General features: G+C 32.3%; 1 protein-coding gene across 1 annotated transcript; it reads right to left on the reverse strand.

Moving 5' to 3' along the window:
- Positions 1 to 27,600: 27,600 nt before the first annotated feature.
- LOC143637782 (ephrin type-A receptor 6-like) lies at positions 27,601 to 116,727 on the reverse strand. The gene is made up of 4 exons (XM_077108067.1): positions 116,690 to 116,727; positions 114,091 to 114,212; positions 110,319 to 110,383; positions 27,601 to 28,299 (listed from the first exon to the last, which is right to left on the reverse strand). The coding sequence occupies exons 1-4, from the start codon at positions 116,725 to 116,727 to the stop codon at positions 27,601 to 27,603; spliced, it is 924 nt and encodes a 307-aa protein (XP_076964182.1).
- Between the last annotated feature and the right edge of the window lie 27,452 nt (positions 116,728 to 144,179).

Raw genomic sequence — 144,179 nt, forward strand, 5'->3', positions numbered from 1 at the left:
TCCCCTGCTGTTCTCAAATTCATGAGCTCAAGTTGTCCTTCTACCTCAGCCTCATAAGTAGCTGAGACTATAGGTATGTGCCATACTGCACTTTAGAAATGACTTTCACAAATATCAATGGCTTTTTTTTAACCAATAACAAACCTGTTGAGAAAGAAACTAGGAAAACAATTTCATTGACAATAGCTTAGAAAAAAATTAAGTAGCTAGGGATAAACTTAACTAAGAAAGTTAAAGAACTAAAGAGCCAGGCACAGTGGCACACTCCAGTAATCCCAGCAACCTGGGAGAATGAGGCAGTAGAGATCACAAATTTGAGAACAGCCCCAGTGATTTACCAAGGCCTGAGCAACCTAGCAAGACCCTGTCTCAAAATAAAAAATAAAATAAAAAGGGCTAGAGATATGGGTCATTGGTTAAGTACACAGAGGTTCAATCTCCAGGACCCCCTCCCCAGAAAAAAAAATTGAAGGAAGAAACTGAAAAAGATACAAGAAAATGGAATCCAAAATCTAAAGGGCTTCAAAACTAATAGCATTAAAGTGGTATATTACCAAAAGCAATCAACAAATTCAATGCAATTATTAGCAAGATACCAATGACATTATTCATAGAACTAGAAAAAAATAATTCTAAAATTCATATGGAAGCACAAAGGACCCAGAATAGGCAAACAATATTGAGCAAAAACAGCAATGTTGGAGGTATGACAATACTCAGTTTCAAAATACATTACAGAGCCAAAGTAATAAAAATGGCATGGAACTGGCATAAAAACAGACATGCAAACCAATTGAATAGACTAGAAAGAAGAATCCACACAGTTATAGCCATCTGATTCTTGACAAACTAGCCGGAAACATGTTGGAGAAAAGATAGCCTACAAATGGTGCTGAGAAAACTGGATATGCATATGTAGAAGACTGAAACTAAGGGGCTGGGGTTGTGGCTCAGCTGTAGAGCACCCACCTAGCAGGTGCACAGGTGCGGGGTACTGGATTCAATCCTCCGCACCACATAAAAATAAATAAAATACTACATCCTTCTCTCTCACCATAAATTAAAATCAACTCAAAATGGATCAAAGGCCTAACTTTAAGATTGAAAATGTGAAACTGCTAGAACATGGAAGATACTTCCGTATATTGACACAATGATCTCCTGAATAGGACTCCAATAGCTCAGGAAATAATAGCAAGAATTGACAAATTTAAAAAATTACACAGTAAACAACAGAGTGAAGAGACAGCCTACAAAAAGGGAGAGAAATCTCTGCTAGTTACTTTTATGACAAAAGAATTAGTTTCAAGAATGTAAAAAGGACTAAAAATATGAGCACCAAAAAGAAAAAAATAAAAACAACAAAGAAAATACGAATAACCCAATTGATGAAAGGGCAAAGGAACTGAACAGACACTTCTCAAAAGAGGAAGCACAAATGTTCAATATCTTTAGCCATCACAGAGATGCAACTCAAAACTACATTATCTTCCATCTCATCTAAGTCAGAATGGTGATCATCAGGAATACAAAAAAAAGAATAAATGCTGGAGAGGATGGCCAACAAAGGAACCCTTTTGACATTGTTGATAAGAATTCGAATTAGTACAGTCACTATGGAAATAAGTATGGAGAGTCCTCAAAAGCTAAAAATAGAACTACCATATGATCTACTTATATCTCTCCTTCATACCTATCAAAGGAATTAAATCAGAACACCATAGAGACACCTACATACATACACATGTTTATTGCTTCACAATTCATAATAAACAAGTTCTGAAATCAGTGTGTCTATTATGGTTTAGATATGAGGTGTCCCCCAAAAGCTCAGGGGTGAGAGAATGCAAGAAGATTTAAAGGTGAAGTTATTGGGTTATGAGAATTTTAACCTAATCAGTGCATTAATCCTGATTGGCTTAACTTATAGGAAAGTAGGGTGCCACTAGAAGAGGTGGGCCATTGGGACATATCTTTGGGATAGTTATTTTGTCCTTGCTGACATAAGTCTCAGTCCCCACCATCTCCACTGAGACCTCTTAAACTGTGAGCCCCACAATAAAATTTTCCTCCTCTAAAATTTTCATTCAGATCTGTTGGTCACACTGGCAAAAAAAAAGCGGACTACAACAGTGCCCATCACTGGATAAATGGACAAAGAAAAAGTGGCATATATACAAAAAGGAATATTATTCAGTCATAGAGAAGAACAAAATCATCTAATTTGTAGGAAAATGGATGGAACTTTAAAGTATCATGTTAAGCAAAATAATCCAGACCAGAAAGATAATTATCACATGGTTTCTCTTACAAGTGGAATCTAGAAAGGAAAAAAATAAAATAAAGGCAACGTGAAAATAGAGGGGAGAGTATTAGACAAGAGTAAGTGGACCTGGGGAATGGGGAGGAGAGGGGAAGGGTAAGTAAAGAGCAGATAAATATAAACAAATTATGTTATATGCTTGCATGAATGTTACAGAAATATAATCAGGTGTGTTTTCTGTTTGTTTATTTTTGCTTAGAGTGAAAAAGAAAGGATACTTGACAACCTTCTATTGTAGTATAATACAGATAATCTTTCTGAATGATTAAGGTAAGCACAACTGTACTTTTCTATTTTGATATTCATGGTTATCACACCACCTACTAAAGAAGGCTGATGGAAGGAGAGTATTTTTATTGAGGTCCTATTATTACCAGACACTATATACAGTATTTAATTTATATTGTTTTGTTTAATCCAATAGTCCTTTGGCAAGTATTATCTGCATCTGGCAAATGAGTAAACTGTTGTGTAAACTGGTTACGTTTTACAAATTCACCCATGGAATAAAATGCTGCAGTTTAGTTCTGCCCTCTTAGCTATTACTTAATGACTAAACCAGTCTTCAGTTTTCCTCTTCCATGCAAATGAACCAGTTCCTTCAAATAATTTTTGATGGGTAAATCAAGCATTGTTATTCCTACCCTCAAATCCTATCTAACTTCTTTTTCCCCTCACTTTTAGAATAGCAAAATAAAACTAATCAATGTTCCAAAATGATATTAAACACATTTAAAATGTTAGGCAGCAGAGAAGATTTAGCCAATGACAATTTTAATGGCAAAAATTCTAGACACCCAATTTTACTTTGGGGACCAGGATGTGGGAAACTGGAATAAGTGTGGAAAAAAAATAAGACATTTGTGTCCATGTTGCAAATCATTCTTGATTAAGAACTATTAGAAACGGGTCATCAGCAAGATAAATTTTACTCCAACCACATACTAGGAGTTATAGTCACAAAGGGATGTTAATAAAAATAGACTTTCTTTAAAGGCGGTATACCTCTCGGACAGAATCTATATCCTCACAGTTCTAAGACAGGAACGGAGACCATTATAAAGCATTAGAAGGTTGGGTTTTGGTACATTAAACAAGTAACTGGCTTCCTTTGTTTTCAGACAGAGGTCTCATTAACATGTTAATGTTTATTCATGCCAATTCTTAACAGAGTAAAAATAGCTAAAATTCTATTGAGAACAATATTCTTCAGGAAACATGAACATGGACACGTGAAAAAAGGAGATATAAAGTTTTTCTATCCAGTTCCAAACCTCATATAAAAACTATATTTTAATTAATTCTTCCATTAATCCCAAAACAAACTCCATTCCTCTTTCCCTCCTTTGTTGCACCCTTCCTCTGTCTTCTCTCTCTCTCTAGTAAAAATTTTAAGCTTCTAGATTATAAAATTTGAAAAGAGTATAACATTTGGCATAACAATAGGGACTGCTTATAAAATCAAAGGTATTATGCTAAATCCTCTGTGTACATTACCTCATTTGTTCCTAATAACAACCTCAAGATTTATGTAATGCTATCTCCTCTTCATCATAGGGGCTGAACACTGCTCTATGAGTGGCAGAATTCAGCTTTGGATTCAGTCAACTTGTCTTCACAGCCTGCAAACTTCCCCACCAAACTACACAACATCTTTTTAAAACTACTCATAGAGGCAGCATTTCACATTATATCATAAATAACTCTTTAAATGGGTTTACTGTTTCACAAAATGCTTTCATTCTGCAGGGATTTAATAAACCAGAAATCTCATCACCAAATAGTGGCTTTGTGTTTGTTTTATTTTTAGGCAATATTTCAAATAAGAAAAATTGGAATCAAGAGTCACTGAAAATATCTAACACTAAAATAGGAAGAAAAAATACCCTGGGAGCAATAAGACAGCAGCTTTGTGAATGTTAACTCTTGGTGGGCTGAGACTGTGCCAATGGGTTATCTTGGCTCATAGAAGATGTCAGTAAAATGAATCCTGTAAACATTCTTCTTGATTTCCTGAGTTTGAAATTTTAAACTATATCTTCTATATTTAGATTCTAAATTTAGCTCCTCAAAGAAAAAAAAAAAACAAATATCCATGTGTTCATTTCATGCATTGTTCAAACTCTCCATGTTTGAGATTGTAAAGTGTTCATCTTTAAGATTTTTTTCCAGGTCAGTTAGATATAAAATATGCCAGGATTTTTGTGTCTACTGTGAAAATAAAAAGTGATTTATTCAAATGCTTACAGCTGATAATCATTTAATGACAATTTTTTATATATGAAATCAAGCAAGCTGTAAAAAGACCTTCTGATGACATGTTACCACCTCTTATCATAACTGAGAACAATAATTTATTTTGGTATCAGTGATCTCAAATAACTAATAATTTAAATATATAGCAAATACTTGTGTATTTTATCACTTGAAAGAAACCAGTATTATTTGAAAAATTAAACTGTCTTCTCTAATCTAATGCTATTTCCATACTAGGTCTCAGAACAGTGAGATCAGCAGATGGGAACACAGATTATGTTTATTCCCATCTGGACTTTGATATGCAAATAATTGTTCTAAAAGAATGTGCAATGAACTGACCACCATATCTTCTCCTAAAAGACTTCTCTAAAAGATGGAAAGAAAGGACAGAGACTGAACTCTGAGAGGGATAAGCTTTGCCATTTTACTCTCTAATACAATGTACTAGAATGTAAAACATATCCTCCATTAAAATACATTTTAAAAATCAACTTCAGGGTTTAAAGTATAAATGTTACAAAAATTCTGCGAAACTTACAGTTGATTGTCTACTCAGGGTGATATCTGATTGTATGCATAACAGAATTTTATAAAACTGTTCAAAAGAGAAAACAAGATTTCCCTATTTGAGGATTTGTATGTAAGTGAATACACATATACAATAAGTTTTTAAGAAACACTGTAAATTATTTTTAAGTCTAAAATTTTACTTCTAAAATTTACATAATATGAAATTGAAAAATATATTTTCCCTGACAATTGTTTTTTACTCTTATTAGCTTATATTATATCTAACATTTCACCACGTAAGTAGATACAGTAGTGATATCAGAATATGAAAAACAAATTATAAAAGACAAATTACAAAATGAAAGTAATATAAGAATGTAATGCCCAAAATCTAAATCAGGTTCTGGGAAATAAATTGTTAATTGAAAAAGTAGATATACAAGCATAACAAATTATAGTGTTGTCACCCATGTTGGCTCCTTCCTGTGATCCCAGCATTTTGGGAGTGAGGCAGGAAGGTCACAAGTTTGAGGCCAGCCTCATCAAATTTTGCAAGACCCTGTTTCAAAATAAAAATTAAAAAAGGGGTAGGAATGTAACTCAGTGACAAATCTCTCCTGGGTTCAATCCCCACTACAAAAAAATAAAATGTGGAATTAGAACACTTAAAAAAATCAACATAGAAATTTAAAAAAAATAAAGTTGTGAAAGGTATGAAATAGTAACAATAATTTAATCTCACAATATTTACAAGTATGAATCATTTTACTAGCAAAATTAAAATAAAAAGGGTAAAAAGTAGAAAATGTTTTCATAAAAAACACCCATTTTAGTTGAAATATGCACAACAATATATTGTGCTCTAACATAACAGCAATTTTAACAAACACCAAATTGAAGTTGATCATTTCTAGTAATCTACCAATTCACAAAGTCCAATACCTGGGAAGAGATAACTTAAATTGTTCATCAAGTTTTGCCAGATTCAGTATCCCCAGTCAACAGAGCAATAAGGAACAATGAATGGACTTTGGAATAATGTGCGTACAATCTGGTGAAAGATCTTTGAAGTTGCCTAAAATGTCTGCTATAGTTTGGATATTGATGGTCCAAAGGCCTGTGTGTTAAAGGCTGAGTTGCTAGCTGTGGCACTACTGGGAGGTGGTAGAACCTTCAAAAGGCAGGGACTAGTGGAAAGAAGTTGGGTCATCTGGTGTGTGTCCTTGAAGGGCTCACTGGGCCTTGTCCCTAGCTCTTTTTGCTTTCTGGCTGCTATTAGGTGAATTGCCTCCTCTAACATGTACTACTGCCCATGTACTGTGCCACTACAAGTGCAAAGAAATGGCCAAAGACCATGGATCAAACCTATAAACTATGAGTGAAAATAAATCTTTCCTCATAACAAATCCATTATCTAAGGTAAATTAACACAATGTTTCTTTTGACTTGTTAAATTAGATTTCTCTTCTGAAACATTGATGGGTAAATGGACCAACTTATTGCTGCTTAGTCATGACACTGTTCAAAATAGAGAGTTGGAAGTTCCCTTTATATCTATAAAGAAAATGAGCTCTGTGAGCACCCTGCCTTCCCACTGTATGCTGAAGCAAGGCTATGAACTACCCTTGGGCCAGAAAGATAGGAATAAGGCTGAGGGGCTTAAGCTGACCTGCTAACATTCGTTCAATCAGAAGCCATTGGGAAAAGGTACCCCAGCAGCAGTGTTTGTTGGATTTTAATGAAGAACAGAAAGATGAAATATATGGAGCTGAATCTTGACCTGCTTCTCCAGTGATCCATGAAATGGGCACATCTTACATAATTCTCAGCAGAAAGCACATACACAAGAGAATTAGGCACTGGAAGGTCAGGCAAATTGAGGACATCTGAAGTGATCATCAACTTGAGAAGCAGAAATAACCAGCAAAAAGACAACTGCAATCTCTCCGAGTCAGGTCAAGACATTTGACCATTCCTGTCACATTAGAGAGGGAGCTGGCATAGAGGAGGCAGAGAAAAGAGATATCTTCAAGACCACCCATATCCAAGTACTCATGAAATTACAAGAGCTGTTATCACAGATGGGAAATGTCAAAAAAGCTTTGAGTAAAATTTGAAATTGACATTTTCAAATGAATAAGTAATAGAATAAACTAATAATGCCATAGCTGAAAAGTTGTGGCATTGGTCCAAGAAGAAGACAAGAAAGATGCTATTGAGGAAAAAGGGAAATATCATAAGAACATAGCTGGGGCAATTATTGGAAAAATTTAAAATGCTATCCTATTAAAATAACAACATGTCATAATTCCTTAATACATCAGTTACTGTACTTTCTATACTCAGGTTAACATTACTGTGTTCTGTCTTTTTGGATAATACCATGGAACAGAAAGCTCTGTTTTCTATTAAAGTCTGTGGCATACCCAGAAATGGTCATATCCATAAAGTAGCATATTGGACAACGCATTCATTCAGAACGTTTTTCTCATTGCTTCATATGTGTCAAGCCCAATTCTGAGATAATAATCTTAATAATAGGCAAACAGAGTCAGACAGGTCCATGGTCCTGAAGAGCTACGTAATTCTGGGAACAGACCATAGTTGAGGAAGAACTGTACAAAGAGCTGTGTTGTAAATAAAGTAAATAATGAAACGTTATGGGGTAGGTGGATCAGTCTCTTCCAATAAATGCATGGAAAGCTCTTCTGGTAGTGACAGACGGAGAGAAGAACAAGTCAAGACAAGCTAAATTTCTTGAGACACAGATTCTGAACTGGCACACATTTATAACTTATATTCCATTTCATTTTCTGAAATACATAGGGGAGGCCAAAATCAAGGACTCAGGAAAAAAAAAAAAACTCCTGCCACTTCATGGAAAGGACTGCCAAGTTCAAAGGGAAACAATATAAACAACACAAAGAGGTTAATAACAGGGACCAAAAATTCAAATGAAGAATCCTGTATTCAAACATCACCTCTATATTCAGACATCACACCAGTATTCACACATCCCTTAGACAATCACACGGGAACAAAGAAGGTCATTTCACTAAGAGAAAGTGATCAGTTCATCAAGAGAATGTGACAATCCTAAACATTTATGAACCTAACAACAGACTTTTCATAATACTATTGGGCTAAACACCAATCAGTGCCTAGGAAAGCTTGCAGAGTGCCAAGAAGGTCTCTGAAAGACTGTGGTGATGAGGGAGATGTAGAAGGGGAGATAGCTGGCCACTTGGCTTATCTCCAGTCCCTGGGAGAGGCACTGAAGAGAGAGTGACCTTAGTTGTAAAGTAAAGGAATATGCTCATACAACATCTGAAGAAAGCCACCTGCACAGTGTGTATGCAACCTATCATATGAATACTCCCCCAGGTTGAAGGCAAGCATGGCCCTCCATTAAATTCCAGCCCACCATCACCCAGGAGTGAGTAAGTAATGAAATGTCCAAGACCTTTTTGTTGAGTCCAACCAAGTTCTTTCTTTGGAATTTGAAAACAGCATCCTTGAAGCATTTGTAGCCTTTGGGTTGAACGATTACATGAAGCAAAAACAGAAATTCCAGCAAAGAGAATAGACTACCCAAAACAAACAAAAAACAGAACAAAATCAATCAGCTACTACCAAAAAAGTGATTCATAAAAGAAAAAAAGATCAATTAAAGGGATTCATTAAAATTAAGACTTGGAAATTTCTTAAGACAGGAAATAGAATGAGGAAAAATAAATTTAACTCCTAATTTTGATGAAGGAGTATGTCAAGAACTCTGAAATAATAATCATTCATAGGTTTGTATAAATAAACTGAAAAAAAGTAATCAAAAATATTTAAAGGAACAACCCAATAAATAGAACTAAAAAAATTTAAAATGACCCTTTACCAAAAATGACAAATAAACTCATGAAAATATATTAGACACCTTTAATCATTGGGGTAATTAAAATTGATAACATAATGAGAAGCCACTATAACCTTTCAGAATATTTAAAATGAAAAAGACAAACCACTGAGGATATGGATCCAATGAAACTCTCCTATTCTACTGATGAAAATGTATAATGAACAATCACTAAAACAGTTTGGTATTTCCTTTAAAATGTAATTATACAAGGCTAGGGCTGTAGCTCAGTGGTAGCACACTTGCCCAGCATGTGTGAGGCCCTGGGTTCAATTCTTAGCACCACATATAAATAAATAAAATAAAGGTCTATCAACAACTTTAAAAAAAGTATTTAAAATGTAATTATACATTATAACCTATATGTTCAATTCTTTACCTGAGAGAAATCAAAATATATGTCCAATTGAAGAACTACATACAAATATCCTTAACAACCTTATTTGCAACAATCCCAAATGGAAAACTACCAAAATTTCCATCAACAAATAAACTGGTATCGAATCAATGTTCTACACTCAAATAAATGGAAATTGATTACTGAAATAAACAAACACATGAAAAATTTAAAAATAACTATGCTGAATCAAAGTAGTCGGGAAAAATAGTATATAACCTTGTGATATAAGATTCTAGAAAATGTGAACCAATGTATAGACACTAATGTATAAAGCCACAGAGACTGACCACAGGGAATAGCAGGAGAAAGAAATTATTTGGGAACAACAAATATGTTCATCATCTCGATTGTGAAAATGTGTTCAGAACTATAAACAAATGTTAGTGCTTATGAAATTACTACTTTAAAAGTATAGTTTAATTTATGTCATTATAATTTGCAGGGCTGTCATTAAAAAGCCTTAAATGTGTCTCAATTTTAACTAAATGTTCAGTACTTTAAAGAAAACAAATGTCTTATAATGTAAATAATTCTAGTAGAATTTTTGGAATCAGTTTAGTTCTTTTCTAAAATTGGGAAGTTCATATTAATTAGACAATTATCTCCTTGAGATGAAGAGTTTCTCTAAGAAAACTCAAGAAATTCTTGAACTGGGTATATAGCTCAGCACTCAAGCACTTAGCTCTCCTTTGTTCATTTCCCAGTACCAAAACAAACAAAATTACCTGGAGGTAAAATAGTTTTTATTCATTTAAAAAGTGGAGTGCCAAAAGAAAGCTCAAAAGGAAAATTCACTTCAATTGATAGAAATGAAATAGACTGGGAAGCTAATAACAATCTAAGAGGAATATTTTAAAGTATAGATTCTGTAGAAAATATTTATATTTAGAGAAAAGGCTTGGAATTCAATGTGAAAATTCAGATTTTTTAAAATTAAAACCATAAGTGCTGATTTAATATTGAAAGATATAGTACTTATTTGAAGTCATACTGAATTTTGCACAATTTGATTTCTATATAGATGACTATTTGACTATCCAAAGTATCAAATGTAAAAAGCCATATATCATGACAAAAGTGGGCAGAAATTATTAATGAGCCAGGTGCAAAAATTAAGACCCATCACTTCTAAGATATTCTATTAAAAATTAGAAAATACAGCTATAAGATTTTACAACATATGTTTAATTATTTCTAATTCGTTACTATTATACTATCACTTCATTAATGACCTCACAGGATTTCCTGTCCAATCACTGTGTTTATTAAATGAACCATCACAGGCAAAAACATCCTAGAGCACCAACACCTGCAATAAGCTGGTTAGTACAATACACATTCTCAATGTTTACTTCATTCACCATTTGGGGAATTATCATTGTACTTGAACAAAGTTGTTAGTTTTTCTTCAGAGAGAATGAACAATGGAAGAAAGAACAACCTGCATATCTGTGAAAAGCTTTAAGTATGCCAAGGAAAGGTAATAACTCAAGCCATTCTGAAATAAAACCTAACAGTGTTGAATTTCCTTAAATGTCTTCCCTTATTTGAAAAGTTTCACTTCCCACAGATTTTCTATCAGTGATGTTTTCCTGTTGCTAATAAAAATTTAAAACTACTGCTTTCTGTGAGATGGGTGAACATGGTAAAGGTCTTAGGGATTGGAGGTCACATGTAACTCCCGAGAAGCTGGGCTTCCTGGACACAGGGCCATTCCCTCAAGCACCAACCTCACCAGTAGTGTTCTCTCCCGTCTGGAGCCCTTTCTATTCTACACCTAGTAACATACTTCTTTCAGTTATCACATATAAGCTCACAGGATTTCACACAGTTCATACTAATTAGTCATATATGAATATTTTTAATATTAAATTGGAAGTGGTGGCATTTTTTCTTTTTTGCCTTTATAATAGTTTTGTAATTTTAAAAGCATCTTTATTTTGGCATTTGAAAAATGAACTAGATAGGTCCCAATGACTTTCTTAATTTAGAAGTGGAATTCCCAGTAATGCAAGCACTCCTGGATCCTTATATATTTGTTGGAAAAGATACAAATGTATATAATGTTTCTAAAGAAAAGTACCACTGTTGTTTTGTGGCCGTACTCAGAGAAAGAGTCAGGAAAATCATTTCAGGTTGCTGCCTTAGTACTGATTTTTTCAATGCAGTATACATTTCCTTTGTTTTCTTTTAGTGAAGTTGTCAACTAATAAGACTTTCTTCTGATACCTTTGATGTATAATGCTAATTTCTTTTTTACATGAGCATTTGCTCCTAATTTTAATTAATAACTTCTTATGAAAAGGGAGTGAAAATGTTGACAAACATAAGTCAATAATTTGGTAATTTTTTTTTTATCTAATAACAAAATTTTTCTCAATAAACTTCAGTTTAATTATTTATCCTTGGAGAGTTCATGAGATCTACTAATGATATTGTATTAATTAGAATTAAATCTTTCATCTTGTTTATGAATATATATAAAAGGCAAATTCTGAAATGTTGACCATCTGGGAAAACAGTCAAGCTTCCACAAAAAAAATTAAGATATTTTTCATGAAATACTACAATTCCATCGCCACTAGACAGTAAGTACAAAAACACATTCATTGCTATTACATTAAGGAGAATTCTCTCAAAGTAGTACCACATTCTCCTTTCAGAATTTTTACATATTTTGGTCATTAGCCCTTTGAAGTAATATTCATTTAAAAAGACATTCCAAATGTTGAACTCTCTTTAGCATTTCATTGTTGGTATGATAATAATTAAATTATAAGCAGATCATTTAATTGTGTTTAGCATCTGTTTCAAAAATCACACTGCCTTCCAATGGAAGCCAGATATCCATCATTAACATACACACACACAAACACACACACACACACACACACACACACACACACACCAAAAAAAAGAAAGAAAGAAAGAAAGAAACCCTCAATGGAAGGAGGGATAAATCAAATAATCTACTCCATATCTATTAAGATTTTGCATATGTATCCTAGGATATGTGGAATATTGGAAGAAAAGAAGAAAGAAAGGAAGAAGTTCTGTTTGAAGAACAAAGATTCAAATGGCAAATACCATAAGGTACACTTACACTTAGGAAGGAGATAATAATGTCCACAGTGAAATACTGAAAATTATTTTAAGATTAAATGTCAAATTAGTTTTCAAATCCTCAGTTATGATGAATTATTTGAATATCTGTATGTATATAATTTAATCATATATTTTATAATATATACATATAATATACATACATATTATATATTATATGTATAAATATATTCCTATAATAAAAGTAACTGCAAATTATTCAAATAGTATTGAATAGAATGGCCTGTGTGTATTATTTTACAGGGACTATGTCAATTAGTAGTTTCCAGAGTATGATAAATATGCAATACATTTTTGCTACTTCTACGTCATACCTTAATAAACACGCTTTTTTACATTGCTGAAAGTTCAATATTATCTGAAGGTAGAAATAAAACCTGAAAACCTACTGAAAATCGAGTCTTTGGTTCACATAAATCCATTTTCTAGTAATTTTTAAGTAAAAGACAACCTAAATTTTAGTTATCATTTGCTTCTCTACATCCTTTATTACAAGGAATATAAGTTACTTACCAATTTTTAAGAAATGCATTTTTAGTGTTTAGCTTGGACAATAGTTAATATTTTGCTGAATGAAACAACAGCTAGTACTAAGGAGAATTTTCTGAAGTACTCTCTTAAGTCAGTAACACTGTACCAACAACCCCCAAAGAAAAAATTTGTGCGCGTGCACACACAAACACACATTTTAGATTTATTTTATGAATATGTTCTTTTCTCTCAGATTCCCTTAATAGAATTTATCTTAAAAGATCAATATCTAATCCTTTATTAATTACTTTTGAAATTTTATTCCTTAAGCACAGATGCTTTAATAAAATTAATGAATAAAAAGACAGCTAACACCGAGGACAATATTTCCACTAGAGGTTTTATGCTATGTTTAATTGTTAAAAAAATTAAAAAGTTACACATTAATACCTTCCTAAAACTAACACATTTGACCACCTCATTTGTATTTCCAGATATATAGCAAGAATCTGTAAGCGTATCTGTAAAGAAGCAGATAGCAAATATTTTATACTATGTAGGCCATAGAGTTTCCCACACAACTACTGAATTCTGCTATTTATTTTCAAAGCCTGGAAAGATAACATGCAAACAAATGGACGTGGGTGTGTTCCAAAAAACCTTCACTTACAAAAATAGGCTGTGATTGGCAAGCAGGCTCTCAAAAGTTTCCTCTGATTGATCATAATCCATAGTAAATACCTAGGTGATTGCTTCCTAATAATACAAACAGATAAAGGATTAAATTTATGCCAACATTGTTTTATTATATTAGTAATGTTTCCTTTTGATTCTTTTAAGTTAATGTTTTGTCAGAGTTGTAAATGTCTATGAAAGCCTCAATTTGTATCCTACAGATCACTATGTTGCCTCAGAGGTGTTTTACTGCAATGCTAAATCCTCTGTGGTATTTCTCTGCCTCTTAATAGATCCCTGAACTGCACTGGATACTAATATCCTACATTCTAAAGAAAGCTGCTTTAAACTATGAAGGCATCACCTCTGGGGCCCTACTAAGAGGTGGCAGTACTATCCCCACATCCAAATCACTATTGCTCCCCCAACCCAATCTTAATCTCTGTAAGTAGGATTCACTGAATTAATTAGCACATCTAGTCTCTCTCCATTAATCAATGATCTCTATTTTACCATAGTTTAATTACTTCATATAATTTAACCTATTTTCCCTTTCTACTTGGAACTATGAATATAGATTTCTCTTGAGGTGTTGATATTATACATTTCAAGTTTCCCTTGAATACATTTTAATTCAATTACTGAATTATTGTTCAGATATTTTTCCCTTTTTATTTTTCAACATTCTTCTACATTTCATTCCATTTTTATTTTGAATAAAATTTGGAGTCATTTCTGCTGATTTAGAAGCGGCAAAACAGTAACAATTGAATGTGATTTGTTCATAACTCTCAATTAACATTTGTATCTTCCAAATATCTAAATTTCTCATCCAAGAACTCAATAACCTAATTATTTTACTCTTTTTTACATCACTAATAAAAATTTTGTGATTCACTGCATTAGTTTGAATATGTTCATCCAGATTTTCTATAAAGAATATATATAATTTAACATTAAAGTAATATTTCATCAAGACCAAGTTATTCTATGAATCAAATATGGGTCAATTAAGAGAATACATTAATATATGACATATTCATGAATAGGTAAGTAGGGAAATTTAATGGTCATCTAAATTTAAAAAAAGGAACTTATGATCAAATATGAAAACTCTCAATAATTTGCCTCAGTAGTGTGTGTTATTTGCTATTTATTTTAAAGGATAATTTTGAAAATTGCATAATTAAATATAGAATTTCATATGCATGGCAAATTGGTTCACATTAACAATCTATAATTACATGGAATACACCCACATTCAATTAGACTTTAAAAAGAGTAGGCTCTTGGTCATAATGCAATTATTAAATTAATTGAGAATAAGCTCTTACATAATCCATTTATTGCAATTTCAAAGTTTAACAAATTAACTAATCTTTTTATACTTAATTGAATTAAAATTATTAGTCAACATTGATACAAAGAACATAGGCTTCTTTGGTTCATTTGGATACAAAATAGCCAATCCTGTATAGCAGCTTACTTCAGAGGAATATTAGAAGTAAGACAAAGAAATGAAGGGATATTAATCATTTTAAGAAAATGACCAAAAGTACTATGATTCTATTATAGAATTCTGTCCAAGACAATGGGTAATTATCTCTGTCCAACACAAAAGATTTACATCTTTCAAGAGATCTTCATGATTTTTTACTGTAGTTATTTTTAATATTATCAAATAATGGGAATTAATCATGCTTTTTCCTTGTCAACTGCTGAAGATGAAACAGATTTTATGCTCCCAAAGTTGCCATCAGTTGTTGCAATTCCATTCTTCTTTATGTGGTGATAGTCTTTGTAGAACAACAAGAAACTGGAAATCTCCATTCCTCTAAACTTATCACTGCACCATGGTTTTTCATGCTTTTAAAACTGAGATTACCTTTTCTAGTTATAGACTAACATTTGTAGTAATTCCATATTTATTGAGACTCATTCTCAAAACAGATGGTTTCTACTAAATTCAGATTGAAAATAGTAATCAGTTATCAAAATTTATTTTTCACACAAAATCATGATGGAAAACTATAAATAATAGTAAAAATTTTCCTTGTAAAGTATTACAACCAAAATAGAAGAAAAATCAAGTACAAAAATTTCTTCTTTAAAAGGCCACAGGCATAACTGAGAACACAAGAAATTTCTTAAAATTGTATTATGTCACTGTCTCAAAGAACTCTAAAATAAGAATCTCTCCCCATCACCATAATATATACTCTTATTTTATATACAATACATATTTATATATTTTATATGATATATATATATATATATATATATATATATACACACACACACACACACACACATATATTTACCTTCAGAATACTGTTCCAGAAAATAGTAGTAATTGTAGCTATAACCAAAATTAAAATGCTCTTTTTGCATAAAAGATACAATTTATCTTAAATAAACATTTAAAGTGTATTTACATCATATACCCTATTCTTAAACCCTGAACCACCTATCTCTTTTTCTCTATCAATTTTTACATTGGTTTTTATATACTCTATTACTGGAAACTTAAACTCTGTAGTCCTTCTAAGTATACTTCTATACAGCTTAGATGTGAGAATATCCTAAAATAACTTATTCAATGTTCAAATAGAATATATGCAATCAATCATACCACTGTAGTTTCAATGCTAGCTCTGAATATAGAGAAAAAACATATAACTTCAAATCAGCTCCTATATTTTATAAGTATCATATTTTTTAGTTAAGTGTGTGGGATTAGGCCCCAATTTCCTTAATAAGACTTCTTTGGCTCAAAAATTAAAAACAAGAATCAATAAATGAGATGGACTCATGAGAAAAAGTTTCTTCTCAACAAAAAAAAAACAATCTGTGGGGTGAATAGAGAACCTACATATTGGGAGCAAATATTTACCCCTCTCACATAAGACAGAGCACTAATCTCTAGGGTATATCAAGAACTCAAAAAACTAAACATAATAATAATAATAATTATTATTATTATTATTATAAATAACTGAATAAATGGGTCAAGAACCTGAACAGACACTTACAAGAAGATGATATACAATCAGTCAACAAATACATGAAAAAAATGTTCATCATCACTAGAGAAATGCAAATCAAATCAAAACCACTCTTAAGATTTCATTTCACTCCAGTCAGAATGGCAGCTATTATGATGACAAACAACAATAAGTGTTGGCGAGAATGTGGGGTGGGGGAAAGGTACACTCATACACTGCAGGTGGGAGCAAATTGGTGCAGTCAACATGGAAAGCAGTATGGAGACTTCTTGGAAAATTGAGAATGGAACCAGCATTTGACCAAGCTATCCCTCTCCTTGATCTGTACCCAAAGGACTTAAAAACAGCATACTACAGGGACACAACCACATTAATGTTTATAGCAGCACAATTCACAATAGCTAAACTGTGGAACCAACCTAGATGCCCTTCAGTGGATGAATGGATAAAAAAAAATGTGGCATATATACACAATGGAATATAACTCAGCAATAAAAGAGAATAAAATTATGGCATTTTCAGGTAATTGGATGGAGTTAGAGAAAATAAATCTAAGTGAATTAGCCAATCCCCCAAAAAACAAATGCTGAATGGTTTCTCTGATAAAAAGAGGCTGATTCATAGTGGGGTAGGGAGAGGGAGCATAGGAGGAATAGACAAATTCTAGATAGGAAAGAGGGTGAGAGGGTATGGGAGGAGGTATGGGGTTAGAAATGATGGTGGATGTGATGGACATTATTATCCAAAGTACATGTATGAATACATGAATTGGTGTAAATATACTTTGTTTACAACCAGAGATATGTGTAATAAGAATGGTAATGTATCCCACTGTCATATATAAATAAAAAAATTTAAAAAACTTTTTTATATTAAATAAAATATTAAGAGAAAAAAGAACGTATAACTTCAAATCATCCCCTAAGTTTTATAATTATCATAATTTTATTAGTTATACAGGAATACATTATTAATTTTATTAGTATGATGATTATCATTTACTCTTTAATATGCACATATTTATTAAGTACAATATTTTACAATTATATTATACTGCATTTTTATAAAATTAAGACAGTTTTCTTTGGTAAAGGTTTGACATTAAACCTTCAATGCACAACAAAATATATTAGTGAGCAAATTACTCCAACTGTTCCCTGGTGCTATTTGTGGGTTGTACATGGAAATAATCACACTTTCTTCAAAAGACTTGAATCCTACTTATTGCTATGGAAAAGAGGTTAAATTTATAAAAATGACTTTTAATGTTTAATTAGGAATGTATATTCAGTTCAGTTTGTGTTTTCATGGAACATTTATACATGTGTTAACTGCTTGTTGGATGATCAAAAAAGATAATTCTCTATTACCTGCACTGGATGGAGCTTAATATTGCTACTTGCACTCAGAACCTTTACCTTGTTAATTATATAACTTTTACAAGTGTGCTATCATGACTTTGTCAAGCTTATATAACACATGTATGCCAAGACTTTTAAGAAACAGTTGTGTCTTCTATGAGGTTAGTTTTACATTCATTGGAAGGCCATAGATGATAATGGAGATGAAAAATGTATGCTTTGGAAACCAGGCACACCTGGAATTCTTATGTGAATGAAAAACAAACTTCTGTATATTAAGATTCTAGGATTTAGAATTTGATTTTGTTACCTGAGCTCTTAAGTAGTACCCTAACTCAAGTATTAAAAATACATATGGCTATGCCCTTCAACTGACATGTAAAAACAACTTGAACTATGACATTAAGCTCAGTAATCAGGGGGCTAGCGATATAGTAAACTTAAGAGGAGGCTAAATAAATGCAAACCTCTATTATGTAATAATAATATTTTTGGAAAAATCTTGAGCTGGAAAGCAGGCTAAGAGTATGGAGTGTGTGTGTGTGTGTGTGTGTGTGTGTGTGTGTGTGTGTGTTTGTGTGTGTGTGTGTGTGTGTAGAATGTTACTTGATATATGTTTAAGAAGATACTTTCAGGAAGAGAGGGTCCCAGGCAATAATTAGCTATGCTGCTAGTGGAAAGAAGAGCAAAAACAAAAACAAAAAAGGAAAACTGGAAAGAATTGAACATGAGTTGATTCAGGATGATAAAGGATGATTTTTTTTTCAATATCAAACAGAAAAAAATAAGAAAAATAGTGTTTAAGATGACCCGAACTTAGCTGCATTAAGTTAAAGGAGGAGTTTGAGTAAAGCAGCAAATGGGTAACTTAATAAATGGAGCACATCTAACAGCTATGGACTTGGTATGTGGATTCTGGCAAATAGAATTGACAAATATATCAAAAGGATGCCATGAATTTTAAGAAATCTTACTGCCAACAAATCATGAGTCTAGACTAAAAGAGGCTACAGAGTAAAACAATTCGTGCACTCCAGAAATGGATGAGCATTACGATAAAAGCTGCTCGCCCTTCAATATATCAGAAATGGTCATGATGATTAAAAAAAAAAAAAAAAGCTCACAAAGTGGAGCCAGGAGACACTGAGGACAATGCATAATAGTGTACCACTGAATCAGCATTCAGAACCTCATAGTGCCTGCCCCATAGGGTCCATCATTGCTAAGGTGCAGTCACATCTGTGTGTTCCCCTTTTCCTCATTTGACTTATTTTTAATTCTACACATTTATGAGGTACAGTTTAATAGTTTAATACATGTATATATTATAAAATAATAAAATTAGGAAAATTAATATTTCCATCTCTATTAACATTTTTTAAAAAAATTTAACATAATTTGGACATACTTGTGTAGCAAAATGTGATTATTTCAATACATTTAATATGTACTGATCAAATCAATGTAATCAAGATTTCCATCTCCTTATCATTACTTTGTGTTTGAAGATATTGAGATCCACTCTAGTAGTTACACATAAAATATGTAAGTTTACTATGAATTGCAGACACCCCACTGTGCTGTAGAACACTAGAACTTCTTTCTAATTGTGTTTAGGTGCCTGTTACCAAAGTTTGCTTTATTCTTCTTCCCCCCATTTTTCCCTACTTCTAGTAATCACTATTATATATTCCAAGTGATTTTGTTTTTAAATATCCATATAGATGAGAGAACATTGTGTGTTTACCTTCCTGTATCTCATTTAGTCACTTAACATAACCTCCAGCATTATTCCCCTTTCTTCCTGGGAATATTCTATATTTTTTACACTATCGTATATTTTATGTTAGTAATAGATGGCTTGTCATTTATTTGTGCATCCCCAGATGACAAGAAGACATATTTAAACCGGATAGATAAAACACTGCATTATCAGACATATGAAGATGAGTGTGTCCATTTTGTAAGAGAGGAGGCAGACTGTTTCAAAGATGAACAATTTTATAGAAAAATTTAGACTTTCTCATCCATGTTTGGAAACTATTGTTGAAAAGTGATTACTGAGCAGGGACATCATTTAAGAATATCCTACTCCCTATTTACAGCCAGGTTTGGTCATGTATTAATTCTTACTGTTGGTTTGTTATAGAAAGAAATCTGTGTCTCTTCAAATACGAATTGATTAAAAGGAACGTGTGTTTCCTACAGTCTCTGAGCTGGACACAGACCACTTCCAAGCTCTCAGGGATAGCTGCTTTAAAAAATGCAAGAAGTCTGGTCCCCAAGTCACTGCATGAAGGGGAACTACCCACCTGTCAACCAGGATACTAATATAAATTCTTTGGTAAATTTCTTATGCCTCTTAAGTTTTTTCTGTATTTAAGGACTGGGCTGATGCAACTAATAAATCAACAAAGGAAAAGGAAAAAAAAAGTAAAGAAAACAGAATGTGAAATTCCCAGACAAATTAGCCTATGTTAGAAATCCAAAGGACATTATAGACAAAAATGCTTAGAAATATGGTCAATATCCTCAATAAAAATGAGGAGATTAATTTTGACTCAAAATATATTTCAATATGATTTGAAAATCTATCAGAAATAATATAAATCCATAAAAGAGAGAAATGAATTACAAAACAGAGTATGCAGAGCAGAAACAATAAGAGAATCAAAAAATTTAAAACCAATGAAGGTAAAAATGCCTCAATAGATACAATAAACTCTTTTCTAGGTGCTGTCAAGAGTGAAAATTCATGAAAATTGGTACTGGGATTGAAATATTCAGAATAGAATTTCAAAGAGGATAGAGTGAAAGTGTTCAAAAAATCTTAATAAGAATTCTAGAAAAAACAGAAGAAAGCAATACTCCTCACACACACACACACAAAAAAAAAAAAACCCACAATAAGCAGGAGGAAAAGTAAACATACATCTTGATACATCATCCTGAAAATGAAGAACAGCAAATACAGATCCTACAGAAGATCTTAGGAGTAATAACTGTCAGGACAGCAGCACATCATTAAGCAGCACATTGTCATAGAAAAGGAGTACTTTTTTCAGAGTACTCAAGAAAAAACAATTCTAACCTAGTATTCTATGACCAAATAAGCAATCACTGAGCAGGGAAGGAAAACAAAGGGCTTTTTGTGCGTGTGTTTTAGGAGGTGCAGATTGGATCCAGGGCCTAACAGGTGCTCCACCTCTGAGCAACACACACAGCCCTAAAGATATTTTTAGATATCCATTAAAGAGCATATCCACTCATAGAATCCTGCCAAAAGAACTACCAAAGAATATACTTCAGTGAAAAGAAAAGGAGACATTCAGAAAGGTGATGAGTTTAAAAATTGTTAGTATGTCTTTGTGTAACTAAGTATTGACTCCACACAGCTAATAATGTGTGTGTGTGTGTGTGTGTGTGTGTGTGTGTGTGTGTGTGTGTGTTTTAAAGATAAAATAAAATTCTAGGCAATATTCACAAAGAAAGTCACAATTCCAGTGTGTTGCAAGGTAGTTCATGCTTGGAAAAAGAACAGATATTAGATCAATTTATCCCTTTCCAGAAATATATGTGCTCAAAATATTTTAAAATTTAAGCATAACCCCTATAAAACATAATTTATAGTTTTCAAGCCAGAAAAACAATATAGGGAGTAAAATTAATGTTAAATATTATTTAAATAAGTTCATAAATATTTTCATTTCAAGACAGTTTATATTTTGACCTATTTTTAAAATTGTGATAAAGAACAAAGAATAATGTAATTATTCCCCTTTACTGTGTCTCACTTAGCAATAATTCCTTCTATTTTTAGATTCCTTTAAACTTCTTGATTTCATATTCTTCTCAAGTCAGACGAAAGCCTGGAATTGCTTCATGACAAATCATCTTTGTTTGGAATCGAAGGTCATATTGCAAGAGTTTATATTTACTATGTGAAAGCCTTTCGAAAACGAAAATACTATTTGGGCCAGGAAGTCTGCCCTTTTTTTTTCTGATCCCAATCTCACCTTCCAGCTTTTCATCATATCCTCAAACCCCCTTATTTAATGCTAGCAAATCCTGGCCTCTCAAATGTCTTTATGCTTTCTGCTTCCACAGTCATCTTTGATACCATGATTAGACAGAAGATCATAAACTCAGAGTATAAATGTTTCTGAACTGCAGCAGAGGACTGTGCCATGAAGCCTTTATAACAACACTCTTCAGAAGATCAAATCAATAGCTAAGTCACTAAAGGCCTTGTATATCCCATTCACCTCTATGCAAAATAATGCAATGGTCTGAGAAATGCCACCATCCTTTCCTCCTGAATTGTAAAGCAGCACTAGAAAGAAAATAAGCAAATAAAACCATGTTCTTGAAAAAAGCAAAGGTTTTGAAAAATTCTCAAAGTCTTAGAACTATAATTTCCATAGCTAAATATTATTTAATCATATCATGTTATACTTAAAGAAAGTATCCTTGTAGTATGTATGTATGCCCAACAGATATAAAACTCTAAACTTAAACTGACATTTCTTATTTAAAAAAAATTTTTTTAGGTGATGCAGATAATTGTCAATTTTTATTTAACTCAAAGTAGAAATGCTACAACCTTAATGAGATTATCTTAAATTAATGTTCCAGAGGAGATTCTTAGGGATTCATGTCACTTTAGGATTCAGACAAGTGAACAAAAATTGCATTCAACTTTGCATGTCATATCCAGTCATTTCTTATATAGTCTTAAAATAATCTTAGATATGTAAAGTGAAAGACTATTTGATGTAAATTAGCATTTCCAATGCTAGTCCAATCAACTTCATTTTTAATTCAAATCCTTAACAAGAATTGACATTAAGTAAAATAAATAAATTACAAATTATATGTCTAATATCAATATGCCCAGTATGACAGTTTCACTTAGGAACTTATGAAATAGAATTAAAATAGTTATCAAAAATAAATTGATTTGTAAGCCAAAATTATAATAATGCTTGTTAGGTACAATACAGTAACCTATATCCCTGCATTTTTTTTAAATTTATCATATTTGCCATAATAAAGTTTCTATTTAAACTTGATTGATACTACAAGGATAAGAATACTTCTCATTTTGTGCTTCTAGAATTTGGATCTAGATGTGCCTTAATATTGGAGAAAGGCATCACTAATTCAAACATTCAGTGATATAATTCTTTAGGATACAATACAATAATTAATTATATAAACATGGTACTTATATATCATTCAGTAGATACAGATAATATAGATATATATGAATTTATTCAACTTTAAACCACCTTATTGTGTCTACTGCATAGAGCTCTCAAATTAATTCAAGCAAATTATGAAAGTATACAAAGCTTCACTGTAATTTTTTTTATTTGTGATCTTTATCTGCAAAGTTCCACATAAATCTGTATTTTTCCATTATTCTTGGTAGCCTAAATTTCAGAATGGATGTGTCAATTCTGTCCTAACAATAAGTATATTGGACTACAGAAAATAAACAACAGCTTGAAAGGGGTCTTAAATAATGTGTAACAGACCTCCATTATTTTGGGCTTGGCAGACAGGAAATATTAATACAAAGTAAGAGCACCACTGATTGGAAGAGAGAGGAAGAAAGGGAGGGAGGAAGGAAAGGGAGAATTGAGAAAAAAAGAAAGGAAAAACTCACAACAGCCCATAGGAGAAACATCTGAGCTTCAATTGTCAGTCTAGGGTTGGTCACTACTGTAGGCCCCAGAAAAGGAAGCTCCGTTTTTAGTAATTTAGTGCCCAGTCATAAAATGACAGATGACAGTACTTTCTAAGGCCTTCCAGATCTATAATACTGAAACCCTCTTTGAAAGGAGCTTTCTTGTTTCATAGATGAGGATAAACAGTGCAGGGAGCAGCTCCACCAGAAGCTAAACCTTTACTCAGGAGAGTCCACGCTCAGTGCCACAGAAACATTCCCATCAACCAGTTTCCTACCCTTTATTACACAGGCAAGGTTGAAATACACCTCTTTTATCTGATAACCAGGTTAAACATGCAAATAAACAATTAGTAAAAACTGTTAACATAGAGAAGAGAGCTGTTAACTCATTGAAAAGCCAGACATAGGACATTTCTGCTACACTTCGGAGGATCAATAAAATGCCATTGCAGAAAAAGGAAGAAAAGGGCAAATGAGCAGCTAAATAAAATTTAAAAAAAAGGGACAGGAAAAGCACAGAAAAGTTTCAAAAATAATAAAAATAGAATAGCACACAGAATTATCCAAGGCTAGGAAAAGAACAGAACAGGGCCCAATTGTGAAGTCACTTGAATACTATTGGGAATAATCACTTTTAATATACATACCAATAAAGAAAAATACTAGAATAATTATCTGAAATAAAACACTCTAAAAGAGTATAATTAGGATGTAGACAGTAAGCAACCTTAGAACTTCAAAGATCCTAGATATAGAATTATAAGTGTATGAAGCCATTCTTAGACATCCAGCTCTGATAAATCTTCAAATACCTTTAGTTGTATTTAAGACCAAATAAGAACCGCCCCATGAACCTAGTCCAGATATCCTGACTACAGAATTGTAAGCAAATAATTTGTACAGAACATAGGATGGTGTCACAAAAAAAAGTTTAAAAATGGGTCTCTATGTTAATCTCCAGGATATATAAAAAATTCAACACCAGAAAATAAATAACCTAATCAATAAATGTGCTAAGGAACTGAACAGAAATTTCACAGAAGAAATCAATAGATCAACAACTATATGAAAAAAAGTTTAACATCTCCAGGAATTAGAGAAATGCATATCAAAACTAAGATTTCATCTCACTCAAGTCAGAATGGCAATTATCAAGAACATGAGCAACAATAAATGTTGGCTAGGATGTGGGGGAAAAGGTAAACTCATACATTGCTCATGGGACTGCAAATAGTTGCAACCATATAGAAAGCAGAAAGAGATTCCTCAGAAAACTTGAAATGGAACCTCCATTTGACTCAATTATCCCACTCCTTGGTTTATACCCAAAAGACTTAAAATCAGCATACTATACTGATGCAGCCACATCCATGTTTTTAGCAGCTCAATTCACAATAGCTAAACTATGGAACCAACCTATATGATGTTCAACAGATGAATGGATAAAGAAAATATGGTATATACACAATAGAATATTACAAAGCCTTAAGAATGAAATTATGGCATTTGTTGGTAAATGGATGGAGCTGGAGAATATCATGCTAAGTGAAGTAAGCCAATCCCAAAATACCAAAGGCCAAATGTTTTCTCTGATATGTAGATGCTAATTCACAATAAGGGGAATGGTGTGGTTAGGGCAAAATAGAGGTACTTTGGATTATATAGAGAGGGAGTGAAGGGAGGAGGCAGGGTATAGATGTAGTAAGTATAGTAGAATGAATATGACATCATTACTATATGTACATATATTATTACATGACCGGCATGATTCTACAACATGTACAACCAGAAGAATGAGAAATTACACTCCATTTATGCATTCTAATGTCATGAGTAAGTAATTAGAACAAATAAAAAAATTAGTCTCTGCATCCACTCAAATTTCCTTTTCTTTGCTAAAAGCATGTCCTTATATTTAATTAAAACCATATGTGGTTATTTTCAGTCTTACAAAATAACAAATAGATACAAAAACTTATTTCAAACTTTGTAAGCCATGGACGTAAAATTCAAGTTCAATCCTTATAGTTTCTGGCATATAGTACAAGAAGATGATGAACATTTATACTATCCCAACTTCCTCATATTTCTGTAACCAGGTAAATAAGAATAAAGATAACAAGACATAAAAATAGACATGCAGAAGCACTGGACAATCTGAGTATGTTTATCATTTGTCCAAAATCACCTTTGCCAGACAATAAAGAAATATTAGGGCATATACAAAGAATAAAATTTCACACAACAAGCATGTCAAGTAAAAAGATATCTAGTCATCATGGTTGGTTGCTTTAATCATGTGGTCTATGCCATAAAAATACAAATATAGTAAAAGCTAATCACATAAATCCTTGGATTATTGAACAATTTTAAAAATATTTTAAAAATTTGATTATTTTTAATCAATCAAAGCCTGTAACTTCTATGTACTTTAAAATGTGGCAAAACAGTATGGTTCCTTAGGTATATTTTATTCCAAGTTCTAATTGCCCTCCCATTCACTGAATAATTTTTCATATGTATAAAATATTTATTGTATTAAAATATAGTAAAAAGTGTAAAGTATTTTATAAATCTATCCAGGATCATTTATGATTTATTTTTTCTCCATTATAAATCTTTGTTTTAGGTGAGTAAAAATTTTAGGTTCAATCTATATCGATAAATCTGAATGAAATATATTTGAGTGATTAAATAGTGGAAGAAGACTAGTTCATGCTTTATAAAATACACACTACTGACTTTTCATGCCAATATTAATGTTCTCCAACTATAAAACATGAGAATCACTGGAGCTTCTAGCAAACTTTTCAAGAATCAAGAACCCAAACATTTTATGAGTAGATAAATCCTTTGAAAGTTCATATATATTACCCATGACCCTTATATAAAAACAAGTATTTTTTTTCCTTATTTATTTTCTCTGAATTTTTTAATGACTGTGAATATAGCATCAACCAAGATGTCAAAAAATTTAATATGGCACTGCCGGCAAACATCTGTATATAATTTATCTCTGAGAAGGAAATAACTCTAGTATGCTACAGTTTACCAAGAAAATAACTTTTTTTCTATATATGTGTTTTGTTTTTGAGTACTAAATACAAACATAATTGAATAGATGATTTTTATCAAGGGTATATAAAATCTTTATATAGATTCATTAAATTAATAAACCCTCATAAGATATTTCATATAAAAAAGGAAAAATGTCTCTCTTTTAAAATTACAGGTCTTTCATTATCTAACCCTGTGTAATGCTATACTTAACTAGCATTATGCAGTATTAATATATCCTAATACTTGGAACTTATACAAATACTGCTATTTTAATAAATAATTAATGTGTCATGTGGCTGGAAAGTGTACTTAATAATAACAAGGGATAAATTAATTTCTGAAAAGGTCAATACTCAACCTTCAACCTTCAAACACATAACACCTGTATAAACTAGCTTATTTTTTTTAAATAAAACACATGAATTACCCGTTTAAGTACACTTAAATACTATTCTTTTATTATAATTCAACATGAAAAATGCAATCATTTTTTAATGGTGTTTCAACATGACAGTGTCTCTAAACCACCAACACTGGGACATCAGGCAAATCCTATTTTGAATCCCCATTGGTTTTTATTACTGTGGTTTATTTTAGTATTCTTTATAAAAGTAGGTGAAAACCACAATACATAGTGTTTAACTCCTTTGTCAAAATAAAAATAATATATTTTCCCAGGAAGAAAAAACAGATTATACATTTTTCAAATAGATAATAGGAGTCGGTTTTTTCTGTAATTAGCTATTAGGAGCAGTATCAAATGTTTACTATTTTCAAATTATTGTAGAACATGTTTACTTTTAAAAAATAATTAAATGCAAAATAAATTATTTAAATGTTCCTTCCCATGGCAAGAACCCTCAATTTCTTCATATCCTGTACTGCAGATACACCTTCCAAGAGGAACCAGTCTATCTCCATCTGCTCCACAATATAGTTTAGGAGTATCACGCTCTTCAGCACTCTTCACACAAGAGCCCCGTACTTCGACCAAAGAGGAAGAGTCGACTCTTGGGATGGTATCAGGAAATATGGCCAAGTTTTGAACAGTGAAGGGACACTTTTTGTAGAAAACATGAACAGAGACCAGGGCAATGCATGCCCCAATGTCTTGAAATGACAGATAAAATCCCTTTCTTTCTATAGGCCCCACTTCACGAATTTCGGTGTTGAGTTTGAGGATGCAATCACCTAAATCCATCTGGGTAAAACTCTCATCAGCAGCAATTGTGCCAATCTTTATATACTGGCTTGGCTTGAATTTAATTGCATGGGACTCATCTGATTCCATATAATACAGATTAAAGGTTTCTTTGCAAGTCCCCAAGACCCAAGGGATGCTGTTACAATCCCTTAGTGTGAACTTCATTTCCACATAAATTTTCTGAACTGCATCACGTAAGATCCAGTTTGTTCGAAGCCAGTTGTTTTGGTTTGACTCCATTACATTGCATACCTGGTAAGTATGAATAGGCCTATTGTGTTCATCCATTTCAGTGATGGCATCCCACTGTGAAAAGAAAAAAAATTAAGTAATTATAAAATGATAATGGTGAAACGGAAACTTCCAAAAGTTTTAACAAAAAGTGAATTGAAAGGATACAAATGAAGCTGTTCAAAGCAATAATGCAACAGCATTTTAATCATGAGCCTCTGGTTGAAAGGATGGTTTCTGCAACTGACCATCCCTGTATGAATCTTGCCTTCTTACATATTAACTGTATGACCTACAGCAACTTTATTTAATGTCTCTAATTTCCTTAAGTGTAAAATTAAACTTAATATTACCCATTTTATAGGACTGTTATAAAGTATATACTACATAAATACATAAAGAGCAGTTTAATTATTTCCTGTAACACTAAAAGAACATAAAGAAGCATTCATTATCTGATAAAAAAAAAAGAAAAGAAAACAATGAGACCCACGATATATGCTCTCTGTTTTCCCCATCTGTCCTCATATCCAATTTGCCCCACATCACATCATGATGTTTTTTACAGTATTCAGTAAAATATTTACATGGTTCTTTGGGGGGATGTTTACATGGAGAAAAGGGCCAGAAAAATCACACAAGAAATATGAAACTACTCAAAGACAGTATATAATGATACTTAAAGTTGTGCATTATCCTTGATGTCAAATTTGTGAAAAAAATTGTTTCTTCGATCATTGACAGAAAAAAGATGAGGAGGAAGAGGAGGAAGAAAGGAAGAAAGAGAAATAAAGAAATTAGAATTGGACTCAATACCAAAGCAATTGATAAATTTCATCTTAACCAAGAAGAAAGAAAATACTTTACATTAGATTTCTAAATTTGAATTTGATTTCCTAAAATAAGAAAATAAATTCAAGATTGGTACAACTGTAAAAGAATATGAAATTTACTAACATATCTGGAAATTGGGACCTGAGACAAGAATATAAGTTTAAGGCCTTACATACAAAGTGTATAAATATTTTTAAGTAGTAAATCATACTTTAAATAAGATGAAAATTTAAATTTTTATATTCTTACTTTGTAAAGACAACTTCCTAACAACCTCAGATGCCAGGTCAATGCAAAAATACTTGTATTTTTTAGAATAGCAAGGGAAGTATGTGGTGGTCCACAGAGGGCTAGCCTCTAACTTCATTCAGTCCTACTGCTGTTCCATTCCTTGACTCTAGCTCCATATCAATCCATGAGGGCTTCACCATGTACATATGGTGGGCTATAAGCCTTCAGGTACAAGCTGTGCCCCTTTCCTGCTACCCAAAGCTGCCAACTTTGGTCTTCCATTTAGCTTGAGATGAGCAGAACAATGCACAGTATTTCCATTGGAGGATGGACCTCAAAAGGACATGGAGTTCCTGAAGGAAACCTGAGCTTGAAAAAGAAATTATGGGGTCTTGACTATCTGTGGTCTTATGAAAGAGGATTTATGTGGCAAATCTCCTCATCCCTCAAGGTTAGAGCTTCATGAAGAGGAGTGAGGCCAGAGGAGAGAAAGGGCAAGATCAAGAAAAGCTCTAGACACAGAGCATGGCCTTCCTTTTCTGGGTCTAAAGATGACAGGAAGATAAAGAGTACCCCAATTTGGAATTTGAAAATATTATAATTATTCTTTTTTAACATGCAGAGTTAAATATAATATTTAAAGAACCCAGTAGGTTCTACCTCACTATTAGTCGGTTAATGTAAACATTTACTTCAAAACACTTTTAACTTCATAAAATATACTGTGAATCTTACAGGTCACTTGTTAATAATTAATGAATTTATTGTATGTGTCAAGTTCCATAAAAGTGTGAAAATGAGGATACAAGGCTTGTTCTCAGTGGAAATATTATTATATCTTTAAAATAAAAAAATAAGAAAATGTAACTGATAGCATAGGTTTGTTTATAAGTAACAATGGAATGGGATATATAATAAACATAGTATGTGCTCAAATGAGAACTTATTCATGAATTGGAGTGGTTTGGAAGGATTGGCAATGAAGAAGGCACTTGACATGCACCTTAAAGACTAAAACAATTCAGTAAGGCAGAGGGGAAGATGTTGAAGCTAATGTATAAAACTAATCTACATGCCTACACTTTGAGAAAACTTTAAGATTGTACCACAGATATCTAATGGATTAAATTTCAAAATTTCATTCAAAACAAATACATAATTCATTTTCTATGTGTATAGATAAAGGTAGAAATTAGAGAAACATACAAATCAAACCACCATTAATTCTGTCATTAATTTGACAATTTGCTTCAGCTGCATTGCAGTCACTGAACCCAAAATATTCTAATTCCTTAATCTCCTGATACTAATTTTTTTTCAAATATGTTTTATGTTGGAATAAAATAGTATACTCATTGGCTATAATTTGGATCTGAAATATCTCCACCATGTTAAAGACTTGATTGCTAATCTGTAGCACTTTGGGGAGACTGGCCGAATAGAAGGAAATTAGATCACTGGGAGAGTGTTCTGAAAGGAGATATTGGTTATATACACACACACACACACACACACACACACACACACACACACACATCCTCTCTTTTCCCTTCATGACTGCCATGAGGTGAGAAGCTCCTCTGCCACATGCTCATTCCATTATGTACTGTGCTGCCACAGACCCAAGGGCAGTGATGTCAAGTGATCATGAACTGAAACCTCTGAAATAGTGAGCCAAAGTAAAACTTTCCTTCTTATAATTGGATTATCTCAGGTATTTGTCACAGTGAAAAAAAAATCTAACACACCATTATATAAAAATTTGCTAAGATACAATGTAGAAAAAAACTTAGTAAAGCAAACCATACATTTGCAAATCATTTCTGTTTTTATGGCCAACATAGGTAGGACAGAGATTCTTTTGTCTTGATTTTTTAAGCCCTTTCTTTAGATCAAGTTGTGGATAGATGAATTACGAAGCGATAGAAAAGGTTAAAAACTTCAAGTTTCATGATCAGTAAGAAGTTTTGCTTAAGCAAGAATTAGGTATAGTCCAAAGGACTATTTCTTTGGGCTACATGTTCATCTTGGATGTAATGACCTCTGAGGAAACTATACACTGAGTTTATACTCATTAAAGCTTTATACTCATTAAAGTAGCATAGAAAGGGCTGGGATGTAGCTCACTGGAAAAGCATTTGTCTTGTATTCACAAAGCCCTGGGTTCCACCCCCAGTTCCAAAAAAGACAAAAAAAAGTAGTAGTAGTAGTAGCACAGATTTTCATACCTTAATGGTATTCATTTTCATGATATCAGTAAGGAATCCAAGGCTCCCAAGTTAAAGTAATTGCTCATTGCTGGACTTGTACTGACCATGAACTAGAACCAAGGCTTCTGGCTTGATTTTTCATAGTCTATGATGTTTTGGCATCTTATAAAGCTTGCTGGAGAGAGTTGAGCAGATGAAAAAATTTCCCTCCCAGGGCTAGATAATTCTTAGAGATTGCAAAAGACTGACCTGAAGTGAATCTTTTATATGCCAAACAACCAACCCCAAGTCTAAATCCCCAAACACCCACTTATCTAACTCTCACACAGGCAGCCAATATTCCAATATTCCTCTTGTTCTAAATCATCCTAGGCTGGGTATGAGGCATTTAGAGACCACTCTTAAAGTACAAATCCCACAGGAATTATTTAAACTAACCATGCTGAAGTGCCTACTATGCAGTACCTTACCTTGGAAATCTCATTAAAGACTTCTGGCCTGGAGTTTTGCCATCTACCATCTCACCAAAACCTCTATTGTCTTTCATGGCATGTACAGACTCCCTCTGTGGGACTCATGAGTAAAGAAATGTACAGACTCCCTCTGTGGGACTCATGAGTATATAAATCTTCCAAAGCCATATTACTTTTCCTGCTATAGACACCACAACTATATCATAACATATCCAACCGTAACTATATCATAACATATTCAACATGCACATTCTTAAAATAAATAGTCATATGACTCTTAAGACATTCTTTCCCAGAAAATCTCTGAAGGAAAACTCATTCTTGCTAAAGCAACAGTTTTCATTAAGCAAGATAGTTCACATGACAAAACTTGCACTCATCATCTATAATTCATATATCCACTCCTGTACCCAAAGAAAGCAACTCATAAAGAACTGGAAAAAAAAATTTCTTTGTTCTACTTACACAGGCTGTAAGAACAAACATAGTTTATAAGATACTCTACTATGAAGAAGCTTCAGTGACTTGATTTTTTTGGTTTTCTGAGCTTTTTTGTGCACTATACATTGGCTTATTGCTTTTATATTATGATACTGTTAGTCTTACATGAAAAATATGAAAAAAATTAAGAGCAAAATGAATTCATGAAGGAGGAATCAGTATGTTTTGCTTCAGTGCCTGCTATATAAAAGCAAACAGCTGATGGAATTGACCAATACAATAGCAGAACTAATGAGATGTTTGATTATTTTCATCCTATATTTTCAACATTTAGGCGGTTCATGTATATTTAAACATTTCACAGCTGGAAAATAAGTATATTTGTTTTACTAGGGGTAACAGCATTTACCCACTGGATACATATGACAGGGCATTTATCTTAGTGCTGAGCTCTGCCATTCCCATCTCAATTGAATATTTCTTAGAACTGACAGGAGTACAGAGTTCTAAATAGTCTGTAGTGCATTTATATCTGAGCGCTCTCTTTAAAAAAACATCTCTACCCACATATGAAGTTTTTGTTTCCATAACAAGTCAAATAAACTAGGCAAAAAACTGAATTACTTTTGAGAATAGAAAGTTAGAACAAGAAAATTAATATTTAAAGCAGAAATATCATTGAAGAATCAGACTGCTTTCTTTTCTCACAGATATTAAAATAAGTCAAACACATAGCCTTTGTAGGGAAGGAATGTTCAGATAATAAATTGATTAAACTGACCATATATCCAAGTCCTCATATAAATGTCTCAAATGTATATCTTCCTCCTTTTGAAAAATATTTAGAATGCAACAGGAATATAAATTTTATTCCATAGTAAACTTTGAAATTTTAAGATAAAAGCAGATAATTTCTCAAAATGAAATGAACTACTGCAAAGCTAATTAAATTTTCAAAGAAAGTGAAAGTCCTGAAAATTCACTTAAAGAACTAGCAAAGGAAAAGATCAATCACTCTCAGACTAATAGGTTTACCTCTGTATCCCTAGAAATACATGGTAGGGAGGAAAGTCATGCCCTGACTATCTGAGGACCATACACAGCGGCAGGGTTTGCTGATTCAAGGGGAATAAAAATAAAAATCTGTAAAAAGTAATGTTATATGTACTGATAGGAAGGAATGAGACAGAAAACACTCCAAAAACATTGGAGAAAGACATTGCTGTACAGAAGTACTTTGGTCTTTACCTCTGCCTCCTAAAGAATAAGTATTCAAATGTAGATCAAAGCTTTTTCCTCCCTCTCCACTCTGTGCTTTAATAAAATTATTGATTCCTGAATTTATTTCTGCTGCAAACTGTAACAGATCCGAACTCATGCCAAAATGAAAAAAAAAGTTTGTGGAGAAATGTTTTTTTTTTTTCTTATCTTCTTATTCCTCAACATGTGGTTGTGATAAACATATAAAAGGGAAGCCATGCAGAGAAAAGACTACAACAAAGCACCATTTCAAAGATATGACTCCAAAAAAGTAAATGACCTTTCCAGTTGTCTAGTCTTACTGGCAGATGATTAATTAATAATGCAATAAAAGCAAATTATTCATTTTCCCCAATGAGCACTTATCTAAAGATATGTTAAAATAAAACAAAACCAAACTCCTGATGAATCCTTAATTCCTCGTCAGGTTCCCTATGTAATTTGTTCCACAGTGTTTTGAGTCTATGACTTAACTAATCAGTCCCACAGATAACCAAGTTTATTAGAAAAAGGAGCAAGAGAGAAGTAAACCATCAAATTCATCCTAAGAAAAAGAATGGTTCAGAATGAAGAGAAGCTTTTATTTGGTAAAATGACGTCTATCTGATTTGTTCAGAACATTCTTCCTGCCCCTTGCATAAGAAAAATAAACTATAGTTATTGAACACACAGGCAGCTCATTATGTAACTCTGTGGTGGCTTAATTTTTTAAAGCATATACATCTAATATTTTCTATCAATGAAAAGCTTCTTAAAGGGCCTTCTTATTCTAATATGATATTTTCCTCACAACCACTTAAAAATTCACTTTGAGTCAATATACTGACATAAACTTAGAAAATTAGTGCCCTGAATACTGCTGCTAGGCATGTAGTTAATAACATAAATCTGTTTTTGCAGCAGAAAAGCAAAGGCTCTGCATTTAAATGATAACTAGTTTCAGAGAACAAAATGAGAAGCAAAATGTATCATGTGCAGATACATTTCTATTTCACTTTGGGCAAACATAAAACTTTTTTATTAGTGCTACAAAGATATTTAATTTAAAAAGATATGAATTTGCTGGTATCTAGAAGACAACTGCTGAGACTGAGTAAGTTTTACAAATAAATTTATTACTTTTGTGGATTATTCCTATTAATAAAACCAAAATATTATAGCAATGAGGATAATTTCCACTAAGAAGAAAAGATCATCCCATTAAAAACATCAAATATTCATGAAGATTAAATGTCTGATAATAGAGTCCACCTTCTATATATCCAAAGATCTTAACTGGCATTATCAGAAGTCAAGAATTTACTGAACAAATGAAAAAAAATTCTGCAAATATCATCTTTGAATATTTATAGCAATACTACAGTAAAGAGATATCAAATATTCATCTAAATTATTCTGCCTTAATATTCAACAATACCTGAGGAGCATGCTAGGTTTCATGGGACTTCAGAAATATAGAAAGCACAGAATAATTATCTCACAAGCCACATTTAATTTAATTCTTGATCTTATATACATTAGCATTTGTATGAAGCGTTTAATCCTGGTTTTAGAGATGAAGGAACTGACCTGAAGAACAAATTATCTCACTTGAGATTTTAAAGAAAACACAAGACTAAACATCAAATGTATCTGAAAATGTATGCTGACCCATATGAAAGCTTTAAATTAAAATAAGTGTATGTAGAATGCTAGTTCAACAAAAGTAGAGACTTTGTGTTGTTCATCAATGCATCCCCCTTACCAAGGGAATATTTACAAAGCTCACAGTAGGTTCTTAGTATTTGTTGAATATTCAGGTGAATAGCACGAGGCTTGAATTCTAAATTAATTCTCAATGCATCTACTAATGTGGAGACTTATTGTTTCTTAGGTCAAGATTCTAAATATCATACATGTAAAGAAATATGTAAGCTTTTAGCACTCTCCCAAACCAGAAATGTTATTTTAAAGATATTAGAATAATGTAGCTGATTATAGATAATTCAGATGCCATGCCTTAGCTGAAGCCTAGAAACAACAAATGGCTTTTGGGGCATTATGCTAATGCACAAGATATTTAGTAGAAGAAAATTCAAGTTTAGAACTCTCCCTCTTTATATATCATATGTGTGTGTGTGTGTGTGTGTGTGTGTGTGTGTGTGTGTTTTCAAAATGGAAATAAGCAAAGAAGGAGGACAGAAAAAATTATTTTAGGAACATATGTTTGCATTGGGAGAGATAGTGACCCGAGCAGGCCATATGCAATCAAGGCTGCTTGGCAAGTACCCTTTAATTGAGCAGGATTTTAATAAAAAAGGACTACTTATAGATTCTGTCAAATCATCCATCTTTGCTCTAACTTTTAATTAAGTCCATCGTCTACAGCTGTAACTATAATTAATTTTATATTTTAAGTAAAAGGTACAGTATTTAAATACATTAATTTATGAATTGTTAATTCTTGCAAATATCAAGTATAAAATACTCAAACTGTACATATTAATGCAAATTGTGAGATACAAGTGTGATGTTCTATGCATGTTATAGAAGAAAATGATTACTAAAAGAGAACATATTTAAATATGTTAAATGCTGCTGAAAGGTGTAGTAAAATAAAGAGCTCAATGTATACTGCAATTATTAACAGAGAAGTTACTGGTGGCCAAGACAAGAAAACATTTGATGAAATGTTGCTATGGCATTCATCTTCATGCAGAAATCTGGAGAAGAGCTATTTCATATTGCAGACACATAATGAGTAAAATAATTAGTAGAGAATCTTTCAGGGTAAGATCATGATTCTCTATAAACCTTATTTTGTCAAATTTTGGCTCACTAATGTTGCCTTAACACTTCACAGTTATATTTTTTCTTGTTATTTTAAATACCTTAGATCTTCACAATTATATTAAAATTAAAACTTTAAGACTTCAGTCCCACTGGAATGACTTCTCATAGGACAACCTTGTTTAACATTAGAATTCTACATATGAACTCTGTTTGTGATCACCTCAAACACAATAGAACGGTCAAATGGTAAAAGAGCAGCAATAATAAATAAAATAAAGCAAATGAGGATTTGCATAGAGCAGTGATGATAAGGAGGCACTGAACTGTCATTCAGAGGGGTATGTGATTAGGTCTCCAGACCTCAGGGGACACCTGTCTCCCAAAAGTGATAAGACTAACTAGATGTTACCTATTGGGGATGAATACATCCACTTAGATATTTGAAGATTTGAAAGCATATCACTTGAAATGACTATGCTTTTTTTATTCTCTGCAAACTGGGAAATGGGATTATGATATACTGGAATATGATGATATTGTTTTACCCAAAGCTAGAGTTGTATATACACTAATAACCAAAGATGTTACTGTTTATTTCATGGAAACACAGTAGGAAAGATCAGAGTAAATCATGTATTTTCCCACAACTTTTCATTTTGGCTTATCTGTTCACTTTTACATAATAGGTGGGAGAAAACAGAAAGAAACCCATTGTATGACATATAATTTTTCTGGAAATGAACTCAAGTTGCACTGTGTATACAGGAATACCCAAGCAGATCTGGCAAACAGCCATACCCTGGAGAATTCTTTCCAATAGATTTTGTTACAATTAATTGTAAATACTGGTAGAAAATTCCTCCAAAAAAAAAAAAGAAAAGAAAAAAAGAAGAGAAGAAAACCTATTCCAGGAATGGGTTCTCAACAATGGAAAAGAGTAGGTCTTTACAAGCCCCAGAATTAGGTGAAGTTGGTAAAGATTTGTAGGAAATTAAAGCTTGTGCAAGAAAGGGAGTATCTGAGTTAAACTAATTTGACATATGCCTGTTGGTGTTTTATATGAGGATGATAAATTAATACAAGTATTACTAGATAAGTACTTAACATATGAAGTATGTTATTAGTTTTTGCTCTTCTATTTCTAAGCAGCTTTCAGATTAGTCAAAAAAATTGCTTCTTAGTACTTAATCCTTTTTCATTGTCTTTGTTCTCTGACTTATCTTTTTTTCTGTCCCTTTGTCTTGGTAAACCACTACTGGGAATGAAGTATTGCTAAATGGTGCTAAAGGTCACAAAGAGTTGGCTGGACAGTACTGTCTACCAGAAAGCACAGGCAAGGACAACCTTAACTCTCTCTGTACAAGGCTGTTTCTGTTTAGGTTAATGTGCTTTAGCTCAAACAGCATATTGAAGTCTGAATGACAGGGTGAAGATTTCCCTTGAATCTTAAAAAACAGAACAGAAAAAAAAAAGTAATCTGGGAATGTTTGCTTCCATTCTAAGTTCTCAGCTCTTCTGAGAATGAAATCTCTTTCATCTGAAATACTATTGTTGGTGTGTGCTCAGAATGCTAGTCTTCTGGAAGCTGCTTTAGCATTAGGACTGTGAGCAGGTCCCAGTCAGAACTAGAAATAGAAATAAGATCATCATGTTACGCCCTCTCCATTATACTATCTGGTAGTCGGCTTTTCTTTGCTGTGACTAAAATAACTGACAATAAAAACTCATAGAAGTTTATTTTGACTGATGGTTTTGGAGGTTTAGTCCATGGCTGGCTGATTTTGTTGCTCTGGGATTGAGATGAGGCAGAACAATATGGTGGAAGGGCATGCCAAAAGAAAGCTGCAAAGCTCTTTGCAGCTGGAAAACAGAGAGTGTGTGTCAACAAACACAAGGAGCCAAGGACCTATTTCTTGCAGCCATGTCCTACCTGTCTGCAGTTCCCACCAGTAATGTATTATTCCACCAGAAGAATAAATCCTTTGATGAGGTTATAGTTTTCCTAATCTTACCATTTCACCTCTGACCTGTCCTCCATTGCCACATGAGTTTTTCAGGGAACTTTTTGTACACAAACCATAACACTACCCAATCCTGTTCTCCAAACAATCCTATAAACTACTTCAGTTTAATATTCCTAAGGCATAATTCTTAGCTAATCAAATTCTTTCTCTAAAGAAAATCAGGTTTACATATACTTCTTCAAATGGCATTTGATGCTGCATGAGCTGACTTCAGTTAAGTTTAATTTCACTTCTTCCATGAAGCAGATGCTGTCAGAGTTCGGCCCACTTCCTATAACTTTTCAGGATGTGTTAACATCAACTCTATGTATGAAGGCTGAACCCCTGAAAAAAAAAGAAAAAAAAACTATAGAAGTTTTCTCCGTATACGTGACAGGTCAGCAGTGCTAAGAAATTAATACCCCTAGGAAAAAAATCATCAAAACATGATTAGTAGAATTTAGTGAATGAGACATGTTTTATACCATTTCCCTGAATGTCCTGGTGGAATTAAGCACCAATTATCTATGATATCAAGCAGTTTTATAAAGTGCCCTTTAATGTTGACATCATCTTCTTTCTGCATTACTTTCCTCCCCAATCCATGCCCCTGAATTTTCCAAACAAACTACCAAATTTTTGTTTCAGCACTAGTTTATGAAGGACCTAGAACAAGACAGTGGGCATGAAAATGATTCCCAGAAACAGGTACCCCAGTAACTGTATTACTCACTGTCCAAATGGCCAAGGACTCCACTGCTATTGAGATAATAATGAATGCTGCTATTCTGAAGCATCTCAACTGCCAACATTATTTCTGTGGTAAAGTGGGATTTCATATAGGCAGAGGCTAACATTCAAGTAAGTAATATATTTAGGATTTGAGTGAGTTACACTCCAATAGCAAAGGTAATTTATAAGGACAATGGTCATTGTTAAGTGCTATCAATGCACTGAAGAAAGAACAACAACATATTCAACTGATCCAACCTCCAACTCTTGGAATATTCTGACACAGAAGGTGTTAATAATATCAGGTGGATATGCAGAACAAGATCAGAAGTTGAAATCAATAAATAAAACTGTAGAGAAAGATGACTGTTTAGCCATGATGTATCTCCTGCAGTAAAGTCAGGATGGACAGGGAATGATTTAAGTTCTAGATTGATTATAGATGGATACATTTGTATTTAAACACTGAGATTTTCCTGAAGTCTGTGTGTGTACAAATGTGACTCCCTCATTATTGCTAGACAATCAGCAGCCTTTCTTTGTCTGGGAGACATTCAAAAGCAACATCTCAGTCAGGTGTCTGGCAAAATGAAATCTGCCCCATTAGAGCTGTCCCTTCCCTCCCAACTTAAGAGTTCAAAACCAATAATGAAGATCAATTTTGGGTATAAACCAAATATAGATATACACTGCCTTCATTGAAATGGAAGGGATTATTCATCTGAAGGACCAAAGGACCAAGACAATGTATTCAGGCAAGAACTGCAAAACCATGGTTTTTAATGGATCTTGAGACTGTTGGGCAATAGAGGAAAGAAAGACAGATCACAGTGAGTTGAATGATATGTGACTATTCACTGAGGACTCTGGGTTAATGGAAGCTGGAGCTGGAGTTGGTATAATATACTATTTTATTAGGATACTTCTTCAAAGCGTGTGGGAGGAGGAATGATGACCTAGAATCAAAAGGATAATATTTATTCAAAGTTTAGATAATGGGTTCAAAAGAGTCCAACAATGGAGTGCACAAGAGTGGGTTTATTACATAACACTAGGGAAGTGCCAGCTGACTATGTTCCTGTGCCTAACCCTTTCATAAAACAGGTAAGCCAGAGAAGGAAGAAAGGGAGGAAGGGAAGGAAGGAAAAGAAGGAAATAGGATATTGTGGGAGAAAAGTGCAAAGGAGAACACCTTCATCTTGAAAAACAGTCTTGGTTGTTTTTTACAGACCAGATTTGAAGGTTGTAGGGAGAGTTTGCTTATAAAAGTAATTCCCCAGTGTCAATAGTAATGCTATGATTTTGGAATATCTGAGGCCAGAAGGCAAGACTTAACCAGAAGAGAAAAGATGAGTGAAATTATTCGAAGTGCCAAAATAGGTGGCCAAGTTTCAGTGGCAAACTTAGGGATATGTGGCATTAGCTAATAGATTATTCTCAGGAATTAATCAGATGGGAAGCCAGAGAGGGTACTGCAGGACCTACAAAACCAAAGAATTTCAAGACTACATGCCATCACAGGCTGTCAGCTCCGACAATGAAAAAAATCACTATTCTAGACTACTTTCTGCAGTGCACCAGTTCTCATACCCCAAGCCCATTACCATAACACACACCTCAAAGTAGTCCTTCACCAAAGGACCCTAGGGGATTGGGTAACAATTATACCAGCTCACATGCCCTGAGTGGCATAACTAAGACACCCCAAAGATATGATTGTCTTTATGCCGTTTTGTCAGTATCAGGTTCCAGGTTCTCTGCAAAGCATGTAACAGGGAAAAATGAAATCATCACTATAACATTTTTGTTACTTTCTCTTTTTACCTATTCCTATAATTCTCTTACCCTAATATTTCTCTCTACATGTTCAAAGTTATTCACAGTTAAGGAAACTATATATAAAATAAAAACTTCCCAATATTTCCAATCAAATCTGAGTTTTGTTTGTGTGGATATTTGGTTTCCCTTTCTATTTCCTGAGCAACATATTTATTACTGAAAAATATACTACATGGGACAACTGCACATCTACATGCAAAATATGAAGTCAAGACCTCTTTCTTATGTCATACACAAAAAATAATGAAAAGTGGTTTACAGACCTATGTGTAAAAGCCAAAACTATAAATATCTGAAAACACAGAAGTGAATCTTACTTTAGATTATTCAATGGTTTCTTAGTTATAAAAAAGTGTCCTGTCAACTAAAAAACAAAAATTAAATAAATTAAAAATGGGCCAAGTATTTGAATAGACATTTCTCCAAAGAAAATAGACAAATGGCTAATAAGCATATAAAAAGCTATCAGAATCATTTTCCATTAGAGAAGCCCAAACCAAAACTAAAGTATAAAACTACTCCAAACAAACTGGGATGGCTAGAAACAAAATAACAGACAATAATGAAAACATGGAGTAATGGGAACCCTCAAACATTACTATTGGGAATGTAAAGAGGCACAATCACTATAGAAAATGATCTGTCAACTCTTTAAAAATGTTAAATATAATGTTACCATGTGACCCCTTAACTCCACTGCTAGGTATCTATACAAGAGAATTTAAAATATTTCCATATAAGAACTTATACATGAATATTTATAGCAGCATTCTTCATACTAGCCAAATGTTCAGACCCAAATATTCATCAACTGATGAATAGATAAATAAAATGTGGTATATTTACAAAATTGAAGAGTATTTGTCAATTGGAAGGACTGCCAAATTATTCCTAATAAAAAGAAATATAGCAACATGGATATATCTTGAAAATCTTATGCTAATTGGAAGAAGCCAGACACAAAAGACTGCATTTATTATATGTTTCCATTTATATAAAATGTCAAGAAGAGATAAATCCATAGAAACAGAAAACAAAAACAGTTAATTTTTTGCCTGAGGGTGGAAGTGGGGGTTGAGCAGGCACTCCTCATGAGCACAGAATTTCTCTCTAGGATGCTGAAAACACTTTTAAACTCTTTGTTGATGAATGCCCAGCTCTGTGAATATACAAAAACCTATTAATTGTATACTTTATACTGTGACTCTCATATGACATTAATTTTATCTTTATTAGTTATCTTTTTGAATTCAATGTTGCATAATGTTCACTCTTTTCCCTCTTGGACCTTATGTCTGTATTATTTAAGATGGTGTAGTTGAAAGCTGAACAATCTTAGGGAGAAAAAAATAATTGTCTTATTTCTGTAATATTTCTGGAAAAGAAGGAGACTGTCTCATGGAAAAGTATATTCCAGAAGTCAACTGTTATGACACAGTCCTGGTTTCCAGTGTTTATTTCTTGACTTTTGTCTCCCTTACAGTACATGGAGTTAATACACATGGATATAAATACAGCTACGCAACTCAGAGCTTAAATCCCTATATTTTTTTTCTTAAATTTGCACTTTAGAGTCACATACGATTGTTAATTATGACCTAGTATATGAATAAAAACTATGTGATCTGGGAGATTCATTTTGGTTCTCAACTATTAATAAAATCAAAATATATTATATATAATACTTATAATCAAGAGTTTATTCTAATAATTTAATAACATGCGACATAGCATAATAGCTAATATGCATTATATATTGAAAATATTGGTTCCTAAAATAAAGGAGATTCATCCATGTTAATGAAGGAAAGTATGCTGGTAAGGTAATAGTCAGGAACCATTAGGTTAATATATAAGCCAATCAGATATTCCCTTTTAAAATATGAATTGAGAAACAGGAGATGGGAGATGAGATACAAATGGGATTGGTAGTAACTCTTTGAAAGTAAATCTGAAAGTTTATTATATAGCATAATTATAAAGACAATGTGAATAATGTGGAAATTTAGCTGATGAAGAAACAGATGAGTGGGAATAACTAAAACTATAAATTCTTCCCACTTCTTGTTTTACTTCTACATTCTCTTGGTATATGATTTCTCACTATCTGATTTATACCTAGACACCTCACTCTTCACTTAATTCCAAATTTATGTATACAGCAGCCTTTTTGACATACTTAGATATCTGCCCAATATGTAGCATGAATAATGGGTGCAACAGATCTCTTGATTCTATTTACTCACATCCCCCCACCCGGCCAGTCTTATCCATTTTAGTAAACACAACCACAATCTGCCATAAAGCCAAGGCCAAAGTCTAAGAATAATACTTCATTTATTGTCCCCTCTTCAAATGTGGCATTTATTCAAGAGCTAAGCACAGACATCATACATTCAATTTTCTCCATCTGTTTTGCTAATAATTTAAATGAAACCATCACCATCTCTTGCTGGCACCATTGCAATCTCCATCCAATCAGTCTCCCTAAATTTCTTCTCATAATCAACTTAATAATCATAATAAAACAAGAATGACTTTCAATAATACAATTATTGGGATCTCATCAATAATGAAGACTCTAAATTTTATCAATAGAAATAACAAGCACTTCATAGTCATGGTTCACTAATACCCATACCTCTCTCCTACAAACAGTAATAATGCCATATAAATAGCCAGTACAAGACAACTGAAATCATTCAATAAATATGTCACCATCAATATTAGTAATATTATTGATCAATGTTATTAATAGTATTTATTGAATAAATACAAAGACTTTGTAAGAAATGTTACCCATAATCCTCACAAAAATCTAATAAAGAAGGTACTAGTGTTATCCACAATTTACATTTAAGAAGACTGAGTCTTAAGGACATTGAGTCTTATATTCCAAATGCTGAAAACTTGCAAATAAACTGAAAATTAAAATCTAAAAGGAACCATGACAGTAGTGCATGGAGAATCCCAAATTCTAGGAACAATTGAATCACATTATCTTGAAAGAGTGCAAACCTCCTAACTCTCACTCCCAAGACTTCAGGTTCTCTCTTGAAATAGTTGCTGTGAGGCATGACTTTACTACATTTTCTCTCTGTCTTGAGGTCCAATAGTTCAGTTTGGGGGGAAGATGTCATGTATGTGTGTCATTATTAGAAAAATTCTCTCTACTGAGTTTTTGTTCATTATATATAAAATATATATATTTTATATAAATAAAAATTATATAAAATATATTTATATAAATAAAAATTCACAAAAATAAACTTTTTCCAGGTGCCTTTTTTTTAACTTAAAAGAACTATAATGTGACTTGGTTATTGACTCCCAGGGATTCCATTATTTTCAAGTCACCAGTCAGCATTATAATGACAGGCATTACCAGATGACTGAGATTTAATAACGCAAATTATACTGTTCACTCATAAGATTCTCCTAGTTTCTGATATATTCCAATTATAGACAATATAGTGAAACAGGAGAGTTTCATTGATAGTAAGCACACTTCTGCATATATGAAAGTATTTCCAAATATCAAAGACTCAATTTTGTATCTTCATTTGTTTTTAATATTCAAAATTGAAAGCGTCTGTGTCCAATATGTTAATGTCTTTAGCTATCTAGCATATTCAATGATATTTTTTCCTTTATTTATTACTCAAATATTCCCCAACCACTTAGATTCCCTCCCTTTTGGATCTTGTGTTCTGATCCACCATTGTCACTGCATTTCTGTTATTCAAATTCCCTTCAATGACTCCTTATTAACATTCACTTATTTTTGTTTCCAAATACTCGGCATATTATTCCTGCTCTGTTCAGCATAATTTTGCTAACTCCAAAAGTTATTTATTTCATCAAAATTATATTTTTCTTATCACTGTGGTTCAGATTTTCTGTACCTTTAATTTCCCACTCCTGTGTTGTGGTTTGTATATCTGGACAATATTTTTTCACTTTCAATTAAATTTTATTTTAATGCCTTTCTGATAAAAAGGACAATTCTTCTACCATATCAATGCATATAAAATGTGTCTTCTAATTTAATTCTAAACTCCATAACTTGCTGTTTACATATATATTTTAGTTTCATTCAAATGTTACTATACTCAATTAGAAACAAGGAAAATTCCATGTGAGTCTATTGGTTTTCATTACAGAACCTGGAAAATCTGATGGTAGTGAGCTCTGAGGTAAGTGCATTATTTGTTTCTATTTCAAATCAATCTGTTCACCATTGTTTAGTAGATCAATGGGCCGTAGCTGTCTGGGCACAGTTACACTTTCTAATTCATTCATTAGGAGTATTTATTATCACCTGTGTGCCCTTTACTAGAACAATTTCTTAATAAGCTTCTAAAAGAGGGGAGAATGTGAAAAGGAGGATTTTCTGCTAATTACCAATCTCTTAGCTGCTTCTCTATGTACATGGATTGTTACTTAAGAAAGTTTAGAAGATACTTGTGTAGAGATTCATACTTACTGAATAATGTTTTAAATTTTCTTTTCATGTTCTTTTTACGCTGTAGAACACTTTTCACTTAAACAACCTCTGACACTGACCTGCTGATATATTTGCTCAGGAATGAAGAGGGCATGTTTACTCCATTACCACTGAAATATGATTCACATAACTATGAAAAAGGATATGTTTTTAACATTTTTATTCCCTAGAGCTACCAGCAAATGATTCCTCTACTGATTTCTTCAAAGCATTTTTCATATCCCACAAACCACAGTTTGTACTGCTCCTACTTGTGAGGATTGCTTTTCAACTGACTACTTTTTTTTAAAATTTTTGTAGTTGTTGATGGACTGAATGCCTTCATTTTTATTTATTTTTTTATGTAGTGATAAGGGTCAAACCCAGTGCCTCACACATGCTAGGCAAGTGCTCTGCCACTGAACTATAGCTCCAGCCCTGACAACTGTTTTTTAATTAAAATGCATTCATCTGAAAAGTAATTAGCATAATGTATAAAAAGGTGGGAAATATTGGACTTACTGACATGGATAAAACACTGAGTTTTTGTTCATTATATATTTTTAAATCATTGAATTCCATCTGTGAAGTGAAAATATTTTTTCAATAAAAATTGTACAGACCCCTACTTTCAAAGTTCTGCCTGCTTCTCTGCATGTAAAAGCACAATGATTGTTTAAAAATCACATTTTCCTTTTCACAATTAAATTTGAAATTTTCCAAAAATGAATTAAGAAAACACTAGGAGTATTGGTACAACTGAATATAAACAAACATAACTTGCACAATTTTTGTGAAAACTCTTTATGTATCAAAAATTGTTTTCCTTCTGCTTTCTTTGAAAATATACTTTACCAAATACAATAAACATTCCCTGCATAGGCAATAAAAAACCATAAACATTATGAATAAATATCAATAATATTCATATATAATATTGATATTAAAATACATAGAATTATGAATAAATGTAAGCAATATAAAAAGCCCAAGGATATAAAAACTCTAACAGTAAAGACAAACATGGTCCACTTTTTTTGGAGGGAACCCTGTCAGCACTCACCAGATTTATAATTTTGATATTCTTTGATATAGTACTTACATTATTAAAAATATATTCTATGAAATAAACCACAATAGTGTACACTCAGTATTTCTTGTTGTGAAAAATTTGTACAAATGGAATATATAGAATAGGTAAATAGATAAATTACAGTTTTCCTACATTTATGACTATACTATCAATGTTAATATAGCTCACTAATCCTTCAAAACATTTAATAACACATTCAAAAAGTATTTAATAAAAACCTGCTTTTATTGATTTTTATGTTGGGTACATATCAGTTAAAATCTAAGACAAATTCTCTGCTTCCATGAAAATTTATTTGTAGATAGTTTAAATATATATATATATATATATATATATATATATATATATATATATATATACACACACACACACACACACACAAATATATATTTGTTGATAGACCTTTTTTATTTATATGTGGTGCTAAGAATCAAACCCAGTGCCTCACACATGCCAGGTAAGTGCATTACCACTGAGCCACAGCCTCAGCCAGTGTAGATAGTCTGTTTAGAAAGGAATTTAAAAAAAAATACCAGTAGTAAAGTGCTAGAGAGAAAAATAAAGTGAGGTAAGATAGGGGTGAGTGAATGATGGAGGTGTTCTTTTATATGATGTAATGGGGAGCACTTCTCTGATGTGGTGATATTTGAAACCTGACTCCAGTGCAAGCTAACAAGCGATCTCAAAGAACTCAAAAGGAAGAGGAAAAGGTAAGATCAAAGGGCACAAGTGAAGAGCAAACACAGTTTATTTGAGAAACAGCAAGGGGCCAGTGCACTAGAGATCAGCTTGCAAGGCTGGGCGTGGTAAGAAATGAGTTCAGAGAGCTTTGGGGAGTAAGATCACAAAGACTCTGGCGTGCTGTCAGGAGGATTGTGGCTTTCACTTACAGTAAGATTTCAAACCACTATAGGGTTTTGTCATGAAGAATGACAAGATCTGGCTTACATTTTAAGTGGGTCACTCTGGTTGCTGTCTAGATAATTGGCTGAAGGAAGGAAGTGAGGAAGGGACACCAGGTAAGATGCTATTGAAGTGGTGCAGGTGGAGGGAGACAGAGTCTGAATTAGGAGAGCTGCAGCAAGAGTAATGATTCCATATAGATTTTAAGGTCATCCCGACATGATTTGTTAATGGTTTGGATATGGTGTACAAGAGAAAAAGAGGAACTGTCAAGTGTGAGATAAATTAGCACATTCTGATATAGAAGGTAGTCTGTGATATATTGTCAGGTGAGATAAAAGACATCTGCAGAAAAAAATGTGTATATTGGGTACATTTTATTAAGAAAAAGAGATCTGGAAAGGTAGATATTAAGATTTAATGGCAGAAAAATATGTATAATCACTCTATTTTTTATTTCTAAAATGGCCAAGAAAAATAAATGCCAACTTTTTCCTTCAAAAAATGGAGGCAGAAGGTGGAAATCTGAACATTTGACTCCACTGATTTTGATATTATTGAGTATGCTAGCATGTATTATCCGTCTAATTATTATTTGATTATGTTTTTATTTTTTGGTGGTACTGGGGGTTGAATCCAGGGTCTTACACACCCAAGGCACTGTTCTACCAGAGTTTTATATCCCTGGCCCTCTACATAACTTTTAAAGCAATTGTAAAAGCCTAACTCACTGGAAGAAAAAAGAGATTAAAATATGGATGATGAGTTTTTAAATTAGAAGTTAATGTAATTCAGATAAATGACTTGGAATTTTCAATACCATAAATACTAAATGAATCTCCAAATACAACTTTTCAATTGACAGTAATTTAATCATTGGATATATAAATCTTACCATCTTCATTTTTCTATGACATAGAAGCTAAGCTGTATTTCCAAATGTAATCTCACTTAAAATTAAAAAAGAAAAAGGACATTTGATTAGTATACCAAGCAGCATGGGAAACCTATCAGCATATAGTACAGTGGAAAAACAGGCTATGGAATAAAATGTCCTGTATTCAAATATTTCCTATGACATTGGATAATAAATAAATTTAGAAAATCTACATGGTCTTTGTCAAGCACTGCACTGAGTGGTGCTTATCAGACCATTCAGAAGTATCACCCTCTTGGTTGGAGAGTGCAGTGGGATATACTTAATGATGACAGTCTCTTCCTGGTACACAATAAAACAAAAGGAAAAATTGCCAGTCTTGATGATAATAAAGGATTACATTTTCCAAGAACTCTGGCCATATAGTTTCTTTCTCTCTCTGTTCCAAGTACATTGCAGTTTTCTAGACTGCTGAAAAACCATCTCAACCCCCTTTGACTTTATCAGTCCTCTTTGTCTCCTTTCTACCTTCCTCCCTAAAGACAGTGCTACTTTCATTACCACCCCAAGTAATATTTTATCATAAACATCTTAACATCAGGGATTGTCTCTCAAATACCTAAATCCTCTTCAGCAAAAAAGTATGTGCATTTTTACCAACAGGCATTAGTAACAGAGTAGTTAATTAGAAGCATTTTGTAAATACTATACATTTACCAAAAATTCATCCTCATTAGAATAAAAGATAATAAAACTTCAAAGGTGTATTTTAATTTCTTTGTGTCCCAAATATGAGATAAGGTATGCAAGAAAAGAGAACTGAATCAAATGAGAGATTAAAAAGTAATTCTGGGTAGTCAGGCACAGTGGTGCATGTCTGTAATCCCACTGGCTCAGGAAGCTGAGCAGGAAGATCACAAGTTAAAAGCCAACCCTAGCAACTTAGCAGCTAAGAGAAACTCTGTATCAAAAAAATAAACAAACAGGACTAGGGATGCCTAGTTAAGTGCCTCTGTGATCAACCCCGCAGCACACCAAAAAAAAAAAAGTGCTGGGTAGACAAATAGAAGTTACTGGACTTGTGTCATTTAGTTATAAGAGCATATAAGAGCAATATTGACCATGCTGGGGCAGGGAGAGGGGGACTAGCCTTCTGCCAGAGAATTTCTTAATTATTTATTCTGATAAAAGAGATTTGAGGGACTGGGGTTGTAGCTCAGTGTTAGAGCACTTGCCTTGGATGTGTGAGGCACTAGGTTGGATCCTCAGCACCACATAAACATAATAAACAAAATAAAGGTAAAAGAATTTGATCTTTAAAAAAAGAGAGAAATTTGAAACAGTGAATTAATTAAGGAATAAGTAATGAACTTTTTTTTCCACAATCATAACAATACTGCCAACATTGAATATCAGTTCTTCATTAAGTAAAAAGAAAACCAAAACATTCTCACTAAAATAGACTTCATAAACAAGAACAGTAAAAGAATGAAAAATAAAGCTGGGCTAAATTATAAGAAAATTATATCTAGCCAGTACCACCTTTCTTAAATCAATAATTCTAACAGAAATTATTTCAGTGTTTAATAATGAAGTAGTAATTAGACATATTAGACATCAGTAGACAATTGTCAACATGGAGAATGACAGTTACAATGTCTAGGCAGCAATGCAGACTACTTGTAAAGTAATAAAAAGTAGATAAAGTTGAACTTGGACATATAAACTAAAACAGTAATAATAAAAAATGACTTTACAGATCATAAGGTTAAAGAGTTGAGAAATAATTAGTGATTAAAGAGTAAGGAAATCTTAGATTACTATTCATGAATAATGATCATTTGTTTCTCTTCAACTTCCATTGTTCAGTTGTTTTAATTTTGAAAATCCAATTACCACAGTCATTTTTCCATGAACTAATATATCACAACTGAGAAAACAACACAGTCTTTGATTTCACAGAGCTAAAACCTCATGAAGGAGTCAGCCACAACTCAGTGCGCCTCAGAACAGCAAGGGCAACAAAGGTTACCCTAGCGTTGCACAAAGGGTACCATGGGAACATCAGTGATTATCTCTGCCTAAGCAGTCATAGGCTTTATAGATTAGGGCATAGAATCAGTATTCGAACTAAGGCAGGAATAGTTTTGAGCAAAGTAAGAACTAGAAACTAAGAGAAACAGTACTAGGTATAAATAAGCACATTAGAAATTATCACACAGGATGTAACAATAGTTCTTGTGGTTGAAACATAAAGCCAATGGGGAAAGAAGGGACATAAAAAAATAAGCAAATACCAGGTTTCCATGAACCTTTAATATCTGCTAGTCACCATAACTTGGGATACTGACTAGTCATTGAAGGTTTTAAGACTATTCCCCTAAACAGAATTTCATTATTTAGAAGACATAATGATCCAAATCCATTTAATGTAGTGAACTCTACATAAACTATGGATTGTGAGTGATAATAATATGTCAATACAGATACATTGATCATTACAAATGTGCCACACTGGTGGGAAATTTTGAAGCCCTGGGGAAAGCTATGCAAGTGTGAGGTTAAGGGTTTATGGATAATCTCTGCACCTTCTGCTCCAGACTTCTGTGAATATATAACTGCTCTAAAAATACAGTCTCTTCTTTTAAAAAGGGAGAAAACCTGAAGATTTTTTTTACTGAGAACATGCTAATTTAGTTTAGATTTGCCACATTTTCTCTTTTCTACATACACTTTGAAGACTGATAATATTTTCTAAATACCAGAATTAAAATGATTTTATTTGTCATATATCTGTTCTTTTTCACTTTTCTGTGGTGTTTAATCTTCTAATTTTATTGACAATTGCATACATATTTCATCATTTAATGATAGCTATAAATCTAGAATGACATTTATGTGCTATGCCAAATATTTTAAATTTATCATTTCACTTAACTCCTAAAAAAACCCCATAAAGGTAAGCAATATTTTAGTTAGTTTACGGACTAGGAAAATAAGTATAAAATAAGTTGACATAGTTAAATGAACATGAGCAAAGTCAAACTCATCTATTTTTATTTTATAGAACTAGTAATATATGCTATTTATTTGAGTAAGCTTGGAACCTATTAAATCTCCAAGACATAACTTAAGAAAATCTTCATTAACCTGAGTCAAATATAAATTAGCTGATAGTAATATTTCCCTGGCTGCACAATTCAGACAGTACAAGAATGAGTGAAAAGTACTTCATTTTAGGGAACCTGTTGGCTCTGACATCCATATTGGGCAGCACTGTCATATACAGGACTACTGGATGGGAAAGTAGATATGAAATAAGAAAAAAACACTTATGAGAATAATTTCACCAACACAGGGTAAAGATGATGGTACTTTGACTATGGATTGCAATAATGGGGTTAAAGGTAATCTAATTCTGGGTTTATTTTAAAGCAATGTCACAGAAATGTGTTTTCTTGATTGATTGTACAGTCTTTGTAAAATGATCTCAATATACCTCCAATATTTTTTTATTGAGGAAGGGGATTCTAGAATTTCTCTTTTGTGAAACCATGAAGACTGAGGAAAAAGCTGTTGAGATGGGTCAGTTTTGTATATACTGGATAAAGACATTCAGTTAAGAAATTCAGAGAAGCCAAGCCTGGAAATATACATCCAGCTTTCAAGTAATATGTTTAAATCCTTGAGAATGAATAAAGTCATGTGGAGGATATATGACAATATAAGGGTTGAAGTTTTTATTCCTGGAGGAGAAACCAGTCAAGGAAATGGAAAAGGTAGAAGGAAAAACAAAATAATGTCAGGAAAGCCATGGGACAGGGCTATTTTAAAGTAAAAGTAGTCAATATGTATGAAAAAGGCTACCCATGAATCAAATAAGAGGAAGAATAAATTAGACTTTTTAATTTGACCATGTGAGTGTTATAGATGATCCTGCATTATTTTGGTGCAGGAAAAAGTCAACTAATAAGATTTTGTGAAAGAAGATGGTAAATATAGATGGTTCACTCATGGAGACAATATATAGACGATTTCTTAAGAAATTTTGTAAAGAAATGTATAGTGGTTGGAGGGGGATATGTATAGTAACATAATACATACAGGCTGGTGGTTGTAACACAATTGATGATACAGAGCACTATTGATATCAAGAATACATACCAGGAACTACATAATTCATGTCCCTTATATTTCAATAATGAGTCCAAAATCTTAAGTTTGATTTTATTGTTATCACCTTCAACTTCATTTCATTAGAAATTTTACATTTCCTTCTCCAGCAAAATGTAGGCTCCTAATCTGTCTTTCATTTATATTTTAATACCATTCTGTGTACATATACATCATGTACACACAGACCCACATGTGTATAAACATAGAAGCACAAGATATATGTACACATACACACAAACACACACATATAAGTAGATATAGTCACTATTATAAGACCAAATGAACAGGTGAACCAAATTATCTTTTAGCCACCAAACTGTCTCTGAGACAATAAAATCTTTCTTAAAGCCTGCCTGCAGATTTGCTATATTCATTGGAAGCATGTGTTTGGGTCACTATTGCTTATTTTCAAGTCACTATCCTTGAAGCTGACCTATTTATGACCCATTATTCTTAGTTGAAAAAATATGTTTAATGTACCAATTCAAATTATTTATGGAGTAAACAGGTGAAGCTATAAACCTATTACAAAATTGTGCTCATTGTTCCATCTTCCCTCTAACAATTACTGTTTTATTTCTATTAAATTTCAGTAATCCATACCACACTTACAGAATTTAGAGTAGTTACGTTTGTTACTTTATGATGAAAAGAATTTTACATTATTATTTATTATTATTATTTATTTTATGTTTAAATACATCTGATAAATGGACAAGTCAGTCTCACTGAGTGTGTACTAAATACAAGATATTGTTATCAGAATTTTAAAATATGATTTGGATCACCATTCTAGGTCTGTCTACACCAGCAGTGCTTAAACTACTAGAGCAGCCACATTTACCAACATTGCTTTAGATTTAAGGAAGATGGACTTTCAAAAGTCCTTGAATTAATAAACACAAACAGGTTTGAACTGGTGGCCTATTTTCAAACAAGTCAATAAAGCAAGTATTTATTTTTAAGGCTTGACTTTAAATATTTAGTTCTTCAACAAACTTTATAAATTATTAACACTTAAAATCAGCTTATTAGGGCTTATGGGAGATAAAAATATAATCGTATTTTGAGATATGATTATGACTCTCAAAGGATTTATAATTTAATGCTAGGGAGAAAAGAATAACAACATGAATCCCCTTAAAACAATATTTATAATACAATATAAATGTGATAAAGCTATTAATCAAGTATATTGATCATTGTATAATTTTCCTATTAAAATTGTCCTAAACTTTAGAAGTACCACATTTTCATTAAGTAGATCTATAGATAATAGCATTTTAACATAGTTTTTACATACATGCAAAGATATCTCCCATTTTTTTGTGTACTTGTCATTTCAGAATAAAAATATCAGGGTATTTCCTATTGTCTTCCTTAGACCTTTATTTAAAAATTAACTGCATTCATTAGTTGTGAATTCATGTCCCTGTTGTCAAAATTTTTTGCCTTTTTCATGTTTATAAATTTATTTCTAGGCAATTGCATCTTTAAAATATCCTAACTGTGCATCATAAATACATTATTTATACTTGTAATTATTGTATGCAACCACTATTCATAGAATGGCTATCATTCCTTTTTATTTAACAGACTTCAATGTTTTGGTGATTCACTCTATTTTCAAAAGTATAAAAAAATCTGAATTCAGGTCTTGAGATTAGTCTTAAGAGAAAATAAAATACTTTCAAACTCATTTTGCTAAATCCCTGACTTTATCTCCAGAGTCTATCCAAGCTTATCAAATGATCAACATGTGAATATTTATTACTTCTAAAATTTCACTTAAAAATCGAAAACATTACTATAAATTTCCTTGAACCTGAAGTATACAAAAAAGAGAACTATGGAAATTACCTACTGTCGTTTAAATAATATACAAGAACTTGAAATTTTTGAGAAAGATTTTATAATTTATAATTGAACATCATGCTCTCATAATGTATTCTTAACAGCTTAACAATTTTTTTCTAAAAGTTTGCATAAAACAAACACCTTATGTTTTTGATTAGCTAATTTTGCATGCTTTAAAATCATTACATTTAATACATATTTTTGAGAAGCCAAAAGTTTTCACTGATATTTAAAAAAAAAAACCAAAAACCTTAAAGGTTAAGTTCAAGTTAAAATGTGGACTTTTTAATGTACTCAAATCTGGGGCCTAAAAATGACAAACTGCCATAGAAATTGAATCTTTCTACTTAAAAATATATGCTATACATGTATATTCTGTTTTCCTTGAAACTTTTCCAACCTGGCTCCTATGGAGCTGCAGCATGTACATCCAGAGGAGAAGTAACATCGGGGTCTGGTGAGGTGGTCTTTTCAGTGCCTTCTTGAATTTCCCCCCCTTTTAGCAGTGTTGAAAATAGGTCTGGAAAAGCATAGGAAAGCTATATCAAATTTTCCTTAGGAGGTTTTTTCCATACTGTTTTATCAATTTTGCATGGTGAAGGTGCTATATGGTATGACATTAAATATTCATTTTCACTAATGAGTCCTCCCATGTCAAATTAACAATATCCTCAAAATAAAGAAAATTACATTATATTAATTCAAATTAGGATATATTTGAAAATATGCATGTGTGAATTAAATAAAGGCTTCCTTATAACTACACATACATATATACAGTTTCTAGGGAAAGCTGAACTATTTAGGATGGTATTTTAATACAAAATGAAATATGATGACTAAGGACAATCTGGGAGTTTTTTAGGCTCTCTTTATAATCTGGACTTATTAAATATTATATGCTCTTAAACAAAAATATGAGATGAATTGTCTAATAAGAAGTATTCCCATGTGTACTACATAGAATATTTTAATATATATACACATATAAAGCTCATATATGTGTGTGTGTGTGCTAATCCCAAATTAAAATGTATCTAATTATATTTTGACCTTCATTAATAAAAGGTATCATAGAATCATACATGATCAATAATTTCTTCAAGTAAATATTAAAATTATTTATAACATAAAAATGTTTTTATTTTTCTCCAATATTGATGTGACAAGTAGGTAAACAATTGATGACTCAATATATTCACAATATTTTTACTAAAATATACAAAAATGCTATTCATATGAGTACCATCTTTAGCTTTATTTAAAAATAACATGATAATAAATATTTAAGAAAGAGAGTTTGCAAAATAGTAACCATTAATCTAAATGCTCTCAGTGTTGTTGGATCATTACTACTTGCACAAGGCTTGAGTAAACATTGAAGAAATAACACTATTTAAATCCTTATATTATGAATGCAGTGCACAGAAATTGTAAATGATATCACTCCCTCATTTCTTTGGGGGGCTAGAATAATAAAAACAAGTAATAACAGTTTAAATTTTACAAAGCTACAAAGAAAGATAATAATTTAAAGCTATCATAGTTGAAGGACTTTTTACCGACCTATATTTTTATATTTAAGATTTACAGTCCTTTACAAATGGACATCTGAAGTATGTGATTATTTTGTGTTACTGTTAAAAATCACATGAAGAACATGAATTTTTACAAATATTTCTAAATCTACTTACACATGACTGACTACAGCATAGTCATATATAGAAAAAAAATATAGCTACTCAATGTCTTTTATTTAATAAAATACAAGTCTATCAGAGCTTATTATTTTTCCTGATACATTTTTTCTGATTATTCTAAAAGTCTGTATTTGACTATTTCAAAGTCATGGTTAATAAAATAATAAGGTATGTTAAAAATTAGTTTTTAAAAACAAATTATCACTTGTATAAGTGGTAATTTACAACTAAAATTAGGAATTACAAATGTGTTAATATAATTTCTTTAATAGTTTGTCAGAATAAAATTAAATCAAGATAGTCATTACAAATGAAATCTAAAAGCAGAAATGAGAATTATAATTGCAACCAAGGAAAATCTGACAGAAATTCATACTATCCTTCTGACTAATGAAGATAAAAACTAAACAAAGTGAAGTTTCTACTTACAAACAGCTTTCTTTCTTGCTGAAATATGTGCAAATTTATTTCTCCTTGTAAATAAAACCCACTGAAACAGGAAAATGTATTGCACATTTTGAAAGAGAAACATTATCCATGGCGTATTTTAGCATGAATAATACAATATTATTGAGAATAACGGTGATTTAATAACAGAAAAATTCTACTGTTGAACTGGACAACCTACCAGGCAGGGTCCTTAAGCCACATTACTTGTTGTTTAATTAATCAGAAGGGGGGAGATGCTGGGAGCCATCAGCCAAGTAGGTATGACAATCTCCTTGCCAGCTTACTCCCATGCTGTCTAGTGGAAGGACTTCTGAAAGGTGACCTTGCTCAAGGACCAGGGCGGTTTAGCATAATAGGAGATTAGGGTGTTCCCCCTTTAGAATAGGGCAGTTTAGCATAATAGGAGATTAGGGTGTTCCCCCTTTAGAATAGGGCGTATCCTGCTGCTGAGTTCCTCTTGAGTTTCTTAGGGTCAGACAGTATATTTTGGGAGACAGAAGCCCATGTGGAGTGGATTTGGGCAGAGAACGTGGATTCCCCCAGAACATGTTTCTAGATGGCCGGTGTGAGTTCAGGAATAAAGAATTGCTGTTTGAATCTACAAGCTGTGTGGAGGCTCGTGATTTGTGCCCAGCCAGAGACTGCGGCATTCTACAGTGAGGATATCCACAAAGATGATACTGCAGATATTTAGAAAAAATAATTTAACACTAAACAATCAGAAAAAAACCTGCTGAACTGAAAATGTGGTCAAAGATAGGCAGCTGTGACAAAAACCCTTCAAACTAAGGTCAGATGTTATAGAGAGTAGTTGTAACATAAGCAAATGAAAGCTTTCCAATTCATTTATTAAATGAATTCTCTGTTAAAGACATCTTTTAAATCTGAAGCAGTCACAGTTCAAACAAAGAAAAACAGAAAGATTAGTTTGATTTGAAAAAGGGCTCTCATCAATTTCTGCCAATCATGTTGTCATTTTTCTTCAGGAAAGCAAAATTCAAAAGATTAAAAGGAGCATGCTATGAAAGAAAACCAACAAAAAGAACCAGGGAAAATTTTGTCACTGAAAAAAGAATAGTCCCTGAGAAAACTTTTCAGTTATAAGATATATAAACTAAGCACATTTTAGAGCTGATACTAATGATCACTTCATTTTACTTGACTTAAATACTGAATATATGTTCAACAAACATCAGGTACTTCAGTCCCCCAAAATAATATGTTGAAATGCAATGACCAATGTGGTGATTTTTGGAGATGGAACCTTTAGGAGGTAATTAGGTCATAAGGATTGACTACCCCACCCCTCTGCCACCATACACACCACCATGAATGGAATCAGTCCCCTTAAAAAAACACTCCTCAAACACTCTTGGCCTTTCCACAATGTGAGGGCACAGTAAAATAAAGAGCAATCTATGCATGAGGAACACACCCTCTCCAGTCACCGAATCTTCCTCTGCCTTAAATTTGAAGTTTCCAGGTCTTTAGAATAATTAAAAATAAACTTCTGTTTTTATGAGCCACCCAACCTATGATAATTTGCTATAGCAGTCTGTACAGACTAAGTAAGGTGCTATAAAAGGAGGAAAATGACATGTTAGCACATACATGGTTTTAGTATAATTATCTCAAATTAATAGACAGAACACATGCGTACTGATATCAGCAAATATTTAAAGACTATACATAAAATTGTTGCAGGCAATTTAAAGCAGCATTTTTTAAAAGAGTAGAAACTGCAGTTCAAAGGAAGGTGGAGTTTTCTAATCATACTGTTTCTTCAAATACAAAGATGAATAGACAAATGAAGCAAGAGAATGACAGCAAGCTCTTGAACATTATTAAGTGTTCCTATGGTATAAAACAAAGACTAACACAATTATCTGGCATTAAAGTATTTTAAATTTACCAATGATGCTGGAAGGCAATGTGTCTCTTCTACTACTATCCAAGCTCATATCTGAAATTCTAACCGCATATATGGTGTTATTAGGAAGTAAAGCCCTTTTCTGGTAAATTAGATCATGAGGGTAGAGCCTTCACAAATGGGATTGGTGCCCTTATTATTGGACCTCAGAAAACTCTGTTAGAAAACTCAGAAGACGGCCCTCACCAAAACAGACCAAGCTCACCAGAATCTGATAATTCACCCTGATATCAGGTTTCAGCCTTCAAAAATATAAATAACCATCATTTAACAGCCATCAGGACTGTGTGCTTTTTATTAGAATCTAAGACTGGGGTGATGTGCTACAATGCCCTAATGCCCCCATTTTTGGCAAAATACATCATGAAACATCTCTCTACAGTGAATATTTTGGATAATATTGATCTGTAGCTAAAAATAGTATATGTGACAATGGACAATGCTTGTGGTAGAAAAATAGCAAAATTTTCTGTCAAGTAGCTTATTTTCTTAGTTGGTTTGGTCTGCAATACCAAGTACCATAAACAGGTAGTTTAAGTAAAAAATGTTTTTATTTCAATGTTATGAAAGATGAGAATTCCAAGAACAAGCTACTGGTAAACCCAGTCTCTGGTGAGGGCACTCTTGTTTGCTTACAGATGACCGTTTTCTCATAACAACCAAGAACAGAGTGATAAAGTAAACTCTCTTCTTATAGTTATAAAACCCAGTCATGGGGACCCCATCCTGATGACTTAATTACCCCCCAAGGCCTCATCTTCTGATACCATCACACTGAAGATTAGGCTTCAGCACATGAATTGGGGGGAATAACATTCCACCCATGGGTCCTGAAAATTGATGTCCTTTTTGCATGTGAAGTACATTTGTTCCATTCTAATAGCCCTCCAAATTTTATCTTGTTCCAGTATCAACTCTAAAGTCCAGCATCTCATCTAGATATTATCTAAATCAGATGCAGATAAAATTGGGTATTTTTCCTGAGGCAAATTCCTAGCTGTCAACTTGTGAAACAAAAGTTATATGTCTCCAAAATATATAATAGACGTTCCCATTCACAAAGGGAGAAATAGGAAGGGAGCAGGAGGTTACATCCCAATCAAGTAAAAAACCTAGTAAGCTCTGTGAGGTCCAAAGTCTTGAGAATAATCCTCTTTGGCTTCATGTTAAAACTTCTGGGGACTCAATAGGATGGCCATGCCACCATTAGGGCTCAGAAAATTCTGCCTACGTGGTAGCTCTCTGTAATAGCCCTATCCATGTCTTAGGTCTCTGCTGGGCAAGGGTCATGCCCTCATATCTCCACGTAGCTTCTTTTAAGGCCATTTGTCCTACTGTGACCTAAATTATGGCCCTGATGATCTCTGAATTGCCTTTTGGGTTTTTCCTTTCCTTTTTCTTGAACAACAGAACATATTCTCAGCCTTCCTCTATTCTATCCCACATTAGGCCCTAATGACAATCTTTCCACTGGTACAATTCCATCTCTATTCCTGGCTTCTGGTGAGAAGCTGATTAAATCTGTTGTTCATACCCATACCAATTTCCTTACCCAATGGTCTCTCTGCCACATCTTTGGCATCCTCTTCCGATCATGCTGTCTTATTGTTTACATTATGGGCAGGCTGATAATTTTCCAAATCTTTTAAGTTCCAGTTGCATTTGCCTAACAATTCCAACTTCATTTTATTTCTTTCTATTCACATGTTCCTGTAAACAGTCAGAAGGAACCTTCAATAATTTACTTTGAAATCCACTCAGGAAAAGAAATAATAATAACTTGCACAATCTACCTTCCGCAATTAAATAAAATAGAAACAATTCATGTAAGTTACTTGCCACTTAATAATAAGGATTTTCTTTTTGCCACTGACCAATAACATAGTTCTCATTTGTCTGAGACCTCAGCAGAATAGCTTTATAGTCTATATTTCTACCAGCATTCTGTACATGATTATTTATGTATGCAACAAGGAAATAGGAGCTTTCTCTGTAGCAATTTTTTTTTCTTTTTGAAACTTCACCAAAATCAGTTTTAAAAATCCTTTTGTACAAATATTGGATTTTTCTAGTATGTTGTCATAAAACTTTTCTAGCCTCCACCCCATTACCTAGTTTCAAAGTCGTTTCCAAATTCTTAGGTATTTGTCACAGGATCATCCCATTTCTCAGTACCAATTTGTCTTCTTTCATGCAGTTATAATGGAATATTGGAGACCAGGTGGCTTAAAAAACAAACATATTTCTCATAATTCTGAAGGCTTAATGTCCAGGATCAAGGAAGATATACTGTCAAGTGAAGGTATTCTTCTTGTTTTTAGATGGCCAGCTTCTCCTTGTATTCTCACATGGCAAACAGGAAAAACGGGGGAAGGACATTCTCTCATGTGTCTTCATATAAGAACACTAGACTCATTCATGACAACTCAGGACCCCAAAAAGGCCCTACTTCCAAATATCATCTTATTGTGAATTAGGCCTCAATCTGTGAATTTGGGGGGAGGGGCACAATCCTTCAGTCTATAGCAGTTGCCACTACAAATTACCTGTATCTCTCAGGTAACCTAGAAATCCAAATCAGTGTACCTATTTTTGGCTTAATAGGCACAGCTAAAGCCAACTGGTATTGAGATGCTTTCAGAAGATATAAACAAAGCTCAGTTCTTGAACCTGGGAAGGAAAGGACACTAATCCACCCAACAACTACTCTACTGACACTGGGAGTCATCTGATGAGACTGCAGGATTCCCCTGAACCATGGGAATTTCCCACTCTAGGTACTATATCCTAGAGTCAAAACCAAAAAAAAAAAAAAAACCCAAAAAAACAAAAAAAAAAAAAAACAAAAATAATAAAATTAAAGTTCTTTTGACAGTGTGGAATGATAGTAAAGATATTTGGAACTAGGTAGGAAGGACAAAGTTAGAATAATGCAACAATAAAAATATCTCCATTTAATATTGGCAGAAGGTGAATGTAATGTAAAACCACGATAAGATGGCAGATGCTCTGGTGGGCAGAGCATCTCAAATACAGACTCAAGAGTAAATTTTAAAGAATACATAAATTTTGTGGCTCTGTAGTTTTAAATGCTATTATTAGATACTAGGTTTTCTTAAAGGATTGCTTAAAAATGAACTATACAGATGTTTTCAGCTTCTGATTATGGTAGATTCACTTATATTAGGCTAATGGTGAAAATTAACTCTGGGGCTGGGGTAGAATGAGAGTATTTGAGAGAGACTTTAAGGAAGCAGAAATTAAAGGAGGTAATACCCTTGATGGATGAGATCTCTGAATATTTGATAGTTTGGATTTCCTACTCTGCCCAATAAACAATGAGTGTAAGCAGGTCTACAATGAAACATAGACTCAAGCTGAAAGGTGCAGCTTCAATAATCCTATATTGAGGAATCAGAGGTTGAATATTCTGGCTGTTAGAGCACTTGGAAAATAGGTTGGAGGGTAGGACTGTGAAATAGATGAATCCAAAAGCTGCATATCAGATCCACAATCCTCACCTGACTCAAGCTGTTGTGCTGAAGAGACTGAAAGCAGCACAGGGAAAGCAGCTGACAGCCTGAAAGAGCTCAACAGATTTCAGCACCCACTCTAAGGGAAATAAGAATTTGTGGTTTAAGCCCAATGAATTCACAAGGCTTTGTAAACTCTCCATCTTTCCACTGAAATGGCAGAAGAGCCATATTTTAGGAATAAAAACTTTCTCTTTAGATTAAAGGATTGTCTCTACAACCAAGAACAAACCAAAATAGAATGAAAATGCCCTAACACAGTCTAAAGCCAAGCCTTCAAAGTACTATGTGAGCAAATTAATGCCCAGCTGAAAGAAAACACAAAAGATTTTGGAGGAAAGTAACATTCAGTCTGTCTAAAATATTCCTATTTCCAGTATGAAATAAAGAGTAACAAACAGGAAAATGTGACTCAGACTAAATAAAAAAAAAATCTGTCAACTAAAACAAAGAGACAAACTAAATGTTGAAGTTAGTGAAAAGGACTTAAAGTAATCAGGATAAATCTGTTAAGGAATCCATTAGAAAAGATGGCCACAATGAATGAAGATAAGGAGAATTCAGTAAAAATATGAAAAGAGCAAAATAAAGCAAAACCAAGAACTAAAAATAAATTCTGGAACAGAATAATGCATTAACTGAAAAATAAAATCTATTAGTTGAGATGAAAAATATACTGGCAAAAAGAATTAATTAACCTCAAATACAGGCTAACAGAAACCATCCATATAGAAGTAGGAAAAGATAAAAGAAAAAATTGGAAAAAATAAAAAGAACCTCAGTGACCTGAGGCCAGAATGAAGATGACTTGCATACAGATATATGAAATTTCAGTAAGAGAGGAAAGAGAAATTATGATGTATATATTATTTAAAAAAATAATTACCAAAGTTTTTCTAAGTTTCATCAGAGAGAAATCCACAGATTTAGGAAGCTCAGCAAATTTAAAGCAGGATTTAAAAAAATACCATTGCTTCTATTTAAAAGTACAGATTGGAGATTTTAATTACAGACATCACTTGCTTGTTCTAAAACCAAATTGAAAACTAGTATTAGTAATTTTTGAATGGTTAAAAAATGTATTAAAGTTATTGAAAGAGAAAATAGTTGCTAAATAATTAAGAGAATTGAACACTGGAAAATATTTCAGAATTGAAATCGAGTCTAAAGAACTAAAATCATCATCATCATCATCTTAGACTACTTCAGGAAGTATTGATATTATAATGGGCCAAATGAATTTCACGACATGTCTTCATTTCTCTTTTTTTCCCTGTAAACTTATAAATACAATTTTGAAACATCATTGTTTGCATATGACATTCCTCTTTCAGGACTGCTGGTAGATACTACTCTGTTTTTGCTTTTGTTTTTTTCTTTCTGTGGAAAAGTGAAATGAAGATACGGAACCTGTCTCACAGGATGAAATGTTTCGCTAATGATGATTAAAATTATACTGTAGCACAGAAGTTCAGAGACAAACACGAGAAATAACTAAAAAGAAAGTGTCATTCAGAAATTCTGAGAACTACTAAAAGGTATGATCAATTTATCAAAAGGAAATATCAATGATCAATTATCAAGCAAAGTATTAGACAAAGTAGATCAATCCACATTTTGTTTCTTAAATTCAATGATAAAAAAATATAAATCTTATATGATTGGTTGCAAAGAACTAAGTATTTTAATTACGTGGGTACATCATCAGCAAATTTATTAACTGACCAAGGACAGTTCATTGCATAAAATGAAAATCATTCTCTAAAAGTCTAATACACATATTCTTACAATTTAAAACAATTTTACTGTCAAATTTTACATTATTAAAGAAAAAATACTAGTGAAAATTCTTACATGGAAGTATAGTTATTAATCTCTCAGAAAAACTAAGACTTGTGAGTTTTTTTAGCATTTACTTTGAGCAATGATATTAATCAAAAGTATTACAATTTGAAGATTATTTGGATTTAAATACAATACACTTGTAGGGCTTATTGAGGAAATTATTTTAAATTATTATTGGTGTTTATAGAGTTCTTGTGGATTGCTGCATATATTTTGCAAAAGTTCTTTCTTTTAAAGTTATGTGCATGAATTCAGCTGTTTCCAGAAAACCAAACTGTCAAGAAAAGATTGTGTATGCATGTATGCACGTGTGTGTGTATGTGTGTGTGTGTGTGTGTGTGTGTGTGTGTGTGTGTTTCAAAGCTGGATGCATGGGAAAGGAGAATGCCATAGTTTTGTTGATATTTGCCAAAATGTCAGTAAATAATACAATTTTTGATGGAATAAATCTTCAATTTATGTGTTTTTTTTTTTGTACATTAAATTACTATACCACCTAAATTACTGCAATCTTTTCACCAATTGTAATAAAATTTTGTCACTGATACACTATAGTAACAAAGGAATTTCTAATAAATGAAAACTGTTGTCTGGTCATTTCATGTTATTTAAAATATGATCACACTGTCATTTATTATATGCCAAACATATTAAATACCCACATGTTTTGTCTGACTCCTGAATCTAAAAGTAGTTATGTTTCACATATTTAGCTTTCCTCCAATTTCAATTTAAAATTCACAGTCACAAAATTACTCTGAATCAATGTAATTTCATAATTGATAGTTTCTGTTTCAAGAAACTTTTATATGTCCTAAACTACCTCATGCTTTAATGATGATTCACAACTTGGTTCTGAATCTTTCCTACTTTTCCACTTCTGGGAGAAGATGTTAATGAAATAGTACAAGAGTTTTATCATAACATAACTCATTTCATTTGTAAAATTTAGGAAATCAGAGGTGATTTATAAAAATTTTAAAAGCTAAACTATTTGCTATCTAGATATTTTTCCATGGCAAAATATTATAAAAATAAAATGTTTAAATTTTAATAAATATATTTAGCCTAAATATTTAATAGATATCGAATAATTAAGGTCTATAACTTTTGAAACTTAGAAATAAAATAATTAAATATATTATTAGTATAAAGATGTATTAAGGCAATTTAATTCCTTTTAAAATCTGCAGATTATTTTTATTGAATATTATTTTTTTTCATTATCTCCATTTTGTGTATTTAAGCAATGTAAACACAGTAAATACTGAGAAGATGTTCTCTCTTACTTGGCTTTTGTTAAATTAATAAAATGCAAATAGTAGGCTGAATAATTAAGGGGAACTCTATGATATAATGATTTTTTAACATTTTATTTTGAAATTTTTTCACCAAAATAGTATATAGAAAGATATAAAGTTAAAGAAATTTAATTGCTTAGATTCAGTAATTACAAATGCCATATTTTTTTACCATTTGAAGCATTTCAAAGTAAATTTTAGATATCTTAACATTTAATTGTAAATATTGTAGTCAGATTTTTTGAAAAGAACCCTCCTACATAACCACATAACTATGTAACCACAATACTGTTTTCATAAGTAATAAAACTGACACTGATTCTTTAATTTTATCTAAATATACACTCTATTTTCAAATTCACTTACATATCTATTCAAGGTGGACATTTTACATTTAATTGTCTCTACCAAATTTAAATCATTCCTTTCTGTGGATATTTCGCCTAGTGATTTTACCAATCTTTGTAAATTAATTATTTCACTAGTTATTGAAAAATGGCAACATCTAATTTTATCATTCCCTCTGTTTTTAATTAGAAGTTTGTTTGTTTTTCTCTATGATGAAAATCTGTTCATCATGAACTAGAACAATCTGGCTCCTCAGAAATAAGAGTTCCTACAGAAAAATGAGGATAAATTATTCTTATCTTTAACTGCAAATTTTCAGAGTAAAGATTTATACAATAGACAACTTCAAAACTTAGGCCTTCTCCTGCCTCTCCACCCTACATCCCACCCCACCCCATGTGTAACATCAAACCAGATTCATGCATTTTAAAACACTTAACAAGTTACAATCAACTTTAGTCAATATTCTTTATGATGTTTAAATCTATAAATATTGGCCAATAGAAGCCCCATCAAGCTACTTCTGCCTTATTACAAATACACATTCAGTGCAGTAAAACTTTGACACTTAGTTGATTTCAAGATCATCAATTAAAATTAACTTATCATTTTTCAATTATTTTAGTTGAAGGGCTTCATGAAGGTGCTGAGATATTAGTCTTTGCCAATTCATAACAATCAAATATCTTAACATATGCAGAAGAAAAGTAATGATTATTACAATGTACTACCTATAATTTTCTGAAAATTTTAGAATTTGAAAAATATTTAATCAAACATATGTACTTAAAATGTCATAATAAATACAAACAAAAACATGTTTTGTAGTTAACTATTCTGCTCCTCAGTAATTATTTTTTTACAATCTGAAAAAGAATAATATTGCCGATTTTCAATTATCATGTTTTTATTCACATTTAGAAACTAATGTTGTACTGATCAGGAAGGCAAAAAATAAAAAGAAATAACAAGGGTTGGGGTTTTTGCTCAGTAGTAAAGCACTTGCCTAGCAGTTCTGAGGCCCTGGGCTCTATTCTAAGACCACATACAAATAAAATAAAGGTATTATATAAGAAAAATAAAAATTAATAAAAAGATATAACCACAACTGAGTTTTTGTTATATATATTCTCCTATATATTTATCTTTATAAAGTTATATGCAACATCCTTAGTCCTAAAGTATAACATTACAGGCCTAACAAAACAAAAGGCACTATTATGGGATGAATCCATTAGAGATTGTAATTGACTTCCTTTACTTATTTCTTATAATTAATTGCCTTAAAGAGTAATGGACCAGATCCACCCACACAAGCCTGCACAGGACCCAGGTTCACAGTAGGCTAGTTTCCAACCCTCCACCAGCAGACACCACCAGACCCAGCCTCCAGCACAGGACCACCCCTTCCAACCAGTAGACTACCAAGAGTGGTCAGGCCTGGCCCAGATCCACCCACACTGGCCTGTGTTGAACACAGGCTCACAGTAGGCCGAAGTCTTTTCCTTGATCAGTAGGGGCCCAACTTCCTGCACAGGACCATATCTTGGGACCAGCAGACTACAAAGGGAGCCCAGTCCCAGCCTAGATCTTCCCACTAAACTGGCGCAGAACCCAGGCCCAGGGAAGGTCTGAGTTCACCTCCCTCCCCCCATCTGGGAACCTAAGCCTAACCCACTTTCATCTTGGGACACTGCAGTTACCACCATAGCCTTCCCCATGCAGTAGCTCCTTTTTGATATCAGACAGGGCCTAGAAGCAGCTGCATCTCAGAGCAGGCATCCCAAAGAGAGTGTTAGGCCCACCCTTCCGGCCCCATCTCTGTAAGACATTGCTTCCATCTTGGGGCACCTCAACAGTTATCTCCAGTTATCTCAGCTATTGCCGCCATCACGTTTAGTTGAAGTAGTATACCTTGAGGGACACCAGCAGGATCTGGCAGCCCAACATCAAGGTGAGGAACAGACAAACTGCATGGGTACTACAAGAATATAGGGTAGAAACTGTAATATCTCATATCCATACTGCAAGAAAGGAAGACACAGACAACATGAAAATACAAGAGAGGAAAGTTCCCCAACCAAATCAGGATACTATAATAACAGAACCCATGGAAAGTGAAGTTGAAGAAATGTCAGAGAAGGAGTTCAGAAGGTTCATAATTAAAATGATCTGTGAATTAAAGAATGACCTAAATGAGCAAATACAGGCAAAAATAGATCCCCCAACAAAGCAATAAGAGAGCAAACACAGGTAGCAAAAGATTACTTAGAAAGAGATAGAGACTCTGAAAACAAACCAAAAAAAAAAAAAAAATAGAAACCAAACAAAAATCTCAACAGAAAGCATAACCAAATGACTAGATCACTTGGAAGAAAGACGGTCACATAATGAAGACAAAGTATACAATCTGGAAAATAAAATTGATCACATAATGAAGTGAGTAAGAAACCATGAACAGAATATCCAGGAATTATCGGACAGCATCAAGAGACCAAATCTAAGAGTTATTGGAGTAAAGGAAGGCACAGAGTTTCAAACCAAAAGAACGCACAATCTCTTCAATGAGATAATATTAGAAAACTTCCCAAGCATGAAGAATGAATTGAAAAACCAAATACAAGAGGCTTACAGGAACCAAATGTACAAAATTACAACTGATCTACACCAAGGCACATTATAATGAAAATGCGTAGCATACAGAAGAAGGATAGACTCTTAAAGGCTGCAAGAGAGAAGAATCAGATCACATGTAGGGGGTGAACAATTCGTATCTCAGCAGATTTTTCAATCCAGACACTCAAAGCCAGGATATCATGGAACAACATATGCTAAGCTCTGAAAGAAAATAGATGCCAACCAAGAATCTTATATCCTGTAAAACTTAGCTTTAGATTTGGTGATGAAATAAATACCTTCCACAATAAGCAAAAGTCAAAAGAATTTACAACTGGAAAGCCTGCAATATAGAACATCCTCAGCAAATATTCCAAGAAGAGAAAATGAAAAACAATGATCAAAATCAGCAGAGGGAGAGATTAAACTAAAGGAAAATCTAATCAGAGTAAAAACCAACTCACGTTAAACACTAAAAATAAACAAAAAGGGCTGGGAATACAAAGCATGTCTCAATAATAATGCTGAATGTTAATGGCCTAAACTTACCAATCAAAAGATGTAGACTAGCAGATTGGATCCAAAAAAAAAAAAAAAGAACCCAACAATATGCTGTCTTCAAGAGATTCATCTCATAGGAAAAGACATCCACAGACTGAAGGTGAAGGGGTGAAGGGTTGGGAAAAATCATACGACTCGCATGGGCTGTGGAAGTAAGCAAGGGTTTCCATCCTCATATCAAATAAAGTAGAGTTTGAGCTAAAGTCAATCAAAAGGGTTAAAGAAGGACACTAATACTGCTTAAGTGAACCATATACCAACAAGACTTAACAATTATAAAATATATATGCCCCAAACAATTGAGCATCTATGTTCATCAAACTTTTCAAGTTCAAGAGTCAAATAGATCAGAACACAATAATTTTGGGTGACTTTAACACACCTCTTTCATCACTAGATAGACCTTACAAACAAAAAAGAAATTATAGAATTCAATAATACAATCAATAGCTTAGACTTAATTGATAGATGTAGAATATTTTATCCTTCAATGAGAAAATACACTTTCTTCTCAGCAGCACATGGATCCTTCTCTAAGAGAGCATATACTATGCCAAAGCAATTCTTAGCAAATAAAAAAAGTAGAGATACTATCGTGTATTCTATCAGATCATAATGAAATGAAATTAAAAATCAATGATAAAATAAGAAAAGCTACTCCAACACTGGGAGACTAAATAATATGTTACTGAATGAACACTGGCTTGCAGAAGATATCAAGGAGGAGATTTTTTTTAAAGGTTAATGAGAACACAGATAAAACATCAAAATCTCTGGGACACTATGAGGGCAGTTCTAAGAGGAAAGTTCAATTAATGGAGTTCATTTCTTAAAAGAAGAAAAAGTCAACAAATAAATGACTATAAATATTACATCTCAAAGCCCTAGAGAAAAAGAAGAACAAATCAACACCAAAAGCAGAAGACAGAAAATAATTAAAATCAGAGCTGAAATCAATGAAATTGAAACAAAAGAAACAATTAAAAAATTGTGGTTCTTTGAAAAAATAAAATTTACGGACCCTTAGCCATGCAAACAAAGAGAAGGAGAGAGAAAACTCAAACTACAAACATACATGATGAAAAAGAAAATATCACAACAGCAACTACAGAAATACATAAGAATTATAAATTATTTTGGAAACTTGTACTCTAATAAGATAGAAAATATCAAAGGCATCGACAAATTTCTAGTCATATAATTTTTCCAAATTGAACCAAGATGATATACACAATTTAAAGAGATCAATTTCATGTGATGAAATAAAAGATGCCATCAGAAGCCCTACCAACCAAGAAAAGCCCAGGACCAAATGGAAACACAGCGGAGTTCTACAAGACCTTGCAAGAAGAACTAATACCAATATTCTTCAATTTATTTCAGGAAATAGAAAAAGAGGCAGCACTTCCAAACTCATTCTATGAGGCCAATATCACCCTGATCCCCAAACCAGGCAAAGACACATCAAAGAAAGTAAACTTCAGACCAACGTCTCTAATGAACATGGATGCAAAAATTCTCAGTGAAATTCTGGCAAATTGAATACAAAACATATCAAAAATATTATGCACCACGATCAAGTGTGATTCATCCCAGGGATGCAAGGTTGGTTAACATAAGAAAATCAATAAATGTAATTCATCACATCAATAGACTTAAAGATAAGAATCATATGATCATCTTAATAGATGCAGAAAGAGCATTTGACAAAATACAGAACCACTTTATGTTCAAAACACTAGAAAAACTAGGGAAAACAGGAACATATCTCAACATCGTAAAGGCCATCTATGATAAGCCCCAGGCCAAAATCATTCTAAATGAAGAAAATTTTAAGGCATCCCCTCTAAAAACTGGAACAAGATGAGCATGCCCTCTTTCACCACTTTTATTTAACATAGTTCTTGAAACACTGGTCAAAGCAATTAGACAAAAGAAATTAAAGGAATACACACAGGAAAAAACTCAAATTGGCATTATTTGCTGCTGATATGATTCTATATCGAGAAGACTCTAAAAGTTCCACCAGAAAACTTCCAGAAATAGTAAATGAATTTATCAAAGTAGCAGGATACAAAATTAACATCCATAAATCAAAGGCATTTCTGTATATCAGTGACAAATCCTCAGAAAGGGAAACGAGGAAAACTACCCCATTTACAATAACCTCAAAAATAAATAAATAAATAAAATACTTGGGAATCAACTTAACAAAAGAGGTGAAAGATCTATATAATGAAAATTACAGAATCCTAAAGAAAGAAATCAAAGAAGACCTTATAAGAAAGATTTACCTTCCTCTTAGATAGGCAGAATTAATATTATCAAAATGACCAGACCACCGAAAGAACTGTACCTATTTAATGCAATCTCAATCAAATTCCCAATGACATTCCTCATAGAAATAAAAAAAAACAGTGATGAAATTTATCTGGAACAATAAGAAACCCAGAATAGCTAAAGCAATCCTTAGCAGGAAGAGTGAAGCAGGTGGCATCACTATACCAGACTTTAAACTATACTACAGAGCCACTGTAACAAAAACAGCATAGTTTTGGCACCAAAAAAGACTGATATACCAATGGTACAGAACAGAGGACACAGAGACTAACCCACCAAATTAAAATTATCTTATATTAGACAAAGGTACCTAAAACATGCATTGAAGAAAAGATAGCCTCTTCAACAAATGGTGCTGGGAAAACTAGAAATCCATATGCAACAAAATGAAATTAAGCCCCTATCTCTCACCATGCACAAAACTTAACTCAAATTGGATCAAGGACCTAGGAATTAAACCAGAGATCCTGTGCCTAATAGGAGAAAAAGTAAGCCCAACACTTCATCATGTTGGATTAGGCCATCACTTCCTTAACAAGACTCCTAAAGCCCAAGAAATTAAATCAATAATCAATAAATAGGATGAATTCAAACTGAAAAGTTTCTTCTTGGGAAAAAAAAAACAGTGAGATAAGGAGAGAGCCTACATCTTTGGAGCAAATCTCTACCCTTCACATATCATACAGAGCACTAATCTCCAGGATGTATAACTTAAGAAGCTAAGCACCAAAAAAAATAAATAAATAACCCAATCAATAAATGGGCCAAGGACCTGAACAGACACTTCTCAGACGAGGATATGCAATCAATCAACAAATACATGAAAAAATTGCTCATCATCACTAGCAATTAGAGAAATTCAAATCAAAACTACTCTAAGATTTCATCTCAATCCAGTCAGAATGGCAACTGTTAAGAACACAAACAACAATAAGTGTTGGCGAGGATGTGGGGGAAAAGGTACAATCATACACTGCTGGTGGGCTACAAATCGGTGTAGTCAATATGGAAAGCAGTATGGAGATTTCTTGGAAAATTGGGAATGGAACCACAATTTGACCCAGCTATCTCTCTCCTAGGTCTATATGTAAAGTACTTAAATACAGCATACTACTGGGACACAGCCACATCAATGTTTATAGCGGCACAATTCACAATAGTTAAAGTGTGGAACCAAACTAGATGCCCTTTCATAGAAAAATGAATTTTAAAAATGTGGTATATATACACAATGGAATATTACTCGGCCATAAAAGAGAATAAAATCATGGCATTTGCAGGTAAATGAATGGAGTTAGAGAAGATAATGCTAAGTGAAGTTTGCCAATGCCAAAACACCAAATGCCAAATGTTTTCTCTGATAAAAGGAGGCTGATTCATTGTGTGGTAGGGAGGGGGAGCATGGGAGGATTAGAAAAACTCTAAGATAGGGCAAAGTGTTGGGAGGGAAACAGAGGGGGCATGGGGTTAGAAATAATGGTGGAATATGATGGACATTATTATCCAAAGTACATGTGTGAAGACATGAATTGGTATGAATATACTTTGTATACAGCCAGAGATATGAAAAATTATGCTCTGTATGTGTAGTAAGAATTGTAATGCATTTCGCTGTCATGTATAGATAAAAGAAAAAGATTTATGGGTTGTAGTCAGGCACAGTGGTGCATGCCTGTAATCCCAGCAGCTCGGGGGGCTGAGGTAGGAGGATCTCGAGTTCAAAGCCAGCCTCAGCAATTTAGGGAGGCGTTAAGCAAGTCAGTGAGACTCCATCTCTAATAAAATATAAAGTAGGTATAGGAATGTGGCTCATTGGTCAAATGCCCCTGAGTTCAATCCCCCGTACTCCCACCCATTGAAAATAAAAACAAAAAAAGAATTATGGGTTGAGCTAGATATGTGGCTTAGTGATACAGTAGTTGCTTAACCTGCATGAGATCTTTCGATGAATTCTATCCAGCACCCTTCCACCACCAAAAAAAAAAAAAAAAGAGCTGAATTTAGTATCCTTTGGTAATCCATCAAATTCTGAAATAAATATAATTTTGTTCTTCTTAAAGTATACATAGAACAAATTATTTCTTTCCTCGCATGTCTGTAAATTATAATTATTTAAATATTTATTAGAGAAATAAAACAAATTTACTTAAGTTCCAGCTATTTTATAGAGGCATTCATTTAAATCAATGGAGTAGTTCCTTCCCTCTCAAAACACAAACATACACACATGCATATATACACTTTCTAAAACTTGCAAACATACTAAAATATTGTGTGTTATAGACATACACATGCAATTAAGATAAATTTTCCTTAAAATTATAATAACTAAAATAATAACTAAAATACTAAGGAAATATTTATATATCAAAGATGATAATTATTTTATATGCAAATAAATTTGCTGGTTTGTTTGTTTTTGTATACAGAACTTAACTGGCCATAAGACGATCAACAACAATTTTAAAGAATCTTATGAAGAGCAGATTTTTGGCTCTAAGTGGGCAATCAATAAATCTATTGTGAATGCAGTCAATAAATACATGAAGGCATGTTTTCCTTTTGTTCAATATTTTTGGTACTTCTCTTCACTACTTTAAAGAGAATTTTATATATTCTGTTCTGAATCACATTTTTTTATGGGGGTGGTGGTGCTGGGGATTGAACCCAGGGCCTGGAGCATGCTAATCAAGCACTCTACCACTGGGCTTCACTTCCATCCCCTGTTAATCACTTTTTGATGTATTTATTTAAATTTATTTTGAAATTTAAAACTGAACATCTTTTGTTGCAGAATGAGATGTCACTGACAGAACATTCACATAAATACAAAACAGTCTTACTAAATGTTTTTAAAATTTTTCCCTCCACCCACCATTTATGATGACCAGAAATGAAAAAACAAAAATAACTTCACTTGCCTTTTTTCTTCACTGGATTTATAACAAGTATTATGAGCAAACTTTAAGAAATCTTTGCCAACCTCAAAGTCATATCTTTTGTGTGTGTGTCTTAGTAGAATAAAACCTGAAACTATATATACTTCTGTCTAAAACTTAATTTTAATGATTATTTTATTAAAATACTAGGGTAACCAACAGGTAAATGTTACAAATTCCAGGTGTTCCCTCAGAAATATACATGCTTTGACACACTCATTTTCTTCTTCTATAAATTAAAATAATACTTTTGAACCAAACTGAAGAGAAGATCAAGTAAAATAATCCAAACTGTATTTATGAGCACACAAAGCTTGAAGCAAAGTGATTTGTCAAGTGAAGAAATAGTAAGAAAAGTATTATTAGAGATGGACATACATTTCTTATCTGGCCAAAGGCATAGCTTTTTTTAATATCTATGAAACTTTAAATAGTATTCAAAACCAAGAAATTAGTATAGTCAATTATAATCCCTGCCTCAATTGACTGAAAAACGATGGTTTCGCTTATTGAAATAGACATAAATATATTTTTAAAATTCCCTAAAGCTAAATTAATTGAAGAAACTAAAAGAGTCATTTTTAAGCAGGAGACAACATTCCTTTATAGACAATATTAATGTGCTTTTATGAATTTATGGAATTTATTATCCTATCACAAACTTTTATTGAATTCTTAAAACTTCTTTTATTATATACTTCATGTACAGACATGTAAATTCAATCCTTGCTCTCATACCTCAATCTATGAGCATATATTGTTCCCCAAAAGGTTTTCAAATTGAGAAGTTCATAACAACTCATATTTTCCCTCATTTGTAGAATGGTATTCTAATATGGGATATTATTTATTGTTGATATTAGTGTAAAATTACAAGATATTATAATCTAGCCATGAGTAGGACTTTTTCAATTACAAACTTATTAAACAATGACTATGTTCTATAATTGCCCATATTTTCTATAAATAACATAGCAAAGTAAATGAGAGGTATCTTAGATTTCACTCTATGTTAACTATGAAATTTGCCTTCTGGTAAGAAACTGTGACATGAATATACTATCAAAGAAATACTTCATTTATGTATTTGGGTTCACTTTAAAAAATTTATTCTGGAACACATTAAATTCATAATGTGTTTTAACATAATCCCTCAAAAAACCATTGTGTCTATTTCAGATACCTCAGCATCTAAGAATGTGAAATAAAATACTAAATCAAATGTAATATATTATGCTTTCACATCACTACAGTTGTTTTTGGTAGTCCTTAACATACAAGTTGAAATGCATGCATATTAATGAATAATATTTCTAAGTAACTTAGTATATAATTAAATGTTAATAAAAATAGATTAAGGTAAAATATGATGAAAAATGGTAAGTAATTCTTAAGGCACAATTTGTAAAAATAAGACAACTGTGTTTAACTTTAAACTACTAAATGATGTTTAAGATTTAAGAATGATAAACTTTATGCTTTCTTTACTATCAATTACACAAAATATTGTAGTCCCATTGATGCAATAAAAAATGATTAAATATCACATAGCTACAGCATTTTTTTTCCATTAGGGTAGAAGTGAAAGTGCCTGACAGGAGTTTCTTCTGGTCATTTGCTTTATCAAATTCAAACATTAACCTTCATGAAGAGAATCTACACAAATGCTTTGTTTCAAAGTCCCTTTGAAAAGGGTTTCTAGGACATATTTTGTCTAATTTGTCCACAGATATATCTGGAACATCTGATATTTCTCTGTGTTTTATGCACATTGCAAGTCCATGTTCAAAGTGTGAAATGCATATTTATTTTCACTAAAACATCATTAAAGCCAACTACAAATTACCTTAAGTAAAATATGATTCAAACACAATTTCAAAAAGCTTTGTAAAGAAACCAAATTATAAAATTGATTGTACATGATTTTTAATGTGCTTCGTATTTTTATCTCTTTGCTGCCTTAAACAATGCCTTCCATCACTGAAAGTTCAGAGAATTCCACTATTTGAAAAAAGTGGTTGCCGTCATATATTATACAGTAATGCCTTCATATACTAGCTATAACTGATAGTACAAATTCTCCTAATTAATTACACCCCAGCTCTTAAGTCTTAAAGCTAAGAATTTAAATAATACCTTTTCATGTTTTAATAATATTAAACAACAAATATTTCACATTTGAATTTTTATTCAGTTGAAAAGGTAGGTCACTAGTAGATTTTTCTTCAAGAACTATTTTAACCTCTAGCATATATGTAAATTTACTAATAATTTTTTATAAATTATAAACTTGTGTGCTCCAACATCTATATATGACAAATTTCAACAATGATTGGGTCATTAAAACAATTTGGTGGGTCATGAGTGCCAAGGTGAGAGGAAAAGAAGTAAAATAACTAGAAAAAGCAAGGTATGATAGAACAAGGATAAGTATTTTTTTTTATTTCAAAATAATAGGTCTGTGTGTGTGTGCACATATGCATGTGCACTGGTTTACAAAGGAAATAATATCTGCCTATGGAAAAAATAAAATTTTAAGGATACTTTGAGGAAGAATAAAAGAGTTCTGAAGGAAAAAGAAGTTCTTTAGCTGTGATTATAGAATTAGAGCCTCTGAAGGCAACTATCATGATTCAAACACATCAGATCTCTCACTGTTCAGGAAATTACTTGGTACTAGACTACATGGATCAATTAATAAAACAGACTGATTTCTAATTTTGCAAATTTCATTTGTCATTGATGGCGTGAGGTCTCTGGTACATCTTGATTGCCAGGTATCTTGAACCTGCTGGCCTTCTCTTTTGAAGGTTATCATATGTTCTTCTCAGGCAATAACAAGTCCTTTCATCAGATGGTGTTCTGTGTGATCTGCTGTATTAGATGTCATTTCCTACCTTTTGGGGATAGTTCCTTCAAACTCCTCTTACTCCACCCAGGAACCCCCATCCCTTCTGTCACTGCCTTTTCTATGGGTCGCTTCAAAACTTCTATATGTAACTTTTTTTTCCTTCAGTTTGTTCAGCAAGACCTTTATAAACCAACAACTAAGACAACAATACCATTCTGTTAATATTAACAAAAGTAGTAAAGATAATTTTAATTGTGAAGTCTAAAAGAGCAGTTCACAACTCCCCGAATTTATAATTATAAAGATTACCAATGATGCCATCACTCACTCTTTCCATCCACAGATGAAATCCAGATTATCATTTCCCTCTATCTCCAGTTGGATACCTGTTCACAATGCTGATCACCTTCAAAAGTTTGTCTCAAGATTCTAAATCATCAGATAAATCAATTACTCCTTTTAGGTGCCCCTAGACCCAAGAAGCTCAAATATGTCCATACCTTTCTTCACCCATTCAGGAATATAAAGATGTTTACTCTCCATTTTTTTAAAGAATTGACTATTTTGTAAGCATTTTAGTGAATTGATTTATAGCATTTTAAATAGCAAATTATTAAAAGATGGACATATTTTAAAGTAGAAATAGAAAGCACATGTAAATTTTTAAAGGCCAGCATTTCACCACTTTACATCTCTAAAGCCCTACAAACTATACACAAACACATAGTAATGGTGCCTACTATTCTTTCCCAGATTTTTTCCCCTCATCTGTTAAAAAACTGGGACAAAACAGTAGATATTTCATAGAGTTCTTTTTCAAATTAAATATAGAAAATGCATAGGAACCGTATCTGGAACATAGTAAGTACCACAAGTATATACGTATCTATAATACATACTGCTACTTCTGCGAATGATACTGTTACCAACCTCATGTAAGAGCTAAGGCAGCATAAAGAAAATATGTATTAGAATAAGACATATTTCTATTTAAATCCTGACTTCCTAAAAGAGATGCTGGTATTATAGAATTTTTTAATACTTCATTAAGCTGGTTTCCTTATTTAAAAAATGAGACTAAGAATAAAAAATTGATCATTTTGGTAAGAATTAAATTTGAATATATAGTTAGAATAGCAGATATATAATAAGTGTTCCTTACATTTATTCTGCACATTGCCTTCCATTCAAGCAACATGTTATTCTCCCCGATTCTGCCAATAATTTCACAGCTTTCATTGGAGAACTGTGGTTTTCTTCTGGGATAGATGAATAACCTACAGTATTTCATGCATCACTAACATAAAATGTAAGCCTGTAACATGCAGCCTGTTACTAACCCTCAGATATAAATAATTAATATACATCAATAAAGTAATTCAAAACCTAAAACAAAATTAAACAAGTATTTGAATAATGTGACATTCCCTTTACTTTAAATATTATTGTTAGTTGCCATTGTTTAATTACTTTTTTCATTTTCCTTTAAAGGTGACACCTTATTTCTTCAGTGATCTGCACTTTTCTTATTCTTTTTAAATTTTAATTTAGTTATACATGAGAGTAGAATTAATTTTGTTATAATTATACAAGCATGAAATATATCTTATTCTAATTAGTACCCCATTCTTATAGATGTACATTTTAAAAGCCTATGCCTTGATGTCTATGATTAATGAGCACTTACATATAATCATGGTGCACATATTTAAGTACTATTGACCAAAATGTTTTAAATCATCTGTCTAAATTTTGTTTTTTTCTAAACAATGACATCATTTTCCTTTTTATTTATTTATTATTTATTTACTTTGTGTGGTACTAGGGGTTGAACCCAGGGCCTGGCAAACACAAGGCTAGTGCTCTACCACTCAACTTCATGTGCCCAGATCTTATATTATATGTAGATATATAATTATTCTTTGAGACAGGGTCTCCCTAAAGTAGCCCAGGTTGTCTTTGATCTGGTGTTCCTCCTACCTCAACTTTCCAAGTAGTTGGGATTACCGAAGTGAACTACCATGATGCCTCGCTTATTTTCCCCCTAACTTAAATAAAAAATATGGATGTATAATTTTGCTAAAGTAAAACTTTATTTTCTTATTTTACCTTACTTCTTCCTCCTCATCTCACAGAAGAATTTAGATGATTTTCAAACAAGTTTAATTTGTTTCAGTAAAAAAGTATGGAGGGAACAAAAATCACAGTAGATAAATGGAGTAGGGTCTTCAGTCACCAAAATACTTTTTAAATGTGAATTGGATGTTACTCCCATGGAATAAAATCCACATTCCTTATGTGGCATACACAAAGTCTTTCAAAACTCAAGACTTTCAGTTCTAACCTTTCACTCTTTCTCCCTTCCTAAACCAACATGCACAGTAAACACTATGATGCTTCTTTCAGTCACTGGGCTTTCTCTTGCTTAAGTACTTGCCAAGATGTCTATTAAAACTCTGTATTTCCACTTTTTTTTTTTGCCTAGCTAAATCCTACTCACCCATTATGGCCTTCCATTGTGTGCTACATCTCATAAGATTTTCTTAACTTCTGTGGCTAGGACACACACCACTTCTATCTTTTTTTAGAGTATCTACTATTTTTTACATTAATACACTTAGGAATAATAATATTTAAATTTCCTGAAATATTGAAATTTCACTTTTCAGTAATCCCTTTAAGATGATAAATTTCATGATGGCAAGTCCACTGTTTTCACTGCTGAAAGGGAATTAGACCCTGATTTATTCAAAGTGTTTACTTTAGTAATTTCATTCATTTCAACATGACAGGACTCTTCTGGGGCAAACAAATATTATACCATAATTATAGCATGATAATGAAGTTAAATGTATCCATATATTTAAATACATATAGATATATATGTAAAATATATAAAATATCTATCTATATCTATCTATATCTATATCTATATCTATATAGATATAGATATATATATCTATATATATATACACACACATATATTTATGAGAAACTAAATGAAGTCAGAAATAAAGACCTGGAAAAAGATTATCACAGTGATGATAAAGTTAAAAAGAAATAAAACTTATGAAAAGTGAATCTTAATATTTTAAGTGTATTTCATTTACTTATATTCTATTCCTAAATAATCTAAATTTATTTAAGATGGGTACAGTCTGGTTCATACTTCTTGAATTCTCCATTTATAAGGCACCAAATTGAGACATCCTATACATAAAGTAATATATCCTATAATAAAAGTAATATAAGGTAGAAAATGAATAATTTTAAGAAAATAATGTCAAAATATGAAAAAGCATTAAATATATGTTGAAACAGGTATATTAACTTTTTAAAAAATAGTTTAAATGCTTTTATTTTTACTTTTTATTTGTTCTTAATTATATTTCAAACTACATTCTTCTTTCAAGTATATGAAGAATAGCATCTCATTCTTCTGGTTGTATATGATGTAGGATTACAATGGTCGTGTAATCATAGATGCACAAGGGAAAGTAATGTCCGACGCACTCTATTATCTTTCCTATTCCCATTGCCCCTCCCTTCCATTCATTCCCCTTTGTCTAATTCCAGGTATTTCTGTTCTTGCTGTTCCCCTTCCAATTTTGTGTTAGCATCCACTTATCAGAGAGAACATTTGGCCCTTGTTTTGGGGGGGATTAGCTTATTTCACATAGCATGATATTCTCCAACTCCACCCATTTACCTAAATGCTATAATTTCACTTCTCTTTGTGGATGAATAATGCTCCATTGTGTATACATACCATGTTTTCTTTATCCTTTCATCTGTTGAAGGGCACCTAGGCTGGTTCCATATTTTAGCTACTGTGAATTGAGCTACTACAAACACTGATGTGTCTGCATCCCACTAGCCACCCAAGCAGATGATATGAACTGGGTTCAAAAAGAGATGGCTGCAACATTAAGCTTAAGAAAATGGGTAAAAAGCACAGGACACAGAGTAATTTTCATATTAAGGGTACGACAGCACTTTGACCTTAAGGGCCAGCTTCTGTGCTTAAAAAGGAGCACTGGAAAAGAGCTGCACCTGGTGGTCTACTTTTATAGGGAACTAACAAAGGAGTTTGGTAGGATGTTCTTTACCAAAAAAGGCAGGGGACAAGGTTTCAAGAGTGGAGTCTTGCTTCCTGATGTCAATCAATCTGTTGACCACAAGACATCTTGGTAAATCACACCATCTTGGGTGCTGTGTGGGGTCTTACACAGAGCTTCAGAGGGAGGCGCACCTGCACCATGCGATAATGCCAGGCCTATTCCCTCATATGCACAATAGCTCACACACACAGCCTATTCCCTCATATGCACAATAGCTCATACACACAGCCCATGGATGGCTCCTAACAACTGCATCAGTGGAGCATGCTAATTTAAAGTCCTTTGGTTATAAACCAAAAAGTGGGATAACTTCATAAAATGGTGGTTTTATTCCAAGTTTTCTAAGGAATCTCCATACTTCAAAAGTGGTTGCATTAATTTGAAGTCCCACCAACAGTGTATGAGAGTCCTTTTTTCCCCACATCCTCACCAACATTTATTGTTGCTTATGTTCTTGATAATTGACATTCTCACTAGAATGAGATGAAATCTCAGCATAGTTTTAATTTGCATTTCTCTGTTAGAGATGTTGAACATTTTTCATATATTTGTTGACCACTCATATTTCTTCTTCTGTGAAGCCTGTTCAGTTCCTTTGCCCATTTGTTGACTGGGTTATTTATTTATCTATTTATTTGGTGTTAGGTTTTTTGAGTTCTTTATATATCCTGGATATTAATGCTGTATCTGAGGTGCTGGTGGGCAAAGATTTTCTCCCATTCTGTACACTCCATTTTCACATTCTTCATTGTTCCCTTTGCTGTGAAGAAGCATTTTAGTTTGATTCCATCCCATCTTCTGATTAATTTTACTTCTTACACTTTAGGTGTCTTGTTAAGGAAGTCCATTCCTAAGCTGACATTATGTAGATTTGGGTCTACTTTTTCTTTTATTAAGCACAGGATCTCTGATCTAATGCCTAAATCTTTAACCCATTTTGAGTTGAGGGCAAAGATAGGGGTTTAATTTTATTTACTGCACATGAATTTCCAGTTTTTCTAGCACCATTTGTTGAAGAAGCTATCTTTTCTCCAATGTATGTTTTTGGCACCTTTGTCTAGTGTGACATAATTGTATTTATATGGGTTTGTCTCTGAGTCTTCTATTCTGTACCACTTGTCTAAATGTCTGTTTTGGTGCCATGAAAAATTAGAAATAGCTCACAAGCTCACAATAGCTTAAAAATGGAGAATCATTCTAACAAAAGAGGTAAAAGACCTCTACAATGAAAACTAGAGAACATTAAATAAAGAAATTGAAGAAGACCTTAGAAGATGGAAAAATCTCCCATGTTCTTGAATAAGGCAGAATTAACCTCATTAAAATGGCTGCATTATCAAAGGTGCTATACAGATTTAATGCAATTCCTATTAACATCCCAATGACATTCTTCATAGAACTCGAAAAAGGAATCATGAAATTCATTTGGAAAAAAAAGACCCAGAATCACCAAAATGACCCTTAGCAAGAAAAATGAAGCAGAAGGCATCACAATACCAGACCTTAAATTATACTACAGTAATACATGTTCTAATTTTAACAGCAAAATTCTAGCTAAACACAGAGCCAATCATTACTAGGCCATAGACTGACAACTCATTTTGCTTCATTGTTCCAGATGTGGGACACACATAAAAATTTAAGCATTTTATTGCTCATGATATACAATATAATTATATACTAAGAACAGAATTATAATATTAATATAATAATATACATTAGCTCATTTTCAAACTATTTTAATACAACTACATCGATTTTGTATAAATATTCACAGAAGGGGCTCAGCCGTAGAGCGCTCGCCTCGCATGTGAGAGGCCCTGGGTTCAATCCTCAGCACCACATTAATAAATAAAATAGAGATAACTATGTTAAAATACAACTAAAAAATAAATATTTAAAAAAATATTCACAGAACTGTAAACTTGGGACTTAATGGATTAAATGGCATTGTATTAATTTTATTTTTAAATGTTCACTTTTTATTAAAGCATATTAAACATATCAAAAGTTATAAGTAATATAAAACAGGAAAGAATTTTACTAGTACCATGTTTGAACAAATGTTAAACTTTGATTTTATTAATTCTATATTTTTGCTTTAAAAAATAAACTTTTACAAATACCACTAAAGGTCACATTTCCTGCTTTATTCCATGGGCATATGCAAAAGTAACTGCTATCTTAAACTCAGTGTTCATTTTTCATATTTTATTACATATATTTATAATTTTTCTCTTAAAATATATTCTTGAAACTTAAAGCCTTCCATATTAAAAAAATACCATATTCTTACATTAAAGTGAGATTACCTGAGAGTGATTAGTTGGGACATTTTAGTGTCTCTGAATTAAAGAATTTTTGAACAAACACAAAAAAGCATTAATTTTCTGACCTTATAGGTAAGAAAGGTTTGAGTTTAATAATATATTCAACTTATTCCTGATTTTAATTTTTATGAATACCAATATGTACTCATTTGATTTAATGGAAAATTTATAAAACGGTAGCTAAATAATACAGCCAACCATATGTGTTGAATATTTATAAAGCTAACATTTTAATATAAGAGCTACCAGTGTTTTCCCCCAAAATACAGCTTGATCTTTCAGATAAAAGTCGAAATGTTACTATTATATTTTAAGAAAATATTTCAAAATAGAACAGTTCATAAAGCATTTGAAAGCACATGGTATTATGTAAAAATGTGGATGTGTAACCATTGTGATTCTGTAACTTGTAATTGGGGTAAAAATGGGAGTTCATAACCCACTTGAATCAAATGTATGAAAGATGATATGTCATGAGCTTTTTAATGTTTTGAACAACCAATAAAAAAAAGAAAGAAAGCACAAAATATAAATGCAAGGAAAATAAAATATTATTTTAGAGAAAAATAATGTTCTTTCAGTTACCAATAATTATTGTGCTACTAACTGTGGCCAGAATTCTGCATACATTGGTAAACAGAATAAACCTCATGGAGCTTACATTACTATGGAGACATAGACAATTATCTAGTGTCAGCAAGAAAAGCATAAGGATAGGGGTTAGAGAAGAATAAATTGGGAAGGTTATTGTAGACAGATTGTGTATAGCCTTTTCCAAGGAGATGACAAAGGTTTGAGCAAACAAACTATTGAATGAAGTGAGAAAACTTTGGCAAGGGGCATCCAAACAGAAGAATAAGTTTAAAGTCAAGTTCAAAGAAAGAAAAAGGCAATGTGGTTTGTGCAGAGTGAAGAATGGAGGGAGTCACAAATGAAGGGTTGGAGAGTTAGGCAGGGCACAGTCATTTAGAACCTTGAATGAAAGAGTAAGTCCTTTGAATTCTGTCCCAAGGGTCAAAAGAAGCTATTGGAGGTGTTATGTCAAATAGCCATATGATCAACATATAAAGGAATATTGTGCCTACTGGGGGCTGGGGTGAGGAGGTCAAGAAACAGGAGAGTGATCAATTATTAGACTAGTGCTACACAAGGATGAAGATGATATTCTTAAGATGTGAGATTGAAGCTGTATTTTGATCGTATAAAGGAACCAAGGCTGAATCACAGATTCTCTGACAGAGCCATTAGGTAGATTATTTTTGTTGTTATTCTTGATATATATATATATATAGATATAGATATAGATATAGATATAGATATAGATATAGATATAGATATAGATATAGATATAGATATAGATAGATATAGATAGATATAGATATAGATATATATAGATATAGATAGATATAGATATAGATATAGATAGATATATAGATAGATATATATAACCAGAACAGAGTGCCCTCTCTAGCCCTATATAAGATATCTATCAACAATTTCTACTAATATACCAAGGACACACCCACTATATTTTTGAACAATGTGAAACATAAGAAGATAGTTCTTTAGATCAATATAAGATGGACTGGCTAGGGGGCTATGCAAACACAAACTACTAACACTACCAAATGAAAGGCAGAGGCTTATATTATATCTAGGCCAATGATCACACTGTGTGACTGAGGAAATATGTGCCCTTGATACACACAAGACTTGTTCAAGGTCAGGCACAAATTCAGTAGCAGAGACAACAGCAACTCCCATCTACAGTTGTGTGTTAAGAAAGTTGTTGCTTTAGGTCAAAATGCTGCAGTTGCTCACATAATGTAACTGTAAAGTTATTCAGTTCTTGAGATTCATTATGTCTTCTGGTTTCATTCACTCATTTATACAGCATATATATTCAGTACCTTCAACATAAAATGAACGCCTAAGATGAAATACTTATGGTATTTTCAAATTATTTCATCTTTAATTTCATAATGTATGAAGTAATTTATAGAGAAATCACAGTATTATGATCAGTTGCCACATATTCTTTTTGAAAAGAGACAACATATTAAAAAATTCAGTAGGTAAAATCACAGATTTACACTCCTTTATCACCAACACTTATGCATTTTACAGTTACTTTAACATCTTACATATGGATATTGGCATTCCCAAAAGCCAATGAGAAGGAGATAGTAACAATAAAAATAAACCAGATTTGAAAGATGCTTGAGAAATAAAACTCATGTGTATTTTTTTTACTTTTTCCAGAATTTTTTTTACTGGTTATCTTTACTTTAAAAACTATTTCAAAGATTAAGATTCTACTAGACTAGATTATAAAATGAAATATTATTGCAGTTTTCTTAAATATATGGGACATGGACCCAAATAACTGTCATCTATACTAATAATAATGGTTTAAAAATGAATTCCAAGTTTATATGAAATTTAGCTGTCTTGAAAAATCTTTTTGAACTACTTTTTAAGAGAAGAGTTGAGCAAAAATAGCCAGTTAAATTACATGAAAAACACTGTATCTGCCATCAAAGATCTAAGTGTCTCCATCTCTGTATTTACTGCTGAAGCCACAAAGACTGTTTCTCACTAATCAAATCAATATAAGGAAAAGAAAAATTTAGCTCCTATTCTCCACTTTTCCCAACTGCTTCAATTACATTATGAAGCTCTGAAAACTATTTCTGGGCTCAGAGATTAATCCCAACAAAGTCATTCCCTTAAAATCAGATTAAGACAATCTTTTCATGTCAAAGAGCCTCCTAATCAACCCAAATTGCTTTTCCTTTCAAAGCCATCTACAGTTTACAATAACAAGAACACACAGAAAATGGTTTTCTTTGTTCAAAAAATTTCAAAAGGAACTCAAATACTTAGTTCCTTCTATGTACAACAATCATTTTACCCAACCAACTCCTGTGCTGTGCTACCCCTAGATTCCACTGCACTTCGCTCACTCAGTTAGCCACAGCTAGACACAATTCAGCACAAGAAATACAATATGAAATATGAAATGAAAACTGATAAGTGTATTTTTTCATTTGTTTTCTATTTGCAATCTTACCCTTCTAATCTCAGATACAACTAATATAATCTATCCAAGTACATAAAATGTAAGAAGTAGACAATATAAAATCCAAGCTTATGGAAAAGCTGTACAAGTTTTGTTTGTTATTCTCTATCACTGGTGAAACAGTATGACAAATATTTCAAGAAGTGTCTGAAAAACTTTGCAAAACTTTGACCATTGAGTTTTATTTCTATAATACAGATAGAAAAGTGGGAACTAATTAAATAAATGAAGCTAAAGTGATCGTTGGGAAGGAACTATATTTTTAAAAAGTATTATGGACTCTTGGAAGACAAGTACAGGAAAGCTGACCTCACCCTATTCATTTGAATGGTACTATGAACTATGATAATTTTTCAAAGTTGTGTATTTCCAGACACACTGTGAGCCATTTTGCTCCATTCACACAAAATACATAAGTTTGGGGAGAACTACTGGATAGCTTAAAAATAACAAAATAACCATTAGTTACCGGAAGTCAAGTTAAAATACGAACTATCTCCAAATCTTTTCTAAAACTTAATATCTTTCACAAAGTATGAAAGATAAAGACATTAAAATTATCACTGCCAACGTAAGATTCATGAAAAAGATGCAATGTCAATGCAAACAAAAAATAAAAACATGCAGCAATTATAAAACAACAGAAGACAAATATCAAATCAGGCTTTCTCCCTGGTTATCAGCAACAGGTAAAGGTATAGAAATAGCAGCTAGTCACCAGAAGTGAATAAATCCTAGTTTATAAGTTTTCCACAATTATGATGAACCAGAAAAAATTATGATGAATCAGAAAAATCCAAAGAAATAAAAGTAAATTTTTAACACTTTTAATAATAATCAATGCATTGTAATAAAATATAAGATACTTAATTGACAACCTTAAAAAACTTACAAAGAAATTATTGACCTGCATGCAAATAAAATTTTCAAGATAGTGCTAAACACATCTTAATGTATAAAAAATGAAAATCAAAGACATGCCCATTATTTATAATTCTCCATTCCTTTGATTTCTGCAGATTCTTTCATGATGAACTTCCATAATATTTCACCAGGAATGTGAGACAAGTGATAGGAAATCATCATTTATAAATGCTAATGTTGAGGCCTACTTTTGATTATAAATGTTTCCTTAATACCAAATTACTTCTCCCAGATTCCGGAGATCATTTATTAATTGCAAAACTATTTCCAATAATCTTATCCTTAGAGATTCTTGTGTCCTTTCTCATATCAAACTTTCCAATGTTCTGGTTACGCCTATTTACTTCCAGTGAGTCATATTCTGTACTAGTCATAAATTTTCAGAGAAAAATCTGATCTTAAAATTCTTTACCTTTTAACTCAACAGTTACCCTAAGACACCTACTGTGAAACTCCACTGCTACTATGTAGTCTCATAAATCCCAGAAGGCAACATAAAATGTAAAGACGAAGAAGAAATTTTGTGGTTGGAAACTTTGGACAGAGGTACAAAGACACAGACATATTTTAAACAAGATCTGATAAGGCACCAAATACGTGGCACACAGGGTGCCTGAACCTTAAAATATGAAGAGAGAGAGGCGGGGCCAGGGGGAGAAGAAAGCAGGGTATATAGAATTTACCTCTCACTTCTCTCTTAAAAAGTATGCTGAGCAATTTTTAAATTTTGATAATTAAATCTGGATAATTAGATTTTTAAATAAAAGAATAAAACATCTTTTGAATAATTAATTGGTCTTCACACTGATTTATCAATATGATCTGTACTCAGTAGACCTATTAATTAAAATTTAATACAATGTAGCAAGACAATTTCTGGAGAAATTGTTGTCTTTATGATTTTGAGTTTAAATTATATGAAAGAGTTTATTTTAAACACTTGTAGCTAAATTTAGAATTTATTTCATTTGCAGTAAGACATAATATTTCATATGATTTTTAAATATGTATTTTTGCATTTAATTAAAAGAATTCAGGATGCTGTATACACAAGCACATACACACATATATACCCACACATATATATGGCTCCATATATATCCATATAAAACATATATATATATTTTATATAATATATACACACATATATGATGAATACATGTGTGCATACACACAAACATTTCTACATTGGTAACATACTTTATATACTTACAAAGTTAATAAACATAAATTATGAGATTTTGCAATGTACAGGTAAACTATGATAAAATATTTTGTTCTGATAGCCAATAAGTTAACTGTTTCAAAGAACCAAATAGTTCATTATACCACTATTTCTAAGATTGATTGTAAGGTGATTAACAGTGACTTGAGAATTCTTAAAAATCATTACTATAACTTGCAAAATTTTATGCAATAAATGAAGCCAAGATCTTCTCTTTTCCATTCAATAGGACATTTGTTAACACCATCTCTCTTTTATACATAAGAACCAAAACACTCCTATCCAGTTGGCAACACGGGAGGGATACTATCCCTTCATTGGGAGTTTAAGTTATAAATCATAGGGTTTTGTTTTTAGTATCTGCTATAATTCTAATAAATTTGCAGGTCCAAACATTTTACTTATTATAAAAGTATATAAATGTATGTACTATCATCTGTAATGTTATTTACTTTAAGAAATAACAAAAACATAAAAGTCATCTTCTCCCAGAGTGCTTTAAATCCAACCCTGAATCGAGGATATAATTGGCTTCTCATAATAAAACAATTTAGAGGACACCAAATAATTTGTTTATGTTTGTGTGCATATTTTGCAAACATAATAATTCCAAAATTTTTATAGGCATTGTTTTTACAAAGGTTATGAGATACACATATATACATTTTGAAATAACTTTTTATTTAGCCAAACGTATATCATGACTATCCCTCACAAATCTGTACATATAAATCTATCAATCTCCCCTTTTTATGACAGTGAGCATCCTTAAATGCTTGGACCTACTGCTGGTCACATTATTATACTAGGATTAACTTAGGGCCCAGGGCAGAGATTTTCAGAATCTTCTGGATGATGAATCTCATCAAATTGGCCCAAACTGACACTTACAGAAGGATTCAATCTCTTTGAGCATTAGCCTCTCTATGCAGGCTGCCTCCAATCACGCAATGTCACTACTTATGCACAGAAGTGATACAAGCTCTCTTCCACTCTGAACCAAATGTGGAGCCACAGCCAACATGTGAGTTGCCTTTAGAATAAAAGAGATAGGACCAACTTCTTATCACGTCATGAAACCAAATTTATATTCAAACTATGTCCTGTTATGTTCATATATGATTCAGAAAGAGGGAATTCATGGATATTCTAGTTATTTCCATTCTTTTCCTCACACTGTAAAAATAGCTACAGGACTGACTGATGATGTCACTAAACCTTTGTGTTTTCAAATGTTTCCTCATGTCCTCCTCCTCATAACAAGTTATTATTGTAAATCAGTCTTTGAGCAGATGCGATTGACAGAGATGAATTGGATGCTTAATCTCACTGGCACATGTCACAGCTTGTTCCTGTGACCAGGACATTCCATGTAAAGCTTCTTATTCAGTAACATTCTTAAGATAATGAGGAATTTCCAAAAGCAAACATATTTTTCCATGCCTGCCAGTACCATCAAATTCTCCGTTCCTCATAACCCCTATTTCTTTCCCATTTCCTATACTTTCGCATTCATTGTATTCACTAACTTCTTCCTTTTCCCTCTATTAACTATCTTACCTTATACTTGAGGACTCAAAAATATATTAATGAAATATTTATCTCTTAAAATACCCTTTATTTTAAAGGAGACTCATATTCAATAAGATAACCTCATATAACTGAACTTAAAGTCATGTGAAACAGAGAATTTAAAAAATAATTTTCCTTTCTCCCCGAAAGAGTTGTTACCTTGGCTAAAGGGGGGAAATTTTTCTTTAATTTTTTAAAAAATTAAGTTATCCTTCAAAGTACTTTCAGTGATATTAATGATTTTCAGTACCAGTTAATTTTATCTGCAGTAATATAACTGAGATCAAAAAGACTTGCATGTAAGAAAAATATTTAATTCATTATATGTAGAATTTAATTAAGCACACAGGAACTTTTACATTTTCCTCCAAGTAACATAGGCAATTTCTACCTTCTGTGGGATTTTACAAACAGATAACATCAATTTACACAATCATACCACTGATTAGAACCTTTTTTTCTTGTTCGTTCACAAACTATGATTCATTGACCATGATTTAAAAAAGTTTATCTAGTCATTACTTTTCTCTGTTAAAGCATGTAACAGAAAAATATTATTCCGATAAAAGTTAGTAGATAATAAATAGATAGCAGAACTGAACATTCTGTTTACATGAATTGTCCCAGAGTAATTAATAACAGTGCCCACTTCATTCTCAAAAGAAACAAGTTGGATAATAATTTAATTTCTCATGATTTGTAGTAGAGAATACACCAAAGCCTCATAGTGGGAAATGTGTAAGACCACTAGTAATGACTGAGAAATTATTATGTATTTCCATATTTCAGAAACTTTTCAAATTTCATGAAAGGGCTATTGGAGGCCATATCTAAGTTGTGAGTTAAGATTATTTCATCAACTTAGAGAAAAATTTGCAACATCTCTTTGTTTCCATTCTTCTGTGTCTTGTATTTAATAGCATTTCTTCAGACTTCACTAAAGGTGGCATCTACCATGAAAATAGGACTACTGCTAATAATAAAATGCAGGACAGAAGACACAGAACAATTAATTACTTCACTAGCAGATAAATAACTACTACTACTACTATTATTATTATTGTTTTTATTAATGCTTATGTGTTTAGTTCTCCTTAGCTTTCCTTAATGAGTAAATCAGAGTATTAGGTGTTAACCTTGAAGAGACAGTGAATGAAAGTATTAACCTCATATTGAATCTGCTGATGTATTTGATTGTTACACTGCTATACTTTAAATCATAAATTTAAATTTTATATCACAATGAAAATTAATAATCTGACATATAGTGGTTGAAGAGTGTCACAGGAAACTTCACATCGGCCTAGAACCTGTAAATGTGACCTTATTTTTAAATAAGAGTTTTTGCATATATAATCAAGTTAAGATTATAATAAACTAGAACAGATCCTAACTTTTATGACTACAGTTCTTTCAAGGCCACCTGAAAACTCCTACACACAGAGAGGGAATATTGCCATGAGAAGGTAGAGACAGAAGGTAGGATGATGATGTAGCTAAGTTAGGCAAAAGAAGCTAAATATTGCTGAAAACACCAAAAATTTGGAAGGAAGAAAAAGGATGGTCTCCTGGAGCCTTGAGACTAGCTTGGCCTTACCAATAACTTAATTTCATAGTCAGATGAAATTAACTATGATATAAATTTCTGTTATATTAAAACAACCAGTTTCTGATACTTTGTCAAGGTAGCCACAGGAAATTAAGATATAGCATTATAAAATAATTCCTGATTACTCATAATGTGTTATTAGAATTATCTACAAATTACACTTCTTACATGCATACACAAAGATTCATTGGTCATATACATTATTTAAATAATTTATGAATGTAAAACAGTGGAAACCTAAGAATCCTTGGAAATTTTGAGAAAACCGACTCCTCAAATGAGAAATACGGTAGCTGGAATTAGTGGATAATGATGCTAAAGTTAAGAGCTTGAATGACCCTCAAAGACTCATGTATTGAGGGCCAGATCCCCAGCCTGTGGCAGTACTAGAAGTTAGTGAAACCTTTAGGAGGTAGGACCTAGAAGAAGCAAGTTAGGTCCCTGTGGAAATGTCCTTGAGGGGGATATTAGAACACTACTAGCCCCCTTCTCTTTCTGTGCTTTCTGGTTGCCATGAGGTGAGCAGTTTCTTCTACCATGCTTTCACCATGTGTACTGCTAACAGCCCACCAGAAGCAAAAGGTCCTTTGATCATGGACTGAAATCTCTGACACCATGACCCAAGATAAATTTTTTATCCATGTATGTTGATTATCTCAGGCATTTTGTTAGAGTTACAGAAACCTGATTGATGCAGGAGGAAAGATTTCCAAAGCTGCAAAATTTCCTCCTATTGTGTATGTTAAAACAGAGTTCTTCTATCAGTATTTTTTTTTATTTCAACATAAATTTATTTCTTACAGTTAGCATGGCTCCCTTTAACAATATTTAAATCACAATATAAATATTCAAAAGTAATTATGCAGGTAGAGTTCATTACTTTAATATTTTAAGTATATTTGAATAATAAATATTAAAATGTAAATTTATTATATGTGTCATGGCTTGGTGAGTGTCCACCATCCCAAAGGACCATTTGCTAAAGGCTTGGTCCCCAGGGTAGTACTATGGGTAGGTTCTGTGGAACTTTAGGAGGTGGGAGGTCACTAGGTCACTGCATGGGGGGCATGCTTTTAAGGAGGATTAAGGTCCTTCTTTTGCTGTCTCCTGGCCCATGACAAATGGCTTATCCCACCATACATTCTCTACCATTGCCATCTGGTGTCTTTACAAGATGCACAGCAGAATAGAGCCACCCAATTTTAGACTAACACTTCTAGAACTATGAGCCAAATTGCTAATAAGTTAATTGCCTCAGGTTATTTCATTACAGTAATGCACAGCTAAAAAATACAATATGTAAGAACTAAACTTCATTTCCAGTAGTGTCCCATTTAAGCATTAAATTTCAACTATGCATCATTGTTTTTCACAGATCTTTCCTTTTTTTAGCAATATTTACTTCAAAATAAAAAACAATGTGATTTCTTAAAATCCAAGTAATGTAAAACATGATAAAAATCAATATTTTCCTTTTTATTCATTTACAGGTCGAAAATCTTAAGATTTTAGGATTTAACAATTAGGTTTTGAGCAATGCCTGGCACTAAGTAACAGTAGTAACTACTTCACTAATGAGATCTCATCATTCCATCATGCCCACTATACTTTCTGTGGTCAAAGAGAGAAATTATCAAATTAACATATCCTTAGATGCTAAGATATTCTGTGAAGATTTCTGTAATAGATCGATAATATTGAACAAAAAACTCAAAAATACTTATACATTTTGCAACCCATTTGGAAAAAAAAATTAAATAAAGGAAGTCATGAACTGAATTTTTATATTAGCACATCTCCCCATTTATTTTGCTATTATCTCTATATGTGCAGCTGTATTAGAGTTTCTGTTATCTTTGTTAACATCTACTCAGTGACAAATGACATATTTAGTTTCATACAGAATAACAGGCTGCAGGAAAGTATATTTTCAGGAGACTCAACCTGGACAGACTGCCTTTTCAAACAGAGAGTGAGTCTCAGGGCTGAGTATAAATAAAGATATATTTAAAAGTGAATACCATTCTTTCTGTTTCCAAACTGAAAAATGAAAAGAAAGAAACAAAGGGTAAGTATGTTAAGTAAGTATGGTAAGGTTTTAGTACCTACCTAGGTCTGCTTGAAAACAAATAAGATAGTCCTCAAAGAGGTACTATAAGAAGAAATTTGGTCTTCTAATACACATAGCAAGATCACTATTTTGTATCAACAATCTTGTTAAATGGCATGTGTGCTGAACTGAAGCTTTATATGACACATCAAATAGGTTACTGGCATTGAATGCCAAATGATGTTTTAATAAAAATTTCATCAACAATGTGTTGGCAAGTGTGGATATCTTTGAAGGAATAGCAATAGTATATATTTCTAAACAACTTTCTTTTTTAATATTTCTTGATTACAAAAAAAATTAAAATATTTTCATAATGATGTTTTCCCTGAAAAGCTATAATGATATTTGGGGAAAGATATTTCAAGCTTGTGGTAGTTATTTAATGATAAAGCAGAAATGTTCACATTCTTTGCTTTTAAATATAATCTTGAGTGCTGTTTTGCAAAAGGGCTAGTTCTAAAATTTTAAACAAATGGCTTACACTATTCAATTCTAATGAATTAAAACTTTGCATAAACTAGATAGACAATAGGCCCTCATATCCAAAAATTTCCCATCAAAGTGATACCATAATCCTCTGTTCCTATGTCCATTGCCCTTTCCAACAAATAATAAAATGCAAAACTTGAAAGTCATACAGACAGGATAAAAACAAAATAAGAAATCATAGAAGAAAAACTACACGAATGCAAAGCACTAAGAACACTAGATGCCACGGGCCTGCAGAGACTCTGGTATGAAAGCAAGACCAAGATTGGTAGCAGGGACTTTTAATTTTTCTGTCAGGCCAAAAACCACAAAAGTCAATCATGTGATACTGCAGATAGGGGCCAAGCTTACTGCTGGACATCTGACTTTATGTGCCATTTCATTACTCACTTCAACACATTAAAAGAAGTTAAAAACAAACATTGTGTGCTTAGCAATCTGCAGACTTAATTTGGCAGCAAGGAACTGAACCAACCTGAAGAAAGGAAGTAAAAGGCCAAAGAAGTGAATCAAATGAGTTAATAACCAAAACATAAAGTAAACATGGATGAAAATAATTTCATAATAAATATGAAAAGATTAATAAGCACATGTAAGATGCAAATAGTGACAATGACAGAAAAACCTCCTTAATGAAAATATAAAGGGGGGTACAGAATGATTTGAAGCAAAAAAAAGAGATGACAGCAAAAAGAATCAGAGACATTAAAATACAATACTAATTATTTATCCTGATTTACCTGAGAGAGATAAGGAATTTAAAATCATGAAAGGGCACTTAAGAAATATAAGGACTAGACTAAAAAGTTCAAACATTTATCTCATGGCACTCACGAGGGAATGATACTTGAGAGTTTTCTAGATGAGAAGAAACAAGAAAACCCCTTGAGTCGTAAAATTAAAAGTGGATTCTGAGATTTGAGCTGACATTGCACTGACAAAAATGCCCACCAATTATTCATTGAATTTCCTCCAAATCTTACTCCCCTTGATGTGAACTGACATACAGCTAGTTCTGGTCAATGCACTGTAAGAAATGATGTGTCAGGTTTGGGCCTAAGCATGGAGTACATTGTGTGCATTCTCCTCCTCCTGTGATTTATCTTACACTTTAAAAAAATGATCTGTGGCACAATTCATTATTTTTCTAGGACAACTGAAATATACCAGAACTCTGTCAGGCAAGCCAGACCTTATGGCTATCCAAACAATTAGTAAAGTGTTTACCAATAGCAGGAATAAAAAAATAAATATAATCTTTTGGCTGTGCAGCTTTCTTTACTAGAGATTTATAATGTGGAAATTTCATAGTGCAATTTCTCACTGGTAAACATAAGGAAATTCCTTCTAATGTGCAATGGAAAGTACTGAATTTAAGGCAAGCATATAATTGAATTATATTAATAACACTACTAAGTGAGCTAATTCAATGATGGATTTAATTCTTGCTCCCCAAAACACTGTCTTTAAGAATGTATATTCAAAGCAACACACACACACACACACACACACACACACACACACACACACTCCTAGTTTTATGTTTTTACTTGAAAGACTTAAATTTCATTGAAATATTTTTATATACATTGCTTCTTAATTACGGGGGAGATGAAGACTATGTTAAGCATTACATTTATAAGCCAATAGGTTTTGCTTTGCTGAAATAAAACAAAGTCAAACCCTTTTAAGAACCTATTTTGCTTACTATGGTACATTACTTCAAAATACTAATTGCATGAAAAACAGATTATAAAAACCCATTTAACATTTAACGCTGACCTGGGCTTTTTGAAAGCTTGACTGTCTAGTATAAATTCTCTAAAATTTGCAGTCCATCTATCAACCATTAAAGATCCATATGTTCTTCTTTTTATTCTCATCTTAATAACAAGGTGCAGGATTAATAACCTTCTGGGGTTAATATCTCCCACATGTGATTCAAATCATCAACTGCTCTAAACCAGTCATTAATTCTTTGAAAGTGTATTATGCCTTGATTGGTGTTGCTTAAATAGCTTATAAGCTTTTTTATAGTCTTTTTTATTTCATAGGTAAATATCTTTTTCTTCCACCTTTAAACTCCCATTCTGGTGAGAAATTTGATAATGAGGCGATGAATTGGATTGTCTAGAATACAAATATAAAAGTTTATACATTAACTTTTCTACTTGTACTCAAAACAAATGAAAAGAACTCAGTTCAATTTTCACCTTTTTAAACAGCTGATTCTGTAGAAAGCAGTATATTATAATACCTCCAAAACTATCTCCATTCCAGAGATAACTGCAAAATACACCCTTTAAGCAATGTCCTATCTAAAATGGTGACTCTGGTGAATCCACTTAGCTATTCAGCCAATTTTTAGGGAGCTTCCACTATATGGTGGTTATTCTGCCTCCTAACTCACAGAAATCAAACAAAGTATCATTCTAAGGTCTCAGAATCCAGTAAGAGACAGACATTAGAACAGTGTGAGATAAATGCAATGACAGGTATGAATTTCAGGTGTTCCAAAAAAAAGTTGTTTCCTAATTCCATCTTCAACAATGTAAAGATTTCCAGAAAAAGGGAAGAATCATTTGTGCCTTTAAAGACCAATCGGAGAAAGGGAGATCCAGAAGGTAGAGACTGAAAAAGGGAGAGATAAAAGAGGTTTTTCCAGACAGACTCAATAACATGATCCTTCATCCAGAAACAAGAAACAAATCTCAGGGAAGAAACCCTCAGCTTCTGAATAGCTGGCAACAAGATGGTTCAAGATCAGAGGATGTTAGAAGATGAAGACAGAAAGGCATCTACAGGTTAAATGGTAGGTAGGAGGAGGTAGGACAGAGATATGGGTATAAAACATTCAATTTAGAAGATGAGTTCTACAAACAGGTTGAGGTATGTATTGAAAAGCCTGGAGAAAGGGCTGGAGAAAGACAGCAAGTGATCAATTTAGGACACATCATAGCAATATGTAGAAGAAATAATTAAGAGTCAAACTATTAACAGAGTAATAGATGAAACTGATGATACTTGAAGGAGTTTCAAGAGAATAAACAAGATATGGTAGCTAGATATGGGGGTCTAAGAAGAAACTGGTCACTTAAAATAGTAAATGATTATAAATCATCTAGTCTAACATGTTTTATCTGGTCTTTCACTAATGGTCTCCTAGAGTTTTGAATGTCTTTTTTTTGATTAAGATGTAGACTCATTTAAAAATGAAATATATTATATTTTATTCTACTTAAAACACTTATAAAACAATCTTAGATTTTATATTATAGAAACCCATATTTTAAAAATGAAAACTTCAGGGACTAGGGTATTGGCTCCGGGGTAGAGTGCCCGCCTATTGCTTGTGAGGCACTGGGTTCAATCCTCATCTCCACATATGATTAAATAAAAAATAAATATATTAAAAAATGAGAACTTCTCTTAGAAGTAGGAGACTTGAAGTGAAACTACTGAAGTAGTAATGCAAAAATAAAAAGAATTAAAAAACTACTATATGATGTAAGTTAAGGATATGTGGCTTAAAGCAGTTCATACCTTTTTAACAATGTATGTTTACAGGAAGAAATTTTCAGGACCATACATAAAATAATAGCAGAGATACCAGAGAAATGAAGTTTATAGATTTATACTTTCAGCTGACCAAAAAATGAGGCTAATGACATGTTCACAGATTCAGTGAACACTTCACATCTGATTTCCTAAATCACTATAAGCTGCTTTTCCATCACTTCTCTTCCTTATCATAGAATTAAGCCCATCATTATCTAATACATGCTCTTTCAGCTAATGAAAATTAAGGCAGCAATTCATTTTCTTTGCAGATGATGCTTCACAGAAAGGAATACTCTTAGGAGAGAGAGAAGTGACATGAATCATGTAGTTGCTTAGATATTAAATATTTTAAAGTTCATCCACTCTAATAAACTATGCACATTCAATCACCTGTGTCCCACATTGCCTGTACACAGGAAAGGTTATTTACTCATGCATGAGTTGACAGCATAAGCCAGGGGCTCTCCCCTGTTCTCCTTGAGGAAATTCTACCTTCCATGGCTTTTCTTGTTTATTGGTCTGCCTCAAAATAGTGCCAGTAGCTCATTCCTGGTAATTATTATTTATTACTACTACCACTGGAAGTATTACAATCTGCATTTACAATCTGGCCTTCTAAATTAAGGGAATTCACTTTTTTAAAAACAATTGTCGTTGTAGATGGACAGAACACCTTTATTTATTTTTATGAGGTGCTGCTGATGGAACCCAGTGCCTCACACATCCTAGGCAAGCCCTCTGCCACTGAGCTAAAGCCTCAGCCCAAGAACTCACTTTTTTAAAAAACTGACATGTAATGCTTGTATTGTACATACTTACACATTATAAAGTGATGATTCAATGCAAGTATACATTTTGTAAGGAGCAAATCAGAGAAAGAACTGGACTTGGAGATTCAGCAGCAACATAATTAGCTCAAGAGTTACTGACTACCCCAGTGTTTCTTTTTCTCATGGCTTTTCTTCTACCTTTACTTTGGTCTTACTACTGATGGCTGCCCTTTCACTGTTGCTCTTTTCTGTTCCAGAACTGTCATTTGCATGACTAGTTTATCAAAGTCCCTCTACTCTAACCCTTCCACATGTATCTTTCTGTACATCTTTACAGCAGAAGACTCTGTTTTCGATTTTCCTTGGGTGCTTAACATAGGAATCTTGAATTGCTAAAAAAATGAATCTAATTAGGTTAGCCATTTATGAAAATCCACATGTGAGAGGTGACAGGCAGCTCAGTGGTTGAGATGCCTTTATATGAGGCATCATATATGTTCAAATAAGATGTGATTGATGCACTAGGGCATTATAGCACCAACTGGTACTGATATTCCTTAGCAAGTATTTTGATTAGATAACTTACTTAGAAGATGGTTTGAGAGTGACAGACACTTTTATATCTCTAGTGTACTTATTACTGGATGGTATGTTTTTTACTATATTTGTCTATATTTTATACTAAATTATAAATTATAGCAATAATAGGTGTGTAATAAAGTCATAGTTGCAATATATAAACACAAAGAGATAAAACTAAAAATGACACACCTATGAATTTTTTTTTAGTTTTTCAATGGAAACGTGCAACAAATATCCTTATTCAACTCACTAAACAAATATGTATAGTAATTAACCATCCTTAGCTTTAAGATGCTTTCAAAGATGAATTAACCTTTCAGTACTTTTCTATAACCGTGTATCATCAAACAAAATCTGTTTCAAACAACACTGAAACTATTTTCAGTCTTTGCTAGATCAGTTTTACAGGTTTTTTTATACCCTGCACAGCATCAATGTCAATTATCAACCCACAGTTATAGGTATCTTATAATAGATAAGAGTTCTAGATTTGGGATTGAGGTAGCCCTGGTTTTAATTACTATTATTACAAACTTGGGCAGGTTTTGAAAATTGTCTCAGGGTCAGTTTTTTTCATCTATAACATAGTGCTAAAAATATTTACACTACATAAATTTACAAAGATTAAACAAAAAATACTAAATATAAAAAAAATACCTCAGTGCAGTTCTTATTTTTGACTAACACCACATTAATAACTTAAATATTCTAGGGCAGAAATTTACATGGTTCTTCCTGTAAAGTCAGGAACTAAATTTCTAAGAGCTCCTGAGTGTGTCATGTTCTACTGCTTAGATTGTGCACCACAGAAAAACTCCAAAGCCTTTCTGTATTTTTTTTAATTAGGAATAATGACAATAATTCCTGCATACAAAGTTCTAACAGTGATTTATTTTTTAAATTCAACAAACTTGAAAATCAAGTTTACCACTACCAATAGTGATTGAAGTGCAGAGAAAGTGAAAAGAATTAGTGCGTTGAAATAAAAAAGGTCAGCAAAAATTAAATGAAGTTACAATTCATGAAACTTTTAAGCAAATATTTTAGCCAATACATAATGATTTTGAGTGTCAAAAATACAATATTTTTTTCTCAATTCAGCTTGTAAGCAGTTTAGAAGTTACTAAAGAATAAGTAAAAATGTCCAACATTTTCATGAAAATGTTCAACATCTTTAGCCATCAGGGAAATGCAAATCAAAACTACACTGAGATTCCACCTCACTCCCATAAGAATGGCAATCATCAAGAATACAAATAATAATAAATGCTGACAAGGAGGCAGGGGAATAGGAACTTTTACATACCCTTGGTGAAAATGTAAATTAGTACAACTACATGGAAATCAGTATGAAGGTTTTTCAAAATACTAAAAATAATTCTACTCTATGATCCAATTATGCCAAATCCTTGGTAAATACCAAAATAATTAAAGTTGGCATACTAAAGACTAATGTTAAGATACATGCATACCCATATTCATCACAGCACAACAAATAGCCAAGTTATAGGATCAGCCTAGGTGTCTATCATCAGATGAATGGACAAATAAAATATGATTTTGTACACACACACATGGGAGTTAGATTCATCTGTAAAGAATGAGATTTAGGCTGGGGATGTGGCTCAAGCAGTAATGCGCTCACCTGGTATGCGCGGATGCTGCGTTCGATCCTCTGCACCACATAAAATAAAAATAAAGATGTTGTGCCCACCAAAAACTGACAAAGATTTTAAAATTCTCTCTTCTCTCTCTCTCTCTCTCTCTCTCTCTCTCTCTCTCAAAATAAATAAATAAATAAATAATGAAATTTGGGCTGGGGATGTGTCTCAAGCGGTAATGTGCTTGCCTGGCATGCGTGGGGTCTGGGTTAGATCCTCAGCACCACATAAAAATAAAATAAAGATGCTATGTCCACTGAAAAATAAATATCAAAAAATTCTCTCTCTCTTCTACCTTTTTTTTCAAAAAAATAATAAGATTATGCCATTTGCAGGAAAATGGATAGAACTGGAGACCATCATGTAAATCAAAGTGAGCCAGACTCAGAAAGACAAGTGTCTTATGTTTCCTCTCATATACCTAAGCTAGTGGTGTCGGGTATGGAGGACATCATTAAAGTAGAAGGGAAACCAATGGGTAGATGAAAGGACGCAGTGGGAAGGAGGGGAGAGCAAAGGAGAGGTACTGGGAAGCAAAGTTCATCAAATTATGTTATACACATATATCAGTGTGCCTTAATAACCCCTCTATTCTATGTAATAAATATGAATAAATACAAAAAAATAGAAGTTACTTTTCCATTTTAATAGGTAAAAATCTGAATGAACTGAAAATTCAACTCTTCTTAAAACAGAGAAGTACAATCACAAGGCAATCCACTCCTCCCCAAATTGGAGAGACAATGGGTACAGAGAATCACAACCCAGAGAAGCAGAAACCTACCTATAGAAACTCTGTAGGAACCATTCTAGTTAAACCTAATCTTAATTGACAAATTTCTTGGAGTGTAGCATAAACAATTCTGATAGTTAAAACTCCAGAAGGATGTCCTTGCATATAGTGGGTAATATCAGGAAATCCGGAAAGCTCAGAAAACACTGAGAAGGATAGATGTCAGAAAACAAAACAAAACCCCTTACACCTAGGCACATAATAATGAAACTTCAAAAAAACCAAAGATAAAAAAAATATCTTGGAAAAAGCCAGTGAAACTGAACACCTTACTTATAGAGCAGCAAAGATAAAATTACATCTGACTGTCCAGAAATCATGCAAGAATAGTATAGAGTAAAATATGTAATGTTCAGCAATAAAACAAAGATTTGAAAACTAATAAATCTGAAAATATGTACCCTACAAAATGTCCATCAAAAATAAAAAAGAAAAAGATTTTCTGACAAAAAAATTGAAAGGATTTGTTACTAGACACACTTTACAAAAAATGTTGACGAAGTTCTTCAGAAAGAAGGAAAACAAAGACACTCAGAAATCTGGAGCTACTTAAAGGAAGAGCAGAGGAAAATGTAACCTCAAAAACTTCCCTATCTTTCATAGCCCAATTTCCCTTTTCTCTTGCCCACAGGCGCCACAGGAGGTCTCCAGGCAATTCTGAGCTCACCAATGCTGGTATGTGTCTCAAATAGGGACAAGCCCTCGAAAGGAGCAATCCCAAGAAGCAAAGGTGGCTTTCAGATCATGTTCCTTCAATCAGAATAAATAGAAGAGAATGCTTGGATACTCCACTTGACCCTCATCAAAAGGCTCAGCAGTCATCCAGCACAGATTGTTTATTTACAGGTTGCTCTTTCAAAATATATGAAAGTCATCAAACAAAAACAACAACAACAAAATGTGAGAATTGCATGTAGTTCCTTAGTCCCTTCCCAGTGGGAATCCCAGGTTTATTCTTTTCCTATTGAGTTGCTTTCAAGTAATACTTTAAACTGAATAAACTGTCCTCCAGACTTATCTCTTGGGTAATTCCAATTCAACAACTTTTATGGGGCTTTTATCATACTAGCATCTCATAACTAAAGTTAGTGAGTCTGTATTTATACTCAGTATTTGCTTTGGCAATCCTTGGGTGTGAGGATAAATTCGCCATATATCATCAAAATATGTTATACATAATGAGCTGAATGCACTTCTCAGATAAAGACCATGACTACCGTTAAGGCAGTAACTTTATAATGATCACAACCCCACCCAACCACCACCTCTACTACTCAGCACAATGGTTTTCCTATGATCTGGGTGCCATGAGTGACTATATTAATGAGCTAATATTTATATTTTATATATGTTTAGATAAAATGAAAATATAAAAGTACTTATTTAATAAAAAGCTGCAAAAAGTAATATTTTGTGGCTCTAGAAGAAAAAAAATATGCAATACATTATGAAATTGTGATTCAGTATAAAGTAAGAAAGTAAAAAAGTCTATACAGAAATCTTCATTTCAAAATATTTAGGGTTCTTGCAATAACAATAGTAGTAGTAATAGTAGTAGTAATAATGTTAATGTTGATTATGAACAATATACTGTTAAAGTTCTTTACATATATTAAATTAGCTGATCATCACAATAATCTAATAAAATGAATACTATTATCATACCTTGCCCTTTGTATGGATGGAGATTAGAAATTATATAGCTTTGAGATGCTAACACTGAAATTTATTCATGAAACCTAATGCATTTTTTTCAAATATGAAACAACATAATTAAAATCAATATGATGAACATTTAGAACATTACCACATAAGCTGTGAAGTTTCTTGGTGGAAAACCATTTAGATATATCAGTTTTGAAAATAGTAACAGTTCACTTTGACAATATAAATTATCACTAAAGTTCATATTTTCAGAATTCAAACATATGGTAGTTTGAAAACATTTCAATGAATTATCAATGAATCAAGATGCAATACTGAAGTCTTATACCATGATAAATTCATTCTTATATGAAATGTAGAAACTATAATATCAAATTAAAATTATTACTAGATACTACATTCTCTAATATATTCAGTGTTTGAAATTTCATAAACAGTGATATTAGGAAATGATGCTCTTAATCGTGAAAAAAAGTATGCTTTTACACAGGTTAATGATAATGTATGCTTTTTAATTATAGAATTCCTTAGTTACTAGGTTCACTTGTAGCAAATATGTAGACATAAATACCATCTGTTCCTATTTTCCTGAGATGATTAATTTTATGTCAGCTTGAGTAGAGTCAGAGATACCTATACAGCTGGTAAAACATTTCTGGGTGTGTCCCTGATGATTTTTCTTGAAGCATTTGAATCAACAGAACAAGCAAAGCAGGTACTTTCTCACAAATATGGAACCCACTGAACAAAAAAGGCAGAGGAAATTATAATTTCTTCTTATATCTTGAGCTAGGACATCCATCTTCTCTGCCCTCACACACAGGAACTTATGGTTCTTGGGCCTTTGGACTTGATTTCATCAGTACACCTTTTTTCGTAAGCTTTATACCCAGTCCTTGAACTTGGAGAGAAACCCTTGTCTTCTCTGGTTCTTGAGCCTTTGGACTAAGACTGAGTTTCATGACTGGCTTTGTTGTTTTCCAACTTGCAGACAGCACATTTGGGGATATAGCCATCATAATCACATAAACCAGGTCCTATAGCAAGCCTCAATCCTGCTTGGGTCAGTGAAGTCTCTCCACATCCTCTACCCCCAAAACATGTCCTTTTTTTATGTTCCTCTGGAGGACTCTAATACACTAAGAATTTCAGGATAAATCCTCTAATATCAACTGACTATGTCTAACAGATAAGATCATATAATTTGCATGATGCTTCATTATCCAAGCCCTAAATATTATCAAAGACACAAACACAAAAAATACATATAATGAATTTAAAACCAACATTTGACATATGAAAAAACAGATTTTTATCAATCTCTAATTTTCATCATTAAAATAAAATGCAAACTAACATCCAAAATACTTTTTTATCTTAACATTAAATTTTTCTTAAGTTTTTGTTAAAGTTGAAATCATCTAATATTAAAATGCAAATTTGATTTTTAATGTTGGACAATTATATCTAATACCAGGACAACTACATAACAAAGATATGATCCACCACCAAACATTGAACATTAAAGACTAACTTTTAAAAGATAACTACCTCTTAGTAATCAAAAGAGTGAAAATAAATCAGAGACAAGAAAATATTTATTTTCTTGCTTAAAATATCACTATAAACATAAAAACAAATTACTATTTCAGATGAATTCATGGAGTATTTAAAAATAAAATTATTTCTATCAAGAACAGTAATTTGTAATTACAGATTAAATAAATATCTTAGGGAAATCTTCTTAAGAAATTTCTATATATTATAATAATCAAGCTTTATTTAGGTATAATTACTCTTACTAAACAGTATGTATTAAAGAGCCAGCTGTCTTTTGAATTATAGAACCAAACTAAAAATATATAACTATTAAGTTTCAAGTAATGTAAATTTAATTATCAAAGCTCAAAGGAAACAAGATTGGATTTTTAAATCATGAAATTCCTTTTTGTATTGTGAGAAGACTTCTAATCTTCTGGTTGATAGCAGTTACTTCTCATTAGTTAGAATTAATATTAGGCCAAGATGCTCCAATATGACAGACTCACAGCTGTGTGATAATAAATGGGGTCTAAGCTGTAATGGATAGTAGGGGGTTTCAGTTACAACATTTAACTATGGGTCCTATTATAATAATTGTATTTTCCCTTTGTTTATAAAATTATTTAGTGGCTAAAAGTAAACTGAGAAAGTAAAAACTTCAAAAGGAAAGAAGTCCATATGAGATGAGAGTTAACATTTCAATCAGAGTTTGGGAATCGATGGTCATTAAGCCTTAACACAGTGTTCTGTCCAATGTTTAGAATAATTCAAAATTTTTAAGAACTTTATTCTAGGAATTTATTCCATTCCTTATCTGTCAGTGTAATACAATAAGATGATAAGATTAAGGTCTTGCAAAGTAGCTAACAGAATATTAGGGAAATCAATGGAAAAATGTGCACAAATTTAAATTTTTGAGCAGCATTAAAAAAGTATTTTCACCCACATAAAATACAGGCATATATTTTGACTTTTATATTTTATTATGTTAAAATCAAGCTTCAAATATCATAATTTGAGGAAGGTCATGTCATTTATATTTAAAGCATCTTTCCAATTTTCCAAAGCCTATTTCATTTCCAAGGGCCTGCATTATTCTGTTAAGCAAAAGAAAACTTCAGTAATTTTTAAGTAAATTGAGAAAGGTTTTATTTTCACATTTACTTATTAGAATTGAAATACACACTATTAGATCAACTAAGACACTTAAATTCTGTCTTTTGCACTGTGGCTTAGCCTGTGATGACAGCTGTATTTCCCAATGCAACCCCCTACTACAAGGAGACAAATGAGTCTCAACAGTCCTGAAGCTTAACACACATTAAGAATTGTATGAGAACTAATATATAAGAATTGATAATAATACACATTAAGAACGTACGTTTAACAATCCCATGTTTTTTCTGGAGCCATTCCTTTGCCTAGACAGTGCCTTCTATTTTCTCTTCCAGACCATATGTGATTCCTTCACATTTTATTAAAAAAAAAAAGCTGATAGAACACTTCTCATACCCAATTTTCTCTCACCAGAATTACTCCTTCCCTTAATATTCTTTCACAAAACATTACACAAAACTATGTGAAGACACTTTCTTTGGCCTTCTGATTGTGCAGTATAATTTCTATAATGTAAGACTGCCTGAGGCTAGAAAAATCTGTTATTTAAGCACATTTAACAGGATGCATGGCACATAGAGCATAAACAAGAAGTTTGTTAAATTGAATTCTGAAAATGGTTAAAAGAAAATAAACTATAAATTATATGTTGATACAAGCAAATGTTTCAGAAAACTAACATATTCTGTTTCCACTTTTGTAAGATATGAAGTCATTCACTCAAGACTATTCATCCCTTTTCCATGTTCACAAAATAGGGAAGCTCACCCCCTACTCCAATGATCATAGCAATTCTATTCACAGGCATACTGTGAATGCCTACTCCTATAACTATCAGCATAGCACTCCTGGTCATCTGGCTTCTTTAACTTAAAAATGGAGGAAAAAAATAAAGACTTATGAAATTACTGATTAAATTTATTTTATTTTATATAGTACATTTTAGTATTTCATCTCAGTTCTGTTTCTTATATAGAAAGAAAGATTTCAATTTAAAAAAGTTATTACAAAGAAACACATAATTCACAAGAATAGTAGAATATGTTAGATAGAAATAATAGAAATACAAGATTTACTATCTACTAATAGAAATATTAAATATACTTTTTTTATATTATCTAATCATCTTTTCCACACATGACATATTCATTAAACTACCTAAATTAGTGCCTGAAAAAGATAATAGTTAAAATTGTTCGTTCAAATTAGGCTGACTCAGTAAAACTAAGAACTCAAGAGTCTTATAAATCCAAATAAATATAATTTCAATTTTAATAAGTGACTAGAAATTATTGTTTAAATGTTTTATAGTAATAAATGGTTCCCACAGATCTTATAAGTCATTTAAGCTACAATTATGTCTAGATTATTTTCATTCTTGGAATTTTTAATAGTCTTTTTTCAAAGTTCTTCCTTCTTACTTATTAGTTCTTTTTTTTTTTTTTTGAGTTATCTGTGCCTGGGTCCATCTTTTTGGACCAGCAGTTTTATTTTTTTTATTTATTATTAGTTGTTCAAAACATTACATAGCTCTTGACATATTATATTTCATATATTTGATTCATTTATCCTATAAATAGCATTAAGTTTGATACTTACCAGTAATCTATCCTCCTTATTAGAAGATAATTTAAATTGTACATTTTCTTTAACACTGTTTTCTATCCATTTTACTTTTTCCCTTGAATTCCCTTGATCTTACCTTAAAATTTATATAGTTTCATCCACATATATTGTGAAATATATCCAGGAGCTTTTATATTCAAATAGTCCTACTGCTCTCAATTAGTAAATATAGGTTATTATTTGGGAGATAACCTAAAAGTATTATAGCCCATACTAATGATAACATTTTAACGTGGTTTAGTTATTTACTTTTTAAAGTTTGAATCCACATGTTACTTTTCCCTCCACAGTCTAAATATGTTGGTCATGGACCTTTATCTTTACCTGTTAGAATCTTAGAAGAAATAAAAAGTAACTAGCTGTGAAATGACCATCCATAAGTGTCAATATTAGGATATATTTGGCTTAGGACTTTTGCTGAACTACCTCCTAGCTTTGTGACCTTGTGAATGTTATTTAATGCACCTGAGTCCTCAATTTCCACATGTACCAATGAGGATGAATTATATTTGATGTACAGGACTGATCTGAGTAAAGTGTTTTGAGGTGAAGTCTAGCATGTGGCAAATGTCCAATAAAACATAACCATCAAATACTTTCCTACTTCATTCTATTTATCTTTTCTATCTATTCATTTTCTATTTTACTCTTCTAATCCCCCTATTCTTTCTCTCTTTCCTCTTGGTAATAGTTAAGTAGTGTCCCAACTGTAAATATTGTGTGTGTGTGTGTGTGTGTGTGTGTGTGTGTGTGTTTGTGTCTGTGTAAGTGTATCAAAGAAAAGAAATATGAATCAATTAGGTAAAAACTGCACATTTGTAAAAGGTCTTTCATGAAGATTTCATGCCTCTCTCTTAGCAGAGTCACCAGAAAGACACAAGTTTAGAGTCAGAAATATCTTAGTTTTATATTCCACCATTCACCATTTGGCTGTTAGTATTACAAAATTTGTTACTGTTTTCTATTCCTCACTCTTTTTTAGGACTAGGATTCTCTGACAAGAAAATAAATATAGGACACACTTTAAAAGGCCATTGTGAAAACAAAATACGCTGAGGGCAGTGTCTGGAAAATAGAAAACCATGAGCTAAGTGGCTCTTTTCCTGACAATCCTGCCCTCTCTCTTCCATAACTCCCAAATCTACTTCATAATATCCAGAGAAAATTCATCACAAGACTGACAGCAGCAACTTCATTTATGATTCTCCAAGTCTCTGCATTAGCAGTTTCCTCAAAAATGAAACCTGATCAAGCCATACATAGATTAACTAGAACAAATTCATATCTTCTGTTCCTCATGTGATACCTGGCTTTGACTACATGAGGCCAAGAATAAAGTCTCTAATTGCTTTTTCTCATTTGTTTCAGAAAATGGAAAAAAGAGCTTTACACTACTTAATGTTTGAAAGTGTTTATAAGTCATTTTGTATACTGTAGAAATTACATCTATGTATATATTTATACATTGTGAATATCTATATGATAGATAGATGTATATCTCTTATGATTATATGTATATAAGCATACACACACCTTGGAATGATATTCTAAAAGAAATGTTCATTCATTTTTTTATTACTTAATGATAAACATGGTCCATTTAATACTTAATTAACTGATGTTATTAACTCAAAGTTTATTTAACCCAAAACTGAAGCTTATTAATTTTCATGGAAGAGTATGATGACAAAAGCCTAATTTTACTTTTACAGATATAGTTCTCAGAAATGGACTGATGTGCATTTTATTGAAATAAAATGAAAATTGAAAAAATACAGAACATAAATCTGTAAGAAATAGAATGATAAAGTGTTAATGCTAAGCTTTATGAGTTGAAAATATATATTTTAATAAAATAAAATGTCAAATTTCAACAGCAATATGTAAACATACCCCCCCAAAATATCAACTTTTCCTTTCAAATTTAAATTTCAGATTTAGTGGTAGAAGCAATGAAAAACTTATGAACAAAGAATATCATGAATGCGGAAATACAGTTTCTATGAAAAAAGATTAACTCAAGCATAGCTGAAACATTTATTCCTATTATTGAATAGTTTAATTAAATAGAAAAATATCAAGTAAAAACTTCACAAACCACTTTTTTATATTAGCCTAATATCAACAAAAGATGTAGAAATTCACTGCAATTTGAAAATGCAAAACAGGCCAAAACAAAAAGTCAACTACAACCATAGCTAAAATGTCAGTACATGAAAAACTGTATTTTGTAAATCAAACATCCCAATAAACCTTCAAAATCAACTATTTCCAGCTAAGAACACAGTACATCATCTTTTCAAGTTTAAACATATACTGCATTAGTAGACATATTTTCTATTCAAAACCAAATTTGTGATACTCTGGAGCTTGTTTATGCACAAACACAAGATTAACAAATGTAACATACAGAAAAGTGTCTAAAACTACACATGAAAATTTATTTCTGAAGAAAACATGGGGGAATTCTAGTGTTACAATGTATAAAACACAGCATTAAAGGATAAGATGTAATTTAGGAGCAAGACTTCTAAATCATTAATTTAGAATCACCCCCTTCAATCACCAGTTTAATGATATTTTAATCTTTTCTATAGGATTTAAGTTATAAGCCAAAATTCATATTAAATAGAACCAAAAGTCTACTGTTCCTTCAACTCTTACAAGAGACCTTAACAAGTATGATAATTTTTAAAAGACATTTAAACTTACCCCATTTAATGGATATGTCTTCCATCCTAGTTCTCCCAGCACAGTTGTCGTATCTAGCAACACAACTGGAATTAAATAAATAAGACTTGGATGAATTTCTCAACTTCTGTAAAAATGTTAAATTATTTAAATCAATATCACCTACCCTTATTATTTATCACATTAGCCCAAATAATTTTATTACTTGTTTTTTACATATTAAATATTAGCATATAATAATATCAATGATTTGATAAATGAAATAGTGATAATTTTAAAATAATATACATACTTATTTCAGCATTGTTAAACCTAAATGTAATTAAAAACTATTTAAAAGCCTTTTATAGCAGATATTGAATGATAAAACCACTTCTCTGTATCTCCACTTTATTGTCTTTTTTACTTAAAAAAAATATCTTAATGCCAACAAACTTCTGTTTTTATGTTATTAAATATCCTTAAGTGTTATCAGCAAAGTATGAACTGCTATCTTTAAAGTAGACTATATTATTATAACTAGATATATAATAATTAATAAAGGATGCAAAAACAAAAATTATGTGCCTTTTTTGTAACAAAAAGTAACTCCATCTGGTTTAAAACAAGGCAGACATGTAAACAAATAGTAAGCACATATTCTGTTAAAATTCTAAAATAGCACTCTTGCAATTAAGTTGAACTAAGGTTGAGAAAGCAGCTCAGGAAGGCTTCACAAAGGACATAAAGCTTGAGCTAGGCCAGACAAAGGTCTTCAATCACATGTAGTGAAAATGTTTTTTTTTATTTTAGAAAACCATCTATAAAGTAACTGAGACATGACTAAAAAGAGTTGTTCAATTTCTGGAGACTAAGAATGAAAAGTATTTTGAAGTAGGAGATTGGAAACAATGCTGGAAGGGGCTGGAGACTGCCTGATTAGAGATTTTGTGATGTTTCCAGTATTTCCAGAAAGAAAGAATATATATATAGAGAGAGAAATATAGATATAATCAGACCTATATTTTCATCTATTAATTCCCAGGCCCCACAGAAGTATGTAGGCAATGGATTATACTGAGAAACAATGCTTTCATATCTCATCATTAATTTCAGTTAATCTTGCAAAGAAGGTGGGTTTTATTGAGCTCAAAAAAAATTACAATGCCAATGTGATTATGACGTTTGGCATCTACTCTTTAGTGTCTTTGCAAGGATTCCATAGCTTCACTTGAGTAGCATTATATGGTACATTTTACTAATAAACTTTAGAATATGAAACTATCATTAAGTTTCTGTGATAACATTTACTCATTGCAGAATACCGGTACTAAACATTTTCTTTTGTAAAACTAAGTTATAATTTTTTAATTTTTATTGTAGAATTTTCCAAACATATTTCAAAAGAGATAATAGCTTAATGATCTCTCATATAATATTCACGTGACTTTATTAATTACCAACTGTATGGTCAATCTTGTTTTATCTATCTGTGTTTACCTTCTCTTCCACTGAAAGATTTCTCTGAAACAAATTCTAGTAATTATATCATTGCATCTGTAAAAATTTCAGATTTATTTTCTAAAATATTTTTATATTAACTATATCTTAATTAATAGACAATAATTCCTTAATGTCAAATATCAAGTCAATGTTTAATACGCTTTGTTGTCTCAAATCAACAGGAAATCAAACTCCAAATAAATGCTATATATTACAATGAGCTGGCATTCCTCTATTAAATCTCCCATTATATTTTCCAGTTACTTATTGGTTTTACTTGCTATAAAATTCACCCTTTCTAAAATGCACATTTCTATGAATTGTGCAAACCCCCACATTCATTTAACCATGGCTACAATCAGGCTATAAAATATTTCAATTATTATATATATTATAAAATATTTCCCAAACTTCTTGTGACCCTTTCTTTATAGTGAATCTCTTTCCCATACTATCCTCTGGAAATTACTAGTCTGATTGCTGTCCCTATAATTTTTTTTTTCCAGAATTTCAAATCATATAGCATGTTGCCTTTTGAGCCTGTTTCTTGCACTCTGCTTTTGAGATCCATATATGTGGCTTCATGTATTAATTCCTTTTTACTCTGACAATGATTCCAGTGTATGTAATTCCCTTTTGATGAACATATGGACTGTTTCTAATTGGGAAAATTGTATATGAAGCCACTATGAATTTCCATGTATAAAGTTTTAAAATACCTATTTCATTATTACAAGGGAAGTAACTAGGAGATATATTACTGAGTTATACAGAGAATACTTATCAAAAAAAAAACTGTCAAATTGGATCCAAAATGGCCACAAAATTTTACATACCCCATAGCAGAATGTATGGTTTTACATTTTCTTCACCTATCAGGCCCTGGTATTAGCCAGTTCCTTTTAAAGATGTTCTGACAGAGGTGCTATAAAGTATCTTTGTTGTTTTATTATGTATGTCCCTTAATGACTAAATAATTATTTTTTTCACTACTTTAAATCAAATTCCTAGGGGAAAAAAGATTGTTTTGTCCCACATTCCAGGTTTTCTTAATTGATCATGAAATACCACTGAACAACTCCCTCATTTCCTCCATTTTCTTTAGATGGTAGATATATCTATATCTAGTGACTTGATCAGATTCACTTATTTTTTTCTTTTTTGGTCTGCCAACTTCACTGGTGGTATTTCAGAGCCCACATCCCAGAAAATAGGGAAAATATCAACATGAAAATAAAACAAAATGATTTAGCAATCAACTTTCATACGCTTCCACTGATGAAAAATAAATAATTTGAGCATATACAAGGTTAATGACCATAAGAGACTGAAACACTTCACATATGCTTAAATCCATGCATTCAAATTGACTATATACCTAGTGTTAACTTTTGCTGGATGTTGGAAAAACATTTTTAAAACTGGTTAAGTAAACTGAAAAGAGTAAAATATGTTATTATCCTTTTCTCCGTGAACTACTTCTACACAACAAAACAGTTAATGAAGGACATTTCTCTTATTGAAATATTCCAGTTAATAAATTAAGAAGGAATGACTGAATTAGGCTACACCATTTGCTAGTAATAATTAATAAATATATTTAGGTAATGGTTTTCCATGGCTGCTAACATCACAGAAAGAAATAAAAGGAGACATAAAGAGCTAGAGCTTTGAAAAAGTCTTTTTTTTGTAGTTTAATTTACTCCATATTACCACACAATTCTAATAAACCTGGAAGTAACAGAATGAAAAGCACAGTAAGGATGAAACACACACACACATGCACACACACACACACACACACACACACAACACAATGACAAATCTGTGAACGAATATGGATTCATTCAATGCAAGAAAAATAATCTCACATATTAGACAAAAAGATAAACACAGCACTATAATAAACAGTAATAGCAATGCAATTATCTTGTTACTGAATGAACGTTCTTTTTGTTTTTGGTATGTACTCTGGTGGATAATCCAGATTGTCATCTTGATTGGATTAAGAGATGCCTAAAATTAAGAAGTTTCTTGGCATGTCCATGAGTTTGTTTCCGGGAATTATGGCCATGACAGAGTCAAGCTGAAGGGGAGACTCAGCCTAAGGTGGACAGCAACTTCTAATAGGTTGGGGACTGGATGGAACAAAAAAGAGGAGGAGGAAGCCAAACAGATGCAAAGGCTATTATTCTTGAGCAGATGTTCCAATTGCTAGTGTGATTCCCAGAGAAACTCAGACTCCTGCTCCTTCACTTTCCCAAGCAGACTCTGACCAAAGACTCCCTAGGAAGTTTCAGTCCTTTGGTACTGATCTGGAGCTGCATCTTTGATGCCTCTTCTGAAGCTCCAGCTGCCTGGACTGAGGAGCTACAGGTTTCTCTGGGTCTCCAGCCTGCAGAAGGCCATCGTGGGACTATTAAGCTTCTGATCCTGTAAGCCAATGAAATACATCCCATTTTTGTAATCACACACATATATATTCTGTTGGTTCTGTTTCTCTAAAGAATCCTAAATAATCCACTATTCAAAAGAATAGAGATGTAATATCCATGTTTACTTCAAAGTACTGAGAAGTTTCATGTTATTTCATACTTTTGAAATAGCTCATTATTTCCCTAACAGGTGGGAAAAATGACAATACACAGTCACCAAATAAGGACATAGCATATCCTTCAAGTAATCTCCAAAGTGTTCTAAAAGTTTTTTTTTTATATTCCCATTTAAACAGATCTTTATGAAATCAGTACACTAAGAAACAGCTGGGGCTGGGGTTGTGGCTCAGAGGTAGAGCACTTGCCTAGCATGCCTGAGGCACTTGGTTCGATCCAAAGAACTACATTAAAAAATATATAAATAAATAAACAAAATAAAGGTATTGTGCCCATCTACAACTAAAAATAGTTTGGAAAAAAAGACAGCTGCATTCCTATGTACATTGCAGCAGTATTCACAATAGTCAAGATACGAAAACAACTGATCAACTGTGAATAAATAAATAAAATGTGGAACAGACACAGTGGAGTACTATTTAGCTGTAAAAAATGAAGTCCTGTCATTTTCAACAACATGGATAGAACTGGAAATTATTGTGTAAAGTAAATTAAGCTGGGAACAGAAACAAATACCACATTTTCTCACCCGTGTGTGGAATCTAAAAGTTGACCTTACAGAAGTTAAGCATGAATTGGTAGTTACCACAGGCCAGAGACAGTGTTTGTGGGCAGGGGAAGGAGAACAAGAAAAGGCTGGTCAAGAAAACAGGTACTTAGGTTACACTTTGAAGCAAGAGGTTCTGGTATGCTATTCCACAGGACAGAAACTGCAGATGATTTAATAACTTACTATGCATTTAAAAAGCTAGAAGACAGGATTTTGAAAGTTTTCAGAATAAATATATATGTTTAAGGGGACTGATGGGTTTAACCTGATTTAAACATTACATAATATATACATGCATTAAAACATTTTGATACCAGTCTTGTAGATCAGGATCGGTCCTTGTCCCACTGGTGTTGAAGATTAAATACCCGAGAAACACCAAGGCAAGTGTAGAAAGCATGTTTACTTTAAAGGACACAGAGGCAGGATTCTTCTCTGAAGAGAAGGGGACCCAGAGCTGGAGTGGGTACATCTTGCTCTTTTATAGACCCCAGAACGAACTACTTTCTCATTCTTCTCCATATATGTGCCTAAGGGTAGGAAGGAGCAGCAACTCCTTATGCTGTAAAGTGCCATCCCAGTGATGTTAGCTGTTAGCAACCCATTGTCTTTGCTTTGATAACCAACCCTCATCTTCTCAACCTCCTTATTCATTACCTACACTGACTGCCAGACCCTCACTCCCTGCCTCAGTTTGTTGAAAGTTGCGACATATCCTGTCCACTCAGGCCAGGCAGGGCTGCAGGCAGATGGCTTTTTGGAAAAGCAAACATGTGGGGAGTCAGCACAGTGTGCTCATTTCATATAACTAATCTCTTAACCTCATGTCTCCACGATCCTCATTCATCTATCCTCTAATAATTTCATAGTAGTCCCTTAATAAGAATATTTTGGGGTGTTATTATGTTTAGCTAAAAATTTTATAAACATTTTTACAAAAGTTTAATAATCATTGATGATGTAAATTATTCTTGATGATGTAAATTATCTTTGATAATGTAAAGTATATAAAGAATAATAATTTTCCCTATTTTGACAAAGATCTAAATTTCTATTTAAATGATTGCTGTCTATAGAGTACTTCCAATATTTTTAGTTTATGATCCTTATTCTTTGTTTTGAAATAGCTTCATTGAGGTATAGGACAAACATTCACCACCTCACCACTTCCAAATATTTCCTCTGGTCAATTTGTGTTTGTTTCTCTGGTTTCATTTTGGGTTGTTTGGTGTTTTGGGTTTTTTGTTGTTGTTATTGTTGTTGTTGTTGTTTGCGTGTGTGTGTGTGTGTGAGAGAGAGAGAGAGAGAGAGATTGTTTAAAAAATACTTAAAAAATTTAATAGGGGAGATCTCATGTTAAGTATACAGACAGCATTATAGGTACTATGCTAGACGAGATACCTAGAGTTCATTTGCATAACACACTTTATAGTCATTGGACAGCATCTTTCCATTTCCTCCTCCTCTTGGGCCTTGCCAACCTTCTACTGTTTCAATGAATCTATTCAAGATATTCATCTAAATGAACTCATATAGTATTTGTCCTTTGATGAATGGCTTATTTCATTTAACATAATGTCCTCCATGCCCATCCATGTTGTCCAATGTAGCACAACTGCCTTCTTTTCTACAATATTATTCTATTTATTGTATGCATACACCATTTTTTATTTTACCCATTATCCACAGGTAAGAGACTAAAGTTGTTTTCAGGTCTTACTATGGTGGCTGTTAATCCTCAAACATACCTTGCCTTCTCACGTTCCAGTTCCACCATTCCATTCATTCTATTCCTTTATGTTTGGAATACTCTTGGTTTACTGATTCCACAAATAGAATCCTAGTCACTATTTATGGCTTAGCTTAAATGTGACTTCATATAAAACCTTCCCTAATTTACCCCCAAAAGATGGAGATGTCCTCCTTTCTATGATCCACTGAAAGCTGTATATAGTGCTTGAATAAGAGTAATGTTCTTACTTTGCCATGATATATGCATTTCTTAGTGTAAATATCCTCCTATAGACTGAATTCCTTGAAGGCCAGAACTCAATTTTCACTTCTATATATTTCCCCATTGTTGAGGGTTTAAAAATGAAATAACAGCCTCTCAATTTTCTGTGAACCTAAAACTGCTCTTAAAAATGAAAGGCTTTGTAAAAAATTGTGCTGTGAATGGAAAATTATGATCGTAATGCATTCCACTATTGTCATGTAAGAAATAAAAAAAATCTTAAAAATAAATACATACATACATACATACATACATAAATATAAGGGAAAAAATGATACTAATTACTTCTGATTTCTCATCAGAAACAATGAAGGGGAGGAAATAATAGAATACCTTTGAAGTGCTAGGGAAAACAGAAAGTTGAAATTCAAGTCAAACTTGGATTCCGTATGTAGGAAAAAATTATCTTAAAAGTAAAATAAACATTTTCAGAAAAAAAAAATGAAAGGCTTTTTTAAAAAAATACAAATATTTGAATGAAATTATAAAAGGAAAATAAATGTTTGATGAATTATAAATAACTACATATAAAAAATCTGCAGTTAATAAATAGCTCAAATGTGATTAAAAATGGCTAACTTGGAGTAAGTGAAAAAATGGTATACTTTCAGTAGCTGAAAAAGAGTATTGAAAAGAGTACATTGGAGAAGGAGTAGCTAAGACTATAATTATAAATTTATTGGTTCACAAGCAATAAATAATAAAAATACTTTGTACTTTTATGTCAGATTGTGCCAAAAAAAATTTAGAGCACTGACAAAGTCACAATAGTAATCTTGAAGTCCTGATCATATGGGAAAGGAAAAAAAAAACTATCGAAAAGAAATCATGATCCAGGCATGTAAATAATTTGATCAAAATAAATCAGTGGGAACACAGGAATATTTATCTATATTAGTTTATATGTAAATGCAAACATAAAAGTATACACTCAAGAGTACTTCAGGAAAAAAAAAAGCTAAGAACTGTGGGAACCATCTATCCATAATAAACTAAGTCTTGTGATGCATCCGACATAAAAAAATCGCTTTTTTCCAACTTCAGTGGCCATAACACACTGTCTAAGAAAAGAAACATGAAATGACATCTAAAGTCATTTAAAAAGAGCTATAGAAGTGGCTACAACTTCTTTGAAGTTAAATATAGGGATCCTACCGAATTGACACTTTCATCTGGAAGTGGGCAGAATGATATCTTTAACAGAGCTCCAATATAGTTTTCATATAAATTCAAACTTTTGGTAAAGGTAATTTATTAGACACTAGGTATACTGAAACATCAGAAAATAAATTTTAATAAATCTCCACACTTTTTATTGCTGTAAGATACAGTTACCAACTTTGATGACATAACCTCTGTTGCCTGGAAGAAGCTGAGAACATGGAGAAGCACAGGAGGCTCTAGGGAGCCAAGATTTTACATTATTTCTTGGGAATCCTTTCTGAGAAAGGGAGTACAAATCACAATAATCAGCAAGATGTAGCATATTCTGACTGTAGGGTTATCAGCTATTTTCCACTATATTCTCTATCCAGTCAACTATTTACAAAGAACTGGGTACTATTACCTTTAAAAAGTTTATGCTAACTTGAAGGAACTCATAAAATAACTAAGAAAACCCAAATACTAAATAATTTTAATTCCCCAATCCTAGGCAAGAAGCTCCAATGTGAGAAACAACAACAATGATATCTGCCTTATCATTAACACCATGGTCAATATCTGTTCAGCAAATACTCTGTAAACCCAAGATTTACTGCCCAGGGAACTCAAATAAATTTTGAATAAAGGGCAACAAATTGATAGAAAGCAAAACACTTTGCATTAGCAAGTTATTTTGGGGGAGTGAGCAAGATATTCCAAAAATTAAATAATCAAGGGAGCTATCAAAATCATGGAAATGCAACTGAGAACATTTAGTAAACTGACTTAAACTTGTGAAACAGTAATTTAAGGAGACAATTTCAAATTCATCTTGTCCAGAAAATTAAACTTCAATGTATACCCTCCTTATATGGTACTGAACTCATGTTAAACCAAAATTTTTTCTTAACAGTTTTTCTTATCTAGAAATTTAATAGATCAGGTGCTCCAGACCAATTCCAAAATATCATACACTATATGCAGGGTCCACCATTAATTAAAACATCTGATCAATTAAAGATACAGCTTACAAATACACATTTATTCTTTGAGGCTTTCTTATAACATTCTTGAATATAGTATTTTTCTTCAGTATTGCTTAAATTTCAACATATATTAGGAGCAAGTCTCAAGTGACCAATATTACGCTTTGTTCCTACAATATTTTGACATTCAACTCCCAAGTCTTTTATTTTCCCTTACCATTAATAAATTCCTTGAAGCACTCCAGAACTTATTGAACATATTTTTCAAAACTTCTATTTCTCAAAAATATTAAACTCTTTGGGCCTTCCTTCAAGCCAACATGCTCTTCTCTTTATGACTAACTTACTCATCCTCAGTCTCAGTTTACATGATTCTCCTGATATCCTATGTCTAATGGTGCAGAAGTAGCACATTTAAAGGGTCTCCTTAGGCCAAGACACATTTCCTGACAAAAATGTGTGAACAAGGTTAACTACTTGATCATTTACCTCCATGGTGATACTAAAAATTTTAGAAACTTTAATCATCTTGCTCATCAACATTTTTTCTAGATTCTTGTGCAAAGCTCTATGAAAAGGCTATTATAAAAATCCAAATAAGAAATGATGATAACCTTGGCATAAAAATTCCCCCAAGTGATGAAAGGTCACAGTAAACTCTCCTTCCTATCAACATTTAACATATCTGTCAATTTCTGTTTCTTGTTCACCATGAGAATTCACATGCTATGTTTATTCATCATTATATACCAATTCTGATTCATACTATCACTTTTTGAAAAAAAGAAAGATAACATCATACTAATAAGGAATAAGAAACCCTGATATATCAAGAGTCTTACTATAGATCACTCAGGTAATTTTAGTAGCAGATTAAAATTCCTAGGTATAGTGCTTTTACCACTGTGCTGTAAAAATTCTATATTCCTAGCTTCCAGAACTTTCCATGTTTTTCAACATATTTGGGCTTATACAGGGCAGGACAGCAAGACATTTATCTCCTACAACTGTGTCATATAGTTTTCAAAGAATATTTGATTATATTAAGTGGTGATTCTTTTTATTGGAAGAGCTATACTTCAATATTATTTTACTTATATTTCATATGTTCATCTTTTTAGGTATATTTTATTTGATTTTATATATCTGCTACTATTCCTTCAAGAAATATCTGTAAGTCAGTTTTACCCTGCAACCCAATGTAATCTTAAGGCAGTAGCATTAATTTGCCATGCCTTTTTGCTCATAATATTATAAATTTTAGAAATAGGACATTTTAAGTTCAAGAAAATGACTAAAATTCAAAACTCATACAATTCTGCTATTAGTTTTCTCCTCAATCAATCTGATTTTTGCCAAAGGTATGGAAACCTACAGTGTTGAAGGAGTATGTGTTTAGATTCTCCTCATAATCTCTCACTAGCTGGCTATGATTTTCAACTCACCAAAATTAAGCCAATGGAATAAGTAGTCAAGGGGTGTGGTTTTGTAAGACTGGTTGGGTCTTGATCTGGGTTTTCTGCTAAGACTGGAAGATAGTCAAAGGGAAGTCTCTCCTCGGTGACCATTTTAAGGAAATTTTCCTGCTGTAAAAAATTTGATCCTGAAAGAAATACTGCTTCTTCCAGTTCAAGTTTCTCCTCAGCTCCTAGATCACATCATAAGACTAGGAAGCCAAATGACCTTTTAAGGCAGTATTCCTTCTAAAGAGATCCAGGACAGTTCCATTCTTACTGTTCCATATCTATGGCATGCAATGTGTATCTGACTCCCAGGCACAACAAGCCTGCTTCTGCCTCTGCTGTTCCATCCCATGATACTTATATCATAGACTCCATCATAATCCTTATGCTACCCAAAATGCAGTGAACTATGATTACCCTTTATGTCTCCTCCTTTGTGTTCCCTAATCTAAAACAACACCCCACCCCAACAAAACTGAAATTCTGACACTGGACATCTCTAATGCTGGACAAATAGGTTTTTAAGAAAACTTTAACTACAAGCCACACAGGAAACAGTCTAGTAAGTACCACTAGTATGTTGAGATTTGCAGGTATCATCATCTCTACATTCCTGGCCTAGGAATTTTAGCTAAACTCAAGTCTCATTTTTAAAACTAGTAATAAAACAATTTTAGCTGACAATTTGAATGATCTCTGCATGTCAATCACATTGCTAAACATATTTTGTGCATATTAACTCATTTGGTATTTATTTCAACCTTATTAAAACTAAGAAGTCCTATTACTACCTTCATTTTACTAGTTAAGAAAACAAAATCTTGCCAGACTTGGCGGCAGACTCCTGTAAAGCTGCCCAGATAGATGTGGCAAGAGAATCACAAATTCCAGGCTAGCCTGATCCACTTAGCAAGACCCTGTCTCAAAATTGCTCAAGGACCAGGGCGGATCTGGGTTTAGGGCGGATCAGGGTTTAGGGTGGATCCATGTTTAAGGTGTACCCTGCTGGGAATAGGGCATATCCTGCTGCCTCAGGCCTGCCTGATCCTGTAGTTCCCGGTGAGTTCTCCCGGGATTCAGAGAGAACTTGGATTTGGCCCAGACAGTGGATTTCCCCTGAACGTGTTTGTAGAGTGCCGGTGTGAGTTCAGGAATAAAGAATTGTTGTTTGAATCTACAAAGTTGTGAGTGGCTCATGATTTTGTGCCCAGCCAGACTGTGGCAAAGGACCAACACAACGATTTGCCCAGAAAATAGAAGAGACTCTAAAAAGGTCAGTGTGGTGGGATAAAAAGAGAATTTAGGAAGAGGCAAGATGAGAGAGTATGGGGTTGGGGCTGTAGATGTAGACTTGGTTACTTAAAAATCAAGATGGAGACAACTGGAAGATTCTGAGCAGAGTGACACAGTCTGATTTACTGCTTGAAATGATTGCTTTGACTACTCTTTTGAGAGCAGATTGTATTGAAGTAAAGGTGGAGGTAGGGAAATCAAATAAGGTGTTACTGGAATAATCTAGGTGAGTAGAGATATTGAGTGTATAAATATGTTGGTGGAGTGGAAAGTTAATATTGTATTTTATGAGTAAACTGAAGTCAAATATCATGTACCCTATCTCATTAAAGTCAGAATCCTGAATTTGGTGTTCTGAACCCAAATGTTATAATTTCGATCTCTTTTTAAATGTACCAAATTGGGGATGCTTTGAAGATATCCATAAGGAATTATGCAGTGAAGTATTTAAGTTTAAAATTCAGGAGAATGATCAAAACTGGAAATAGAACTGGGGGCTGAAAAAAATGTAAGCTATAGGAATTAAAGTTAGGTGAAGTTAAAGTAAGGACAGAGACATGTGAGGAGGATGACTAGACTGTCAAGAGAAAAAATTGAAAAGTAAGAGTAGGTGAGACAAAGTTCATGCATAATTAAAGAATGAAGAGCAAGGGGAAAGGACATTTACTAATGCCCCATGCAATTTCAAGAGCTGAATCAGGGAAGGTACCACTAATAGCAAAGTTCAAGTGTAGTGAATTCTGATCAGACAGAGTAGATGTGCCTGCTGAAAGAAAGGTGCATCTGGAGAGAGTCAAGAGGCCTGAGAAGGAGATGGGAATGGAAGGGTTTTTCCGAATACTCTTGTCCATGCAATACAAAACTAAACAAGAACATAAGAGCATTTGCTCCAAAGATGAAAGAATAGAAAAATGAAATGGTGGATAAATCATTAAGAAAAATTTAAGATATATTCTCTGATTATATTTTCTAAAGGAACCAAGATGCAGAATTAATTTCTGACATAAGGACCAAAGAACTGGAAACGGTGGTAAAATTTCAAACACTTGTTATAGAAGTGGTATTAGGAATCCACTAGGAACTGTGAAAGGATTGATTTCTTTTTAATTTTTAAAATTTTTTTTAGTTATCAATGGACCTTTATTTTATTTATTTATACACAGTGCTGAGAATTGAATCCAGTGCCTCACACTTGCTAGACAAGCACTGCACCCCTCAGCCACAACCCCAGCACCAAGGATTACCTTCTAATAGCAATGAATATACAGCTATCATTGACAATTTGACAATTAAGTGCTCATCTTATTTTGATTGAATATCTATATGTTAACCTAAGTTGAGTCATAGATACAAAACAATCCTCAGTAAAAATCCTTTAGGAAAATTTGCAAGCCATCATTCTCAATATGTACTCCCCATACATAGAAATATAAATAAAGTCATTGTAATCTAAAATTAACTTTGTTTTTCTTATAGAAGTAAGGTACACTTAAGGCAATTTACCTAATGAGCCTGTATTATTAGCTTGCTAAGCAAGCTTCAATCTTTAAAAACAATTTGCATTGTTGCAGTTTGGGGGACAGTTTTATTTATCCCTTTAGGAAATAATGGTTGAGAAGAGCTTACTATAACACATCTGTTTACTTTTCAAACAGATATTCCATTTCAAGTTCAGTTTATAAAAGCATTGCTTATAGTTTGAAATGAGCAAATTTTTTGCTACTGTGAGATGCTTATTTAAAAATATATCCACTGGATTGAGTTATTTGAGTCAAAAGCAAAACATGTAGGATGTATGTGTGTTTTCCATTTATCCTATTTAATGCTTCAACCCACATTTTTGAGATAGTAAAACTAATCTCATTTTAAATGTCTTCCTATTATATGAAACACAGTGTTTTTACACTGTAATTAAAACAAGAAGCTTATGAGAATGTGAAGTTTTACTTACATTCCTAAGGAAGAAAATCAAAGCTAGTACCATGTTTATCTCTTATAATAGGCTCTTGCAATCAAAAACATGAAAAGATTGGGACAACCATAGCCTATGAAGTTTACTGAGTTTGGGTTCATTCTGGACAAGGAAAAGCATAGTATTGCTTATCTTTCTATACTTTTATTAAAACATTGAATTATTTTTTAATCGTAATTTACAATGAATATTTTGTAAGTTTAACATACATGGTCGTAACTAAAAGATTTTGTGTATATAAATTGCCACCGAGTAGCTAATTCATATTTTCTCTTTTAATATAAGAATGAACTATTCATTTTGCTTTTTTTTGAAAAAAGTAACTATCAAACTTTGAAGCATCTTTCAATAGGCATTCATTAAATAACTATGTCTTCCATATCCTTGAATATTTCACCATAATTAATTCAAATAATTTTATATCAATTCTTTCAAAAGTTGACTTTTTGTTATTTCTACTGGGAATGATAGTTTACCAATAAATTAATTATAAGTCTATTGAATCATAATAGGACACTTTAAGCAAATTTAAAGGAAATAAAAGTGTTGCATCTTGCTAACTATTTACAAATTAAACATAAAGAAGGGATTCATATGCATTCAACAAATAAATTCCTAGGGAATCAGATTAATGATGTTAAAAATATGTTTAAGAATAAGAAGTTAAATAATTGGTACAGCATTAAGAACAAGTGAACTATTAAGGATGTGATTTGACTTATGCTATCAGCATTTAGTTAACATTGACAATATTTATTATCTTTATATCTTGTTACTAAAATATTAAAGTGTTAACAATAATGTGAGTAATATGTTATTCATCATTGCTAAGAGAAACATGGTTATTCTTCTTTTTGTCTAATATAACAGGCAATTAACTCATTTTCCAAGATAATAAAATTTTTGTAAAGTGTTAAAGAAAGTATTAAGCTTCCGATTTTGATAAAGCTCATGTAAAGTTAAAGGAATATTTCTAGTTATCAAGTTTCATAAGGTACCTTAATTCCTTTCCTTTATACTTTCCTATTCCAGAAAAAAAAAAAACCATGTGCACATGTTGTTGAAGAATAAATTCCAAGAAATCCATTTATTTTGTCTTAACAATATTGTTATAATTATTAAATAAATTATTAACATTAAGACTCTTGTCAATTCATCATTCAGTATACATGTTTAAGTCTCCTTGTTGCTTTACTCACTTTCCTTTCTTTATTGCTTATATGTCCTTATTCTCCCATTCCTTAGCTCGGAATGTCCTTTCTCATATATAAAAATTCTAGCTATTCACTAATGTCTGGTGACACTTTACTTTCATTAATAGAAAATTCCTCATTTTTTGTGTGTCTATCTTAATTTTGTGTAACTCTTCTCAGTACACCATACAGCTTCAATTTTCCATTGCTGTATGTATTGTACTTCTGGAGTGGTGAGCTCCTACAGGGCAGGGAACATTGTCTTCAATTTTATATTTGTGCTAAATAGGTCATGGACACATCTGCACTCCAGTGTTTACTGCAGTACTATTTATGATAGCCAAGATATGTAACCAATCTAAATATCTTTCACTAGAAGAATGGAAAAAGACACACTAATATATATATACACACACACAATGGAATGCTATTCAACCCTGGAAAAGATTTAGTATTTTCACTTTTAATAAAATAAGTGGACCTGGAGGACATTTATGTTAACTGAAATAAACCAGGCACAGAAAAACAATGCATGATATTACTTACATATATAATCTAGAAAATCTGATCTAATGGAAGTTGAGTATGGAATGGTGGTTCCCAGAGGTTAATTAAGTGGGAGTCGGGTGGGAGAGGAAAAATTTGATCAACAGATATAATGTTACAGTCAGAAGAAAAAAGTTCTGGTATCCTATTGCACAGTAGGACGAATATAGTTAATAATAATGCATTTAAAAATGCTAGAAGTGATGATTACAAATGCTCTTCCTATATAGAAATGATAAAAGTTTGAGGTGATCAATATGCTAATTACCTTGATTGGCTCATTATACATTGTATATAAGAACTAAAACATCACACTCCACCTTGAAAATATGTATAATTATATATCAACCAAAAGTATATTAAAGGGAAATTCTCAGTAGAAAAAAACTTAAGTTTTCTATGTATAATTCTATACCATTTTTACAAATATGGAGAAAAAGAATAACCAAATAATTCTATATTCTCTATTTTATTTTCATAATGATACATAGCTTTTTTTGCTGATCATTAAAATAAAACTAAGTTCTCCCATGGTTCAAATAAAATACAGTGAATAGTAAAAATTATACTATATAAAATTAAAGCATTCATGAAAACTAAAAATCAAACATGAGAGAGGTTCAATATTATCCTCTTGGGGCTCTTAAAGACTATACTGAAAATTAGATTTTACAATAGCTAGTATGCAATGGTAACTTAGCTGAATATGTTAATAGTAGTTTTTTTAAAAAAAATAATTCCTTTAGGAATAATATAATTTTAAGAGTAAGATAAAATAGAACTCACCATTTATATTACATTTGGATTCTGCATATTTGTGATAGTTGAGGTGGGGGAAGGTAAATTAAAAATGGTTGAATTTTGACCTTTTTCCCCTCCCCAAGGACATGCATTACCTTCTAAAATGGGTGGTTGATTAAAAAAATAAACCTTCTTATGAAGATTATAATGTTTGCTATTGTTTATCTTTGCTAACTCCATCCTGAAAAACATGTGCAGTTGTAAATTACAAGGGCATTACATAATGAAGACTATCCATATTTTGATACTATACCATGATTTTTCATCAGTAATTCTTATTGTCATGTTGGGACATTATTGATAATTTAGAAACTTAATTACTGTTTAGACATTTTTGTATACATACTCACACAATATGTACACATGTTCTTATATTTTTAAATTGGCATGCATTTTCACCTAAAGCTTGGTCATACTCAAAACTAAAATGGATAGAGATAAAATTATATAAGATTTGAAATTGAATAGAACTGAGTAATAGTCACAGGGTGGGTTGAGTTATGACATCCTCCAAAAGTCCACATCCTAATTCTCATTTCCAGGAACACTGCAGATGAGATAAAGAGCAGATTTTGAGGTAGGAGATTAGCCTGTGCTGTATCCAAAAGTTTCTTCTAAAAGGGAGGTCAGAGAGGATTAGACTTGGACATGCCCTGGAAACAAAGGTTGTAGCAACTGAAGAGAGGACCTAGAGGCAAGGGATGGAGGCAGATCCAATAAACTTGGAAAGAAAAGGAAAAGAATGCTCACCCAGAGCCACCAAAAGAGCTCATCCATGAGGACAATCTTTAGGCTACTGACCTCCAGAATTAAAAAATATTATAAACTTGTATTGCTCTGAGCCACTTGATCTGTGGTGTTTTGTTACACCACCAACAAAATGAAAACAAAAAATTAGGTCCACAGGTTCATGTCCAAGCCAAGATATAACACATGTAAATCTCATCAAATGAGTCAGAACTAAGCAAATTGCCAGCTATTACTCCAAGAATTTAAAGGCCTTTTTTCTCTTAAGTCACTCTTCCTTAGCATCAACACTAAAGTAAAAGACCTTCTCTTCTTTTTGATGTCAAGAGTCAGCAAAAATATCTTGACAAAGGACTAAAGTCAACAATAATAACTAGAAAGTCATTGTAGAATTTTATAAAAAATGATAAGTGTTCAAATAACTGACCTATTTGAGTAATAAATGAGTTGTGAAGTTTGTGTGTGTGTGTGTATGTGTGTGCATTGTGAATGTATTTTTATACTTGGAAGATGAGGAAAAAATTGAGAATATTCATGCCAAAAATATAATTTTATATATATATATATACTTTATATTGGCTATTACCAAATTACTCATTCTAAGCCTTATTAAGCACAAAATGTTTTTGGAGCTCCTAATGGTAATTCACACTTACAAAACCATCTTACATAAAACTAAGACTAAATTGAAAATTTGAAGAAATACTTTATTCCCTGAAAGAGCTTTTCTCATTTATCATTACTATCATAATGGACAAATAAAAAGTACCTCTGTAAACATTTCAAATCCAATTTGACATTTAATTTTCAAGGAGAAAGTCAGTTTCTTTCTTTTATTATTTAAACACTTGTGTATTTCTTTTGTTTTTTTCTAGGCAGAGATATGGAAAATCATAAAACATACAGCATGGAACTATTTGGAACTGTTTGTTTACCAAGACAGACAGACAGACAGACACACACACACACACACACACACACACACACATACACATACACACACACACACACACACACACACAAACCCCTGAGTAAAAAGTCCATTTCTTTTTTAGCAAGAGACAAATATATATATTTGGTAAAATAAGGTTAATAATTCAACATGATTAACTATAGTTTTTATCATTGAACACTTTGTAGTGTTCTTTTCTAAAATTCCTGTAAAAATATTCTATTTTTTTACCTGCCCTTTCTCAAAAGTCCATTTAAAAGATTCATCATTATTTCATCTACACTACATTGTGAAGGAAGGGTAAAATTTTGATGTGTCTTCTTTGCAAAAGGAAAACCTAAATTATTGACATTTCCCTGCAAGTTCTATTCTCTAAATCCTATATGATCCTCATCCAATCTCCCAGGGGGTAGCAAATTCACATCTTTTTTCTCATCTCTCGACTTAGAGAGATGTGAAGCAGATGGTTAGGTTTTGGCTCCTTCAGGGATGATGCAATATCTCTTATCCATTATGTTATAACCATTACAATTTTACTTATCTCAAGTTCTTATTTTGACTTTAAAATATTTAATTCAATCATAAATTTCTTTTTATCTATTTTAACAGTTTTTAAACTTATTTAAAGGGTTTTAAACACTTATTAGATATAAAGCAATAAGAATATAATGATGAAAACAATAGGTTCTCTTCCCACAAGTTGCTGATGTTTTAATCGAGAAGTCTACAAAATTCTAAACATTTACATTATGTGATGTAGTTAGTAATGCAGTTGTGCTCATGTGTTTTTTGGAAGAGGATCAAAATAGAGGAAATATACTATGACAGACCTGGAATTAGGAGTTGAGATGTGTCAAAGGTATTATTGCATAATAACAACATTTAATAGTATTAAAAACCCCACTTCTTGTTATGGAGGCAGGGAAGGTGGCATGCTTGCTTTCCCAATCTCTTGCAACTAAATCATGGACATGTGGTTCAGTATAGATTAGTGACAGTAGAGGCAAGGCATCTGTTAGGACTCTCCCAGGGAAAGTTTTCCTTTCTACTCCAAGCAAACTTATGAAGGGAAAACTCTCCTGCAGGGCTCTTGATTGTGAGCATTTCAAGTCTGGGGTAGACATAGCCATCTCGAGAATACTGAAATTAAGCCAGAAGATGATGACCAAAAAAGGAATGGTCGAATGGAAAGATGTTCTGCATGTGGGTCTTGGAAAATATTCTTGGACTTCCCTGAAGTCAACCCCACTCTTCGATACCATTCTGAAGACATTTTATTAGATTATATGATAAACAGCCCTATTGTTCCTTAGCCAAGGTGAGTTGGCAAATTGTATTACCAACTATAAGTAATGAATGCATGCCTCAGAGAAGCATCAGAAAAGGTCTTTTTAAAGCAATATAATAAAATAATATGAGTTTACCACACTGGCTAGGTGGAAAATAACAAGCTAAACAAAACAGGAAGATCACAAATGGGCAGCATGATGCATCAGAGGAACATCAAGTAACTCATATAGCTTAGTTTTAGTCAGATAGAAATTAGATTGAATATTCAGTTTATTTTGCTTGATTATAGAGTTTGAATGCAGTTTTTGTTTTTGTTTTTGACATTTTGAGAATGCGGGTGCTCTACTACTAAGCAATAAACCCAATCTCTAGTCAATATTTCAATATGCTTTTCATAACTAGTCAAACCTCTTACTCTTCATTGTTTTAATTTGGCAGATTTTGAAAATAATTTTTGGTGTGGGAGATAAAAATAAATACCATAAATAGTATTAATGTTCATTATGCATCACATACTAATTTAAACAATGTGGGCATTTTATTTAATATTCACTGAAATATATATTTGCATCTACATTAGATAAGACAATTCAGAAAGTTAAATGGTTTTTAAAATACCACTTAACTGCAAGATCAATATACAAATAAACATATCACTAACAAAAAACTTGCTCTCATAATCTTTGAAGGAATTTTTGTCAGGCTGGCATTTACCTGCATATTTTGAGCAATGACTTGTACATTTGGAGTGTGTCTTGCAGCACTACCTAAAGGCACTAAATGGAAACGGTTCATCCCCACACACTTGCACATGCACTACAGATGCTACTTGTAAATCATATACACACTGCTAGTACCTACCCCACATAAAACTATTAGCATGCGACATCAAATTTATAGTTCCAAAATAGGCCTCAATACTTTCTTCCAAAAATTTTTCTTTCTAATAATAGCCACACTCCCATGTGATTGAGTCTCAGCTCTATACAGGTAACAACTATTCTCTGAGAAGTAAACATGGTCAATCATTTATCTATAATTTTGTAAATAAAGATAAATAGAGGCATTTATGGTGATGGGAATTATCATGTACAAATATCACAGATGAGCTAAAGTGTGGCAGAGGTCCACCTTTTTATTGTTTTATCAAGAATCTCTTTTCTTAGCATGGTCCAAAATTAAATGTGGAGTAATTAACTTTTCACTTTTGCAATACTGGTTATTGAAACAAGGGGTACCCTACCACTGAGCTACATCTCCAACCCTTCTAATCTTTATTTTGTATTTTGAGACAGGGTCTTGCTAAATTGCCCAGTCTGGGCATTTGCAATCCTCCTGTCTTAGCTACCTGAGTCGCTGGGATTACAGGTATGTAGCACCATGACCAGCTCCATCTCTTTTAATTTCATCTCCTTCATCAAACAAATACTCTATGGGGAAATATAAAAAAGACATTGGTGTTCACAGACTGGTTGCCCTTTTGTAGACACATAATCAAACCCCAAATGATAAAGTGAGATATGTATCTTTTTTATGTTGATGTGACAAGACAGAGAGGTCTTAGGTAGGCAGGCTTGTGTTATTTGGGTAATTGTGAAATATGAAGAAAAGGTCAATGGGTTTCCTAAACATAACTCTAAGTAACACAGATAATTAAGTACTTTTCTACAGAAGACACATGTCATGGGAATTTAAATGAGTTTTAATGAAAGTAATTATTACTTTATCAAAATAAAAGGTTTAATGTAAAATTTTAATGTTAATAGAAAATTAGGAAAGTCAGTCATGGGGGACTAAAAGAATATAAATTAAGCTTCATAATGTTATAAGGAAGAGATATAAGTGTACATATTTTCTCTCATGAAATGTTTTTTCATTTTTCTATAATTAAGAAATTTCTGAAAAACAGTATATTTTAATATAACAAAACAAATACTAATCGTATGATACCATAATATTAAAATTAAAATGTTATTATATTCAGTAGGGAATATTTTAATTGCATACAATATATTTAATTAAAATAAAAATAAAGAATACACAAAATAGAAAATTATTAAGTCTAATATATACCACCTCCAGTATATAAGTGATTGCTATTTTATTTTTTATATTCCTGCACTTTTCTATACAAAAAAGTGAATAACATTATGAAGATTTTTTCCAAGAGAATGATAAATATATTACTCAGTGTATTATCATTTATACTCAAAAATTAGTAATACACCTTCATATTGATAATTATAGTTCTGTGTAATAAATTGAAGAAGAACATAATAACCATTATGTGAATTTTTTTTAATATTCTTCAAAAGTTTTTTTAAAAAAATGGAAACTAAATGTTCAAAAATTAAAAGTTATAAAAGCTCTGTAGTAAATTTTGGCCACTTGTCTGATTTTTAAAATGAATTACTATTTTAATTGATAAAATTGATATTTCTCAAAAAGAAGTATTTGTAGAATTTTTTGTAATTATACTAATTTCCGTTCAAATATATTATCAAAATTCATCTTACAAATATGCTTTTCTCTCACATCCTAAACTTACTATGTTTCATCTTTGACAGTCCATAGATATTCACATTTTAAATATTTGAACCCAAATATTTTCTTCACATTTTTTGACCATTTTCAATAATATTTAAATTTAAGGAATGGAAAGGATGAGAGATAATTGAAGAAATTCCATGCAGTAATATCTTCATGTCCATCACAACAATGATTTTTTTGTTTTGTTTTGAGGAACGTTAAGTTTTAAATAAGATGTTACTTCACTCTTAGTTTATATTCTTAAAATGCCGAATCCTTACCAGGAAGATAATTTCAGAGCTCCCTTGAGGTAGCTTTCAGTGCCAATGCATAGTTTTAATTTCTTTTGTTGAATAATCTTCCAAGATGATCTTGCAGTATATATATAGCTGTCCAATATATGGGAATAACCTTGTCCTTTACTTCCCAAAGAAATCTTCAGTAGGATTTCCCAAAAATGTTGAAAATGTATTTCTCTATGAGCTGGGCCCAGTGGCACAGGCCTGTAATCTCAGTGGTTCAGGAGGTTAAGGCAGGAGGATCACAAGTTCAAAGCCAGCCTCAGAAACTTAGAGAGGCCCTTAGCAACTCAATGAGATCATGTCACAAAATAAAATATAAAAGGGCTGGGAATATGACCCAGTGGCTAAGCACCCCTGGTTTTAATATCTGTATCAAAAAACTAACAAAAAACACCTTTTAATGTTTTGTTTTGTTTTGTTTTAAGGAAGGAGCACTCAAAATACTTCCCCTGTTTGGGGAAAGCTAGGCCCCTAGCTCTGCCACCCAGCCTCCAGTATAAGGCCATTGTAAAGCCCTAGGTAATATCTGTAGCATCAGGTGCCTAATGTCACAAAGGAGAAGTGCTATTCAGGGAACACAAGAGAGTTGACAATGAAAGACCCTTTCAACAGAGGGTGGACTGAAATACAGACAATATTCAGATCTTGTTTGAGCATCAACTCTGATAGAAGACTAAAGAATTAAAGAAGTGGTGTTTTTTTTTTTTCATTTGATATTGTGGAACTTCTATTACATTACAATTAACATACTTAAAGTGAAAACTCATTCAGAGTAATGAGTTATAGCAACTTTTGGCATATCTTAAAGCTAAATTTCTTTGTAATATTGATCATACTTTCCTTAAAATCATGCATGCATACACAGAGGCACAAAGTACTGATTAAAAAATACACGTGTACATATGCTGTTTATCTTTATGAATTATAAATCATACAATTTTAAATCATTCATACATCTACATTTTTATGTGATAAATATATTTATGAATCCTTAAAGATATGTAAGAATATATATTATATATGTATACATGCAAATGTAACATCAAAATTCTCTTCATTCTGAGTAATGAAGACTTTCTTTTTTTCAGTTATATATAACACTATGTGCCAAAAACTTCTAGTCATTTTAATCTTTTAAAGTGTAGGATTTGGATCCTCTTTTGATTTCAACATTTATGTTTTATTTTTTTCCCCATTCAGAGTTCAGCAAGTTGTAAGAAAAAAAAGAAATCATTCCTAAAATCATCTGAATACCATACAAAATTGGGCTTTTTTTTATTAAAATAAGCCAAATTTGGAAGTGACTTGTGAATTACATGTTCTTCTCGGTGATTGAGGAATAAATGGGTATAGTTTAGAAATCCATTGGCTTGTTGTCAAGTACCAATCAGCAAATGACAAAATCTGTGCTCAGCAGAACGAAGTATAGCAAGCACTATGGATGTGATTATAAAACAAAATGGAAATTGGATACCACAATAGTTATCTTTTGAGGGATTATTAGCAGATGACTAGGATGATAATAATGTATGAGAGCAAATATGAGAGCAAAAGCAAATTTTTGAAGATTCTATGCTTTGATTTATATTACCTATTAATAATGCCTAACTTCTATATGATAAAAGTGAGTATCTTCCACTATAATTAAGTATAATTTCTGAAGTACTTTAAATGTTTAACTATTTTAAAATATATTTAAAAAGTACTTAATGAGAGATAAGGAAAGTTAACATTTAAATAATAAAAATTAAATAAAAAATTTATAAGTGTTTGGGGCTGGGGCTGGGGCTGGGGCTCAAGCTGTAGCACACTTGCCTGGCATCATGTGGCCTGAGTTCAATCCTCAGGACCACATACAAAGATGTTGTGTCCGCTGAAAACTAAAAAGTAAATATTAAAATTCTCTCTCTCTCTCTCTTTAAAAAAATTTATAAGTGCCATGTTATATATATTTGTTAAATTTATGAACTCCCCAAACCATAATCTATATTTAAAAAGACTAAATTAATTTTAATTCTTGCAAATTAAAAATCAGTAAGTTAACAAAATATCTTATTATGTCTTTAATTATCTAACTTATTAATTATTATTCATTATATATGTTTATATTCTATTTTCCCAAGGACATTTATCACTTCTTTGATGTGGAACTATAAACACAATTATGTAAATATTATCTATTTTAGACATTCTTCAACAAACATTTTAATTAATCATGATAAAAATGATTAAAAACTACTAAGGAAACACATTTCTGTCTCATTTAAATGATAGCAATGTGGTAATTCACTTTAGAAATTCAAATATTTTTAGACAAAATACATTTCAATTTCTTGATGTGCAATGAGAATGCACTAAATATCACTATATACAATCTAACTAAAATTTTACTCAATAAAATATTACATAAGAAACTGAAGAGGTGTGGAACAGATGTTATGGAAATTGGTGTTTCTATAAATATTGGGAAAAAAATATTGAATATCTAATATTTCCAAGAGCTCAGACACAAGATATCTGTTAAAATCATGGCCTACTTTAAAGAACTCCCACCTTCTCTTGATTTCTACCTGGGTCCCAATAAGGTGTTGTCACAGTTTTCACATGATGCCTCACTGTAGTTAAAGGTGAGTGGAACAGAGAGGCATATGACCTAAGATAGAGATGTAGTCTAATTCAAAATCTACCTAATAAGGATGACAGAAAGTAATTCCCACTGTCTAGTATACTCCCTGTTGTAGGAACATAAGGAGTTAACCAGAATACTAAAGAGAGATTTTAAAAGTTGTAAACTAGAACAGAAGCTATGAGATTGAAACAAAACCAACAAAACAAATAATAAATATAGAGTTGGGATCAAATGAGCATGAGTCAGTTATTTACTAGCTATATCATTTTGGTTCAGCTATGTCAGGGGAAATTTTAGTTGGAAACCTATAAAAATTTTTTAAACTGATGAAAAAATGTACATAAAGTATAAAATATTACTACCTGGCAAATCAAATAGGCAATATATGTTAGCTAGTATTATTATTACTCCTATTAGATATTTAATGACATTTTTGTCACCCAACTGCTTTCTATTACCTGAGTTAACAGGGTGTTTAGACATTCCTGTGTTTCTATCAAATCTGACTTTCTAATTGTTCCTGAGTATCTGTAAGTTCTAGCTGCAAATACAAGATTTTGATTTCTCTTTTCCCACATGTACTTGAATTAACTCAAGTAAGAAATACACTTTATTGTTGTTGCTGTTCTTAAGAGTGTGTAACATAAATAAAAATTACAAGGAAAATAATTGAAAAAGTGATTTATCAGAAGCTGCATTCCACTGCTCTGTTTCTCTGACAAGGTACACACTTGAGTATAGCAGTCTTTTTTGTCCTTTTGCTACTGATATAAAGAAGGAACTGGATTGAGATATATTTAGATCTTACTTTTTGACTTAGTTCATACTATTTAAAAGATAGTTTTCAATAAAATTATTTTCAATGTATGTGTGAGACCTTGCTTATGCCCAAACTAATTATTAAAAATTTTCATCAATTTGATTTTAAATATTCTCTATAGTTCCAAAGATATAAAGAAAATTATTTTATTTTGAGAGATTTTTGGGTTGGGCCAAATGTTTGCAAATTTATGCAAATGCCCTATAATAAACAGAATGAAAATGACACTACTGTCAATGGCAGAAAAATATTGGGTAGTTATGTAAAGGTGTGAAGGGAAGAATAAAAGTCCACGTTTTAAACTAAAATTCACATTTCACTTGGCTTATGTAATGTTTATTTACATTCAAATTATATACTTAATTGATATGATAAACTGTAAGTATTCCTTCTCTGATGAAAATTTTAACCTTGGAAATTTCTACAAACCTAAGTTGGCTACTCAAGAAATATATATAACTGAAACTCTAATTCAAGAAAAAGCACCAGTTCCAGGGACATCCAGAGTTCTAATAACCTGTGGTCTTTTCCTTGCCTCATTTTCACAATAACCCAACCAGTCACCCAGTTCAGAATACATGCTATGTGTTGTAAGCACATAATTACAGAAAGAGTTTTAACATCTCCTTAATATTTGTCTATTTCAGTGATTTACAGTGGGAAATAAAGCTAAAAACCTTTCTCTCATACTAATGTCTCAAAAAGCTCCTTCGGTGGGACTGTAATTTAAGTGCATAAAACACCTGCACTAGTATTCATTAGTTTATGTAAGTATGAAAAGTTTGAACTCAGTGGATTTTCACATTGATACAAATGTGAAAATCAACAGATTAATACAACCCATGTCACAAAAGTTTCATGTAACTTTAAAAAAAAAAGTTTTATAAATGAGAGGGTGGGACACTAGGTTCCAAACTGATCTCCCAGGTTTTCTTCTGGGCAAGTGGCTCAGGGCTCTGTCCTCATTTTCCTCATCTACAAAAGTGAACATCAGAGGCTGGGACTGTAGCTAAGTGGTAGAGCACTTGCCTGGTACATACGAGGCTCTAGGTTCAATCCTCAGCACCATGTTAAAGAAATAAAATAAAGTTATTAAAAAAACATGAACATAAGCCAAGGGCATCTCTAAAATCTTCCCAGTGCTAATATATTTTAAATACAGTTCTGTATATACATATACACTGAATAATTATGAAAGGTTTGACTTTTTCTTTCAAAATTTTCTGTAGAGAATTTTAGTTTTTTAAGATACATTAAATTCATACTTAATGCTCTTATCTTGTGTTTGAACAAATTACTTCTAGTTTATTTATGTATTTTCTAATTTGTTTACTTTTTTAATTTCAAAGAACTAATTTGCAAATTCAAGGATTAAAACACATCTACTGCTTTATATATTCAAGTATTCTGGCAATATAAATCATACCTTAGTAAAGTTGACTTTAAAAAATATGACAAAGTTTCTTAATTCAATTTTAAAATATTCATTGTAACATGCTTTTAAAAATTTGGGATAAAGAGATTTAATTTGGGATTAAGAGATGAAACCTGGCTGAAATGATTATTCAAACCTACAATACATCTATTTTATATATATATATATAATTTAAATCAGGCAGTGATTTTTTTTCTCTTTTTTTTAGTACCACTACTAATTCCAGAGATTTTTAAGTAAAAACCATTTATGTTGGCATGTTACAAATTTATATACTTATGTATAACAACCTTGTTATTGTTTCTGGTGTTAAATCATATATTATTCTATTATTTTGACTTTAAATACATTTACTTATTAACAATATGATGAAGATGTTTTACTTGGCATCTTTCTTCAGTTCCTCAAATCAGAGGGAAAAAATTTTGAAGAGAGATATGGCAAGCAGGATATAAGTACTTCCTCACTGATTTGATTTTCAGATCCTCTGCATCAAAATCACTGGAATGTGGATTAAGTAAGCAATTTTTGGTTGTTGGTTAGCATCTCTTGCTGTTAAGATACAAAAACCAAAATTTGATATAGGTCTTCATGCAATCTTTAGGCACATTAAAATTTGGGGATCTCTAATGCACAGTGTCTATGTTCCTCTGTTAATATTAAATCATGTGTTTATATAATTCAGACATTATTCTAAAAAAATTTATATTTATTACATTTAAGGCAATTCAATACATGACTCAGAGTATCCTTGAACTAAAACAACTAGATCTCTTTTGTTAATAAAAGACCCCAATTATTGGCACTAAAGCCCAATTGTGCTATTGAGGAAAATGTCTAGTATCTTGCCATTGACTCTTCTTCCATGTTTTCCTTTACAGATTGCATCAGTTCCTACAGAAACAGACCCAAGTGTAGTGGGCTCTGATTTATTACTGTTACTTGGGCATTCTTTAAGGGAAAGGATATAAGACCTCAAATGAAAAATTAAGTATAAAAACAGTTATTTAAATGTGAAAAAATTACAATGCATTAGAAAATTTAAATCCTATTACATAAAAAAACAATTAATTAAAAAATGAACACAGGGCTGGGGTTGTGGCTCAGTGGTAGAGCGCTCACCTAGCATGCACGAGGCACTGGGTTCGATCCTCAGGACCACATAAATGTAAAATAAAGATATTGTGTCCACCTAAAACTTAAAAATAAATAAATATTTAAAAAATGAACATAATGTTTTTATGAATTAACTCATGGATATAGCTCTATAAAATATTTTCCACATATTTATTTTACCTAAAGTGACTTTAATTGTCTATTAATCATGTTTGCTGCAAAGAGATTAGAAAATTAATCTAGTCTTTTCTCTTGAATATTTGATCAAGTTTTTATTATCATCTTTGACTTAGAAAAGTTTCCTTAAATCTCATCACATGTTATTGAAAAACCATGGAAAGTACACGATTATCAAATTTTTGGAAACCTCTCTTATAGCTGCAAGATTTGAAAGAATTTTCCACAAATTAACTTCTAACTCTACTTTTCAAATATTGTTCCTTTTTCACTACCTCCATAAAGTGCCACTAAGATAATTCATATTGTGACCTGTCCTCTGGCTCTTTACCTGCATGCTGAAATATTAGGAGAATCCACCCAGTGAGTAGAAGCTAACCATCTGCTTGCTACATGCATATTACATAGTAGTGGTGAAAAACTGAAGTATACACAGGGTCACATAATTATTTTACTAAACACAATTTAAACATGTTATGTCCTTATTTCCCTCAAATAAGACTCCCAAAATGTCCATAGTAATTCTCATCTCTGACTCATTCTCATTTGTATTCTCACCTTTCTAAGTAATAGGTAATATAGTTCAGTTTTGGTTCTATTTCTTTCTCTTAATATTCTTCTGCAGAATGTAATTCACCACTGACCATTTCACTTCTCTACTTAAATTCTTCATAAACTCAGAATTTTAAAATGTCCAATATGTGTAAACAAAGAGCAAGGACCTCTAATCTGAGCCCTTGCATACTATCTCCCTTTTCCTTTTGCAAACTCAGCAGTCTAGTCCAACCTGTCTTATTTGTGGTCTTTCATTATTTCAAGCATTTCTTCACCTCAGTGTTTTGGATTTTATATGTTTTGCTTAGACCACCCTCCTTTCCACTTTCATACCAGATCTACCTTGTAGCTCCATTAAAAGTCAGTTTTTCTGCGGAACATGACTCATAAGCCCCATCACAGCTCACTCTTGCACACTTGATCAATTGTCTTAATTACCTACTTTGCTTCCTAGAACATAAGCCTAAACGAAAGCAGGAATTATGTTTTGTTAATCATGCTGCATTACATATATAAATGCACAAGTACATACAGGAATAAGAAAACTGAAATGAAAAAAAAATCTAATGGAATCAATATGTTGGGGCATTTTTTCTGAATTCAGTACATTCTTTAAATTATCTATAATTTGGTTTTCTTATGCATGAAACAGGAATAATAATATGTACTTTCTGGTTGTATTTTGAAAATTATAAAACATTACATATGAATCATCATAGTCTGTGGCATTCAAATTGTGAGGTTGCAAAACGAAAGGATATTATTAATACTTATTACAAGATAAAAAATTAGCTTTATCTCCTCAGTTCTTGAAAGTACATTAACTTTGGCTAGCTGAGAATACATTCATAATTTCAATTTCCAACCACTGCTTAAGAAATCCTAATACTTTTCCTGCTCCCCCCTTGGTACCTCACTTCAGTTCCTTGTCTTTCTACCCTGGAAATCCTGGCCAATGGTCACTTTGATGGTATGGGTAGCTTGACAAGCACTGAAGTCCCATCCTTACACTAATACAGTGATGGTCTTTTCTACTCCTATATGCTATTCTATTCTAATCAGCTTTCTTCTTCACATTATTTTTATAAGAAATAGTAGCTTTTGGTGATAGGGTAATTAGAAAGATTACTATACATTTCTTAAACATCCCCTATCTCCAGCTTATTTATCATTTCCTTAAGAACTAATCCCTTTGCAAAATTCTAGTTTATAATCAAAATCTGACTTTGAAATTGACTTATAATAATGGTGCAATTTTATTCTCACATACATGCACATTTGTTAAATAAACAGAACAAATAATGAATAACTGGCAAACAAAAACAATACTATTTAAATCAAGGCAAGTGGATGGCAATATAGTCTTTCACAAAAATACCCTTTTCCTCTCTTCCAAACTGTCTTTTTGTGAGTTTCAAAAGATTGTACTGTTTTGTTAAGTTTAAATAATTTTGATGACTATTTTGACAATGCATTCAGTTGAATCACTCTGTGATCACAAGATTCTTGAGCAGAATCAAAATCACAGAAAGAGTCTAATGCCATGAAAATTAAAGCGCGTCTGAAATACAGTCCATTAGTTGTGAGCCTACTTTTTCTCACAGAACTCTCATCAACAATACAGAAAATGGACTGAATATGTATTTTCAGGCATGATGAGAAAGTAATTCCAAATGTATTACGAATATTAGAGGGAAAGACTCATCAAACATATTGTAAAGTAAAACAGTGACAGAGAAATTCTATATTACCATTTAAATAACATTTGTATAGCTTCTTAGTCAAATCCTTCCCTAAGTTCACACTAACCCTAATAACCCTTAGACAAGAACAATTTAGCAATGAGAATGAACATCAAATAAAAGTAGCAATATGAGATTCCAGAAGCAAGCCAATAGAGTAGAAGTATCACTATTACATTTCCATCACCTAGGACATAAAAAGGATTCAATAAATAGTGGTAGAAAAAGATACATAAATGGCCATTTTAATAGAAGTATTTATAAAAGGTTAGGGTGTTGAGAGGAGGGTACACATTGTTTCTTTCAAGGGTAAAGAAAGGCAGAATGAAATACAAATGGCATGGACAGGAAGGATGAAGCTGGATTTCTCATGCCTAGACGGGAATGGCACAAGAGGTAAAATCTACCCCTGGGAAAAGACTAGGAAAAATCAGAGATATTTCATGAAGAAGAAATAGTTGAAACAAAGTTACAGAAATACAGACTACACACTCTCTCCAGGTAGGGGTCCAGACTTATGTGTGTAGTGAGCTTGACAAAGCTCTGAGATGTGGCAAGACAATGGTGTCCTAGTTATAAAGTACAGTGCTTGGTATGCTTAACTAGATTGGATTTTATTTTATCAATAGAAAAGAAAGACTGAGTATTTAAAAACAGTGTTTTAAAGAAGCATCTGGCTATGTTACAAAATAACTTGGTGAGCAGTTTGGAAAATAAATCTAAAAGAAACTCTTCATGACAATAACCTCCTTAAGAAGGTATTTCAATACCTCCCCAGGGAAGGGTCTAAACCACGGTAGTTAAAATAGGAGAGGAGAAAACAAAGTGGTCATTTCAGAAGTAAAACTGGTGGCACAATATGGACCTGTAGGAAAACATAACAGAAAAGCAAGTTTTTGTGGTGTCAGTGTTTTTCTGAGTGGATGAACCATTAAATGAGCCAGGAAGTGAAAGGAACAAACAAGTAGGAAAGATCATGAGTTCTGTTTGTGTGCTTCAGTCTGCAATTTCACAGATGGAGCAAGGAGGATTGGAACCAACTGATGATGCACGTTTGGAAAGGAGAAAACTAGGAAACCTTCAAATAACTACGGTGAAGCAAAAGAAAAACCCTATTTATAGTAGCCTGAGGAGGTGCAGATGAGAGAGGAACTGTAGAATGATATTTCCAAAATAAAAAAGAACATACAGGTGAATAAGATTGACTTGAGGCTGGAGGGAATATTCTGGCTTACTTATTATATTTCTTTCTTTCTTTCCTTTTTTCTAGAAAATAAACATGGAAATAGATCTTACACTTAGGATATAAAACCAAGGATATATAATAGATGTTTTACAGAGAAATCTCATAATGGAGTTAATAGATATAAGATTAGAGTAAAATGTTAAAAAGGTAATCTATAAAAATGGTTTTTGAAAAACAGAAGAACATTTTAATAAGAAGTTAAAGTATGTTTTAAAAATGGTGGTAGAGTGGAAGAGAATTGAAGGATTTATTTGATTATTTTGACTGTAGGGTAAGTGGAATTGGGGTAGAAGCATATCAGGGTAAAACTTTGTAACAGCTCTTGTTTAAAATATTTTTGAAACTGAGAATTATGCAATGTTCTTAAATAACTCAATTCTGGTTCAGAAATAACATTTGTTTTTGTGGTTAAATTAATATTTCTAAGGTAGCATTCAGTAAACTCTAACAATTCTCTCCCAAGATTTGAACAACATCATTACCCTTGTCTTCAGACTCCTATCAAAGTATTTATTTCTTCTTCTAACTTTTTCTACTTTTATAGGGTTTTGGGTGTCACTAACTATTGTCTATCCTAGAGGAAATTATTCTAACACCAAATATATTATCATTGATATCATTGCTTGAAGAAGGTCAGTATCATTGATTCTAGCTTGGCATGGATCTTAAGAAGTCAGTAGGATCCATGTTTAGATGCTTGTTCCTCTATGTACATGTTCTATGCCTTTAAATTACCTTGTTTTCTCTTCATTAGGCATTCTAAGAATATATATATATATATATATATATATATATATATATATATATATATATATATATATATATTGTATCAACTGAATAAAAAAGTATATGTAAAATATAGAGGATTTTACAACTATAAACTCTTGGCCAATATTTTTTTGGGGAGGGGGGCAGGTATACCAGGGATTAAACTCAGAGGCACTCAAACTCTGAGCCACATCCCCAGGACCTATTGTGTGTGTGTGTGTGTGTGTGTGTGTGTGTGTGTGTGTGTTTTATTTAGAGCCAGGGACTCACTGAGTTGCTTAGTGCCCCTCCATTGCTGATGCTGACTTTGAACGCTAGATGCTCCTGCCTCACCCTCTTGAGAAATTAGGATGGCCAATATTTTTATAAGGTAATATTTCCTCCAGACAAAATATCATCATTTCACTATTCAGTGTTTGCTGATGCCTCATCCTCTCCCGGCCTACTTGTCTAAGAGCTAGCTGTTTGTCTATCTTGCTTTGTTTTTGCTAGTAATGAGAATGATAGGATATGCAGAATTGGAAGAAGAATAGAGAAATTGATTTACTTTGGAAAACAATCAGATTAAACACAGAACAGACTCAGCAGATGAGTGAAGGAGGCAAAAGTAAAATTCAAGAATTAGTAGAATAAAGAGGAAAGAACGAAAGTTTTGTGAAAATCATGGGGGAAAGAATGGGATGTTAGTATGACTTGTTCTGTTTTATGCAATGAATTTTTTGGACTAATTATCAAAGGTTTCTAGTACAAAGATTCTGGCTATTTCTTTACATGAGACAACACAGGGCTGTGATATCTATTATTTTAAGAGTTTATAAAAAATGAGAGACCATATCTCAGTTGATAAATTATTATCCAAATTATTTTATCAGAGTGAAAAATTTTTATGAACATGTTTTAATACTAGATATGTGTTGAATATCTGATAAAAAATCAAAAGAATGAATAATTTGTTTTTTTTCTTCCAGAGACACAATACAATGGAACAAATCCTATACATACACTATGAAATACCTGCCTAAAAAGTGTTTGTAGTTGGGAAAAGAATCCTCTATATAAATTTACCTTTTGAGAAACTAGAATGACTTAAATCCAAAGGCAAATTGAATTGAAATGTTTGTAACAGGAAAAGTAAAAATATTACAACTATTTATATGCACTGATTTAATTTACACTGCTTTAATTTGGTATTTATTAGGATGATTATATGTGGCATTAAATTCAAGTTTAAAACTACTTGGAAACACTTGTATAGGTTCATTGTTAATTGTAATTGAAAGCATTTAACTTTTCAGGCATATAAACAGGGAGAAAATGTGAAATGGATATATCCGTTAAATAAACTCATGCAATAAAATTTATATACTCTTGTAATATTTTTTCTGAATTCTTTGTAGGGGTTCATGTTTTCTTATATTTTTTTAAATCCTTCTTCTAAGCAGGAAGGATCCCGCAGCTGCTACAGATAAAATTAGCATAACTGGCAAATATTAAAACTGTCACCTAATGGAAGCTGGGG

This window comes from Callospermophilus lateralis, unplaced genomic scaffold, assembly GCF_048772815.1.
Source record: "Callospermophilus lateralis isolate mCalLat2 unplaced genomic scaffold, mCalLat2.hap1 Scaffold_129, whole genome shotgun sequence".
Taxonomy (NCBI): domain Eukaryota; kingdom Metazoa; phylum Chordata; class Mammalia; order Rodentia; family Sciuridae; genus Callospermophilus; species Callospermophilus lateralis.

Excerpts from the sequence above, each read along its gene's own strand:
- LOC143637782 (XM_077108067.1), bottom strand. The coding sequence starts at position 116,727 with ATGAATGGAATGGTGGAACTGGAACGTGAGAAGGCAAG. Across the intron at positions 114,213-116,689 it reads CTGGAACGTGAGAAGGCAAG|GATCAGAAGCTTAATAGTCC; the intron begins GTATGTTTGAGG and ends ATTGGCTTACAG. Across the intron at positions 110,384-114,090 it reads AAAGATGCAGCTCCAGATCA|TTGTGTTGCTAGATACGACA; the intron begins GTACCAAAGGAC and ends ATTTAATTCCAG.